Source organism: Marmota flaviventris, chromosome 18 (assembly GCF_047511675.1).
Source record: "Marmota flaviventris isolate mMarFla1 chromosome 18, mMarFla1.hap1, whole genome shotgun sequence".
Lineage (NCBI taxonomy): Eukaryota > Metazoa > Chordata > Mammalia > Rodentia > Sciuridae > Marmota > Marmota flaviventris.
This window is the reverse complement of record NC_092515.1, coordinates 40609873-40754051: the sequence shown is the minus strand read 5'-3', so window position 1 is coordinate 40754051 and position 144179 is coordinate 40609873.

Below are 144179 nucleotides of genomic sequence, written 5' to 3'. Positions count from 1 at the left end.
TGTTTCATTCATGGTGGCCCCAAATAATTAAAATAGCAACATCAAAGTTCACTGATCACAGGTTACGATAACTAATATAATAATAATGTAGAGGTTTGAAGTATTATGAGTATTGCCAATATGTGACAAAGAGACATGAAATGAGAACAGGATGTTGGGAAAAAGATCTTGCATAATAGACAGTTGCCATAAAACTTCCATTTGTAAAAAGCACATTATCTGCAAATCACAATGAAGCAAAGTGCAATAAAACAAGGTACTTCCATACTTGAAATATAGCATTCCTTTTCTTATAATCTCCTTGTCACCCAGCAACTGACAGTGAATTTCCTTCCTTTCATTCAATCACTCATTTCAGTGAGTGTTTTTTCAATGACTGTCAGATGCCAAGTGCAATGCATGGCACATTAATGAGGAAAGAATGGACCCACCAGAGGGCAGGCTCTCTAGGATAGAGACTATGTTACATCTCAGCATGCTAAAAATACAGAGAATACACAATTTCTGCACAAGTTTTCAGGTTTATGAAACAATAAGGATTCTCATTGTAAATCAACAAACTAGAATTTTGACATATAGGTCCTTATTACTGTGCGTGTTTACCTTGAGGAATGACTCATCTTGATATGTAGTTATCTAAAATACATCTAAGTGACAAATACAGGTTCAGGAGAAAGGGAAAAAAAGAGAGAGTGTGTAGATAAAAAAGCAATTTTTACATTTATGGAACAAGTATATGCTATTTCATATTTGTTCGTGATGAGGATAAGAGGCAGAACACACCACAAGAGCTGAAAGGGTAGGGGACCATTCTTCACTGCAAAAGATTATCTCAAAGGAAATGTAAAAGTTGATATGGAATTTTACCGACTGTGTTTCAAATACCAAAAAAAAAAAAAAAAAAAAAAAAAAAAGAAGAAGAAGAAAAGAAGAAAAAAAAAGAAAGAAAAGAAATGATCAAGGGCTGGGTGTGTAGCTCACTCATAGAACCTTTGATTAGCATGCATGAGGCCCTGGGTTTAATGCTCAGTAGCACAAAAAAGAAAATAAAAAAATATAAAAGTAAATCTAGATTACTTGTTTGCTTAAAATCTTTCTTAGAAAAATAATGACATATCTCCCTAACTTTTTGTTGAATAAATGGTATAACCTAGTCTTCATTTATGGATCAATAAAGTCCTTCTGGATCAGAAAGCAAAAAAATAATAATCATAATAATGAGATTAAGCCCCTGGTTTCTTTTGAAAGATCAAATTGAAGTAATAATTAAAACACCATAGCTTTAAACAGGATAACAAGCCTTGAAAAATACAGAACATTATCTTCTGGGCTAGCAACAAATAATTCACCTAATTTGTTTCCTATTAAGTCTAACTGACTCTATTACTTAACAGCCTTAGGGGAAGGGGGATAGTGTGATGGAAGCCAAAAAATATTATTTTGAAGTGTTTTCCTCGTTAAATGTTTTGAGGATTAAAGTTAGGATTTCAGGACATCTAAGGATATATGATTCTAACTATCCTTCTTATTCTAAGTGAAAAGAAGAAGGAGCAGAAGGAGGAGGAGAATGTGAAGGAAGGAAAGAAGGAGAATTAGTGAATTTGAAGAAAGTTTGAAGTTATTAGAGAAACACCCCATTTTGAGAAATAAGGAATTACATAAATAACTTCCACGTGGGATAAGAAGTCTCGAGAACTGAGACAGGTATCTTGTATAGCATCTTCATTGAGACTCACTCTCCTGGTTTGAGATTCAAGGGCCTCATGTAGCCTGAGGGAGATAGGCCTCTGAAGAGGAAGACCTGGTAACTCCATGCTGATGGGAACTAGAGACCCAAATGGTTATCCTGTGAGTGAAAGATAACAAGGAATAAACCAGCTTGGAATATAGGTGAAACCTAGTTTTAAATCACCTAAAATTGTAATTAAGTTAAAATAATGTGAAATTATAGTAGCTCATGACCTAGTTGTTGACCAGAAAGAAATAGACTCTAGGGAATTAGCCTGAGAATTGTCCCTCTAGGAATTCACATTATCATTCACAGTTTTCAAGCGATTATTTACAATATTTTATATGTAAGGTTTAGCATTTAATAAAAAGTGACCAGGCATATGAGAGAACTAGACCATGTGACAGAATAAAATATTCATCAACCCCCCAAAAAAAACAGAAAAAGAAAAAAAAATAAAGCAAAGAAAAATCCTAATAGAAGCATAGGATAAAAAGGATGATGAGTAAAATGGACAGAATTACTAAATTCAGAAATTCAGAAAATTCTATATAGAAGAACAATGAATACAATATTTTAAAAACACATAGTTTTCTTTCATCTACTAAAAGTGAACATATGTACACCTTAAAGACCCTAAATTCCATTTTAACTATATACACTACAGAAATGTATGTGTGTATGGGTATGTGTGTGGGGGGGTATAAAACTATGGTCAAAATAATTATATTATTATAATTATCAGTAATAGCTGAGAGCTGAGACCCATCTCAATCACCAATCAAACAAACAAACAAAGAGACAGAATAGCCTAAGCAATTCAATCCTGTTAGAATCACACAATGAAAAGATATGCGAAAATGACATCATCACACAACTGGTGCACATAATCTTGAACAAATATTGCAAAAATACTTTAAACAACTGGGAGACAAAAGAAATAACCTACAGTATGATTCTTCTTAAATTTAAAAGCAGGAAAAACTAGATGCTAGATTATATAAGAGAATAGTTATTAATTATTTGATAGGAGTTGTAGAAGTGAGTTGGAGAAGCTCAAATGGGATTCTTAAGATCTAAGAGTATGGTCAATTCTTGAAAAAATACTGAGCTTATACTCATGATTTATACATTATGTCAAGTGGTTTCCAAAGATAAAGCATTTTATTTAAAAATATATAAATGCAAAATATCACAAACTGGAAGGAGAGTCTTGAAGAACAAAGATATGTATAGAACTTAGACTACTGGGTTTCAAAACTCTAACAAAACAACTGTGTAATTATGGCCCCTAGGAGAAACTAAGAAGACCAATGGAATAGAACAAAGAAAAACAAATTACCTGGGCACTTTTTCGGAACAAAAATGGCTCTGCAAAACAGCTGGAAAAGGGCAATCTTTGCCTTAAGTCTTGATATGTTAACTGGATATTTGAAATGAAGAGATAAAAAGGAAATTTGATTGTGTTCTATTTGAGCCATACACTCAAGTAATTCTTCCATATGTAATTGATTGTAAGTGGATTTTAGATCTGAAATAATGAAGTTTCTTCTGGATAACATGCCTAAACAGTGTCTTTGACCTTCAATTAAGCAAAAATTTCTTCCCAAGGAGACCCAATGAAATATTATTCATAAGAAAAAAATCTACATCTTGCACTACATTGAAATTAACAATGTCTACTCATTCAAAGAGTCCATTAAGAGGTTGAAAAGATAAACTACAGAGTGGAAAAATTTGTAACAGATAAAATCAAGAAAAAAGTCTTCATTTCAGAATATATAAAGAATTCTAAAAAGTAATATAATGATAGCAGACAATCTAATTTTTAAAAAATGGTATAGAAATTTGAATTTCTTTTCAGTAGAGAGGCCCATAGAAGATACTTGTGATAATGAATTTTATGTGTCAACTGGAAAGGGCCAAAAAATGCTCAGATAAATCATAAAACATTATTTCTGTAGATGTGAAGGGATGTTTTTGTATGACAGCAAAATTTGAATCTGGGCAAAGAAGATTGCTCTTGCTACTGGTCATTGTGTCAATGGAAAAAAAAATAAGGAAAATTTTATAAAGGTCTTGAGAAAACAGCAAATAAAATATACCAAACCTGTTGGATGCAGCAGAAGAAATTCTAAAAGGAAAATTGATAGAAATAAATCAGGATTAAAAAGGAACGATCTCAAAGATGGTGGAATGAGATGGACACCATTACCCTAGGTACATGTCTGAAGACATGTATAGTGTGATTCTACTTTGTGTTCAACCAGAGAAATGAAAAATTGTGCTCCATTTGTGTACTATGAATCTAAATGCATTCCACTGTCATGTATACCAAATTAGGACAAATAAATAAATAAATTAATTTTTAAAGAATCTTCAAATTAATAGACAACTTTGCACCTCAAGGAAATAGAAAAAGAAGAAAAAAATTAAACCCAACAATGGCGGAAAACATAAAGATCAGAAAAAGAAATAAGTCAAATGGATTAAATGGACAATAGAAAAATCAGGAAAAAATATCAATAAAAGTAATAAAAGTTTTTTTAATAAATATAATTGATAAAACTTTATCTAGTACAAGGAAAAAGAGAAAAGTTATATAAATAAAATAAAAATCAAGGTGGACAAATTCAACAGATGTATTAGAAATAAAAAGAATCATAAGGGACCATAATGAATAATTCCACACTATCAAATTGAATAATAACCTAGAAAAAATGTAACAGTAAATCACCAATAATAATAAAAAACTCAAAACAAAGAAAAATTGAGGACTAGATGCCCTATCAACCATTCAAAAAATAATACTAACCTTCCTAAAATTCTTCCAAAAAATAAAACTATGTTTTATTTTTCCAAACAAATGTTATGAGGCCTGTATCACCTTGATATCTAAGCCAGAAAAATACATCACATGGAAAGAAAATGACTGGCCAATTTCTCTGATGAGCATTGATACAAATATCTTCAATAAATATTAGTAAGTCCAAATATCACAAAGATTATACATCTTGACCTAGAGGATTTGTCCCTGGCATGCAAGGATGGTTTAAACTTGAAAATCAATCAATGTGATACATCACATTAATAGAAGGAAAGATAAAAGCCACATGATCATAACCACTAATGCTGAAAATGCCATCAACGAAGTTCAGAATCCTTTCTGGAAAGATTTTCAACAATTTAGGTACAGAAAGGAAGTTTCTCAATATAATAAAGGACATTTACTTTACATACAGAGCTTACTTTTAAAATAAATGGAGGGAAAGTGAAAAGTTTATCAGTAAGACACAGCAGAAGATAAGGCTGCCTACTCTCATCACTTCTATTCCACTTAGTATTGGAAGTATCAACAAAAACAAATAGACAAGAAAAAGAAATAAAAAGACATTAAATTTTGATAGAAAGAAGAAAAATGATTTCTATTTGCAGATGTTGAGATCTTATATGTAGAAATTTCCAAAGAACACACACACATACACACACACATTCACACATACACACACACACACACATACACACCCTGTCAGAATAAATGAATTCAGTAAAATTGCAGGATATAAAATGAACATACCAAAATTAGTAGTATTTTTATCCATACATAACAAACTAGTTTTGAAAAAAAACAAGAAGCAATTCCATTTATGATAGCATCAACAAGCAAAATACTTAGAAATAAATTTAACCAAGGAAGTAAATGATCTAGACACAACTACAAAATCTAGATGAAAGAAACATAACTAAATGAAAGATAGTCCATGTTCATGGATCAGAAGAATCAATATTGTCAAAATGCCCATACTACTCACAACTTTATACAAATTCAATGTAATTTCTTAAAAACTTCCAATGGCTCAGCTGGGGTTGTGGCTCAGAGGTAGAGTATTCACCTACCATGTGTGAGACACTGAATTCACTCCTTAGCACCACATAAAAAAATTTAAAATAAAGATATTGTTCCCACTTATAACTAAAAAATAAATATTTAAAAACAATTTCAAATGGCATTCTTCACAGAAATACAAAAATAATCAATCTTAAAATTTTTTGGACCCGTAAAGATCTTAAATAATAAAAGCCATTTTGAGAAAGTAAAAACAAGTCAGAGGCATGATGCTTCCTGACTTAAAATTGTATTATGAAGCTACAGTAATGAAAACAGAACGCACTGGCTTAAAAACTCCCAAGTAGGGCAGTGGAACAGAATAGAAAGCCATAAATAAATTCAAACATATGCTGTCAACTAATTTCCCACAAAGGGACTAAAAGGACAAAATAAGGAAAAGACAGACTCTTCAATTAATGATGATTGGCAAAATGGGTCCAGGATCATTAACTGAAGAGGTGAAAGAATGAAGTTGAGTATGAAATAACAAAAGAATGAAGTTGGATCCTTATCTTACATCACACACAAAAATCAATGAAGAGGTGTATACCTGTAATTCCAGCAGCTCAGGAGGCTGAGGCAGGAGGATCTGAAGTTCAAAGACAGCCTCAGCAACTTAGAAAGGCCCTAAGCAATTTAGCAAGACCCTGATTCAAAATAAAACATTAAAAAAAGGGCTGGATATGTCTCAGTGGTAAGTGCCTCTGAATTCAATCCCTGGTACAACAACAACAACACACACAAAAAAAAAAATCAACAAAATGTACAAAATACCTACACATAAAACCTGAAACCATAAAACTTAGAAAAGAAGATAGGGGAAAATTCTTGATGTTGACCCTGGCAATGACTTTTTCATATTGTACCCAAAGCCCAGGCCAGGGAAACAAATATAGAAAATGGGATTAAATAAAACTAAAATGTTTCTACACAATAAAGAAAACAACAAACAAAATTAAATGATGATTTATAGACTGGGAAAAATATTAATAAATCATATATTTCTAAGGAGTTAACATCAAAATTTATCAAGGACATGTACAACTCGGTATTTAAAAAATGGAGCTGGGAATGTAACTCAGTGGTAGAGAGTGTACTTAGTGCATGTGAGACTCTGGGTTAAATCTTTATCACCACAATAGAAAGGGGGTCAGGGAGGAAGGGAAAAGAAAAACAACCCAATTAAAAAATAGACTACACTCACCTAATCAGAATGGCAATTATCTAGAATACAAGTAACAATAAATGTTGGCAAAGATGAAGGGAAAAGGTACACTCATGTTTTGCTGGTGGGACAGCAAATTGGTGCAACCACTATGAAAAGCAGTATGGAGATTCCTCAGAAAGCTTGAAATGGAACAACCATTTGACCCAGTTATAACACTTCTTGGTATATACCAAAGAACTTAAAATCAATATACTACAGGGACACAGACACATAAACGTTTATAGCAGCTCAATTCACAATAGCTAAGCTATGGAACCAAAAGAGGCACCCCTCAACAAATGAATGGATAAAGAAAATGTGGTACATACACACAATGGATATTACTCAGCCATAAAGAAAAATGAAATTATGGCATTTGCTGGTAAATGGATGGAACTGGAGACTATCATGCTAAGTGAAATAAGCCAATCCACAAAAACCAAATGGCAAATGTTTTCTCTGATGTTTGGATGCTGACTCACAATGAGGGGCGGCGGTTGGATAGAAGTTCATTTGATTAGACAAATGGGAATTAAGGGAAGGAGTGGGGATAAGAATAGGAAAGAGGGTAGAATGAATTGGGCATAACCTTCCTCTGTTCCTATGTAAATACATGACCAGTGTAACTCCACATCATGTACAACCACAAAAATGGGAAGTTGTACTCTATGTATGTATGATATGACAAAATACATTCTACTGTCATGTAGAACTAAAGAGAACAAATAACAATTTTTTAAAAAATACAGTTTTATTACTTTGTCCAATTTTATGCTATCATGCCACAAATTACATTGTGTACACACTAATAAATATTTTACTTATATATTTCACTAAAAAAAAAAAAAGACTGAAGACCTGAATACACATTTCTCCAAAGACATTAAACTGGCCTACAAATATATGAAGGTGCTCAACATCATTCATTAGGGAAATGAAAGCCAAAACCACAAGATTTTTCCTCACACCCATTAGTATGGCTATTATCAAAAGGAGATAACAAATGTGGGTGGGGGTATGGAGAAAAGAGATCCATAGTCCATTATTGGTGAGAGTGTGGATAGGTGTAGCCACTAGGAAAAAAATACTAGAGAAGTTCCTCAGGAAATTAAAACTAGAATTCCCAGGTGATCCAGCAATCCCCCATCTGAGCATATTCTCAAAGGAAATAAAATGGTCACCTCAAAACAGGTTACCTATACTCATGTTCATTATATCATTTTCCATGAGTCTGCCAGTGTGTGAATAAAAAAATTGTGGTGTGTATACGCATACAGTGGGACATTTCTCATGCATAGAAAAGAAAATCCTGCCATTTGAACCAGTCTAGAGATCTAATGTACAACATGAGGACTGCAGTTGATAGGATTGTACTGTATTTGGAATTCTTGCTAAAGGAGTACATTTTCTGCTATTTTTGCTATAAAAACAAACAAAACAAAACAAAAAACAAATGGACAATTATCTGAGATGATGGATGTGTTAATTTCCTTCACTATATGCCCCATAGCATCATATTATATAGCTAAAATATACATAATAAAATTTATTTAAAAACTTTAACAGAATTATATCACTTAAATGATCTGAAGAAATTAACCCTCAATTTTGATATTTTATGAAAATTATTTTGTCTTTTTTTTTTTTTGGAACTGGGGTTCGAACCCAGTGCTTTGCAAATGCAAGGCAGACGCTTTGCCACTGAGCTACATCCCAGCCCTTATGAAAATTTTTGTAAACTGAAATTCATAAAAATATATTTGGTAAATTTTCCTATAAAAATGCATATTATATCAGTCTTTGTGTATGTTATTACAGAATTTACAAGTCTTACCCTCAAAATACACCCTAAGATTCTGATACAGCCTGTAAGTATCCCCTTAGTAAGAAACATTAAAGGATGAGTAGGATTGTATTTGGGAAGGAAAAGAAGAGAAAACTGGAGAGAATGAACAAAATCTCAGCCAATCATTGGAAGTGGGATAGATAAACCTGGTGCTAAGATGTCCACCTATAATCTCAGTTACTCAGGAAATTGAGACAAGAGAACTGCAAGTTTGAGGTCAGCCTTGGCAATTTAGAGACCCTATTTAAAAAAAAATGGAAAAATATATATGCGACTGGGGATGTAGATCAGTTGTAAAGCATGCCTAGGTTCCATGCCCAATTCTGTATGTCTTAATAAATAAATAAATAAACAAATAAATAAATAAATAAAGGAATAGGTAGAATTTTTGTTTACACTTTACTCCTTCACTCATATCCTTAATATTATAAAATTGTCACTCCCTCTGAAGCTAAAATATAATTTTCTGTTTAACTTTGGACTTTGTCCTGCATCTGATATTAAATATGAACTATTAGTAGATATGTAATTTGGAAAGTACTCATGCCCCATTAGGCTTTAGCTTTTTAACTCTTGTCCTCACCATGAGTAGAGGTTAGCTTCTGACCCAGCTGTCCCAGCCACCACCAAAGATCTATTTATGGTCCATGAGCATAACTTTAAACGTGTGACTTTTAGTGTGTTTTTAAGGGCAGCTATATTGTGAGTTCAGCTTACTGACACATGAATTGCTTTGGTATAAACTTTTGTGTGTCTGAATAATAGCATGTTCTTATATATACCAGTAAGCATTTCAATCAGTGATTTCATTTTAATCCAATGTTTTGTTTTTTTTTTTTTCATTCACACAGGCAAATGACAATGTCATTAATTGATCTTGATCTCATGGATGCAGAAATTAAGGTTCAGATACTTGGTTAAGACCATAACTATTATGTGACAGAAGCAGAATTCAAAATCAATTCCTCTGGCTTCTCAGTTATCTCAGTTTTCCATTCTGGTATGCTACCTCTCTCTCTTTTTTTTTTTTGGTCAGAAATTAGGATGAAGAGGGCAGGAAGAATAACAGAAAAAAGTATAGTGATTATTTAGCCCATTCATTTTGCAATTAATTGCTCTATGTTTCCCATTTTTCAGTTGATTTACTGATAAAGATGTAAAGTCTCACTTTATTTTTCTTTTTTTCCACTTCCTATGCATCTGTTGGTGACAAAAACCCATGAAGAAACTGAGTTAGGAAATGAAGATTGGAAAGGAATTCAGGAGAAAAGAACAAAAACAAAGCACGGTAGCCAGATAATCCATAAACTGAAGCAATCAACATTTAATTGAATGCACATGTGTAGCCTGAGACAATTGCCTAATAGTGAGGTGGTAGGCAATGATTAATGGCTGGAAGAAATCAGTAAAGAATTCTTCCTGAGCTCTGAATTGTGCCCTGAATATAAAAATCTCCTGGAACAGGTGACATGCTGCCAAGGGTTCCAGGGAGCAGACAGTAGAAATTGCAGATCTGCCAACAATTTATTTCCAAAGACAGAGAAAAATGGTGATGTAGCAGTGTCACAAAATAAAGCAGGAAGCTTTTTTATTATTTTTATTTCTGTCTGATGAATGTTAATCCAGACTATAGTTTTATTATCTGAGCTACTGGGAGAGACACAAATGCAATAATTAAGAAATCCAAAAGACTGTCATAAAAGACAATGTGAAGCTGGAAGTTGAACAATTATTTAAAGTGCTTGAAAAGCTCAGCTCAGAACTTCACTGTTCCAAGTATTTTGGAAGGAATGAGGAGTTATCTTGGGAAGGAGAAAATAATAAAACCTTAGAAGAATAAACCTGAAAACATAAGAGTACTTATTTAGTCATCCATCAAATGCATACTGAAACCCTATAATGCCCTGGAAACATCCTATGCAGGAAGAGTACTGTTCACTTCTCCATATCCATTGAGTAGAATAGAGTGCAATACACAGAAAATGAATTTAAAAATACTGATCAATGATTGAGTAAGTGAGGGTCACTTCCATCCTGGAACTTAACAAGGAGAAAGAAAATCAAATACTTGCCTTACTTCTAGACTTCACCTTTAATTTAAGTAACTATAAAGGAGAGGTTCATGCACATGGTTATAAAGTAGAACCAGTATTTTCCCACCGTTCCTAAAGCACAATCACCTGAAGAGCTTTGTGATAATACTCAGATCTGTCCTTTACCCCTGCCTGTCTCATTTAGTCAGTCTCTATTGTAGCATGATCATTGATATTTGAAAATTCTAGTGTTCAGCTAGGGTTGAGAATTGCCGATATTTAAAGGAATAACTGACCTGGAGGAGAAGATCTAAAGGCAAAGGAAAGGTCAGCCAAGATGGTTGTGGCAAACGTGGTGTCCCAGCTCAGGGAAGAGCATGTGCAAAAGCCCTGTGGAACTACTGGCATACCACAAGGACACAGAGGAGAGAGAGTAGTGTGGGACGGAGGTGATAAAGGAGGCAAGCATCAAAATACACCCCTTCATGTCTACATCATTAGGTGGTTAAAGGAGCTTCTAAACTGTTCTTAAGTCAATGAAGGTAGGGAGTTGGTGGGAAGGATTCTGCCCTTGGGAATAATCACTTTTCCAGAAGACTTAAAAATCATATCGCAGAGACAAATATTTACAGAGAGAAGAGTCAGGAGATCATTGCAATCTTCTGCACAGAGCTGATAGTCTGGACTAGGTAGGAGAGGGAAGTGAGCAGGAAATCCTGCTGTGAGACCCAGGCAATGGATGTTCTGAGTTCCATGATGTAATGGGTCCCACTTTGGCCCTTGTCTCTCTGAGCTCTTTTACTAGACCCTGGAATCTCTTCAAAGGCCTAAGCAGACCTTTGTCTCATTTATGTCCTCCCTGGGGAGGCCTACACCACTAGTTGGAAGGCTTGATAAGGGCTGCTGCTGGTGGTAAAGAGGCAGATAAAGCATTGCCAGTAGCAGGGTTCATATACAAGTATTAACCACCTGAAGCATGATTTAAAGGTTGGGGAGACCAGAGAAGGAGGTAGGTTGGGCTGGGGGTCAGGGTCTGGCTTGTGGCTAGTATGTTCTACATGTGGTTTTGTTAGAGGTCTTGAATATATTGGGTTTAGGAAAAATGTAAGAGAAAGATGATAAGTACAGAATTCATGATCTTGAAATTAATGGATGGAAAGGACCATAATGCAGCATAATAATATTGTTTAAAAACTCTAGTATTTGTAATATTTCTGAGTACTTTCTTATTTATTTTTTTCCCAGTGGTTGTCACAGCAGTATAAGTTGGTTAAATCAGGTACAATTTCCTTGTTTTACAAATGTAGAGATTGATGTTTACATAGAGAAGAAGTTAGAAATTTATTTTCTATAAAGGGCAAGATAGTAAATATTTTGGTGTTGGCTGGCTCTAAGTTCTCTGTCATCTGAGCCACCATAGCTCATTTCTGATGATTAACTGCAAAAACAGGAATAAATAATATGTGGAAAAATAAATATGGCTGTGTTCCAATAAATCTTTATTTATAAGAAAGGTAGCCAGCCAAATGTGTCTCATGAAGAGTAGTTTGCAGATTTGTGATGGAAATTGTCATTAGCTGAATACAAGTAAAAATAAAATGTGATACTGGAAATCAAATCATTCGGTTCTTATTCTGTGATCAGTATACTTCAAAATGCTTAAAGGAAAGATGCAAACTATTAATATTCAAAGAACACAGAGGTCATCATTCTGTAGATGAGAAACCTGGAGACCAGCATGATCAAGTAAGTTGCCTAAGGTTGCAGGGCTCTTTTTGATCAAGAGCACAACTGGAACTTGCAATTATTAAATTCTTTCTTAAGTTTGTAAAATGGACCTACTGCCAAAGTCCATCATCTCCATAACAGACATGGATGAAATCTAGTCTTCTTTTTTTCCCTTTGATGCTCAGGGCAGCAATATTATTGAGGTGAAAGAGTAGAAACAACCTGAGTGTCTATTAAGAGGGCCCTGAAAAGAGAAGTCAGGAAGGGATCATGAGCACACACAGGTGCTCCTCAGAAAGAATCCATGTAGGAGGAGGCAAGTATGCAAGCCAGTATGTCCTGAGATCCGATTTGTTCAGAAAGACATAAGGAGACAGAGCAAATGGCAGAAAATTGCTATAGATACACTCATGTAGATAGAAAATAACCTTTGGATGTTACTTTTGTTTTTCATTTTTACTGCCCAAATATTTCATTTAAGATTTAAAGCCAGAAGAATTTTTTTTTTCCTTCAGTCAAAGCAAGAATCATTTTATCTGTGCTCACCTAACACAGAGACAACAGATTCACTGTAGGAAATTTTACGGTGATAAACCAAAGGAAGAGTGGTGGGAGAGAGAAGGAAAACATAAGACCACCACAGATAAAACTCAAGGCAGGTTGCAACCACTTCACATGGGATTTAGGACCTAGACAGGCACACACTGCTATCTTTGTGTCCAAGAGCTTTTCAAACTGTAGCTAAGCACAAATGACACCTGGCACACATGAGCCAAAAAGACCCAAGCGTGGCACATATATACTTGGAAACTAGAAATAAAGACCAAAAAAATAGTGAGTGTAATACAATGGTGAACGTTTTAAGGAAGAGTTAGCTGCAGAATGATTGAACTTTGAATTTCCTCTCCAGGTGAATGAAAAGGTCCATGGGTCCCAAAGGACCAAAGATAGGCTGCATATTGTTCCCCTTTCATGGGTAAATTTGAAGCCAAGTGGTTCTGGAATGTGTTCCCACAACCTCCTGTGGTTTCTCCTGATGCTTTAGATATTTTCTTTGAAGATGGAGAAAAACGCCATGATCCAAAGAATGTGAGTGGCCTCTAGAGAGTGGAGAAGATGAAGTGGCAGATTCTTCCAGAGCCCCTTGAAAGAAGTATGATTCTGCCAACATCTTTACATTAGCCCAGTGAAGCCATAACATACTGCTGACCATTTAAAAACCAGACATCTGCCACGTAGTAGGGGCTAAGGGATATGTTCGATGAAATAAATACTTCTCCATAGTCAGCAGAGCAGATTCCCATTGCAGACCCCTGGGAAAAGCCAGCAGAGCTTCAAAGTGGTGCAGAGTATAGTTGAAGATCCTGTCCACCTGGGTGCAGGACTGATCCAGAGTGTAGAGTGTAGTCAGTACCTTCCAACCCACACAGGAAGAAGGCCTTGTGGTTGGTCCATCCGGCTACCTGCAAGAGCCAGGAGCCATGGCTTTGGGTCCATTTCTCTGCCTACATTAGATATATTCTCTTTTTTTGATATCGCAGACTGATCCAAAACCCAAAGAAAATAATAGCAAAATAGAAACAGAATAATAGCAAAGAAATTACAAAGGGCTTTTTTAGTGCCTACAGGTTTCCCAAAGTGAATAATTATAGTTCTGAAGTACCTAATTTTGCTACTCCTATTTTTTTCAAAGCTAAGTCACTAAGCAAATTGCCTCAGATTGCTGTGTCATTTAAACTTCATTTACATTTGGTTATGCTAGTCTCTCATCATTGTATTTGTTACTACAACACCATTCTATCAGTTTGTATTGACTTCTTTGGATGAGACATAGGAATACATAAGTAATCTCCTTAAAGCTTCTGATCTTAGGGTAGGGTCATATTTCACAGGACACAATTAAGAAATCAAAAATAATTTCAAGCTAACTCAAATGCTTTCTTTCTGTTTATTGAACATGGTGTAAGTGGTCATCTTTAAAAAAAAAAATCACCTCTGTTTTCCAGGATTTTGCACAAAAGATATCAGTAGGATACAACTAGCAAAATACTTAGCAGAAGGTGAGGATCAGAATAAACAGAATATGTAGGTAAAGCCAGAAACAAAATAAATGACAGCATTAGTTACTTGAATAACATTTGTCCAGAAATGTTTAAAAACATTATCCTTAGATTCTAAGAACCCATTAACATTCATAGTTGCATTAGCAAATGTACAAAGGTCTCTTTTGGAGACAAAACGTCTGCTGTCTGACTTATGGTATCTGATAATAAAACTCAAGCATATCAGGCACAACTGATAGCCTTCCTCGACTCTTGTTATAGTTAAAACCAATTCAGAAGAAGTAATTGATTTAGAGTTTAGTAAACCATTCAAAAAAGTTCTATAGGGAGATCTAATAGAGAAATTAAAAGCATTCTGTCTGATTAAAACTACCAACGTCCGTCTACATAAAGCTGACTGACAGACAATAAAAAAGGTAATTACCATCAGTACAACATCAAATGGGGGATAAGATTAAAGGATTAGATTAGAACAGCCACCTGTGAAGGCAGAATTTGGAATTTAAAGTGCACTTATAGTCAGACAAGTAACCATTTAAGATGACAATTTTGTAGTAAAGTACTTTTATGTACTTCATTTGTATTAGTAAGTGAAATGCAATAAAATACCTAGAAAATTTCTCCAAGCTCAAGGTTTTTCTTAAGAATAAAAATAACAAAACAAAAAAAAATGGTAAAACCATTCCAATACAGAAAATCAGTATGCAAATGTTTATAGCAGCTTTATTCATTATCGATAAAGACTGGTATCAGTGAAAATATCTTTCATAGGTAAATGGCTAAACAAGTTGTGTCACATCCATACAACAGAGTACTATTCAGTGATAAAAAGTAATGAGCTATCTTGCCTCGCAGACATGGATGTATCTGGAGTGCATAACACTAACAGAAAAAAGTGGTCTGCAAAGGCTGTGTATCACATGATTCTGTTTTTTAACGGAATGTTTTTTATTAGTGCATTGTAGTTATACATAATAATGGGGTTCATTTTGACATAATTAAATATGCAATGGATTAAATTTTCTCCATTTGGTTTTTCATTCTACTTCTTTCTCTCCCTTCTTCCTTCCTCCTATTTCCCTTCCTATATTCTACTGGTATTTCTTCTTTTTTTATTCACTTTTTATATTGGTGATTTATAGATACACATAAAGTGGTAATTCACTGGGGTATATTCAAATATGTACAAAGTGTAAGTTTGTTAAATTCATACTACATTTCCTCCCTTTTCCTGTCTCTCCCCAAATCACCTTCAGTTTCCTTCTTTTACTGATCTTCCCCCTTGTGTTTGTGAAATCTGTACCCCCACCACCCTTTTTGCCTTACTTTGCTCTTGTTTTCTCATAGGAGAGAAAACATTAGCTATTTGACTTATTCACTTAGCATAATGGTCTCCACTTCCATCTATTACCAGCAAATGCCATATTTTTATTCTTCTTTATGGTTGAGGAAAACTCCTTTGTGTATATGAATACCACATTTTCTTTATACATTCATCTGTTTAGAGACCATAACTTGACTATTGTGAATTGCACTTCTATCAACATTGATGAGCCTGCAACAATATAGTATTCTGAGTTTAGTTCTTATGGATAAACATCAAAGAGTGGGATAGCTGGGTAATATGATGGCTCTATTCCTAGTCTTTTGACGAATCTCCATATTGCTTTCCACAGTAGTTGTATAAATTTGTAGTCTCACCAACAATGTATGGGTGTACCTTTTACCCCATCTCTTTACCATAATTTATTATTATTTGTATTCTTGAGGATCACCATTCTATCTGGAATCAAATGAAATCTCAATATAGTTGTAATTTGCATTTCCCTGATTGTCAGATACATTGAACATTTTTTTTTCATATATCTGTTGGTCATTGATATTTCTTGTTTTGAGAAATGTCTGTGTAGTTCTTTTGCCCATTTATTGATTTTTTTTTTTAGTATTAAGTTTTTTTGAGTTCTTTATATGGTCTGGATATCAATTCTCTGTTGGAGAAATAAATGGCCAAAAGTTTTCTCCCATTGTAGGCCTTCCTTGAGTGCTTTTAATCCTTTCCTTTGCTATACAGAAGATTTTACAGACTAATGCATCCCCATCAAAATATCAATGCTATTCTTCACAGGACTAGAAAAAAACAGCACTTACATTCATTTGGAATTTAAAGAAACCCAGAACAGCAAAAGAAATCCTGAGCAAGAAGAGTAATATGGGAGGCATCAGAGTATCTGAACTCAAATTTTATACTTAAGAGCTATAGTAACAAAAAAACAAAGTATTAGGATAAAAATAAATGTGAAGACCAATGGAACAGAATTGAAGACACAGAAAAATTCACATACTTAAGTCATCTGATACTTGACAAATGTGCCAAATATAAATGTTGGAGAAAACTAGCCTTTTTAACAAAGGTGCTAGGAAATTTTGATATCCATATGTAGAAGAATGACATTAATCTGTCTCACGCTGTACAAAGATCAAATCAAATCGAAACAAAGTCTTGGAAAATAGATCAGAAACACTGCAACAACTAGGAGAAAGCACAGGTCAACCCTCTAACATATTGGCACAGACACTGACTTCCTTAACAAGACCTGTAGAACTCAAGAAATAAAAAACAAGATTCAATAAATGGAAAATATCAAACCAAAAAGCTTCTGCATAGAAAAGGAAGTGATTAAGTGCATGATTCTATTTAAATGGCTTTCTGATACCCTAGGTACATGGAAGAAGACACGAATGGTGTGACTCTACTTTATGTACACCAGAGAAATGAAAAAAAAATGTTCTTCATTTGTGTATTATGAACTGAAATGCATTCTGTTGTCATGCATAACAAATTACAACAAATAAATTAATTAATTTAAATAAATAAATAGAAAGCATTCTGAGAAAGTCAAAACTGTAGAGATAGTAAACTAAGCTTTGGTTGTGGGGTTTGAGATGGAGAGAAGATTAAATAGGTGAATCACAGCAGTATTTTTAAGGGAGTGAAGCTACTCTTATTTTAATTATGATATATGACACTATGTTTATTAAAATACACAGAAATATATAGCAAATAATTAACTCTAATGTGTGCAAATTAAAACAGAAATTATTTAGGAAGTCAGGGCAATCTTCAGATAGAATGCAGATGTGACAGGAGAATGAACCTATAGTTGATATACATGGAATAAATTCATTGAAATGGCAGAGAAAATATATTCCTATTTGATGGTGGAGTATCTAACACTAAAAACAAAAGAATTTGTACATAAGCATTATTCTCTAGTTGATAGTTTTTTCCCCTCCACTCAGTAGTATGAGTTCACACTTCAGAAAACACTGCATGAGTATGTTGAAATTTAACAGTGAAGTCAAAGATTGGTGGGTGGGAAAAGAAAGTTTTCAACTGTTGGATTGGGAGATTACCATAAAGCACAGGAAAGAGGCTAAAATGATCCATGTAGAAATGAGAGTTGGAAAGATCAGTAAAAACTTACTTTAGATAAGAAATATTATTGCTTATAATAGCTATGTATATTGATACATATGTGTGTATATACTTATATATATATATATATACATATATATATGTGTGTGTATATATATATATATATATATATACATACATATATATTAACCCATATATATTTGCATCCCCTTGCTCAGTCAACTAAGGGATACCAGAAGGAAAACAAACAAACAAACAAACAAACTCCGGTAGCAATGAACACACACACTGAATAGAACTTGGTATCTATTGCCATTTTCCAAAAGGAGGACCCAGGGCACCTTGGGAAAAATGACTGATTGTTGGGTGGGATATGAGTAATATATAAATGATAAACCTGAAGAGTCTTACAGTACCAGAAAAAAGTACTCACATGCACACACATACATACACACACAGAACGATGAACATATGTCAAAGGGACACAGGAACCAACAGAAATAGTTTACAATAAACATAGTCAGAATAATTTGAATGATAAAATAGATGAAGTAATATTGATTCTAATTTAAAGTACAAAATAAGGGACACAGGAACCAGCAGAAATAGTTTACAATGAACATAGAATAATTTGAATGATAAAATAGATGAAGTAATATCGATTCTAATTTAAAGTATAAAATAAGTATTCATGAATTCATACTGTTAAAAAGAGGACAGAAGAATAAATAAATAGGGAAAAGATCTCCCATGCAGAAGAATTATAAATATAGTATATTCAACCTATAACAAATGGAATATAATTCTCATTAAGTGTTGACTGGGTATATTCCCTTTCTTCCAAAAGTAAATTTTGGAAGTGGGGGACAGCAGGAACATACTATGATACTGAAGAAACTTGACAAACATGTCAGAAAAGTTGTGTCCATATTATGAGCACTTGATATGAACTAATAAGAGTAAGATTTTACTATGTGGTCTTCCAACCAAACTCCAGTCTAATATGAGAAATAGATAAATCTCAGGTGAAATAATACCTCACCAGTTCTCCTCAAACCTATAAAGCTTACAAAAAAAAAATCAAAAAGGTCCAAAGTACAAAGGCAAGAATAGTAAATGAGAACTAATAACTACATCTAATATCATATTCTACTATGGTATCCTAAATAGGATCCTGGAGGAGCAAACAAATTAGTTAAAAATTACTGAAACCTGAATAAATCATACAGTTTGATTGATAGAACTGTATCAGCATTGGTCAATAAATAGTGAAAAAAGTACCATAGTAATTTAAGAAAGGAAACAGGAGAAGGTATATGCCATTATCTTTACTACCATGATTGATTTTTTCTGAAATCAATAGGTTTTATAAAATAAACATTTTACTAAATAACCATAGAAGATTTCAGTTAATTTTTTTCTTAATTTAATGAGTATAACCTAATGTCAGACACTAAAGCATTAATGCAACAAGTAACCCATAGACTCTTTATATGGCACTTGACAATTTGATTTTATGATCTCTCACATCCTCTCTTGTGAGACATAAATTTCATGACAAGGGAATGTATCCTATTCGTCTTTATATTCTCACAGTGTCTAGCACATTAGTTTGTAAATATAAGTGCTTGAGGGGTTTTGGTAAAACTGAAATAACACTATAATGGAACAGTTAGGACACAGAACTTGGTAATAAATAAATTGGGAACCAAATGGATATGAGCATTCAGAGCTCCTGAAAGCATTCAGAGGCATCATTCATTCTAGAAGCAATTGTGAACAGATAACAGGGACTTAACCATCAGGGGTGTGATTAATGTGATTTTGAGCCTAAAGGCAGAAGATTAAACTTCAACTAAAAATTTGAGTCCTACTACATATAAAATTAAAAGGTCTCTCAAGAAGGAATTTGCACTTGGACACAACTTTGTCATATTCATGGTATCCAAAATAATTATATACTGATTTTGTCCACAATACTTCAACAAATGTTTGTTCAAGTTAAAATATATTAGACTTTTAACATTCACACCTTTAAAAATCATCAGACCTACTTTTGGATGTTTATGGAAAGACGTTTGATGTCAAGTCCATTTGAATCAAATTGATGCTTTTATAAAATTACCAATTACTTATGTGGCTGATAAACAGAATTTATGTTGCTAATCATAGGATCTAAATGTCCACCATCTCCATGTCAAACTAATTTATTTTATTTTTGGTACCAGGATTGAACTCAGGGGCACTTGACCACTATGCTATATCCCCAGCCCTATTTTTTTTATTTTATTTAAAGACAGAGTCTCACTGAGTTGCTTAGAGCCGTGCTTTTGCTGAGGCTGGCTCTGAACTTGTGATCCTTCTGTCTCAGCCTCCTGAGCCACTGGGATTATAGGCTTGCACCACCACACCTGGCAGTTTTGTTTATTTTTAAATGCACACTTTCTCATGTACTTAAATATAATTTTATAGCTTGTCTTTAGATTTTATAAAGAAAAAGGCCAATGTCAAATATTCACAAAATAAATGTTAAAAAAAATAAGAATATGTATTCAACGGAAACTATTTCCCAAAATACAACGACAGAATATTTTCTAGATATAACCAATGATTTTTCATGATCCCCCCCCATTACATGCAAACTATTTTCTGAGTGTATGCTATTTTATTACATTTTCTAATTATTTAAATTATGTTCTTAAAGATGGATGTTTAGCTTATTTTCCATCCTTTGCTTTTACTAACAATGTAGTAAAAATTTTGCTTTACTAACAAAAATGTACAAATATATATGGCACATATATACATCTGTAGGATAGATTCTTTAAAGTGTTTTTGCTGAGAGATGTGCATTTTAATTTTGAATATGTGCTGCAAAATTGATCTCAAAAGATTGCAAAAAAATAATGTTCCTACCAAATAGGGTCTATTTTCCCTTATCCTTACCAAATTAGTCTCTTGTCAATTCAGTCCATGATTTAAATATAAAATCTCCAGATATGCACAAAAATAAAGTAATACTTATTTGAAATTACACAGAACATCTATATATTTGTCCTGGAGGAAGTGGATGGTTTATTTAACTCTGCAAATAACCTCTTTTTAAGCCTCTGGCTTTTCTACAAGGATCCTGAATAATATACCTAGGTATCTACACTTTTGAATTAGACTAGTTTCCTATGCATACTCATGCATCTTACATATTCACTCTAGTCATGGTGCTGCCTGGCAGGCAGCATGGATTTAGGTAGGGGAGAGAGTTACCAGAGTGCAGCCCAGCAGGAAAGGAGCCTGAATTCCTTTTCTCTCACTGGCCAGTCTACTGCTGGTGTCTACCACAGGCCCAAACCAGCAGAAATTAGAGGGCAATGGGGTATAGTTGATCAGCCTTTGGAAATTAGCTTTCTGAAGCACAAAGCAGATTCAAAATGGTGCAGAGTAGATCTAGAAAAACAAATAAAAAAAGTGCAGTATACAGCCTCCAACTTTGCTTTTTATTCTCAGAATTGCCTTGGCTTTTGGGGTTCTTTTGTGGTTCCATATAAATCTTGAGATCATTTCTATTTCTGTGAAAAACGTCATTAGGATTTTGAAAGGCATTGCTTTGACTCTCTAGACTGCTTTCAGTAATAAGGCTATTTTAACCATATTATATATTTTTTCAATCCATAAACACAGAATATTCTTCCACTTACTTGTGACCTCTCCAATTTCTTTCATCAATGTTTTAGTTTTCAGTTTACAGACATTTTTCACCTCTTTGATTAAATTTATCCATAAGTTGTTTTTTTTTTTCTTTGTGTGTGTGTGTGTGTGTGGTATCATAAATGGGATTGCTTTCTTGATTTCTTTTTAAGGTACAATGCAATTTGTATATGAAGATGGTACTGATTTTTGTGTGTTGATTTTGTATCTAGCAGTTTTACTGAATTCATGTATTGTATCTATTTTCTTTTTGTGGTCTTTGTGGTTGTCTACATAGAGAATCAATGTCATCTAAAAATGGAGATAATTTTACTTTTTCTGATTCAAATATTTTTATTTCTTTTTCTTATCTAATTGCTCCTTATAGTGCTCCCAGTTCTATATAGAATAGAAATCGCATGAATACATCTTTGTCTTGTTCCAGACCCTAGAGGAAAAGCTTTCTCATTGATTGTGATTTTGACTTTGGGATTTTCATGAATGGACTTTATATGCTGAAGGATATTCCTTCTATACTTGTATTGTTGATAGTTTTTATCAAGAAAAAAAAATGAACTTTATTGAATGGATTTCAGCATCTGTTGAGAGGATCATGTGTTTTTGTTATCTTTCATTTTGTTAATATGATGTATCGAATTGATTTATATATGTTAAACCAATATTGCATGACAGGGATAAATCCCACTTGATCATGATGTATAATCTTTTTTTTATGTTGATAAGGATTTTTTAATCCACGCTCATCAGAGAAACTGGCCTATAGTCTTTTTTTTTCTTGTGATGTCTTTTTCTGGCTTAGTTATCAAGCCTATTATGTATTCACAAATCTGTATGTCAAATTCTCATTATCATTCTTCCAGGAATATTAATCCAGAATGAGAGGAATATATAGACCTAAACGGATAAGAAGTTTTATGCTTGAAAATGGTAGACAGCAAGATTGTCAAACTCAGGATCAAACATTTCTTTGAACTTGAAATTCCCTAAGAGATACATTTTTTAACCACTTTATTTTTAAAACGGGAAAATGTAGACCTAGAAAAGTGACTTGTTAAAATATAGATCTGGCAAGAGAAAGTGCTGAGCCTAAACACATGGTATTGATCTCCCCCAGGCCTCTGAGCTTTCTCTTCACCTATTCATGAAGACTGACTGAGGAATTTACACTTTTAAAGAGAGGCATTAATTTTATGGTTAGTCCTTTAGAACATTTCTTTTGGGGGTAAACTGTCCCTATTTTGAATAAATACAGTGATGATGTATAAGGGAATTGGCATAAAAGTTTTAGGCTAATCTCTTCAGCTATAATCCTTCCAACATTGCATTTACTGGAAAAAAATATTGGATTTTCAAAAAAATACTTTAGTGAAAATGTTTTACCAAGTCCAAATAAAAATAAAAAGGTACATATATATGCACATATGTGTGTGTTTATGTGGGTATACACTTATGGATATATTCACTATGTTATAATAATAAAAATTCAGATCACATCATAAAGTCAAATCAAAATGCATAAACTCTCTTTTAAAATAGGAAAGAGCACGTAGATTTCAGCATGAGCTTATTTCATTGCACCAGTGTTATTAGTTAGGTTGTTAAAAACAAATGAAAGAATTCTTAGAGCTGGAACATCACTTTTGCATCATACATATCAGACAATTCAGAAGGCTGGCTTTAGAAAATCTGATTCTCTGATTAAACACTAAAGTTAAGTTGGGCCTTATAAAATTTTTCCAAGGATCAGAATGTACAGAAAGAAATAAATTAAAAAGATGTTTAAATAGGCCAAAAGTCTTCCACTATATCATGAGGCAGAAAAAGTGAACACATAGAACCCATCTCAGAACAGAGAAACGCAAAGAAAGACAGAGGATGGCCAGACACAAGAGCAGGCAGTCAGAGGGCTCACTCACCAGTTCTCTTCTCTGACCTCCATAAAGGTTGGCTGCATTTCTATTCCTAAAGTTTAAAAAAAAAGAAAAGAAAGAAAGAAAAAATATTTTTAAAGCATATTCTCACATACATAATTGAACACGCTTCAGTGAGTGTGTCTGTCAGCTTTCCCTCACTGACAGAATGCATAAGGTAAACAGCTTATAAGGAGGAGAGGTTTATTTGGACTCATTGATTCAAAAGTTCCTATTCGTGATGCTTCGCCCTGTTGCTTTTGGCCAGTGGCAAGGTTGCATATCACGCCAAAGTAAATGGGAAACAAAGAGGAAGTCAGGAAGTAACAGGGATTACAATATCTCCTTCAAAATCATGTCCCTGGTGACCTGACTTTCTCCTGCTTGGCCCCACCTATTAAAGGTTCCATCACCTCCTGAAAGCATATCAATCTTGGCTTAGGGAACCAAGCTTTCCACACACTGGCCCAGAGGACCATCAAGATCCAGAATATAACAGCAGCTTTCTAGCTTTATATTATAATAGATTTGACTTATATAGATGTTATCTGTGTCCTTTACTGACATTTGTCCTTATCTCCCAAATTTGGGTAACGCTAAATTTAATATTCCACTTGTAAAGACAGCTAGATTTTGGAGAATTCTAAGCATGCATAAAGAAACCCCAGAAAAAAATTTATGCTGTAGACACTTTTACACAAGTAAAATTTATTCCATAGATACTTTCAAACTAAGTAGAAATAGCTTTTTAACAGAATATTGAATCCAGAGTTTCCCTTCAATGAATTTACATACATCTACTGCAAGTATTTTCTAATCCCCAAAGAACTCATGTGCCTGTTTGTTTCTTTGTCTTATTGTTGCTCTGACTGTTCCTAAGATTTTTTTTTTCCTGGAGACAGGTCCTTTTCAGGAGCATAATTATAGAATCAAAAAGGTCTTAATGTCCTCTAACATTGTGTGATCAGTATAAATGTTCAATAGCTTTGATGAATTCTCAAAAGCAAGATTAGAGAACCAAGTTGTCAGGAACTTTCAAATCATTTAAGTGCAAACTCTTTGTGAATTCAGCCACTGTTTGAGGTAGCTATGATCTAAAACTAAAGTTCTGTAATAGCTCAACCAAACTTCAGCTAGAAAATAAAGGCTTCAAATTCTAGATTCTTTTATTCTTCTCCTGGGTTTATATCCACAAATAATATGTTGATTTGGAGGGCTCTAAAACAATCCTACAATGTCATTTTAAATTAAAAATATAAAAACAGAGAAATTAAAATAATTAAATGAATAGAAAAAAAAGAATGTTAGACTTGAAAAAAATCCTAAAGGTTCTCAATATATTAACTTGGGAGTTACTCTACTTTGATTCAAATTATATCTTTCTAGTAGTATAAATTTGATTCTATTACTTCATTCTCTGGTTCGGTTTTCATGTCTACAAAACAGGATTGATAACAGGACCAAACTATTTGAGCTATTGTAAGTATTCATTAAGGTTAAATAATACATTTGCCAGAAAACATCCCATATTCTTCTTTGTATGTTAGTTATCATTATGCTGCTTAGATATGCCTCTTGTTCCATCATATGCAAATGTAACTCTTGAAGCAAACTCAATAGGGAAAACTATGGATGCAGATACTTGGACTTTGTTTTGCTCCAACAACATGGACGTTTATTATTATTTTTTGCATTTCAAGAATTGCTGCTTCATTGTTAATGACATCCAGAAAGCAGAGAGACAGATAAGGTGCTATACAAAAGATAAACTCTTCCTGGATTTGCCCCCAGTGAACCACCTCCTTGTGCCAGGCCCTGCCTGGGAGCAGTTGCCACCCCATTAGTCCATTCAAATAGAATGGGATGATCAGGTTACAGCTTCCATAATCCAATCATCTTGCTCCCGAACATTCCTGCCTTAATACAGGAGCTTTTGTGAGACACCACATATCCAAACTATAACACTCATAAATATACTTATATCACATTGTTTTATAGTCTATTGAATGTGTCTCAAACCACAAAAAGGAAAAAAAGATATTTTGAATTAAACTAATGTTTTTAAGCACTTATTTTGTTTCTATCTATTCCAAGTTTCTAATATATTCATTGCACATAAATGGGAGCAGGAAAACAGGTAGAGAAATAAAATTTATGTGTTCTTTTCCAAACTATCTATCTATCTATCTATCTATCTATCTATCTATCTATCTGCCATAGACAAAGTTTAAGGTATTTCTTCAGTATTTGTAAATAGTTCACAAAATTGTTTCTCTAAATCTGAAAGTGACATGATCAAATAGGAAGTTCACTGGAATCGATGTTAGAAGAATATATTGCATCATAGCTCAGTAGCATGCTGAGGAAGAAAATGAGTCCAGATAGGGTCTTAAAGCAGGGAACTAGTTACTAAAACCAAGAGAGGCAGACTAGGAAGGAACCCATTTACTCATCCTGTACTAAAGAATTATATGTGAGTATTTCAACTATGAGAACAGGAGGCACGTGTGTTAGAAAGCCTTGAATTTCACATTATACATTGTTGTAGAAGCCACAAAATCAAACTTATTCTTACTATTCAACCATGGAGGCTCAGCCACATAGCATATTCCAATGATTCTAGTTGCTTCTATCAAGCTATACTCCACTTGCAGGAAGAAAAATATGAGAATGCAAGTCATCCGTTCCATACAATCCTTAGTTCAGTTGGTAGATCAGAAAACCCAGTAAACCCAGTTTAATTTAACTAATGTTAATAAAATAGACAGTAACCATGTATGCATACTATTAAAATGACTACAAATAGATTTTTTCCCTTTTTTTATTTTATTGTGTTATGTCCAACTGTGGGAGACCAACCTTGCACATGACTGAGTCACACTCCCCGGCTGGGTACTGAGGCACTCAGTTATAGAAATGTGGCAGAGCTTTCCCCACCCTTCTTGGGTTCGAGGGACGGTGTCTTGTGCATGGGTGTCTTGCTACAGCCCCATGGGTGGAGCTACGCTCACCTGTTCCTTTGCAATATAACCCCTTGCCCTATTTAGGATAGAATCTTCCATGGAAGTGCCTTGTGTGTGTCCCCTCCTCTTACTGGGCCCTTGGGTTGGCCTACCCAGATGTTAGTCAACCTGATGACAGTGGACATCATGAAGATAGACTCAGCCCCCTGAAACCTGACCCCTTGCCTCATTTGAATAGCTTCTCCTCAATAAAAGGGGTCAGTGCATGCTCTCACTCTCTCTCTCTTCCTGTGGACCCTTAAGGTCAGAGGAGTCATCACAATGACACCAAACAAAAAGGTATTTGTGTCTCTTGTGTGGTTATTTTGTACAGCCCAGTCAGCCCAGTTCAACTGGAATGACCCCTGAGCCTTTTAGTTGTGAGAACAGAAACCCGGCATCCAACAATTTGATCAGCTTAGATATTACATATATACAACATAACAATCATGTATTGAATTTGCTCCAAGTTTCGGTACATTTTTATAAGACAACATTATAGTTGTCCTTGGATTCACAAGAAGTTCATGCAACAATATATCAACTGGGCAGTGAACTTGATGTAATTTTATCAAACAGAGCTGCTCACTGGAGTCACCAAAAAACTAAGACACTTTCTTGGCTACACGAACAATTCACCACTCTAGTGGATATTGTCACATTCCAGCGAACTCAGAAAGGCAATCTCAAATGCTTCTTTCCAAGAGTTTCAACCAATACAATATGCAAAAGTTGGAAAAACAGCAACCTCAAACTGTTCACTTCAGCCGTGTCCTCAGGCTGAGAAAACTCCTCTCAGTTTGCCAACTTTTCTCAGGCTGGTTCCTTCATATGCCTTGTAGTTTTGATGTTCATCATAAGTTTATGACATCCATTAAGGATTCTCGCTACAAATCAGAGACTACAGATGAGATTTGAACATTTCCACCACCTAGTACTTAAAATGTTAATTCCTTCTTGCCCAGGAGCAACTAGAACATCTGGTTCCAAATACAAGTGAAGTCACTGGTGCAGTTCACCTCCTGAATGGGAACGAGATGGGTAAGCTGGAGGGGAAACCAGTGGCATATGTAATGGAAAGCAGGCACAGTGGAAAGAAGAGCAAAGATTTCAGCAACATGCTTCCTGTCGAAAGCTGAGACGCCAATGGATTCCTATTCCATTTGCAAATGATGCTCATTGATATTAAATAACACTTTATAATTTTGGCCTCTGAACATTGAATAAATCACATGAGTCTTTGGATGAGGAATCTATCAAATTTATTCTGAAGTGGCAATTTGTTTCTTTCTGTCACCGTAGCCTTAGGCAATAATGATTAGAACTCTTAGATTGCATGATTCTTAGAGAAAAAAAATTGTAAAATTTTTTAAAAAATTGATCTGGGCCATGGTGCACACCTGTAATCCCAACTGTTCTAGAGGCTGAGGTGGGAGGATCACGTGTTCAAAGCCAGCCTCAGCAACAGTGAGGCACTAAGCAACTCAGTGAAGACCCTGTCTCTAAATGAAATACAAAATAGGGCCAGGGATGTAGTTCAGTGCCCGGGTGCCCTTGAGTTCAATCCCTGGTAAGCCCCCCCAACCAAAATAAATAAATAAATAAATTAATTAATTAATTAATTAATAAAGCAAGCTGAGATTCTGAAAGCTTCAAGAAATGGCCTCTTGATAACAAAATGGGAATTGCAGTTTTGGTAAAATCTTTATAACTTTATATAATCTATTTGTTTGAACTTTTTTTCTTCCTTTTTCCTTCTTTTAATACTGGGAATTGAACCCAGAGAAGCTTTACCACTGAGCTACATTTCCAGTCTTTCTTATTTTTTATTTATTTATTTTTTAAATTTTGAGACAGGATCTCGCTAATTTGCTCTTCATGGAGCGGAGGTACAAGAATGATCTCTATCTTTGAATGGGTTGTAAAGGCCTTTCACTTTGTGGGTTGGTACAGTTATATACTTTGGTGCATCCTATTTATTTTCTGTCTACTACTCTAATGTTAGACCCAAGGAATGAGACATTTTCTCCAATTATTATTCACTGTATTCCACCAACATGTCAAATATTACCTGAAACATAGTAAATGAATCATTGATTCAATTTATTATTTATGGTATTATTACAAAGATTATTTTTCCATTTAAGAAAATTTTTTTCTATTTCAGAAAGAGGAACTAGTTTTAAATCTAGACTACACATAAATGGAAACTATATCATAGTGATTAAGAAAACAGACTCAATTACCACCCCATATTTATTATATACCAAGCCTGTATCTATCCTGTTTGCATAGGGTAGCTATGAAACCTAACCAAGATAATTAATTCTTCAGAAAAATCTCAGGGAGTGTGGGCCATGTAGTAAGTGTTCAATGAATATTATATGCTTATTTATTTGTTTTATTAAATTGATATGTATTTGATCAATGCTGTAGATTTTAATCCAAGGGACTAAAAATAATTGATAGGATTAATCTTCTCTTTTCTGTTTATAAATATTGAAGGCAGTCGTCATCAAAATCAAATATAATATGGTAACAACATAGCAGTATTTCATTCACAGGCAGTATCACTTAAATTCAGTGATCAGATTAACAATAGCAATCATTTAGTGTGAGTTTCCAAGGTGAATGGCATTAAGTTCAGTCATAAATAATGCCTCATGTCAGTCCTCATATTTATCATCACTTAATTGTGAAGACTGGACTCCTAAGAAAAGGAAGAGTTATTTAAAGTTGCTTAGGGTAAGTGTTTGCTGAGTAACATAGGATTCAAAATTAAGATATATTTCAGAGAGCAGAGCATCATCGGGGAGAGTTATGCAAGTGGTGTTTGGCTCAGGTCTTAAAGACAGCAAGGACGAGACATTTAAAATGCATCATTAGCATAAAAAGAAAACCATGACTTATTTCTAGCTTCCATTATTTTCTCCTAATAAAATATCAAACCCTTTTTTTTCATTTAATTCCCAAATGTTCATGTTTTGTATTTCATTTCTTTAAGACCCATAAGTAGAGCTGGGGATGTAGCTCCGTGGTAAAGTGCTTTCTACCATACCTAAGGCTCTGGCTTCTTAATCCTCAGTACTGAAAAAGAAAAAAAAAAAAGACTATCTTGTCATGAATTATAGGTTCTAATTATAGAAGCTAGAGATTCACTCAAAATTTATCTATATTTTACCTCTTTTGTTATCAGAAAATTGCTTAACTGAAAAACAGATACATGACCTTACTCTCACAGGTTCACTTGAGCATAGAATGAGCCACAATATCCAAGTAGCTTGTCCTAATGTTTCATGTAACTAGATGTCATATGTGAACCTTGCACTTTGGGTAATTTTGATAGTTAGGAACATTCTTCTCTCACAGAGTTCTTTGAGAGTTCAAAAATTGAAAAAAAAGTAAACTCCTTATCTCATTTTCAGGCATATGAATCCCATCTCCTGGACCAGCCTGGTAGACATGGGATCTTCCCCAAACAGGCTCTGCTTCCCACAGCTACCACAATGGTATAATCAAGGGGGTATATGAAATTTAATTAGATGGAATACTTGTGAGGTATAGAAGGCAGCCTGTGAAAGAAGTAGGTATGAAAAGAATTTGAGGCGCATCCAAGGATAAGCTACCTAAATATATGCAAGAGGGAAACTGGACACAGGACTCAATAAAGTTGGTAAGATCAGCCTTGAGGACATAGATATCATCTTCATGTCTTCTACAGTACAGAGGAACTAATTGTGCTGGAAACACTAGGATAAAGGAGACAATTAACAAAAAGGAATTTAACTTAAAAAATGGCATATGGTAAAATAAAGACAATAGGTAGTTTGAAAATCATAGCTTTCTGATGCAGTCAGATGCCAAGTCAAGCCATATCTCTCAACATCCAGAGTTGAAAGGCTTAGGTATGTTGCATGGATCATCAGTCTCAGCTAGATAGATCACCTTCCCCCAAAGTTCTAGAATCTACTTATAAATATGTCACATATGCGACAGCCTCCATTACTTCTCCAAACATGTTGGCAAAGAAAAAGGGGGAAAAAAATCATGTGTCCTAATCCCAAATAGACATTTGAGAACTCTCTGTCATCAGCTTTGACTCTTTCCTCCCTTTTTATTACTCTGGTATTCTGTAAAGCTCATATACTTGTTTTCTTTGTTGGGGGGGGGGGGGGAATTATCTTTTCTGTTGAGCTTATGGTACACTTTTTCCATAGAATATTCTACAGTATAGACAGGCTATTCACAATACGTGTTTGTGAAATGTTACTTCTCACTTCCCTTTCCACTTCTCCCTTTTTATTTTCCTTAATTACATCTGGGATGGATGGATGGATGGGTGGATGGATGGAGAAAAATCTCAGAGAGTTTGTTAGGAGAATCTTCTCTGTAGAGCAGAAAGCAATAGTCCCTATGAAGTTTGGCAAACTTTGTAAGCTTTCTACAATATTTCTTCACCAAGTTTCATATTTGGAAAGATTCTAAAAATATTGTAAGGATAGTATATGTTTGTTGGTAAGAAAATAAGTATTTAATATACTGATAGGCAATGAGTTTGTAAGCCACATTCCACCAGTTGGTTAACTTTCAGATGAAATATTGGATTTTGTTATTTGGAACATTGTATCTAGTATATCCAACTGATTCTGTTTTTTAATAAGAGGAGGTAGTTAAAAGCAAAGGTTTAAGCATTTGAGTAAAAATATAGATTTTGGAATCCTATTCATGTCACATTCTAGATTTTGTCACTTACTGATTCTATAACCTCAAACAGATTAACCTTTCAGCCTTAGATTCTTCATCTGTATATGTCAAGAAAATAGTTTTGGGATATTAGTGTAAAAGACAAGAGATGTTCGTCAATTTTTTTTTCCTTTTCTATTAACTAAATACAAGCATGTGACAAGAGGGGAAGCAGAAAATATGTTCTTGGCTGTCTTTGGTTTTCTACAACGTAGCTTCCTAAACAGAGGATGCTATGTGTCTTTGAGACTAAATAAAAAAGAGAAAGATTTTAAGTAGAAAAAACAAAGCACAACAAAACAAGAGTAGACTTTAATAAAAATCTGAGGAACTTTCAAACCTCAAGACTAAGGACTCATATTCTACCATCAACCCCCAGGTTGATGATGCTAATGAGTCAAAAAGAACAAAAGGTTAGAGAAAAAAGATGTAATAAAAATTCTCAAAGAGGCTAAGGGGTAGGAACGAACAGACCATGTCTGCCGAAACAATGAGGAAAATCTCTGAAACATTTAATCAGGAATGAGAGTTAAATGAAATATTATAGAAGATTCAGCCTCCATTCCCAAATAATTGCAAACAATTTTTTCGAACAGTGACCTGCGATTAGAGGAGGCAGCATCTTGCTTTTTTGTTATCCAATGTGGTGTCAACCAGCCCTGCTTTGGGGATTTTGGAAGAGATGACTCAGCCATCTAGAGACTCAGTAGGGTTAGGGTCTTGGTACACTAATAAGCCACAAAATGTGTTCTAAGCTTGGGAAAGAAGCAAGGAAAATGCTGTATTTACAAGTGGGTCAGTGCTTTGATGGTAGAGGTGGCTCACCCCAGTTTAAGATGCCCACTAGGCTGATACAGCAGATGAATTACTTTTCCATCATCATTGTCATCAATATGAATAAGCAAATGAGGATGGAAAAGCAGCCTAATTAGTACCATTATTAGGATTATATTATATCAAGGGATACAAAGCACAGTTCTAGACACGAGCCAACATTCACATGTAGTAGCTATGGTTAGGTATCTGATACAAAGAATACTTGGCACTTAAGTATATATCCATTGCTATCAACAACATTGTCAGTATATCACCACCATCACCACATCATCATCACTATGATAAGAACACTGAGAACCTACAAAGGAGAAGAACAGTTTTCAAAATGCACACAGCATGTCCCAATGCATTTGAAGAAGAGCTGGGTGGTGAAAATAAAGACCCCTGAGTGAATGCATCAGGACACCTAAGTTCTATTTTGCTGCATTTGATTCTTTGGGAAGTTAACAAAGTCTAGCTTGACATTTGTGTAGCCTCCCATATTGAAAAATCAAATATACCTCTAAAAACTACAATCAATTGTGGATTTTTTTCTTGATTATCAGAACTGATTATATTCAGCTGTCAGACTGAATGAATGCCAACATCTGCTCCTCTGCATTTAATTTTCCTAAAAGTAAAAACTCATCTGTGTACCAAAGTGTCAGAAATGAAAAGTACTGAGTATGTACTTCTGGAAGGCAAGGCTGACCTTTATCTCTCTGGCATGGCCTGGAGAACCTCTTTAATTGTATTTCCAGCCTATAATGGCCTAGGATTTAGCTTGGGGTTCCAGCAGTGTAAGACTTTCATGAATTCAATCAACTGATGGTATCAATTTTCACAAAAATACAGAAATAATAAATATCAATTCACTCCTCAGCCAACTTAACTATTATCTATATTATAAACAATATTATCTATTATCTATATTAGAAAAAAAATGTAGCTAGAGGAGCATTAATTAGTCATGCTCACCTGGGTCCTTTTGAGTTTTGCATCATTTGAAATGCCAGGCATGGCTTCCAGTATAGAAAGAAAGAAAGAAAAAATGCTAAAATTTCAATCTCCCCTTGCAACTAATAATGGATGTGTATTTTAGGTTCTGTAAGCCATGATCTTATGAGCCAGCAATTTGAAGGCACAGGAAGAGTGGTGGCAGAGGCTCTGGGTTCTGTAGTTTGGGGTTTTGGTGGAAGCTACTAGAATGCTACAGAGACACAAAGTTATTGGTTAGGGATGACAGCAGTTCCATGAAAAGTTAAATCTGGAAGGTGGTCTGAGAGTTATTCCTGTTAACTCAGCTTATAGCAAATGTCTGAAGCCCTCCCAAAGGTTCAGAGAAATACTCAATGAATGTATTAAAACCTTCTCTGATTGCATGTTGCAGTAGATTCTTCTGTCTACAGAGTCATGAAAACATCTCTTAACAAAGACTTTCAGTTATATTACTTGAATTTAGAAAAGGAGCAAATATTGTGCACTCCTGAATTTAGAAAGAGAGAGAGATAATGAATTGCATCAAAAATAAAAACATTCAGACTCAAATAACTAACCCAGATGAAACCAGAGGCTCCAATTATGTCATAGCAGTTAATATCCCTCCATCATTTGGCTATTTTTATTATCTCAACATTGAAGTTATGGGGTCCCCAGCTGGGACAGTGCCCACCTATATTCTCACAGATGAACAACAAGAGGAAAAGAATTTAACCTTCTCAATAGAACCAACAGTTGGAATCCTTTGCTCTCATCAGCTTTACGTGCCTACCACTGAGCTAAGTCAGCATGGTCAGGAGAGTGGAAAGATCAGATCCGCAGACTTGAAGCACAATTGCAGACAGAATGCAAGGATAAAGAGAAGAAGCATTTGTTCCCTAAGGCAAATAGAACTCTATTCCCAGAATAAGGAGTCAGGATTGAATAGCTCCAAACACATAATATTTCTAGGCACATAAGGGTATTCTGCTTGCATTTTGATATAGTCATAATGTAACAAGAAGAGGACATATCTCCCTGAGCACAAACTTCAATATGGTGCCATTTTTTTTTGACAATTATTAGGATGCTATATTTACTGGATTTTTTAAAGCTGTAAACTTGGAAAAACAACAAGACATTAGAAAACATGCTTTCAAAGCAAGACATTGATGCAAATAGAGAAGCCGGTGAAAGGAAGGTGTTTTCTGTTATTGTTTTAGTTGTTGTTGCTTTTTTTTTGCAGGACAATTATCCCAATAAATATTATTGGCAGTGCCATGGCTCAGCACCTTCCCCAAGTCCTCAGATGTTACTGTGAGAAAAAATCCAATCCCTTCATATACTTCTCCTCTCAAAGCACCAAGAATCCCTTCCTCTTCACCATGAAAATGAACAACCATGGTAACAATGCTGAATAGTGGGAATAGATCTATTTAAAAATAACTGTAATAAACACTAATTACCCTCCCGAGGCTCACAAGGTGAGAGAAGTTTATTATTATTATTATTATTATTATTATTAATGATTTTTTAAAATCACAACCAGAAAAGACAGAGAGATCACATTTACTCCAGAGGGCTTTAAGTCTAGAAGTTGAAGCCTGAATTTATTAAACATGTATATCTATACAAATACACTCACACTTGTACATGAACCTAGGCATATGTTTCAATCAGATCTCTTAATTATTCAGAAGAAGAGGAGCTGCTCTGGGTAATCCAGCTAACTTATGACACCATAGCACTTACTCTAATTTATACTTTACAAACAAGCCTAAATATATCCTCCCCTGAGCAAAGACAGTAATTCAACTTGTGCTCACGGAGGAACTTAAGGTAACATTTTCTCTCTGCGGTTAGAAATTATGCCTAATATATGCAATGTTTCTCTTTTGTAATGCTAATTAAAACAAAGATTGAAGGAGGCAACTGATTCAGGTTGAATACGCTGAACTCCTGCCCCGCCCTTCATTTTCATCAAAACAGAATGCTACCTTGGCTTTCATCTGTACAGAGGGCTACATCTTCTTCCTTCCATTTTTATATGTAATAATTTTGAAAAGGAATATTTGAATGTGATATCAAATATTAATTGTCAGTTCTGTTTCCTGGCTATTGAGTGGACTCCTTATGCATTTTGAATATTAATCCCTTATTAGATGTAAAGTGTGCAAATATTTCCTCCCATTCCATAGACTCTGTCTTTATTAATTATTTCCTTTGCTTTGTAGAAGATTTATGGTTTAAAATAGCTCCATTTATCTATTTTTGCTTATGTTTCCTGTGCTTTTGGGGCATATTAAAAACTTCATTCCCTTACTAATGTCAGGGAGCTTCCTTCTTTTATTTTCTTTTAGTAGTTTTCAAGTTTCAGTCTTGTGTTTCACTCTTTTCATAAAAAAAAAAAATGTGATATAGAAATCTAGTGGGTTTTTTTTGGTTGGTTGTTTTTTTGGTACCAAAAATTGAACTCAGGGGCACTCAACCATCAACCACTGAGCCACATCCCCAGCCCTACTTTGTATTTTATTTAGAGACAGGGTCCCACTGAGTTGCTTAGCACCTCGCTCAGTCTGGCTTTGAACTTGTGATTCTACTGTTCCAGCCTCGCAAGCCACTAGTATTATAGGCATTGCCAACCCGACTGGCTAGGATCTAATTTTTGTGTATTAGTGTCTAGCTTACCAACATCATCTACTCAAGAGACTATGTTCCTTTATTATGTATGATTGGCATTTTGTAACTTGGTTAAAAAAAAGTGGGCAAAAGGTTTGACTGGACATTTCTCCAAAGAAAACATATGAAAGGTCAACAGGTATGCAAAAAAAAAAAAAAAAAAAAAGTTCCACATCATTAATCATCATTAATCATAAACCATTTAGTTATCACCTTACCCTGAAATCATAGTTGTTATCCAAAAGACAAGTGATAACAATTGTTGGTGAAGATATGAAGAAAAGGGAACCCTTGTACACTCTTGGAAATGTAAAATATTATAGCTATTATGGGAAACGGCATGAAGGTCTCTCAAAAACTTTAAAATAGAAATATTGTATTATCCATCAATACCTCTTCTGAGTATATATCAAAAAGAATATGAAATCAATATGTCAAGGAGTTGTCTGCACTCCAATATCCATTGGAGCACTATTCACAGTAGTAATGAAATGGAATAGCCTAAGTCTCTATCACTAAATGAATGGGATAAAGAAAATATGATGGACACACACACACACACACACACACACACACACATACACACACACTCACACTGGAATATTATTCAACCTTAAAAAGGATGGAATCCTGTTACTTGTGACAAGATGGATGAACCTGGAGGACAACACATCAAGTGAAACAAACCAGGCACAAAAGGACAAAGAACATGTGAGTTATGAGGAATCTAAAATGTTGAACTCATCTGAGTAATGCAGCATGGTTGTTACTAGGAGCTAGGTTGAGGTAGGGCCGGTTGGTGCTTGGGGATATAAAATAAAAAATTTCAGTTACATAAAAGTAACTGGTTCTAGAAATAAATTGTACAACATGATGACTCTTGATAATGAATTCTGTGTTTGAAAATTCCTAAGAGAATAGATTTTAGATATTTTCACTGCAAAAAAAAAAATGGGCTGGAGAGTTAAGTATGTAAGGTATTACTTATCTTGGTTTAGCCATTCCTCAAATGAATACATTTTTCAAAACATCATGTTGTGTAGCATACACACTCACACATAATTTGTGTATATAGATATACACACAATTATGTATACATTGCAAGAGCAGTAGGAGCAATCGCAGAAGAAGCATCAGTGGTGGTGATAATGATGATTGTGACAAAATCAGTAACTGTACTAGGTAGTACCAGCATTAGTAGCACTAGTAGTATGCTTAAGTTGTCCAAGCACCTAGTGGAGTATTTTACATATATAATTTCTTCCTTCCTTCCTTTTTCTTTACTTTTTTTTTCTTTCTTTTTTTTTTTTTTTTTTGATACCAGGAATTGAACTCAAGTGCACTTGACCACTGAACCACATCCCCAGCCCTATTTTGTGTTTTATATAGAGACAGGGTCTCACTAAAGTTCCTTAGTGCCTTGCTTTTGCTGAGGCTGGCTTTGAACTCACAATCCTCCTGCCTCAGCCTCCCAAACCCATGAGATTATAGGCGTGTGCCATTGCGCCTGGAAGGATAGACTAAATGCATTTTTTTCTTTAGTGTGTTCTAGTTGTCAGTAGACCTTTATTTAATGTATTTATGTGTAGTACTGAGAATCTAACCCAGTGCCTCATACATGCTAGGCAAGCGCTCTACCACGGAGTTACAATCCCAGCCCCACAATGTCTTTTCATCTTTATCTATATATGCCCATTTTGCAGATACAGTAACTGAATCTCAAAATTGTTAAGTACCTTCCCGACACCAGATCACTAGTAAGACATATAATCAAATCTAAATTTCCCAACTTGGAAAAAAAGATTCTCTTAATGCAAAAGGAGACATCAAAACATGAGGCAAAAAGTGTAACCCAGCTAACCAGGGTCACCAGATACTCAAGAAGATAACTGCTTGAGTCAAAATGATTCAAAACGAATCCGGTTACTTGCCCACACCTGAGTATCAGGGTGCACCAAGTTCATGATGCAGGCTGCCCACGCCAGAAGAAAAGAGCCAAGAGATCCTAATATTAGCACCCAAGCATGCTCCTGGTCAGGAAACCACCACAGTAAAAAACAAGGTCAACATCAGTTCTTGGCCAGGTAAATGAGAGCAGTGGTTGAACCAACACAGAAGTTGTTCTTTCATTGTATTGAATAGATGCTGATGCCCACAGGAGCTCCCCAGAAAAGAACAACTCTCATTTTCTCACGAGCATCTCTTTACCCACTTGGGTGAGGCTGCTGAGCTGCATTTTAGGCTAAATACTCACATAGGAGTTCCAGACAAACTTCATCTGCTCACCGTGATCCAAACTTTTTCTTTAACTTGAAATTTGGAGTTGAGGCTATGAGATATTGTTCCAGTCTGGTTTCTTGAGGGACAGCAAAACCTAGGTCCTCTATTCTTTCTTGTGGACTTAATAGAGAAAAATCAGGCTGGAGAGGTAAATGATTTCTTGCATGAATTGCAGCATAGGAAGGGTTGGAGGAATCCCACCATTTCTTGTTTCTCTTTCTTATCCTATGTTCCCTTGCTCATATTCTTTGTTGATAATAATATCTGGATTTTTAAAATATACATAATTTGATTTGTTTTATGTAACTTGAAAAAAAAATCAACTAATATATTTGATTTAAGCAACTCATTACCTTATAAGTTATATATATATATATATAATATATATATATATATATATATAAAATATTATATATATATATATTATATATATATGTTATATTATTATTTTGAAGAACAGGCTAAAGCTTTCTCAAAAATATGTTCTCATCCTTTATAAAAATGTAAGATAGGGAACCTTGCCAAGACTTATAATAGGCAGACATCTGGACTAGGTAAATGATATTTAACCATGGAAGATTATATTCTGGAGCTTAATCAGATAACTTTTATTCATTTCAGAATGTCGCTTTACAAAAATTTAGGATGTACTATATTTCATATTAACAAATGCCTCACATCTCCTTACTTTACTGAATATGAATACATCATGAATGTGCAATTTAAAAATTCAACAAAGACGAGGAAAAGCAGTTGACACAATCCATCACCTTGTTCAAGTATAAAATTTAGTTTTAATTACACTAATTAGAAAATAGACTCTAAAAACTGTGCATAATTTTTAACAGGCTAGCAACATAACTTTTTATGTTTCATATTCAGTTACAGAACTGTGAAATTCCCCATTGGTACCATTGCTAATTTATAATCCTCATACTTATAAAGTTACATTAGCTTTTATACACACACACACACACACACACACACACACACACACACAATTATTTTTCTTTATGTGATGCCCAGGAATTGAAAGATAAGTATTTGATGCAGATTCTGCAAGTTTGTGTTCACTCTATAATGTATCCTAGGAATAGTTACCTACTCTGAAAATAATGGGATCCATATTTTCAGTATTTTTGGTTACTGACTCAAAGCCAGTTGGATTTCCAGTCTTCATTATGTTGTCAGGTAAGATTTTGAGAACCATCAATATCCTTTTTGTTGAAACTATCATGTCACCATGAACAGAGATATGATGAATAAAATCATCTAAATAGTTGAAAATAAAATCATGAAAAATAAATAGATTTCTGTTTATCCATTATGTCAGAATGACTGGTTACATCCACATATTAATTCAAACACTTTTATTGGCATTTTTCAGGTGGAATGAAAAACGTGTAGGTTATAAGACACACATGGGATTCACTCTGGAGCAGTGATTTTCAGTTGAAAAAAATTCACCTATACCCTCTAGGGATCATTAGGAAATTTTTTGAGACTCTTTTTTTTTTTTTTTTTGTAATTCAGTATAATTGGCACTTAGGAACTGCTAAGCATCCCACAATGCTAAGGATAATCTTGCATAACCAATAACATTTCCATGTGACATGTAAACCATGCTGAGGTTGTGGTGACCCTGCTGCAGGTGTCCACTCTGTCAGTAGTTTCCTTTTTACCTTATTTTCTTGCCTGATGACTGAGTGAGAAGGAAGATTCCTATTTTGCAGCAGCTGACTATAAAAACTCATAAAAAAGGTTCAAACTACAAAGTGGATTCAGACGTGAGAATCTTGAAGCCAAAGGGAACTTTTCAAATCACATGAATCATTATATATATATATATATATATATATATTTTTTTTTTTTTTTTTTTCTTACAAGTTGCTTCTCCTTTGGTCAGATTATTCTGTTTTACTCCAGAATGGGAAACAGCACTATTTTTTTTCTTTAAATTTAGTAATGGCTATTGAAAACCAGAGGCACTAAAGTGGAAAGGGCTAAGATTGTTCATCTGTGAATTAAACAATGCTTTTTCATAGAACACTGCTGTTATTTAGATTTGCTTGTCCTCCAAAATGACCATTTGGGGGAACTTTTAACAAGAGAGTTTTGGAAGCAGAGACCTCTTGGAGGTAAAACCTGGTGGGAGGTCTATAGGTCACTGGGGACATGCCCATGGAAGGAATAATGGTACCTCAGTCTCTGGCTTCCTCTTTGGTATGTGTTTTAGTCAGCTTTTCCAACTGTAACCAAAAGACCTGACAAGAACAATTTTAGATGAGGAAAAGTTCATTTGGGGCTCCTGGTTCTACTGACTCCATTCCTTGGGGCCAAAGGGGAGGCAGAATATCATGGTGAAAGTGTGTAACAGAAGAAAACAGCTCAGTACATGGCACTCAAGAAACAGAGACAATGTTCCTCACCAAGGACAAAATATATATCCCAAAGCCACACCCCCAGTGAGCCACTTCCTGCAGCCACACCTTGCCTGCCTATAGTTACCACCCAGTTAATCCCTATTAGTGGATTAACACAGAGATTAGGTTATGCCTCTCATAACCCAATCCTTTCACCTCTAAACTTTCTTGTATTATCATTCACATGAGTTTTTGGAGGACACCTCATATCTAACCATAGCAGTGTGTGATCTCTTTATCTCACACATATTTCTACAATTACCATCTGCTGTGAGACAGTGCAACCAAGTGGAAATCTCTCCAAAGCTTTCACAGTGTTATTTGGTCTTTCAACTTCCAAACTGGGACTGTGAGCTAAATAAACCTCTTTTCTTTACAAAATCATCCTGCTTCTGCTAATTTATTATAATAACAAAAACCTCACTAAAAGAGAATATAATAAGTTTATCTCAAGGTCCTTTAAAGACTTTTGTTAATTAGATTATTTGAGATCATTTAGATATAAAAATATATAATAATATTTTTGTTTGCTTTTTAAGATACATTGTTATATTTTTCATGAATATAATTTTCAAAATACTTAAATTTATGACAAAAATAGGTAATTTTATCTTAGCTTTGTATTTGGAAATTATGTCTTGTATTAATAATTTGCCAGGACAGAGAATTATTTCATCAACTGGAGAAATTTAATTGGGTAACACTTGAAATGTCATGGCCCCATGAAAGAAAGCATTATTTTTGCTTGAGACGCCAAGCAGGGATTGACTCTCTCCATTAAAAGGTGAAACTATAAACATTCCCAAGAGACAGTGTGGCAGAACATGCTGCCTATGATGGAGAAGCAGACACATCAAGACCAACGTTTCAGAACACAAAATAGCTACAGTGTAGCAAAGCCCTTCCCAGCCCTGTGAGTAAAATAGGCTTGTATCTGACAAAGCATATTAGAAAAAAGAAAAGTCTTTGTGGGAATCAATGGATAATAACCATATTTAAAGGAAATTTTACACTAATGCTGACCACTTCCTTGTTTAAGTATACAATTCACTACTGATAACTTTCACCCTCTGCTGAAGATCAGAAAATAAAAAAAAATTTAGCAAACACACAAACAATAATTAGTACGATAATAAGAGCCATGATTTTTCTTCTCATCCTCATGAGCAATTTTCTGATATAAATTTTTGTCGTCTCTTAAAAAAATCTGTCAATAATATGACCCTGAATTGTTCATCTGTTTCTTGTGTCCCTTTTCCACTTCCCCTTTCATAATTTTCTCTCTCCTTTCTTCTCTTACATATATATGTGCATAAAAAATTCACAATTTTAAGTTTAATTCACTTCTAAAACGATTAGAAAGAAAAAGTGATAATGATTCACAAAACATTCACAATTTTAAATTGAATTCATTTATAAAAAGATTGGAATGAAAAGTGATAATGATTCACACAAATTCAACATCCTAATCTAATATGCATTTTCCTACTTTTTCTGTTTCCTCTTCCTGTCTCTATTTTAACAGTGTGAATGTAGTTTTAATTCCCATTTGTTTAATTCTAAATTATTCAAATTTTGTTCCCTTACTACATGATACTTTTGCTTACTTTATAATCTCCAATATTACAATTTTCTTAACTATATAATTTTCATTATAGTTCAATTTAATTACAAATTTACTACACTAAAGAATGTGTCAGTTAAACTTTTTTTGCTTCACTTTTAGATAAAGATGTTCTTTACATTGTTACTTACACTACGCCATTGAGATGTTTATGAGAATTCTCTAGTAGCAAATCAGGATTACTCTATCACCATATGTAATTTGTTTTTTGTTTTTCTTAGCTTCATAAACAACTAGATTGCATGCAGAAAATATTGTATCTGTAATGCAAGATTCCAGTAATATATAAATATTCTCACCTGTCCTTAGTACTACTTTTGTTATTAATTTTCATTAATTCACATTTTACTTTTTTTGTTCATTGGAGTTTGCCATAGTGAGACTGATGTTTAGATCTACCTCAGAAAAGTTCATCCTGATAGCCAGAGTTTGTTTAGCCACAATTTTTATTGTACTTGATATTCATCAACTAATAGCTGAGGATGAGAGAAAAATGTACTCTCAGCTTCCAGCAGTTTGAAACTTGTAGACAAAACCAGTTATAAGTTCAAATGACTGTGATGGATGTGAAACTTGATAAACAACAAGAAGGACCTTCCAGCAATGAAAGTTCAGTAATGAGGAAGTGTGGCTGAGTTTTTGAAGAAAACAACAGCTTGGGGAAAGAGCATCATTCAAGATGGAGGAAACCAAAACAAGACACAAAGAGAGAAATCAGAGAAACCAAGGTGGCCTGGGTAGCCTCAAAAATGATAATACAAGTGTCTAAGCACGTTTGCCTATGGGCTTGTTTGTTTTTAAGTGGTCCAAAACCTTGGACAGATTTTAAGAGGCATCTCAAATCAGTTTGTTGTTGTTGTTGTTGTTTTGTTTTGTTTTGTTTTAATGTAGGCTTGGAACAATGTGTACAGGGGATGAAAGCAGAACAATGCAATTTTCTTTTACAACAGGGAAACTGGGAATTCTCAAAATATAAATTTGTTCAGTTAATAAATAAATTGGGATAAGATTATCTAACAAATACCCAGCATTTTGAAATAGATTCTTCATTTACTTTCATATTCATTTTTGAAGATAGGTCTTGGTAAAAATTGTATTTTATGTGATAATTGAATTTCCCTTTATCTTTTTCCCCCCAATGAGATAGAACTGGGATCTAAGTGCTATGCAGGTACATATACGAAGCAAAATGACTTGAAGGTCATTATACTACCACTTCTCCAAACTTCCAGATTTTTCTTTTTTATTCTTTCACTTAAAAAAAATGTTTTTGTTTTTATTTGATAAAAAATAATTGCACATATTTATAGAATACAACATGATGTTTTAATACATGTGTACATTTTAGGATTATCAAATCAGGATAATATCCATCACCTTGAATATTTATCATTTCTTTGTGGCGAGAACTTTACCTTCTTTCCTCCTTCTCTCCCTCCCAACTTCCCTCTATTTTCTTCCCTCCCTCCTTTCCTCCCTTCCTCTTCTTGTCTTCCCTCTCTTCCTGATGGTGGTGCTGGAAGACTTTTTTTTTTAAAGTATATTATTACCATTGTGTTGAGAATATTTTGCATGTTTTCTATCCTATGAATATGTTTTTGATTTTTCAGTAAAGTCCGGCTAGCTACAGGTACAATGTTGTGGAACAGATCTCTAGAACTTATTCATTCACCTTGATTAATGGAAAGTTTATGCACATTGATTTGTATCTCTTTATGTACTCCTGCAACTTAACCTCCGTTCCACTCTGTTTCTGAGAGTTGATGACTTAAAACATCTCAAGTACAGGAAGTCATGAGGAATTTCACCTTGCTGTGGCTGGCTTATTTCATGTAACATATGATTCATTCACATTTTCATGTATGGCAGGATTTCTTTCTTTTTAAGGATTGAATAATATCCCATTATGAATTATAAGATGTGTATATCACATCTTCTTTATCCACTCATTAATGAGCATTTAGGAAGAAAATCTATATTAATTAAAACAATTGGTTCCAGCGTAACAATACCCATCTGTTTTTATATATATAGACATTGATAGTCTTTATTTTGTTCATTTATTTGTATGTGGTGCTGAGAATTGAATCCAGTGCCTCACACATGCTAAACAAGAGCTGTTTCACGGAGCCACAACTCCAGCTCTTCCATCTATTTTCTTAAACTTGCACTTAATTCTTGTTCCCTTCCTTTTCCAACCACCATGCTGTGTGACAAATGGTGATTAAATACCTACGGCAGATTTAATGTGGCAAAATGTCTGTCACAAAACATATATCTTTCTTTCTTTTATAGGATTCTCTCCAACCAACATGATGTGTCTCTTCATACTTCAGATGAAGAATAAATTACAGGTATTTAGGGCATGTGTGTATATGTGTGTGTGTGTGTGTGTGTGTGTGTGTGTTTGAAACTAAAGTACTGAATGAGGAAAAAAGGAAAGGAGATCTGATTTGCCTTTGACAATTTAATGATGCTGACGAGAATACATTGAGAGACTTGTCATTTGAAAATGGAAAACTATGATTTTATAAAAATTATTGTATAATCCTGATTGTTATTCTGCTCCAACATGAATCCACAAGAGCTTTTTTAGCCTGGAGTTTCCAAATGCATGTATCTTGTTGATCTGCAATAACATACAGTTCTTACACTGTCAATACCTAGAGTGAGATGTAAAGCTACTTCAGGATTCAGTTTATGATTTTAGCTATGGTTTCTTCTCACATTTCTTGTTAAAATTCCTCTAAGCAGAAATTAAGTCTTCCACATGCTTTAAAATATCCAATGCTCCAAAATTCTGCCAAAATGTACTTGAAAATTTAGACAGAAGAACAAAACTGTTTTTTTCCCACATCTAAGAGAACTGGTGATGGGAGAGTAAGTGAATCACACTTAGCTTTCATGAAAACATAGACTACGTAACATGGCTTCATGTCAGACAAGGATGGGGAAATGATCCTGAATCCTTTCTGGACACACTGATAAGTACAGGGAGAGCAGCAGCCACGTTTGAGCTGGGTCTACCTAGAAGAAAAGTTCAATATCATAGCAACTGGAGTAGATGTATAGATTTCTTGTTTTTAGAGAGAAAACCTTGCCCCTTTTCCAGTGTAACACTCAACATCCCATTCTCAAGAATACCCTCAATTCAGGGAAAATCAAGACAGTTGGCAAAGTTAGCCTCACACCAAATTCCAACTACTGCATCACAGACACGTATAAAAAGACCTGCAAATAAAAGAGAACTCTCATATGTATCCCATCTACATCAACAACCAATAAGAACTGGCTTACAACTGTTACAATAACACCATGACATGCAGGTTATTCTTTTAGATGGTGAATGAGGAAACATTGATGACTAAGTCCAAGTTGCTACAGATCATAAAAAGAGCCAGATCTGAAATATAAGTACCTTGGACCACATGGAAAAGTGTATACATCTTCTTTGTTCTGGTCAATGGAAGCACAAGGCAGAGACAGCCAATAACATGGGCTTCCTATTTTATAAAAAGCAAAGCAAAGCATAGCAAACAAACAAACAAAAACCTGGAATTTTAGACCTGGTACTTTAAGGGGAAAATCCAGGCAGCCTGAAATTTGAAGCTTCATCTCTTGAAGATAGGAATAGAGAAAGGGTGAGAGATAAAGTTTTAATCAGTGACAACCCAAGCTCAATTACTCTAGTCTTACAAATCTCAAAGTTTAAAGGAGATTGGAAACCTTCCAATGCCAAAGGTATCTGCCTGTTTAGTGAGATGCTATGCACACGGCTGAGGAATAAAGTCATTTATGGACAAGAGATGGAAATAAACATATAGATGGAAAAATCCTGCCATAGTAGTTAAAAGCACAAAAATAGCAAACTGATATAAATTCAAGTCCCTGTATGACTATTCATTAAGTATGCAATCTTGTGTGTATCTCTTTAATTATTTCAGTGTTTAAGTTTTTGTATATTTTTAAATTTGAAATTAAAAAACAGACAACATTTGCTACCTGTAGCATTTTTTTTTCAGGACCATTCACAGGTACCAGTCTCTGTGGGTGCTCCATTTCTTTATATAAAATAAGATAGTATTCACATATAACTTATGCATATCATCCTGTTTATTTTAAATCATCTCTAAGTTACTCATAACATGTAAAACAATACAAATCATATAGAAACACTTGTTATACTGTATTGCTTAAGGAATAATGACCAAAAATTTTCTGGCCCTTTTCAGTACAGATACATGATTTTTCCTGATATTTTCCATCCAATTTTCAGATATAGAACCTCTAGATACTGATGGCCACTTGTGTAGAAATGATACTGAGATGGTTTCTCTAAAGTTCTACTAAACTGATTTTGTAAAGTATTTAGCAATATGCCTTGCCTTTTGTAGTGCTCAAAACAATCAATAGCAGTTCTTACTGTTAAGGCAGATGTCAGTTTTGCTTTAAATGTAACGTGTATATATATACACATTACATTATATATATATATATATATATATACACACACACATATACATATGTGTGTGTTCATGTATATATACATGTAAAAATGTCAAAAAATATAGAAAAAGTTTAATTATTTTTAATAGTGTATGAATTAGGAATTTTATTTTATTATTTGAGAAAGTGAAACATAAAAGGAAAGCAAAACAATATGTTTTAAAACACGTGAGTTTCTAAATAGCAGCAGATAAGAGTGATGTATTTGTGGCAAAACTTGTCTGCTTTTTTGTTAAGGTAGCAAGCAAATAATTAGTGAAAGTTTAATTAGTATTTACATGTTTGTTTTTATTAAAAGATTTATGTATTTATTCAGCTTTAGGCAAAGCCAAGACAAAAGATGATATGATTTCTGATGGTTATCTGTTTGTTTGTTTGTTTTGTCTTAAAGGGGCCTAATTTGCTTGTCAGTCCTGTGATTTCAATGACTACTACTTCTGCTTCCCATTTGGCCTTGCACTAGTGAATTCCCCCTTGGAATCTCAATTTCCTGTCCTAAAATATATGTGAGGATTCGACTTAAATGTGTTTCAAGGACTCAGCTACAACTGTGTTTTTAAAAACTATGTTTTTGTGTAGGACCAAATTTCAGAAAGCCTCATTTATACCATCTAAGAGCAGAGCAGGTGGTTCTAGGGAAAGATAGAGGTAAAGAGAATAAGGAAGGTCCCATAAATCATGGAGAACAGAATGTGCTGCTAAAAAGCATTGTAATACTCAGGACAACAGAATTACCCTTAATGTGAGCAGGGTTTGACCTTCTATGCTTTGCTAAAACATGTACTGAAATCCCAAGGTCATAGAAATGCACAATCCCTCTTTAACCTACTAGAACATTCTAAAAATGTGTATTACGCCCCAAAGAAATGGGATTGTCACTGAGATACAGAGGTACCAAGAGTTCAACAGTATAAAGAAACAAAGCTGACTCTGCCAAGGTCCAAAGTGATGTCTTGGAAAAGATTTACTGAAGGTCTTTCCACAATGCCTTTCAGATTCAGACCTCCTTTTCTTCAAGCCAAAGCATACAGAAGCATAGGGGGAGGGGAAATAATGAGTAGATACTGAACCATGTGTATCCTAGGTTGTTTGGGTGGTGCATTTCACACATTATTCCATATATTTGACAAACATTTATTGCTAAGCGCTTAGGATACAGATACTATGAAATGTTTGAAAATTAGTGGGAGAAACAAAATTTTAAAAAAAGCTAAGAAGCATCATTATATGGATGTATATACTGATGCATTGAGAAAAGTGGGAGAATTAAAGAGTTTGGAATTGGGGGGAAAAAGAGTTAAAGTACGTAAGACTTTTGCCCAAAATTTGTTATTTTGTAAAAGTCTTTAAAAGGAGGGATGACCTATGATATGAAGTAGAAAAACCAATGGTCAGTCCAGGCAATTTTCTCGTGGATTCATGTTCTTAAACATTCTGTTAGTCTGCTTCATGTCCACCAATCTATCACTGATATATTGGTGATAATAACAATAGCTAAAGCATATTGAACACTTACATGTACACTCACTCTGAATTGATAGCTTTTGTTATCACTACAAGTTCATGACGTGGACACAGTTTTTAAATTTTATAAATAAAACCAATTAAGAAAGACTAACTTGTCACAGGGCCACAAAGCTGAAGGTCACAAATCTAGGAATGCAGCCCAGTCTGGTTAGCATTAAGAACTATGCTTTTAACTATCAGCTTATAATATGGGGCTAACATGCCACCCACTCACCTCCTTCCCTTACATTGACCATATGTTTGGTAAATATTTCAAATTCTGATTTTCAAGTGAGCCAACATTTTTTATAGATTCATGAATACAACTTAACAGTCCTTTGACCCATTTATAATCAATTAGTTATTCTATTTTTAATTTATATTTTGTGTGAATTTTTCTTCTCATAAGTTTGTGAATGAGAAACTCGCAAATTGTTAACATTCATACTGGATTCTTTTTACTTTAAATCAGAATGATCAAAGGGCACAGGTCATTGTGAATGGAAGGTGAATAGATAGGCTTTTATTTTTGATCCATAATTGCGACAAGGCAGCTCAACATTCCCAGCTTTACCATCTCTGCATCCCCTGAAGTGTACCTCAGACCTTCCAAAACACCTCTCAATAAACACTCTCCTTATATCCATGGTCCATTGTTCAGTTTCTATCATCATCTCCTCATAACTAAAAATGCCATAAAGGCAAGGGAAAATTTTGATGTGTTCCTATCTTTACCTACAGCATTTAGCCCAGGGTATGATGCTCATAAAATATATTTTAAGCCTCACTACATCTTCATTTATCTTGCAATCTCTGTTTCTCCCCTCCTCTTCAAACAATCTATATTATATAGAGTATCCAGAATAAGCTTTTGAGAGCATAAAGCAGATTACACCACCCCTTTAAAAGGCTCTAGAGACTTCCATTTGTAACTTTGCAGAAATCCAAGCTTCATAATCTGGCAAAATGCATAAAGGGGCATTTATCTGTCTTTATCAGATATTTTAGGGGCATTTATCTGTCTTCTTCAACTTGTTGATACCTTAGATAGAACAAGGCCATCCTTGTCTCATAAAATTTGACTCTGTTCTTGGCCCTAAGATATATTTTTCCCCAGAATAATCCACCTGATTGGGTGTTTTTTTATCATTTAGAACTTGGAGTATATTTCACATCTCCAAAAAGGTCTTCTCTGATATCACTGAAGTCATCATTTTGTATTCCTTTATTCCTTTGATCTTATTCATATCATCAAAGCTTTAATAACTAAGCAAGTAAGATGATTTTGATAGTAAAGTATCTTTGCACTAGAGTACATGCTCTGAGGGCAGGAAATTTCGCTCTTTTCTTCCAAGCATTTAAGGCTTAATAATTTTTAACTAGCAAATAGTTTGTATTCAAGGATTTGTGGAAACAGAAGCATGGATATAAGTATATTCTAGATGGTGTGCCCAGGTGAAATCTTGTGAAAAAAGAAGACAAAATGAATTACTATAATAGGCAACAGGCATGGGGTGGGAGGTAACATATGGCTTCCTGATACACCTTTTTGGGTAGATAGGCACTAAAATTTCCCTGTCAATATGGCTCCATATGGGCTGGTAATGTCAGTTAGTTTGATCATATTTTCTTTCATAGGAATACAAATTTGGATGGAGACCTGCAGTTACAGAAAACAGAAATGACTCTTTTGGAACAGTGGACTAGATTCCTTTACCTGGCCCGTGTCTACACTCAGAGACCTGACCTTCTCAGTATATGTCTCCTACTTGTAACACCTTGTTAGAATTGGTTTCTGTTGGAAAGAACTGAAGGACTGCCATTTTCATAAGACAGATATGACATGAAAAGATCAGGATATTTTGAAATATACTTCATTATTAACTACAGTCACCTTTCTCTACAATAAAATACTATAACACATTTCTCCTTTCTAGTTATAACTTTGTACTCATTGACCAATGTCACCCTTTGCTCCTACCCTGACAGTTGCTGGTAAACACCATTCTGCTCTCAACTTTTGTGAGTGCATTTTTCTTACATTCCGTATTTATGTGAGGTCATGCAGTATTTGTCTCTGTATTCCTGGTGTAGCTAAAAGGATTTTAAAATGCTCTCGCTCCCAAGAAATGATATTTGAGGTAATGGATATGCTAATTATCCTGGTTAGATTATTCTACAGCATATACATGTATTGAAATATCAGTTTGTGCCAAACATGTATGACATTATTATTATCAATTTAAAATAAAATTAGAGAAAAGGAAGATTTAAAAATAGAATAGAAAGAGCACGAGTTAAAGATGTATCATTTTAGTTCCAGGAAATTGTGAGCTGGAGTAGCTGATGAAATGTTGAGATTTTATCGTAGTGGACCAACAACTCTAGCAAACAGTTAGAAGTCCCGTGTAAATCTGTGTTTTTGTGAGCACATGATTTAAGACGAAGTAAAATGATAGGTGATAGCCTCCAGTCAGTGGGCCAGATGCACTGCAATTTAAGAAAAAAAAAAAAGAAAAAGAAAAGATAAAGAAAGAAAGAAAGAAAGAAAGAAAGAAAGAAAGAAAGAAAGAAATATCTTGTCAAAGTTTCTTGTGACCTCATATTCGTTTGTATCATTTTGGCATTTTAAATAATGCTTCTGAGAAATGTTCTCCCAAGGTATTCTGTTTAGATTTTAAATAGCCACAGTATATAAATACCTCTATTTTGCATTTGTAATAATTTATATTGCAACAATCAATATGAGCTTTCTTGGGACCCTTCTTAAACTTCTCTTTTACTGGATATGTGCATGTTTCCCAGAAATCTCTCTCTGATTTGGGTCAATTGATTATTGACACGGACTATCTGCATTCCTCAGATATGGGTTTGATATAAGCAAAGCCCCGTTTGAACAAAGGCAGTTTCATTACACTGAATAATTGCAATTTTGGATATAATTGTCCCCATTGGGAACTCACAAAAACCTAAAGTAGTAGAGACATTAAAAGGCCATAGATAGTTTTTATTAATTGAGCTGATGATTTCAATAGAGAAAATGTCTATCAATAAAAGAAAATGTTTCCCTGTATTATATATCTATGAAACAATGGTTTTGTTTTTCTCTCTTTCTTTTTTAGACATTCTTATTCAGGGTTTAATTAGCACTTAATGGTTGAAGTCCATCAATGCTATTGATATTGTTAGAAAATTATAATTCATTTAACGTGTGTGTGTGTTCCTCTGTACTTCTATACATGTCTCTTTCTGTAATTGTAATATGGGAGGTTAATAACTAATATTTTATAGTGTTTTCTGATACATAATGCACATTCACTTCTACTAACTCTCTTGATTCTCTCTAATAATCTGTGTTAAATATCAACATGCTACTTTTATAGGTGAAAAAAATAAAGCTCAGGAGTTAATGGACCAGCACAGGGCCATCTATTAGCAAAGTGGGAAAAGAAATAAAGCATGGATTAGAAATGAAGTCTGCAGGATCCCAAAGTTTATATTCTTTTCCTAAAAGCAGAAGAGAGCTGAGGTCGTAGAAGGCTAAATAATATTTGGGGAGGAAAAAGAGGGATCAATAAGCCAATTCTCCTTCTACTCTGGAGAAAAGCAAATTAACATTTCGCATTAAAGTATCTGATGCATTGTCTTTGAAGAACTTTGATCTGAAGTCCTATCCATAAATACTCATCTCCAAATAGGCTCAGAGTTTCTAATTTTTATCTTATCTTTTTGATTACTATTATCATCAGTACTAGTAGTGGTTTGTTATCCAAAGGTGGGTATTTTCTCCCAGTCATCAGGCGTAATGATGAGTGTGTTACACTTGTGTAAGAGGAAGGCTGATGAGGCTCGGAAGCCAGTTAGCACACTCTACTTAATCATGATGTTTTAAACCTCCAGCCTGACTTTCAGGACACAACAGTGTCTAGCGGTTCTCAGAAATAGAACAGTAATCCTGAATGTTATAAATAGGTTGTTTGGTCAAAATATTGACAACCTAATTGAAAAATATATATCCTACTGTTTCGCTGTTTGCTAGCCAGTGAAATGAGACAAAAACCCCAAGGAATCACAGAAGGCTTCATATGACCTGCCACTTTGACTTATGTAACTGCATTACCCCCGTGAATGAAGGACCTTGTTTATTTTTAGTTTCTTATTTTTCCCCATCAACTTGGTCTATGAGGCAACTCTAAACAACAAATGTTGAGAAGACACACACACACACACACACACACAAAGTTATTAAAACTTTCTCACCTGAAGTCTTCATTTGTGCTCTCCTTAAAGAGACAGAGGATAGAATTTCTGATGCATCTTGACCCAGCTCCAGTTCCACATAACAGAGAAGTCGATGTGCCTGTGGGTGGGAATGAATGATTGAAACAGCTGGTAAACAAAATTGAGGTTGTTTAATGGGATCGGACTTTAAGAAGAATGCCTTCCACTCAGCCATCCCATGAATGATGAATTATCTATATTTTTATTCCTTAAAAAATGGAATCTGGAAGCTGGGGTTGTGGCTCAGTGGTAGAGCGCTTGCCTTGCATGGGTGAGGCTCTGGGTTTGATCCTCAGCACCACATAAAAATGATAAACAACCAAACAAAAAAAAAGGTATGGTGTCCACCTACAACTAAAACAATATATGTTAAAAAAATGAGATCTGTTGGCTCCATGTTTAGTTTTGCCATCATCCAACATGTTATTGGGCACTATTTTAAGTGTAAGAGGCTGACGTGAAAAAATAAGTCAAGATGTTTCCATTTTCCTCAGACCCATCATAGAATTGACAGCTTTTCCAATAAGAGCCCACACACATAAAAGAGACCCTGAGTAGAATTGACCTCATATAGGAGCTAACACCCTACCCTCACCCTCTGGCACCTAAGACCCCCAAGATCTTTAAACTACGGAGCTGTTCTGAGTAGATACAAGAACTGTGAATTCAAAGAATGATCTGTTGGTTGGTACTTTTCCACTTTTATGACTTATGATGTACACTGGTGACTTGCCTCACCTGCCCTGTTCTTTGTGTGTGTGTGTGTGTGTGTGTTCCTTAAAGCTTGATTTTCGACTACACTCTTGGTCATGGTAGCTGAACTGTTTGCTTTTTGCTCTCTCAACTCTGACCAGAATAAATCCTGTCTTTTACTTCAAAAAGACCCGGGTTTTATTTGGAATTTTTGGAATCGTGCCTTAACATTAGGAAGGTTTGGGGAGAGATTCAAACCTGAGAGAAAGTGATGAACATTAATATTAAGCCAGCGCCGATAAGAACTTTCTACTCAAAGTGGGGTCTATGGAGGAGCAGCCTAGACGCATTACTTAATTTTCCCAAATGATAGTTTGATAGTTTTCCTCTATTAACTGAGAATAAGTTATATTTACTTCTCAGTCTCTTAGTGAGACAAACACAAATGCAGTACTCCTAGGATCTCATATAGTTCAGTACTTGTCAATACTTAGCTTTTAGGCCCAACTCACCCAAGTCTTATGTTCTTTCTTTCACTGCAACACACTATCTTAAATTCAAAATTTGAAAGTCATTTTTGGGCATGGATTTCAATTCTTTCCCTAAAGTGATTGTACACATTATCTTGTAGTAGAGATTACTAAAATATTCATTCTTCTGTTGTTTTGATTTATGATACCTGAGTTTTTAAAGAAAGAAATGTGCTTCATCAAAACAAAGCCAAAACCATAAATAAATAAATAAATAAATAAATACCCACTATATTTTATGTTTTAAAGAGATTTCTTAAAGTTCCACTTGGTAATTTCTGTTTGCATTATATTATCCAGGACTCAGTCATGAGCTTCTGCCTAACTGAAAGGGAGAGGTGAATGTGGGAAAGCAAATAGAATATTGGTGAGAAATAGAATTCCCAACTTCCTCTTAAATATGTGAAAACTTGTGTATTTTATCACAAAGAAAGATAGCACAACTGAAGTAAAATATACATGATATTGAAATATGAGATAGATTGAGTTTCCTACTGGGCAAAGATAGAAAGAAAAGAAAAGCCCCCTTCACAGTGTGCAGAATGTGGAGATATCTGGAGACCCTTTATCCTTCCTTCTTAACATAAAGCAACTAAAGTAAGAAAATTTTCAAATGTGCTGCAGGGAAGCTGTTCCTGATATCACTGGGATGTAGAATCTATGATAGAGGCTGCCCATGTGGAATGCATTATTTCACATTAACAAGCCCAGGCCAGTAATCCCAGCCACTTGGAAGACTGAGGCAGGAGGATCACAAATTCAAGGTCAGCCTCAACACCTTAATGAGACTGTGTCTTCAAGTAAAAAATAATTAGGGCTGGGGATGTGGCTCAGTGGTAAGCACATCTGGTGGTTCAATTCCTGGTATCCTCTTGGGAAGCAGTCCATGACTTTGAAGGTGAAACCTTTCTTAATGACTAGCCTAAATCAGTGGACTACTTGGATCTGAAATGAACTCATTTCACAAGAACAAGATGTGGCTTCTAGATCATAGCCAACTTTTTCTTCTAACAGACGGCGTGTCTCTGATTTGATATCAAGCTCCTTGATCCATTTTGAATTAACTTTTGTGCATGGCGAGAGAAAGGGATTCAGTTTCATTTTGTTGCATATGGATTTCCAGTTTTCCCAGCACCATTTGTTGAAGATGCTATCCTTCCTCCATTGATGCTTTTAGCCCCTTTATCAAATATAAGATAGTTGTAGTTTTGTGGATTGGTTTCTGTGTCCTCTATTCTGTACCATTGGTCCACCTGCCTGTTTTGGTACCGGTACCATGCTGTTTCTGTTACTATTGCTCTGTAGTATAGTTTGAAGTCTGGTATTGCTATACCGCCTGATTCACACTTCCTGCTTAGCATTGTTTTTCCTATTCTGGGTCTTTTATTTTTCCATATGAATTTCATGATTGCTTTCTCTGTTTCTACAAGAAATGCCGTTGGGATTTTGATTGGCATTGCATTAAACCTATAGAGAACTTTTGGTAATATCGCCATTTTGATGATGTTAGTTCTGCCTATCCATGAACAGGGTATATTTTTCCATCTTCTAAGATCTTCTTCTATTTCTCTCTTTAGGGTTCTGTAGTTTTCATTGTATAAGTCTTTCACCTCTTTTGTTAGGTTGATTCCCAAGTATTTTATTTTTTTTGAAGATATTGTGAATGGAGTGGTTGTCCTCATTTCCATTTCAGAGGATTTGTCGCTGATATACAGGAATGCCTTTGATTTATGCGTATTGATTTTATATCCTGCCACTTTGCTGAATTCATTTATTAGCTCTAATAGTTTCTTTGTAGACCCTTTTGGGTCTGCTAGGTATAGAATCATGTCATCAGCAAATAGTGATAATTTAAGTTCTTCTTTTCCTATGGGAAATTGCATGGAAATGGAAGGAGACCCTCAGGGTTATACAAAAGTACATACAAGAAGAAGTGAGGGGAAAGGGAAAAATAATACAAGGGGGACAAATGAATGACAGTAGAGGGGGCAGAGAGAGAAGAGGGGAGGGGAGGGGAGGGGAGGGGGGATAGTAGAGGATAGGAAAGGCAGCAGAACACAACAGACACTAGTATGGCAATATGTAAATCAATGGATGTATAACTGATGTGATTCTGCAATCTGTATATGGGGTAAAAATGGGAGCTCATAACCCACTTGAATCAAAGGGTGAAATATGATATATCAAGAACTATGTAATGTTTTGAATAACCAACAATAAAAAATTAAATAAATAAATAAATAAATAAATACTTCAAAAAAAAAAAAGATGTGGCTTCTATTGTTTATTTAATACTTTTCTTGAAGACTCACAAGGAAGATACCTCTCTCTCTCTTTTCCCCATTGATCATTTCCAAAATTTCATATGAGTAAGAAAAATGATTTATTGTGGGTACAACCTAAAAATTTTAACACAGGGCATCTTCAGGGTTAGCTGAGTACTTAATCCTAGAGCTTGCTATAGGCAAGGAATCTGTAGGCATACTAAACCCAGTTAAACCTTTTAAATCCTCAGGATTTGAAAGAAAGAGAATGAGCTAGGGGAAGAAGGAGAAGGAGGAAGTGCAGAAGAGAGAATGAGAGGGGGAGAGAGAGAGAGAGAGAAAAGAAAGAGAATGAGACTCATCCTTTGGCTTCTCTTTAAAGAAACAGAATCTATAGCTGGAGGAGGTGGATGGCAAGCAGTTTGACAGAAAAGATGAACTTATTTTGTATAAAGCTTTCCAACTGGGTCAATATTTTTTCAATGTCAATTCACAGATAAAGGAATTAAAGTCCAAATAAAGAGACTGACAATCTTCGATGTGAGCCAACAAATGACAAAATTAACATTATAATCATATCTCCTGGATATCTATCCCAAATTCATTCCATGGAGCACTTGCCTGGTGAGTTTCTGGGGAATCCCCTTTGCCCTTGGTTGCTTATCTTTGAGACCATTGAAAAACTGAAAACGAAATATTTGGGAACTCCTTTGTACATCTCTCATGCACATCTCATATGCACTAACTGAAACCCATTTTTCTACCCACCCATAAATAAAGAAAAAAAAAATGAAAAATGTTTAAGACCTTGTGTGATGGGCAGGCATTATTAAGTACCTTTTAGGAAATAAAACTAAGGTTTAGTCAGTTTCAGAAAAAAAATTAGCTAAATTCAGAAAGCTCAAGAATAACATACCAAAGATTAGAAATAATCTGAATGCCTTCCTCATCCCTATAAGATGTCACTGTTGTTGCTATGAAGTCAGTGAGCCCTCCATATTCTCATGTAACTTCCCTACATTTAACCAACTTTGCATAAAAGTATTTGTAAAATGAATTGTTTGTACTTAACATGTATAGATGTTCCCCACCTCTTGTCATTATTTCCTAAATATACAGTATAACAACCATTTATATAGTATTTAAATTGATTTAGCTATTACAAGTAATACAGAATTGATTTAAAGTGGGTGAAGACATGTGTGTAGTTTATGTGCACAATCTTGAGTGTTCACAGGTTTTGGTACCTGCAGAGGATGCCGGAACCACTCTCCTGTGGATCTAAGGAGACAACATCACATGGCTTTCTGCATACACTCTTTGTAGAGGTAAAGGAGTATTCCAATTAGGATTTGACAGTATGGAGATTCCTTGAAAGACTAGGCATGGAATCACCACATGATCCAGCTGTTCCACTCCTTGGTACTTATCCTAATGAATTAAAGTCTTCACACTACAATGATACATATGTACCCATGTTTATAGCAGCACAATTCACAATAAGCAAACTATGGAACCAGCCTAGGAGCCCATCAAGGGATGAACTGATTAAAAAAAAAAACTGTGGTATATGTAGACAATGAAGTTTTATTGGGCCACAAAGAAGAATGAAATTGTTTCATTTGTAGAAAAAATGGACATTAAGCAAAATAATCCAAACTCAGAATTTCAAGGGTCAAGGGTTGTATGGGAACTAGAGAGTAAAAACGAAAAGAAATGTGGCTGTAGGGAGTAAAATCTCATGAGAATTGAAGGGAGACAAATAGAGTAAAGGAAAGAGGCTGGGGAAAGAAGAAGGGGAGGGAAAGGGGAAATATATATTCCTATATTGTGTGCATGTATGAATATGTAACAACAAATACCACCATTATGTAAAACTATAATGCACCAATAAAATATGCAAAAAAAAAAAAACAAGATTTGAATTCCAAAATAGCCTTGATGTTCTTTACTTAAAAGTGCTGCAAAGCAAATAACCTCTAAGTGTCAGATCTAGACTTTGGAGCTGTTTTTTTTTTTTCCCCCAAATGCCAAATGCTAATTTTGTAACTTTTTTCTTCATATTTGCACTAAGCTTGCCAAAAACTAAAACGGAAAAAATAAAACAGGCAGAAGTTCTATATTGATGTTTTTAGGGTCTCTCATTCAATTTCTCTCCTGGTCCTCCCTTAAACTATGGCCCACAGTCTTCCCAACTACACAGAGTTTATGTCAAAAACAGGGAAATGAGAAATGACAACATTCCTTAGAGTGCTCATTCCAAACTCTTTCCCAGTGAAAATGATCAAATATGAACCTCTGCATACCGGGGGCAGGAACAAGACAGGACAATCATTTAAGAGAAAAGAGAAATGTTTTCCTAAGCTTCATTCTGCAAGTATTTTACAACTTTTGGTCCTCTCTATTCCTATATAGAATCACAAAAATATTACATAAATAAATCTTGGTTTCCAAACTCTCAAAGAGAACTACAGGTCTGTATTCTCTTAAGGTCCTGCAAGGGGATGTGATTTACCCAAGTCACCCAAGATAACTCTCTGGATGATAAAACAGCTCCTAATTAGAGTTCTTGTTTCTGTTCTCACTCTCATAAAACCTTTTCACGTCACCAAGAGTTCAAAAAATTAGATCAGATCATCTTCCTTCTCAAAATCCTCCATTGATTTTTCCATTAATGTTGAAATTGAATTCAGACTCTGCACAGCCTACAATATAGGACGATTTGGACCTGCACTCTTTCCCTAGCCTCAGCTCTCCTGCTCCACTTGCCTCCTTAGACCTTGGCACATGATCTCTCTTACTCAACACACTCCCTTTCTCCTATCTCAGTGCTTTTCTTTCTGTTCTTGCTTTTTCGAAAGCTCTTTCCAATCTCTTTGACTGATTCTTCATGGTCTCTTCTCTCAAGAAAAGAAAGTCTGTCCCTTCCCTATTTTCTTTTTAAAATTCTGGTAGAATACACAAACCATAAAGTTTGCCATCTTACCCACTAGTAAGTGCATAGTACAGTCATTTTTAACAATACTCACATCATTGCACAACAGATTTTCAGAATTTTAAACTCTAAAGCCATTGAACCGCTCCTCATGTTCTTATGTCTTTAAGCTTCTGCAACTACCATCCTACTTTCTGTGAGTTTTAACTAATCAAGATTCTTCATATGAGTGGAACTGTAGTGGATCTTTCTTCTAGTGACTGACATGTTTCACTTAATATCATGAAGATTTATCCATGGTGAAAATGTGCATGTGTGAAGATGTGATTACTGAATAGTATTCCATTTTACATACGTACCATACTATCTTGTTGATGGCTGTCTGGGTGGCTTCCACCATTCAGGAAATGCGATCAATGCTCTTATGATCATAGTTTCATGGTACCTATACAAGACTCTGTTTCCTTTTCTTTTTGAATGCACGTTTATGCTGTAGTTTGGATAGGATCTAACTGTGTCCCCTCAAAGGTTCATATGTTGAGGCTTGATCCCCAGGGTGCTGCTATTTATGGAGAGATGGTGGAATTGTTAAGAGGTGGGGCTCAATGGAAGGTTTTTAGATCAGTGGGTGTGCTCTCAGGAGGAAGATTTTGTGAACTCCTGGGTAGCTCTAGCCAGAGAATTGCTACAAAAGTCTGAGTTTAGTCATGCCCTCCCCTTTCTCCCTGCTTCTTAATTCAAGATGCCAATCTTGCTCTGATATGTGCTCCTGCCATTGCCATTGACCACTCACCATGAAGTCCTCACCAGAACTGAATAAATTTCAAAGCCAAGCCCTTGAACTTTCATGACTCTGAGCAAAATGTACCTCTTCTTCATGAATAGCTTCTGTTGGGCATTTCATTTTAAAAATAAAATACTTACTGATCCAATACAACATAAAAGTGGAATTGCTGAAATCATATAGCAATCTTAATATTTTATGGAATCCATCCTACTGTTTTCCATAGAAGCTGTACCATTTAATTTTAACTCCAACAGTGCACCAGGGTTCCAATTTCTCTAGTACTTCATGGTACTTGCTATTTTGTATTCTGTTGTTGTCATTGTTCACTTTTGTAGTAGCTATCTTAATCTGTGTGAAGTAATATTTTATTTTGGTTGTGATTTTCACTTTCCTAATAATCAGTGACAATGGACATCTTTCCATGTTCTTGTTGGCTATTTGTATATTTTCTTTGAATAAATATCTATTTATATTCTTTGCCCTTTTATTTATCTTTATTGTTTATTTTAATTATTTTTTTTTTGAAATTTCTGCTTGTTTGGGCACACTTAGTACTTAATTTTAAAAATATACTTCATTCTTATTGTTGATTGTCTGTTCTTTTTTTTCCTTTCATGGGAAGTATAATAAGGTTGACTTAATTTTTATGACTAATTGGAGACCCACTCTAATATAGGCCCTTTTCCTACCCAACAAAGCAATAGTACATAATAAAGAGAAGTGGTAAATATGTCCATGTCCTCCTTTTAAACAGTGTTCACCACCAAGATTATAATTCAAAAAAGACTTGTCTCAACTGCAATGAATGCTGTCAACTGACAGATTTTAGCTGGTGGCAACTTTGGGGATGGTTTTAGCTTTAGAGAATGTAGATTTGTGCCTTTCTTGGATAGACCACATCAATGAGTGATAGAAGTGGTTTATAAATTCCTGGTCATTTGAACCCAATAAATGACAACTTAGATAGTTTGTTTTAGTTCTAGAGCTTCCTTATAAGGATGCTTGAGGTTGCCAACACGCCACCATAAGAACTCAAATACTACTTTCATATATACTGCTTCCTGCTTCTCCTTTCTGCATGCACTGAGCGACCTCAATCCCAGGCATTGACCAATATTCATCCCAGACTCAATCTATGATGTATGGCAACAATTTTCACATTCCTTTTTCTCTATGTGCTTCTATTATTCAAGGATATATATGACTCAATTGATATTAATTATGATTGAGTATGGAAAATAGATTATATCTTTATTTATCCAATTGGGCACTCACAAGAAAAGATGCTTGGAATGAAATTTAAATGCTATCTTTCATTGATTGAGTATTTTTATCTGCCAACAAATTATTTTCTATAATCCTCAAAACAGTTGTGGGAAGGTATAAAGCACATTTAAAGGAACTTAAAAAGTTTCATGGCAACCACAAAGTACTTCATTTTGGATTTCAGGTAATGCAAGCTCAGAATCTCTATTCTTAGGTTAACTCCGAGAAGATTTAATCCATTGGTTCTTACACAGAAGCAGGGGAATGCATTAGAATCTTATGGAAAACTAATTAAATACAGATTTATGGGCCTCACTCTCAGAGGTTTTCAATTGGTAAATTGGAGGTATGAACAGAGAATTTGCATTTCTAAAAAAAAGTCACAGGTATAGTTCATTCTGCTCTTTCAGGGGACACTGTTAGAACTACGAGTTTAAATAAAACTATAGACATCCTCTCAATTTATCTGGATGTGATACAGTGGAATCAATTATCTGTGGCATCTGTATATCTTTATATGGCCCTTGGTGAAATGAAGAAAATGAATATGTTTCTGTTTCTCTTTAGTTACTTAGGAATCTATAACTGTTATTGTCTGTTTAAAAAAACCTGATTTAAACTACATTAACAATATATTTTGATTTTAATACAAATATTTAAAATCATTTTTTAAAGACATGAAAAGGGTCAAGGGGAAGAATGGTTATGGTGTTGGCATTCTTCTTTAATTTTTATTTCTTTGTAATTTTGCACAATTCTTGATGAAATATTTTTAAATTATCATAACTTTGAATTATTAATTAAGGAAAAAAAGACAAAGAAGGAGGAAAAAGTAAAAAGAAGAAAACAAAAGAGCAGACAAAGCAGTTTTACCCTTGGTTGAATATACTCTGTTCTGCTATAATGTGAATTGGGGCCATACATTTTCCTTGTTGCTTTTGCATTCATAAGAGCTCTTTAATTTTTCTGGATACTGACCCTTCATCAGACATTTCATTTTAAAGTATTTTCTCTCACTTGGTAGGTTGCCCTTTTACTCTGCTGATTTGTGTCTTTTGTGCCCCAATGTTGTAATTTTGATTTTGCTCATCTTCTCTATTATTACACGTGTTGCTCATTATTTTGATGCCATATCTGAGGAGTCACTACCAAATCTAATGTCATGAAGTGTTTCCTTAACTTTTCATCTAATAGCATTAGTTTTAGTTCTTGCACCTAAGTTCCTGATTCATTTTTTGACTTTATTATTTCTATTTTTGATTGACACCTAATTACACATATTTATGGAGTACAATGTGAAGTTTTGATTCATGCATACATTATATAATAATCAAATCAGGTAATTAGCATATCCAATACCTTAAGTTTTTACCATTGCTTTATGGTGAGTGCATTTTAAATCCTATATTCCAGCTATTTTGAGATCCACTCTGCAGTAGTTTTCATTTTATTACCCCTACACCACCAAGGAACAACAGAACTTATTCTTAACTATCAGCTGTAACATTTACCCATTGACCAACTCCTCCTCACCCCTTCTTTCCTTTATTCTCCCAAGCTTCTAAGTAGAAACTATTCTACTCTCATTTTCTATGAAATCAACTTTCGTTTTAGATTCCACATGAGTGAGGTCATGTGAAATGTGTCTTTCTGTGCCTGGCTTATTTCACTTAGCATAATGTCCTTCAGTTCCATCTCTGTTGTCTCAAATGACAGAATTTCATCATTCTTTTACAGTTGAATAGTCCTGCATTATGCATACACACCATATTTTTTAAATCTCTTCATAGGTTGAAGGACATTTAGGTTGATTCCATATCTTGGCAATGATGAATGGTACTGTAATAAATGGGAAATGCACATGTCTCTTTAACATTTTTTTTTCATTTCTTTTGGAAAGAAATGATACATATATATAGGTCCAGTGTTGGAATGGCTGGATCAAATACAAGCTGTTTTTAACTTTCTAAGAAACCTCTATACTGTTTTCCAAAATGACTGCTCTATTTTATATTCTCAACAGCATTAAGTTAATTTTTGTGTGCTGTGTGATAAGGGTTGAACATCACTCACTGGCCTGTTAACATCTAGTTTTCCCAGCATTTGTTTAAGAGACTATCCTTTCCAAATTTAATGGTTTGGGCACCCTTAAGGGAAAAGTATTTGACCACTCTGAAAGGGTATTCTGGGCTCTCTATTCCATTTTGTTGGCTTATGTGTCTGGTCCAACACTTTAAAAATTCTATTATCTTGAGAAAGTTCTTCATAGAGTTCTTATTATTATGTAATCATAAAAACATATTTTCTGATTGTTCAGGGAAACATTCCCGTAGTATAAAACTTAAAAGATATAATATAAGTCAGCTCTAAATTCAACTACTAAGCATATATTCTTCGGATTCTTTTTTCTTCTGATTACATTTTTCCTTATATGTTTTTATCCAAATTAAGTTTATATTATATATCACATATTGTAAATATGTATGAAGGATAATCTTCGTGTGTGTGTATATGTATATATGTGTGTGTGTACAAAACATACAGATAATTATTTCATATTATTATACTCCACTATAGTATACAACATATATTAGGTTCTATTTTGTATTTCATTTCTCATGCCATTCAATATTTTCACATATATGATTTTTAATAATTTCTCAATATTCTGTATTTACTTTTGGTAAGTGTATTTTTCTTGTAATGACCCCCATTAGAATAACTGATGTTACAAATAATATTGTACATAAATATTGACTGAAATATCTGATTTTTCAACTCAGGAAAAATTTCCTAGAAACAGAACTATAAAAAATCAGGTCAAAATGTAAGAACATTTATAGTTATTTGATTCATATCTCCAGAAGATTTGCAGAAGTGATGCACCAATTTACACTCCCACTATCAGGATGAAAAAGAAATAGCTCCACTTTAGGTACATGATAGTAAGGTTACTATGTGCAAAACTGAACAAAAAGAAAGTGTAGAGTTACTAATTTGCGAGCTTAACTAAATGTCTTCCCATTTTATCCTGATTCACTGGAATGTTTGCCTTTTGCTCTTGGTAAATTGGCTTTATTACCTGTGATAACAGGGAAAATGCTGTGCTGAGAGGACTGGAATTTACACATCAGGATTATTTGGTACTTTGTCATAGTTATGTTGACAGTTTCTAAAGAGAACACAGATTCTCCCACATCGTCACCTGGAGACAATAACAATGCTAGCCCTCTTAATGGAGTATGTGATCCATTCTCTAATGCCAAGGAGAGACTGATTCTGAGGCAATTTTGAGAGCTTACACAAAAACTAAGGATCATTGATGATTTTTTTTTTAGCAATTTGGGATATGAGCAATTTTTTTTTGGAGATGACTTGCAAATGTTGTTCTAGAATGTCCTATGGCATTAGGAGAAGAATTAAAATCTGGTCATGAAGAAATCAGTGATATTATAATACAATGTATTTTACACTGCCTATAATAATATTTCCTGCTTATTTGACTATTTCTACATTTGTACATGTGATATCAAATCACATTTTTATGTATATTTACATATAGACAGAGAGAGAATGTGTGTGGGGGCGTGGAGGGGTATCTGCTAAATTGCTATTAATGTATTTTAACATTAATAACAGCTCACAGCATGTTACTATGACCTGTGTAACTCATCTAGGGACATAGGACCCTTTTCAAGTTCATATAACTGCTAATCCCCTTCTTGCCATCCCTATGGAACTCCAAAGCCCTCCAGTAGGTATATTTCAGCAAGCACATGTTGAAGAAAAAATGGGTAAATAAGGAGCGCTGCTTTTCATGATGACTCTGGCTCCTCACCAGCATCTGTATGGCTGTCTCTGTTCTCAAATGCATAAAATCAAGTCCTTTTTTGCAGACCCTTAAAATACCCCTTTCATAGAAAGCAATGTATAATATAATAGATTTCATGAAGTACAGACAAATGGGCCTCTGCTGGTAATATGGAAGTTAGGATATAATAGGGGATTGGTTTACACACTCACACACACACACATACACACACACACACAGAGCTTGAAAATGCACATTACATATGTGGACTTAAAAACAAACTATGGCGACTACAACATGAAAAATGTTACTTTTTTCTAGTCATACTTGCTCACCTTAATATCACCTGAAAACGTTCACTCTTTTCTTCCATTTCTCTTTCCTCTCCCTCCTTGGATTGTCAGGAAGTCACCAGGTTCTTCCCACTCAATAAGAAAGAGCCATTCACTTCTCCTACAGGTTTTCAGCTATAATTGGTTCCTGTCCCACCTTTATATTTCCAAACCTGGAGGCACAAAGAGACTTTCTATTTAACAGTATCTGCTTTCTAAAAAACATACTAGTTAAAAATAATTGTTACCTTCAAGTTATATGTTTTGTTTTCCAGTGCTACGGATTGAACCTAGGCTGCCCTTGTACTTGATAAGCACATACTATTCCACTAAATTATACCCCAGCCCCAATTTCATGTATTTACTTTATCTCTGAGTTCTATTATGAGGGCCCATATACAACAACTCACCCGAGTCACCTGGCTACTTTCCTATAGCTCACGTTTCCAGTCTGTAGAATTGTGTGATCCTCTTTATTTAAAAACACTGTGTTTCAAATAGTTTTCCAAAGGTATTTTGTCCTTCATTGCCCCAATGTTTCTTTTAATAACCCACTTCCTTGGTCTCAAATGATTTAGTATTTTAAGTGGCCATTCAAACACTGTGTCAAATCCATTTGTAAAACCTTTATTAAGTTTAACAGCAAAATCTTATAAGTTTGGCTTGGTTAATCTATCAATTTAAGGCTCATTAAGATAAGGAATGACAAAGCTGGAAGGAAATGCTTCTCTTTTCTTTGAAAAAAATACTTATAAAATTAAGCACTCAGCTATTTCTTCATTGTGTGCTGCTTTGGAAATGGCAGGCAAGTTTAAACTGTCAAAAACATCAGAAAGAATGCTAAAGCTGCAACGGGAACCATAAGCAACAGGGAAAACACTGTAGGACCCAGGAGGCTTTAAGAGGGCAAAGGCGGAGAGCCCACTTCTTCTACATGAGAAGTGCAGAAGATTTCTCATATATGGGACTTTGTGATGAGGGACAAGGAATGGCAAGATCACCATTGTCTTGGGAAGACCTCCTCTGCCTCTGGGGATCCCTATTTCCCCTCTATCCTGCCCACTTCTGCTAGTTGTGCTTTTACCTAAAGAGTCTACAAAGTCTCTTTTTATCTTTCCCCAAATCTTCCAATAGCCTTTGGGTGGAGAGTTGCCCTGGTATGATGCAAAGAAGATGGGTAATTTAATAAAATAACCAGTCATTGCTGTAGGATGGATGCTATTTCATCTCACATACCTCAGAAAAATTACCTGCTATTCCAGGTATCTTAGAATCCTCCTGAAAGCAAAGCCTGAAAGAAGGATTTAGTTGCCATTGGGGACAACTGTGTTTCAATCCTCCTGACAGCTTCTGAGATACCATGTTGAATGCATCACATAGAAGAAAGAGAGATAAGAGCATTTGTCCGTAATTTCCATTTTCCTTGACAGAGGATAGCTACTGGGCATGTCACTTCCCTTCTATGTTTGGGCAATTCTAAACCTCGGCTGAGCATGTTCCCAAGCATATATCCAAAAAGAAAGAAAAGAAAGATTCTTAAAAAGATAAACAAAAGGACATGACAGAAATTTTGGATGCACTATTCTTGCAGTGCCTGGGAACTCACTGCTATGACTATAGCCGAAATCAGAGATTGACCTTAGAGGATGTGGAATAGGTTACAGAGTGTGGCTACTACAGTGTATCTTAATATGGTACCCATCATAAAGATGGTGCAATATTTTATGTCACTATGAGGATTAGAAGTGCCTTTTGTAAAATGTTTCACACAATGGGTGCTTGGAGTTTGCTCAACAAAAATTTGCCAACATGATCAAAGTGGAATTTTAAGCATGGCGTTCATACCCCTCTGTTAGTTACTACCAACTGATTTTTCTCACTTAGTTCTTACTAATCCCTTTAATATCATCTCTTTTTTTAGCTAAATTAATCATTTAAAAGGCCAGGATCTTTCTCCTTAATATTCATGAGTCAAGTATCTTCCCAATTAAATAGCACTGGAAATCACGGGACCCATTAGAAGAGAGTGGACAGTTAAATGTAGCTTCATTTTACAAAGTGATGTTCCTAATTTCTGTCTATTCCATAACCATTTTTTGTTCCAAGCACTTAGATATCTAATTTTGTTAACATCAAACTACTGACACAGTCTCCATCAAAGTTACCAATATCACAATGATTGACAAAGTCAGTGGTTATTTTCAGCCTCTGCTTTTGTGAATAGTTGGCTGAATCTGATGCCATTTGCCACAGGATGGTCTTGTTTCCCCTCCACTTTAGATGAGTGTATTTCTATCGCACTCCTTTCTTTGTCTTCTTTTAGCCTTCTCTCTTTTGTCTATTCCTTAATATTATTTATCATCCAGGTTTCTATGCTTGGCTCTCTGCCCTTCTTTAGAAGTCCTTTTGAAGACATCCAGGGAGAAAGAAGAGCTCATTTGTTTTGCAGAATACTAGCAGATCTCATTGTAAACTGCCATTTGCTGAGAACAATAGTTTCATGAGTTCATGAACAAATACATTTATTTTATTCAGAGACACAATGGAATATATCACAAAATAATCCAGGTTTCCTGTTCCTTATGAAAAAAGACCACCTGGCAAAACCAGGCACCACCCTGGCTTACAACTCTCTGCAACTGAGTGACAGCCTTCTACCTTAAGACCGGTGATCTCCTGAAATAACTGCACATACTCACTTCCCCGCCCACTTTCATCCTGTCGCTTGTCACCCTCTCCAAAGTTTAATTAGGATGGTAAAAAAGAGAAAGCAAGACAACCTTCTGTCAAGTGTATCTTTAGTCTATTATCCTATTTATCATTTCCTTCACTGTCAAAGTCAATATTGTCAATTAGCCATTTTTCTCAAAGTGATGAGTACCCTTAGATTCCTCGACTTCATCTTTTCTTCCTAGTTTTCCATCTAACACTGAAAATCCTTCTTATTTCCCTTCTTTTGCTTCTATTGTGATGCTACATCCTCAAATATTGACATTCTTAAAGGTTTCATTGCTGGAAAATGTATCCATGTGTTTTACTTGGAGATACATTTTGGGAGGCAGCACTGTGAAAGTATTTGGGGTGAGAAGCTGTGTGTCCTAATTTTCCCTGTACCTGTAAATAAGAACATCAGAAATCACTTTACTTTTCTCAGGCTTTGCAAATGTAGGATTTACATGTTGAACTAGATTGTCATGAATTTTTGCTAAATACTTCTAATTATTCTGCCTCTCACCTAAGGAAGCCAATTTCTCAAAGTTAGAAGATCTCCAAGTAAATTCCAACTAGATTTGTTTTGCGATTTATTGTGTTTTTGACAACCATACGTAACTCTAATTTTAATTCCTACTAGCTTTTTTTTTATGGAGAATATTGACAGTTGGGTTACTTTTGAAAAATACTCACACTCTAGTAAATATGACTGGCCTGATATGCCTTTTCAAAACTCCCTTTCCCCTGTGTATGCCTGAGGGAAATTATCTAAGAAGTGAAGTAGTGGTCTCCAAGGAATCAGAGCTAAATCCTAAATGTTGAACTGTAGCAAACATTTTTCAACAGAACTAGAAAAAAAAAAAAAAAAACAACTCACAACTGCCTGTTTTGTCTTGGCTATCCCAAGGGACCAATCCCAGTATCTGAGCCTGATTCAAAGGCACTGACCCTCCCTGCTTTTCAACTGTCATTTTAGAATGCTTCAATGCTTCTTAAAGAAAGGTGGTTAAAATAATACCTCCAACATATTCAATACAATACTTAATGCAAACACACACTAAAAACCAGGTATATGTGCATTTCATTGCTTATTCTTCTTCACCCTCGCCACTACTAATGAAGTTTGTATCTTCAGTTCTACTTCAGTCAATGGATGTGTATTAGCAAGTTGCATGACTTTTATTCCTGAAGTATTCATCCCCAAGAGTTTGTTGTGAAGATTCTGTCCTTAGAATGGCACAGGTGGAACAATGCATTGGAACTTTGGAACTTGTGGAACTTATTTGGGTTAGTTGAAGCTCAGTTTCTTTGGAGACACAATAAGGCATTTTGGGAATGATCTTTCATTCTACTCCAGGCTCTCTCTTTGCATTCTATGATTTTAGCACATTATTTCAGGAGGTTCTCTCCTGGCATGTAAGAAAGATTCATGCCTGCATTTGGTATTAATCCTAAAGTTCTGTGATTTATTCCCTCAAGTTTTATGAAGTAATTACTTGCAAGAGCTCTTTCTTGTATGAACTGTAATAAAAATGACTTAAGAAAAACGGTTAGTCCTTGCATAAAATTAAGCAGAAATTAAATTAAAAGCCAAGACATCTGTTCATTTCACATCAAGCCTTTGAGGATGTTCCCAATGAGCTGCATAGATAGTGAGAAGGAGAATGGGGGCAAATTTTGATTTCTATAAATCACCTTTCCTGTCTTTTAAGTCATGGAACTCTCTCTTCCTGATTTTCTGCCTCCTCTGTGTCAAAACTTCCAATCATGACACAGGAAGTTCCATCAACTGATGAAATAAATGTTTTTTTTTTTTTTTTCCAGCTAGCAGGCTAGTCCAGGAGAATAGAGAGAAATATGTGGCCACACAATTAAAGGTAATAAAAAGAATAATAACTTTTGTTTATTAAGAACTTAGTTTATGTTAGGAATTGTTTTTAACTTTATCTTATTTGTATCTGTAAACCCTAAAAACAAACCAGGAAAGTATGAGATAAGGTCAGATGGTTGTTCTGTGCAGTTGTCCTGTTTTGAAAGATATCAAAAGACTGTGTGAAATATAAAGAATCTAAAGTTTACTAAACATCTGTTGTACATCAGAGGACATTGATCTTACTGTCTTCCTAAATCTTACATAATTCTATAGAAGTATAGCATTGCTAATAATCCCTATTTTGTAGATTAGAAGTAAAGATTCATACAATTCGATTATCTTAAGAATGCAAGGTAATGAAGTTCAGATGGCAATCAGGGGTGATTAGAAACCACATCTTTTTCCTCCTGAAGTTCTGAAACAATAGAGAAGAGTCCCCAACATCACAGTCCTTTGATCTGGGTGAAGGAGGCTCTGTCTGGTCACATGAGGATGAGGGGGAGTCATCTCTAATGAGCTGGACACAAACACAGTGATTCTTATGACCATATCTCATAATTTCTAAGCCAACAAAAATAGGAATAGTAATGAAACAATGTTCTTGGAATTGGTGTAATTTGGGAGGAAATGAAGACAAATGTAAAACTGATGTTTTAATATGAGTAAATGGTGTGGTATCATGTAAAGCAATTCAGTTTTATTTGTCCCCAGAATCTAAGGGACAATTGGGTTTATTTCTTTGGTCAAACTATTTTCTTCCAGAACAGGAAACTAATCACAGAGAAGAAGGGAGTGTTTCTTAGAGGAATATAAATTAATTTTACAGATTATCCAGGCTTTTAGATTCCACTCCCTTCTACCAATGAACTCTGAAGAAGAAAGATGGTTACACCAAGGGAAGTAAAATGGGCATGGAGAAATGAGAGAATATGACTGAAGGATTTGACTTCAGGAAAGAAAGTCATGTTTTCTGCTAAGAGCTCTGAGATTTTAGGGAATGATCTGGCAGTGGCCACTGTCAAAGGATTAATAACAGTAGCATCTGCCAGGGCCAGGTGGCAACCCAGCAGAAAGGGGAACAAAGATTTTTAGTGTAAGAAAAAGAAAATGCAAGTGAAAATACTGTTTATTCCACTTATATTTAATAAACTCTTTGTGTGTGTTTGTTAATGACAATATTTCCATTTTCAGTGAGAAATGGAATGGTGCAGAGTTTTAACCTCCATGTGTAATCACCATATGAAATGTTATTAGAGGAAGAGATACACTCAAAAGCTCAGATGCATAACCTGATGCTATTAATAGCAGGAGTTTCTAAAAGTTTTAAGAGGAGAAATGTCACATTACATAGAGATGATCAGAAACTGTAACCAGAAGAAACCGAACAAGGTGTGCTGGGAGAAGTTTCACCTCATCAGTGAACCACAAGAGAGAAAGACATTTCCCTATAAGGACACACACTGTCCACTGAGACTCTAATGTCAAGATCATCCCTCTTTCCGCAGCACAGACCCAATGTCTTTGTGCCTCTCATAATTTCTGGGGCTTCTCTATCACAGAATAGAATTTTTTTCCATGGAGATCTTCCCAGTTCCTTTCTTGATAATGCCCTCTTCAATTAAAATATTGTTTACAAAATTATCACATATGGCAAATGTTGGTTTATATTTTTGTGCCTAAACCATTTTGTAACTTTCTTTCATTGTTTTTATTTCAAATTTGTAACATACTGTGAGCACCTCTTGTCTTTAAAGGCTGTTCAAAATCACAGAATATTAAGGAAATAAATTAGAAAATACAGCTGTGGCATAACAGTTCATTCTATACTAATAAAGTTGCACTAGAAAATAAACTTATTTTTTCAACTATAATAATTGTGCATTTTACACATTGGATATTGAACTATCTCTGGTTTTGCAATGCTAAGGATCAGATCTTGGAGGGCTATTGATAAGACAAAGGGGCATGTTCTGTACAAAAGACCATTCCATTAGCCAGTTAACAACTCTCTGCATTTTCACATGACACTACTGAATCAAGTAATTAATTCAAAACATAATTTTGTCTGTCTGTGATGTGTTAAGGGGTCTCCTAGGTATAGAGGACGCAGCAATGAATAAAAAAGTCTCTGTGACGTCCCTACCTTCATGAAATCACCTGCACATGAGCGTGAGGATTGGTTTACATAAGAAGAAAGGTGATCCCGATTAACAGAGAGTGTAGCCTAAGCCTATGCATGGAAAGGGATCAAAAATAATCTGACGAGGTGAAAATTATACTCAGATTTTATTGGTTAAGCAGCAAGGTTACTCACTAAAAAATGATGAATAATGAGGTCATCTGCACTTTTGCTTACCTCTCTCAGTTTTTCTATATTTTCTTTTGCTCACGCTTTTGCAAGCTGCCCTGTGTGAGATACAGAACAGGCCCTTCTAGTGCTATTTCTGTTGCAGTTCTGGAGGATTCCTATTTCTCAAGAGCTTGCAAAATATGCCCAAGTTTGCTCAGAAAAAGTTGATGGGACTTACACTGCTGTCAACTATGAAACTTTTAACACAGAGTAATTTTTTTTTCTTCCAGCTAGAGGTGCCTAACCCTCTTTAAATGTTCTTCACAGAAGCAATCAGATCCAGAATTCATATCTTTAGAAAAGCAGCCTTCCTCTTTCTCAAAGCAAGCCAGGCGCAAAAGAAGCATTCTTGAGATAGCCAGCCCGCTAAGCCATATAAAACTGGGCCATTATTACTTGTGTCCTTGTAGGTATTTTAGCCTTTAAATGGTGATACTATCATTTTAATTAAAGCTGAAGTTTCTTCAGCATTCAATTCAAAAAGAGACTGCAAGGCCTCATTCTATAATAGAAACTAAATCCTCAGTCTATAAGTAAAACAAAATGTATGCATGAATGTAGGCAGGGCTAGAAGGTTTCAAAATGGGATGGTGCAAGATCACTGGCATATAGGTTAACAAAGAGATAACCCAGAGTTATGAAAGGTATACTCAGAAAACTACTTTCATGATGTTTAAAGTGAGATATGAAAATGCTAAAAATTTGGGGCTATGGAGTAAGTTAAACGTTAAACTCTTAGAGCACAATTTTTCTTTTTCTTTTTTTTTTTCTTTCTTTCTTTCTTTTTTTTTTTTTTTTTGTCCCTGTATTATATGGATAAATTGATTAGGATGACAATTTTAGGGCTGGGGTTGTGGCTCAGCAGTAAAAGGCTCACCTAGCATGTTTGAGGCCCTGGGTTCAATCCTCAGCACCACATAAAAAATAAATAAAATAAAGGTATTGTGTCCAACTACAACTAAAAAATAAATATTAAAAAAATGACAATTTTAAAGAAAGGCTACAAAGATACTAATATCCCCAATCCACAAAATCACACAATATGGGAAAATAGTATGATTTACAGCACTTTATAAAAATGCTGTTAACATATTGAGTGAGATAATTTTATGTCTTTGGGGATTATCTAGTGTATGTGAGTAGGTTTGGTAACATGCCTGGCATTTATTCCCTGGTTGTCAGTAGCACATTCCTTCAATGTGTAGCAAGTAAAAATGTCTCCAGGCATTGACAGATGTTCTAGGCATGGGGTGAGAGGGGTGGCACCAACATCACCCCTGGTTGAGAACTGCTGATAGAGATGAAATGCCCTGCCTATTGCTTGCTACAAATGTCCTGCCCTACAAAGAACATTTCATAAAAATAATAAAAAGCCAGAATTCTCCCCATCTTGAATACAACGTATGTGTGACTATCCATAAAACCATAGTAACTGCATTCTCCCTCTTTTATTCTCATTAATTTTACTTTACTTAGTGGTCCATTTTCTGGGGACATAGTCATTAATATTGATAAGAGAACAATTCTGAGATGTCTCTAATTAAGTTACAGGCAGAAGAAGAGGGAAGAAGATAAGAAGGGTTTATTTTAAGTGACATCATTGGCTAAACCAATAAAGGAGAGAAAGAAAAAAAAAAGAGGTTTCACTTTCTTGTCCTGTCTATGGAAGTTTAGCCACAGTGATGATATCACCTCTACTTGTTAAGACCCAAACCAATCAAGAAGTAGCCCTCACTCACCCCATGGCCTCTGTTTCTAAGACATGGGGCACTTTGTGCAGTCCTTCCTTTCTTGTCATCAGCCGATACAGTTTCAATGTCACCAATTAATGCCTTCTTCTCTTACTATTTTTATCATAAAATATGAAGCAGTTTTCCAACTACTATCTGGTCTTGCAGCTGGGATTTGAGGGAATTAGTCCCAGCATTTCTAACAGCTCAATAAACCCTTTTATTTTAGAGATCTCTTGTTCATTGAGTAAGTTTTCATTTAACAAGTTTATTTGACCTGCATGAGGAAAACAACTACCCCATGTCTCTGAATGAAAAAAAAAAAGTAAGATATAAATGGATCTATTACACATAAATAAATGTCAGCCCTGGACTAGCAATAAAATCACTGCACTGATTAATTAATTCAAAACCTGATGGATAAGGCACCCTGAGTCTAAACAAGAATACTCCCTGGTCTCAGGGTCCAGCAAATTTCAGGGATGGCCTTGTCTGGGTACATGACACCAATCAAGTATAGGCAAATTCAACTAAGTACTTCTCCCCAATTCTCCCTGGAATCTTCTTTGAGCTTGAGGTGATCATAGACATTGCCTACAGAGGCTCAATATTTGACCCCAAAAATTTATTAGCAGAGCTGGGCTTGGTGGTGCCCACCTGTAATCCCAGCAACTCAGGAGGCTGAGGCAGAAGGATCGCAAGTTCAAAGACAGCCATAACAAAAGTGAGGCACTAAGCAACTCAAGGAGACCCTGTCTCTAAATAAAATACAAAATAGGGCTAGGGATGTGTTTCAGTGGTCAAGTGCCCCTGAGTTCAATCCCAAGTACCACTCCCCCCAAAATATTAGCAGATTGACACAACACTGAATATTTACCAGCTTACAAATGAACCAGTGGTTCTAAATATAAGGAACTATGTGAGCTTTGAGGAGTCTTTGATGCTTTTGAACATATTTGTGTATGTCCATACATGAACTATCCTTATTGAAATGTCTATAGATTTCCTTAGAGTCTAAGGCATCAGTAACAAGGTTTTCATATTAATCTTAGAAAAGAATTTGGAATTGAAAATATGGGTCCACTTTAAAAATATATGTACTTATATGCTGACCTTTTGAAGGTATTTATCTTCTAGGAATTTTTGATGACTTCAAAACTTCTCTCCAAACGCTTTGAAGTTATGTGGATAAATGTGCAACACCTGAAATCTTTGCGTGTTTAAGAGTAAGTCAGATGGCAGGAATAGACAAACTCTAGATAGGGCAGAGGGGTTGGAGGGGGAGGGAGGGGGCATGGGGTAATTAATGATGGTGGAATGTGATGATCATTACTATCCAAAGCACATGTATGAAGAGACAAATTGGTGTGAATATACTATGTATACAACAAGAGATATGAAAAACTGTGCTCCATATATGTAATAAGATTGTAATGCATTCTGCTGTCATATATAAATTTCAAAAATTACATAAAAAGTAAGTCAGATGGCTTAGGTTGCAATGATATGTTTCATCTTCTGAGGACCTTAGAAAAGCAATAGTTTCATCTCCACTCCAAAATATCTCTGGTTTCCCAGTCTTTCTGAAAATACCTCACTTTGCTATGTGTGGCATTGGAAGAGAAGTGAATCATTAATCATTAGTATATCTTACTGTAATTCCTTACAATTTGCATATCATATTTGCTGTATGAATACTAGGTGAGATTATATTTGCTTTCTTAAATTTCAAATGTTAAAACTTCATTAAAAGAAGGTTTAATTAAAGTTTTTATCCCAGACATTTTGTGACAATTGGGTATTTGTTCTTCTTAATCCATGACATTCTCACTTAGTTTTTACTGGTTTTGTGAAAGATATGACTTGGTTTTTCAGTGTTTATATAATACATTTCAAATTCTAGTACTGTTTCATTACTAAATTAGCCCAAGTTTTATTAATTAATTTTCAATACAGAAGTCTTCTCTTTTTAAACATATGGAAGTCCTATGATTTTACATAATCTGCAGTGTATTTCAGTCGAGGTAGAAATGATGTCTCAAGAAAACCAGAGTTGGCAGGATGAAGATCATTTAGAAAAAAATCAACAGTGGACAAAAATAAAACCCTCATTCACACTTTATAGTATCTCTGGTTGTAGGTATGGTGTTTTCACTTTAGAGGTGATCAAACTAAAGTTCAGAGGAACAACCAGTGGTAAGTTCTGAACATAGAAGCTGAACTCAAGTCAGTGTGTCACCAAAGCACATGCTTTTCCCTAAAATAATTCAAAAGAAAGGACAAAGGAATAAAATGTTCTTATTGGGGAAAGAAAGGTCAGGAACCACAGGACCATCTGGCTGTCATCCTCCCAACCCATGGAGTTTATTAAATAATCATTGACTACCAATTTATTATTAATCAAAGGCGTATATAAACCACAATTCATAACCATTTTTGTTTACAGGATAAAGTCAAAGTTAGGGTAAGTCCACACATACTAACAAAATAGGAAGATGCTTCAATTTGGGCAAGAATTTTCTTAGTTATTTCTATTACTTTTAATATGTTTTTAGAGTTTAATTTTAAAAGCAGACTAATGAACCTCACAGTTACATTTGTGGACTTTTTAGGAATTCAGGAACTTAAACTGAAACTAACGGTTGGTTGAGTCTCTACATTTGAGTTAATGGACCTTCATTTTCATTACATTTTTCTGGAGCTTTAAAATTTATTTACTACATCAAGGAAGAGAATACTAGTATCTTATCATATACCATAAAACATTCTCATATATATTAAAGAATTAAATATCAAATGAAAAATTTCTCTGGCTATCATGTTACATACCTGTGATCCCAGCAATTGAGGAGGCTGAGGCAAGAGGATCTGAAGTTTGAGGTCAGCCTGGGAAATTTAGGGATGCCCTCAACAATTTAGTGAGACCCTATCTCAAAAAATGAATTAAATTAAATTTAAAAAGGACTGGGGATGTGGCTGGGTGGTAAAGTGTCCCCAGGTTTGAACTCCAATACAAAAAGAAGAGAAAGAGAGAAAAAGATAGACCAACAGGGCTGTTCTTTCATGTAGTAATGATCCTATTTATGACAGATAGAAAATCATTATCAATGTACTTTCTACAAGAGCAGCATTAGTCCTTCTTGCTTCTATCCTCAGAACCTTCTATCTATATCCCATTATCATGCGGAGTTTAATGCATGGAAAGGCCACATCTAGGTCAAAGTCAGTCTCTATATGTAGTTTCTGACCACTAGCTTCATGTTCTCTTGGACCCATAGGTAATAAGGAGATAGAACCCCAGCCTTAAATTCCTGGAGGAGAAGGGGAAGTTATTCGCCTTTGAACAAGTGTCATTTTGTACTAAGTCTTTAGGATGAACTAGTGAAACTCAGATGAGTGAAGTACAGATTATCCGCTCCGCTCGCTTTATTTTTTTAATCCTAGGTTCACTCACTTCTATTTATTCATCTCTGTGTCCTCAAGCATCAACAGCTCCAGGCATTTTACAGCAGTTCAATAAGTTGTAGTCACTTCCCTTATGGAAGGAGAGAGATAGACAAGAAAATCAATGAGTATAATGCAAAATATTAAGTACTTTGATGGAAGAAGTACAACCCAGGAGGAGAACCTAATAAAGTCTCAAGAGGAGTCATGGAAGTTTCTACAGGAAAACCTACTGGGAAACAATTTGTCATGAACCTCATACACTCCTATCCTATCCATCCCTCTGAGTATGTCAGAATTTGGAGGTTCTAATGGTTGTTTTGTTCAGGACACTTTTTAGTGTGTTTTTTTTTTTTTTTTGTAAATGCATTTGGAGATTCTAAAAATGATAAACATAGTTGAGGAATGTACTACAGGATCCCTGGCCCTGGTTTTTCTCTGTACAAATAACATGCTTTACTAATGAGGCATTAAAAAAAATAGTGAAAGAGAGAGAAAAAAATGTAAAGATAGAGTGAATAATACTTCTCTGAATATAGCTTTTGAAATCCTGTTAATATTTTGCACACCATGAATGATAATTTTATAAACAAATTAATTAGGCTTGATAAAAACCCTAAAACTAAAACTATAAAAACAAATAAATAAAATCACATATCAGATGAATAACAACCTCATTGAAGTGGGGAATAGAAAATAACTTTTGAACATAATATTTATAGAAAAGTAAACAAATATTAAACTTATATTTGCTTTTCACAGTGGTATGGCTTACCAATTCTGGCACTATTTCTATATATTTTAGACAAAGCAAATTAGTACATATACTATAAATATCTGCAACTTACTCTCAAATGGTTCATAATAAAAGTTATAATTGTGCATATGTGAATTTTATAAGGCAAATACAAATTTGAAGTATGAGTTTTTCTGGTTGATAAGAAGATAAAAGACCCCCCTCTTCCTTTTATTAGAAAATGTACTTTAGTAAAATTGTAAGTTCTTTATCATTCTATTTGAAACATATATAATTCTTTTAGGAAGCTACTAGATGTATTGCCAGTGTGATGACCTAGGAATGTCTTCCTCCAAGGACTGGGAGCCACTTCTGAAATGTCAGCACCAAGGAAAAGCCAATCAGCTAACACAAAAAGTCACCCAATTTACCAAATGAATCTAGGATTTACCTATATGTGACAAATAACACTGTCTAGTTATTTTACATGAGATCTAGGTATTATTTTTCTTGATAATAAGTACTTAATGGATAGTTTCTGAATGATGATGATCAAGTGTAAACTTCTTTTCATTCTAGGCACTAACGTATATCACATTCTGACTTACTGCTTATTCAGCAACAGTCTTTTTTCTCTTTAAAACACAAAAAAACTGTGCTAAATGTTCCTTTCTGTGGGGAATTCCACCACATGTGCAGGCTCTACCCAGTCCTTCATATCAATATGGAGAAGTTGGAGTTTGAGTGATTAACATGAATATATAGTCATTAGAAGGATTGTTCTAGTGGACAAAACATGATTGCATCAATTGGTATTATGAATACATTTGTTAATGAAGGGTTGTCAGATAGAAGGTATAAATGAATGTGGTGAAACTTCTCTTAATAAAGCAGGACTGATGAAAGAGAATGAGAAAATAGGCTTCTTACCATATTTCATATCCTTAGAAGGTTCTGGATGTCAGTCACTAGACCATCAGTCAATGGGATAGACCTAATAGGGTCTGAGATCTGAGATGCAGTGCAAGATGAAACAAGCCTGATTGGTTATGTGAAACAAGAGGTGCCAAATAACCAAGCAGTTATACCACTGTAAGTCATATCCCATAAATTTCAAATGTCAAAGTTTAGGTTCAGTCTTATGCATTATCTCATGCACTTTGCATATAAAGGTATCTCACAGAAGAGAAAACATATGAAAGTTAAGTAACTAAACAAAATTCTGAATGTTTAGTATTTGCCTGCTACACAAGTAATATAATTTTCAATATATACCTCATTGTTATAATGGAAATGATGATGATGATGATAAAGATGATGATGATATATTCAGAAACTATCTATTAAATACTTATTATCAAGAAAAATAATACCTAGATCTCAAGTAAAATAACTAGACAGTGTTATTTGTCACATATAGGCAATCCTGGATTCATTTGGTAAATTGGGTGACTTTTTGTGTTAGCTGATTGGCTTTACTTAAATCAAAGATGATTACCTATGTAATGAACTAAGCTAAATATCACTAAATCTTTCTAATTCCCATAATTTGGTGATTACATAAAGCCTTATGCTCTAGATGAAGGAAACTCAGAAATCTTTAAGTATTGCACACTAATGCACAGTGAATCTGGACTTTGAATTCTGATCTGCCCTCTCCCAAAGACTATGTCTTAAAGAATTTTTCTCATTACTGGAGATTGAACACAGGGGCATGTTACCACTGAGCTAAAACCTCCAGCCCCTTGTATTTTGTGATACGATCTTGCTAAGGTCCTGAGACTGGCCTTGTAACTACCTGCGTTGGCCTCCCAAGTAGTTGTCCTTAATGACATTTCCTATGTCTATATTTAATTCCATTGCCATTCTAATTTTTTTTTTAAACCAGGGATTAAACCCAGGTATACTTAACCACTTAGCCACATCTCCAGCCCCTTTTTATATTATGAAGCCACAATTCAATGAAGCCACAATTCAATCACTAAATGGCTGAGGCTGGTTTCAAATTTGAGATCCTCCTGTCTCAGCCTCCTGAGCCACTGAGATTACAGGTGTGCACTACTGTGCTCAGCTTCTATGCAGTCTGGGCAGCAGGTTTTGTTTTGTTTTTGTTTTTTTTTTCCAAGCAGTGAAGCAAGATATTCAGAATATTTGGTTTCTATCCATTAGTGCCATTTCTTTAAAGCAGAATTTTTGCCCTTTAAAGAGGATTACCATTCTTTCTGGTATCTCATGAATATCTGTGAAAGGCACTAATAGGACAGTCCTTCATTCTGGGGAAATTGGAGTGAAAATGTGGTTTTAGGGCTCAAAGTACTTTCAAATGAATGAAGCTTAAAGACATGTGTTTAGATGAAGGAGCTGAGAATAAACAGTTCCTTTTCTTATTCTCAAAACGTAAAATTTAATAGATAGCTGATATGTACCAATCTCTGACAAAGTCTCATATACATTTTATTTCACTTAATATTTTTAACAACTACCTCCAATTGAGATATTTGGACATTATAACAATTAGTTTAAACATAAATCCAGTATTATGCTGCTACTAGTGTGAAGGCAGAATCTTCCTCAGTAATGCACAGACACACAGAGAGAGACACAGACACAGGCTTCAGCACGCAGAAGGATACAGTGTGCTTATTTATTACATAGGCTCAAGATATGTGGGAGGGAAGGGGGATAGGGTTGTCTCTCTACTATTTAATTCTTATCTTTGAGAAGATTCAAAGGTGGTATACTTGAAGAGAATATTTCTAAAAGGTTATTTTTGCTATTTGTTACAAATACCACTCAGAGTTAAAAGATGGCATGTTACTTTAGGACTTTTAAGTGGGAATAAACCATCTCCTCTAAACTTGAAGGAGTAAACGTCAGAACACTGAGAAAAGCAGACAGAGAGGACTTACTCCAGGGGCTAAGGCCCAAACTAGAAGGAAACTTGCAGATGAAGGAAGTAGATACCGGAAAGCACCTGAAGACAAATTGCTCAACACTTCTGTCCCATTATCCTTCCATTTGTTATGGATTTCCTTTCCACGTCTCCCATTGGTCTAACTCAACCGCAATCAAAAACAGGGGAAGTCCCTTGATGCACCGGGATTCACTTCAGCCTTCTGCAGCAAACTCCAGTGCAGAATGAGCTGAAGGCTTAATGGAAAAGATCCAGTCTACAGAGGAAGGCATTTAAATACACAGAACTTAATGTTCCTCCCATGCATGCAGGCAGGCGGCATTTCTCCCTTCCCTCTCATCTCCACGTAAATTTCAGGGGTACTTATAGCAAGCTGGAATAAAAAAAAGTAAAACACAAATGTGTTGTTCTCCTCATTGAGTGGCCATCTTTTCATGCCAAGATCGAGACTGATGGATTCCAATTCATTGTAACCAATTCAATGGCCAAAGTCCTTCATGGTGAAGCCACAATTCAATGATAGTGTAAATTGGTCCTTTTGATTTCCTGTTCCTTTTGCAGCTAGCCCAGTGCCAATATACATAATATAAATAAATATTGAATGAATCCTGAATGAATGAGTGAATACCTATATGAGGGAATGAATAGGTGGATAAATCAATGAATGAAAAAATATGGGATCATTCATTTATCCACTCAACTTCCAAAGGCAAAGACATTGCTCTGCTGATTTTTATTTCACTTAATTCATTAATTGATTGATTTGTTTGGTTTTGGTACCAGGGTTTGAACCCAGAGACACTAAACCACTGAGGCACATCCCCAGTCCTGTATTATATTTTATTTAGAAACATGAGTTGCTGATGGCCTTGCTAAGTTGGTGAGGCTAGCTTTGAACTCACAATCCTTCCTGCCTCAGCTTCCCAAGCTTCTGGGATTATAGGCATGCACCATTGCACCTGTATTTTGCTATTTTTATTATGATTTACAAACTTAATAACTTTCAAAGGATATAGATCTTAGAAACTGAGTGTTCTTGTCTGTGTATTTTTTTCACTCCTTTCCATTTTACAATTAAATGACACATTCTTTTCCCTGAGATTTGTGAACAATTTGCTGTATTTTCTTTAGGTACTTATTTTTACAGATAAAAATCTTTTTTTATGTAATTAAACAAACATTGGCTTCAGTTAATGCCATCAACTTCCAATCATATAAGAACAATTCTATCTTTCTTAAAATTAACATATTCTAGCATGTAAAATTTGCTGTGGATGACAAATTATTTGTCATCATTAATATTATTATTGTCAGGGACGTGGATATGATTTTAGTATTGCCTATAAGCCAAATTGAGACATAAAGTTATAACATTCCATTAGGAAGAAAAGTTTCTAATATGTAGATTTAAATTGAAAGGTAACTTTTTCTGATGCATTATTATTTTACTGGAATAAACCACTACTCTAAGAAAACTCCTGTGACTCTCTGTAATAGTGATTAAAGTAGGGAAAATCTGGATTTTTTCCTCTGCATTTGGATACTTATAGCCATATGACTTAACATCCCTCACCAAAATTTCTCAGGCATAAAATGGGAATAGCAACAAGGGCTGGGGTTATGGCTCAGAGGAAGAACACTTACCTGGCAAGTGTAAGGCACTGGGTTCAATCCTCAGCACTGCATAAAAACAAAATAAAGGGATTTTGCCTTTACCTTTACCACCTGCAACTAAAAAATAAATCTTTAAAGAAATGGGAATAGCAACAGCTGCACTTAAGTAGTTGCTGTAAAGATTAAATGAATTAAGTTACGTTTAGCAGGTGTTGAGAAGTTTCCTAGTCATTATCACTATATCATTGTTATTATTTGCACTGTTCTCAATCTGTTAAATTCACTGCATTTAGTGTCTATCATCAAATTTTCACTTTGGTTAGCATTTGGAATCTACAATTTTAGGGTTTTTTTCATGAAAATGTTTAAAATATCTATACTGTATGACCTCAAAGATACAGCAGAAGAGAGTATTCCACAGAAAAAGGTCAGGATCTTTTACTCTCAAAGAAAAGATCTGGTATGAGCATTACACATAGTAAGCTTTGTACGAAAGGCAGTGCTTGGGTCATGGGAAGCATATAATATTTCAAACAATTAGAAAATACGTTCATAATTCATTGGTTATTTCATCAAATTTCACTTTATAATAATTTATATCTGCTGCATAATGTTCCTTTTGCAATTTCTGCTTTGATTATTATGAAGGTTACATTAACAGAGGAAGAACCTGATGCTCAAACACATTTGGGGACTTATACCTTACTACACATCTGGTAAGTGAAATCAGGCAATAAGCCCAGAGAGTATAATGTAACAAACTTCTTTCCAAGACATAACCTTATACCAGTTTCTCCTTTATGAGTTCTACACAAAATGCAAACGACTTTATTTTTCAAAATGTATACATATACTTAGTTTTTATAGGCAATATAGTGTATTATTGTTTAGTGTACCATATTTTGTTTAAGTGGTTGAATACTTGAGAACATTATACATGTTAATCAATAGATAAAAATTACAAACAATGCCATAATAAATATTCTTAAACATCGCTGTCAGAGATATATAAAGATGTCTGAGATGAATTTGCATTTGTAGAATGACTAACACAAAGTCTCTACGTACTTAAAAGTTTGATAGATAAGTGCCAAATGCCTTCTGAAAAGCTTCAGTAAAGATATATTATTGGCAATAATATATTAGAATTTATATTCAGCTTAAATGCTTTAGTGATAAGCATTGCATGTTGATTTACCACTTAGCATGTTCCTTGGTATAATTTGTATTTGTAGTTTTCTAGAAAAAAAGTCCCATCAAAATACTGATTTCATACTTTAATCAATAAGTGACTCTTCATAGTACAAAAAACTGCCTTGCATTTTTTATTTTATTATTTTTTTTCCTATAAAACTTTGAAACTGTTTCTTAGGCAGAAAATCTCAGAGACTGTCCATTGACCTGTTTGGTTAATGGTCTGTGATTTTTCTCACTAGAAGAGCAAGAAGCAAGAAAATATCACTTAAACACCCCTTTTCAAATAAAATAGCATAAAATGGGAACAAATGAACTTTTCTTTCAGACAGATACAAGCTGTCCGCCCAGAATATGACCTTTTCTCTGAACTTATTTCTCATGCTATCCCAGAGGGTGACACACGAAAGAGTAAAGATTCTGTGTAAGAGTGGTGGGGATTGGGGGTTGCATTCACATCTGAGCCACAAGGACACCAGAAGCCCTTTTACAACCAGAAAATGCCAGCTTCTTGTCATACATTAAATTCTAAGAGTGAAAAACACAAAGCCTGGAATCCACATTGATATCTAACTATGCCACAAAGCTCTCTTATGCCTTGTGACAAAGAGCTTTGTATTTGTACCTTCTGAATCTTAAGAATCGAAAAGACCAGTCACCACAAATTAGTTTTTCTTAGGAGGGCATTCAACTATATTGATTCCTTGAACTACCTAATATTACCGACAGAATTACATTACCTATATATATTTTTTTAAAAAAGAGGAAAAACACATTTAATGGTACAGGATATCACTATCTGATACACTTAATGATATTTTCTTTCTCTTATATTTTTACCTTCTTCAAATTTGAAAAAAAATATATAGGAGTGCTTTCGTTTTTTAGTGTTTTTTGTTTTTTTTGGTGGAAAAATAAACAATTTCTGATTTGAATGTAATGTTAGGAGATATTCATCAAACCAAGTTATAAGTAAAAAGGAAGACAGAATCCTAACTCCTCTATACTGGCTGTGGGGTAGGACATGAAAAAATCAAAATTGAACACCCACTGTGGGCTACTGTGGGAACAGTTACAAAATGTCCTTTTGTCTTGGACTGACTGTGATGGGTCTTAAATTTCCCCTTGCCCCTTAGTTCCCTAAGTAATGGAATGGAACAATTTCAAGAACAGAAGTGAGGCAAGTCATTGGGTCACAGTCAGAAACATGAGCCAAAATCAAAACCAGAGGAGACATCTTACATTTCTCCACATTGTGAAACCAAACCACCAATGAAACCAATGGTCATAAGCCAGGTTTAAAGCAACGGAACCACTTACAGGTTTAATGGCTAGTGTGGCTTCTTCAGCTTTAGCATTAGATCCCTGAAAAAATTCCAGTCAGAATGCCAAGTGTCATCAATCCTCAGCCACTTGGTGCAAATACCCTGTCTGAAGAGTCTGTATCTCCTTTGCACCTGTCTTGCCACATGTTCTGCCTTCCCACATGTTCTGACACAACTGTCAGGTAAGAGTCAGAGAACAGGAAAAGACACATGTGGAGGAAATAAAAATAGTGATGTAATTGCAGGGTTCCCAGGTTGCCAGTTGTTCCTTCTGTCAGGTGCCAGGCACTATGCTAAGTGGTTCACTACCACAGTGTCAGCTCACAGATAAGGATGTTTCTGTAAACCCAGCCTTGCCCCTGATTGACTGCGAGTCTGCCACCAAAGTCAATCTCTCTTCCTGTGAAGTGGAGATGGTAAGTCTACTCCCTTGGAAACCATCACACGGACTTTAGGAGATGATAACTCTACAAAGAATAGATTATTTATCTGGAGCTTCCCATGTTCCGGGTAGTATGGAATGGGGATTATCACTTTAATAGGTACTCTGTGAGATAACTGTCATTGTCCCCATCCTACAAGTGAAGACATGGAAGCTCAAGAAATTTTAAATGACTTAGCCTGGGTCACAAATGAAAATAAATGATGTAAAAGCTATATCAGCCCCACCCAATAATTATTCTCAAAATTATACTCCTCATCTTGAATAAGGCGTTTTTATCAGCTCAAATTTCCAGATATTTTCTTTATTGTGCAAAGAATTATTATATGCCCTTTGGGATGATAGATCGTGCTAATATCTTTTTATCATCATTGAACAGGAAGAAAAAGGAAAACTACTGTACTTATTCTCAAAAGTATCCTTTTAAAGTTTTTCCTTTTTTAGATTTCAAAAATATTGAATGTTTTCCGTATTATCATTAATTATGTTAATAGATATGCAGAAACAGAGTATTAAGGGATAATGTGGGAAAAGTGTAATGGCTTCAAGGCAGTATTCACATACTAATGGATGTGCCAAGCTATTATTGTCATTCAAATTGAGAGGGAACTTTCTCTTTAATGGTTTTGAGTGTTCCTCTGCTTGAGAAGTTTTACAATCCATTCTGTTTCCTCAATATAAACCCTTCCTGTTGTCTTGCTATTTCACAATTTAAGTGAAAATATTCTATTTGCTGACCTACCAGTGTTAAAGTCAACTGGTATTTTATTAGGGGGTGTGTTGTGATTTGAAAACATCTTAGCTGCATTGGGAGAATAGGGGAGCTACAATAATTCTTGAAGTTAATAGTCTAGTTTTACTTTTTAGGTGAAACGACTATTATAGAAGTAATGGAAGAAGGAAAAGGAAAGGGGTGTAAAAAGAGAAAATTTATTACTCAGTTGGTTCAGTTTGTTCTCATTTTCTAATATTTATCTGCTAATCCTACCATGTTTTCATCCTAAGCTACCTTCTTTTAACATCTGCTAGTGGAGCCTGGCACAGTGGCACATAAATGCAACCCCAGCAAATTGGGAGACTGAGGCAGGATGGTTGCAAGTTCAAGGCCAGCCTCATCAACTTTGTAAGATTATGTCTCAAAATAAAAACAGTAAAAGGCTGGGAATGTAGTTCAGTGATACCCTTAGGTCCAATCAAAACAATCAAAAAATATTAAAAATGCTAAAATAATTCCATACACACACACACACCACACATACTAATGGATTTATTTTTCTCATTTGCTTCCATCAGCCATATTGCATATTAATAATTATAATGCTGCATTGGTCAAGTGCAAAGTGATATTCACCTTAATATTTTAAATAACATGTTAACATGTTCCTCTCTCCCTATCTCTCTCTCTCTCTCTCTCTCTCTCTCTCTCTCTCTCTCTGTCTTCATGAAGCAATCACCCATATTTCTAAAGAAAAAAATTGTATCTGAGCTTATTTTATAAAGCCAGAACTTAAGAAAAATTCAGACTACCATCTAGAATATCATTGTTTTAGAGTATTGATATCAAATATTTATACACTGCTAGAAATAATATTTGGGTAAACTAGATCCAAATGTGACAATTATACAGTTTCCAAAAATGAGAAATAGAACCTGTTGGACATGTCTCCCTGAACCACCTAAACTTATGTGTAAAGCAATTCCCTCATTTATTTGATTTTCAAAAACTTTATCACAGGATTTATTAGTCCATATTCTGTTGCTATAACAAAATACCTGAAACTAGGTATTATATCAAGAAGAAGTTTACTGAGCTGACAGTTTTTAAGCTGAAAGTCCAAGATAGGGCAGCCTCATCAGTTCAGTCTCTGATGAGGACTTTCTGGCTATATCACAACATGGCACATAGCATCATGTTGGGAGAAGGTACAAGAGTAAGAGTAAAAGAGATATAGGGGTCAAGTTTGCTCTTCGTATGATTCACTCTTGCAACAACTAAATTGGATCCTATAAGAAATGTCTTAATTCCATTTGAGGGTGTACTTCCAATGGCCTAATCTCTTTTCTGTGGGCCCCACCTCTTAAATATTTTACTCCCGCAACTTTACAAAATTGAGGATCAAGCTTCCAGCCCATGAACCTTGGTGAAACTCAAACCATGTACCATCTGCAGTTTGAGACTCATGGGGTTGTTCTGATGGCCCACATAATTAACAAATAAGTAACTGTGGAGAGTGGGGACTTGAATTCTGGTCTCTCTGACTGCCTTATGGCTGTGCTGCTGGGAATATTCCTGCGCAAAAGGGTAGGTCAAGATGGCCCAGTTGCTATGGTGACATCCAGCGTAGGAGGCTCACTGCAAAAGTGCAGAGCTGTATCAGTCTGATGCTTGAGTTCAGGCACCAACTTCCAGGGACAAAAAATTCTGAGCATAACAAGACAACCCTAATGTCTCGCCAGTCCTGCATCCTTCAGATTGCCTGCTTTGCTGAAACTTCACAAATAACCTTTTGATGAAACCTATATAATAAATATTATGTACTAGTTCTGAGTCACTGTTCCTCCATCAGAGGTCAGTGTCCTATGTAGCCCCAGCTTTCTCTCTATGTCTATCTGTTTTGTTTTTCTCAATCCCCCTTGCCTGTTGCAGGTCTTTTCTGAATTAACAGATGTGGCTCGGAGATGGGGCTGTGGCAAATAACTAGTAACATTCTCTTAACATATAATCTTTAAAATGTACATGAATGTAAGAGGTACATATTTAAGTTAAAATACTTGAGATAGATAACTTAAAAGGAGAGCAGATTTATTTTGACTCATGGTTTCAGAGGTATCAGTCCCTATTCACTTGGGCACACTGTGTGGCAGTATATCATGACAAAAGCATGTCATGGAAGAGGCTTTTGACCCTAGAGCATCCAAGAAGAAACAAAACAAAACAAAAGAAGAAGAAGAGGAGGAGCAGCCAGGGCATCCCCTTCACAAACTTGTGATCCTCCTGCCTCAGCCTCCTGAGTTGCTGGGATTACAGGTCTGTGCCGCTGTGCCCAGCTGGTAGAGTGACTATTTAAAACAAAATCTTAACAAAGTGATGGAATAAGTAATCCACATGTATGAGGAAGAAATGTTTTAATGAAAAAAAGAACACAAATATTTTGAGTCAGAATGAAACTTTATAGTAGGAAGAATACTGAGGAATTCTAGGGAGCTAACATTTGGCACTGTTGGAGAGTCATGGGAAATAATGCTACAGAGGGAACAACAGAAATGGAAAAGGTCAACTGTTATGATCCATTGTTAGAATTCTGATTTCATATTGGTGAGTATGAAAACTCATTGAAGGCTTTTGATTATAGAACTGGCAGGCCACAATTTACAAATTACAAATGGGCAAAAGACTTGACTAGACCTTCTCCTAAAAAAAATATACAAATGACAGCAAGTAAGTGAAAAGATTTTCAACACCACTAATCATTAAAGAAATTCAAAATCACAATGAGAAATTATGTCACCTGCTAAAATGACAATTATACAGAAAATTAAGATTGAAAAAGAAAAAAATGGTTTAGAGCCAGAAAATGACAAATGTTGGTATGGAGAAGTGAAGAAACAGGAACCCTCGAATACTTGTCAGTGGAAGTGTAAAATAGTGCAGCCTTTGTGGATAGCATTATGGAGGTTCCTCCAGAAATTCAAACTAGAACTGCTCTATGATCTACCAATCCTCTTGCCTCAGCTTCCCAAGCTTCTGGGATTTACAGAATGTTTCCACTCTGGCAGTTGATAAATATTCAAATATTTAATATTCACTCTGTGTACCCACTTATAATAAAAATAACAAATTAATTTCCATCATTAATAAATTATAATGGTTGCCATGTTTCTAGAAAATCTTAATGATATTATTCAGTGAAGAAATTTTGTGATTAAATAAATCTATAATTAAATAATGGATTACTTTTTGTAAGTATTGTCGTAATATGTATTTTTTTGTGTGTGTGTGTACCAGTAATATGCATTTATATTGAGGAATTTTCTAAACCTCTGAACATACGTGGCTCCATTACTCCTCTGGAGAACAATAAAGATCTGTACATATATGTCAATTTTTTTTCTCTTTGGAATAAAGAAAAAACAAAGTTTCTTCTGACAGCATGATTCTTTATTTTGGATTCTCCTCTTAAAAATACCACCTAACTAATTTCATGTAGTCACTGTATTTGAGTTCTCTGAACATAAGATCCTCATCTGCAAATAAGGCTGGTATTTCTGATAGCAACATTGGCATACCCACTTGTTAAAAGCATTTTAAGGAATGGCTATTGGAGAGGCATTATTTTGCACTTAAAAATCGGGGTTCATATTTTTCATGGAATTTATACCCTATTAGGGAAAGACAGTCTTTCTTGCTTTTAAATTAAAAAAAAATCACTTCATAAATCAGTGTTGTCAAATCTGCAAAGACCTATTAAAATATGCACAGGCCATGGAGGGTAATGGCATTAACGGTTTCAGAGGTTAACTAAACTCTATGAGGAGAAACTATGTTAAATAAACTCTATGAGGAGATACTATTTAAACAGAGATCCTATGACAAGAGGGGGTCAACCAAGCAAGAGAAATACATTCCAGGAAAAGGGAAGAACAAATGAATAGGCCTTAAGAAGGAAGCAATTGAGAGAAGAATAAAGTTTAAAACCCAGTAAGTGTAGGGGAAAATACTGAAAAGGTGCTCAGGAAAACTATACAGAATGGAAAGAATTTTTTTTCAATGTAGGTTGTTCATATTCTATTATACATGTTGTGGGAAGCCATTGGAGAATTTGTAATTTGTACAGAATTCAGAGATTTTACATAATTTATCCACATGAATCTTAATCATTTTTCTATTTGTTTTTTGATAGTTTTTTCTTGTTTTTTTTTTTTTTTTTTTGCACGTTCTGTGTTCTGGAGTGCTGTTATTTCTTAGAAGCCCTTAAAAACGAGATGCTTAGTTTCTAATTAGTTCTACACAGTAGAAGTCGCTGGCAGAAGTTTGACATGTTAGGCATGAGAAAAAGCCCACTTATATTTATGGTACAGGATCTTCAGGAGTGGTTTAAAACCCTTTATTGGTTCCACTGTATATTGATCAGCTCATTTTTCAACCATACTTTTGATTCCACTCAGCTTCCACAGCTCCACTTCCCAATTTATAAGGATGACAGTGATTTTTGTTGACCCTAATCTCTTGGTTTTTTTCTTCGTTCTTTTATCTGACTAGTTTTTAAAACACCTTTGTAAAGAATCTTGAGTATTAAATTTCCCATTGATTTAGCATGTATTCTCTTTCCTGATTGGTTCATTTCTCAAGGTCAAGATGGCAAAGTCAGGATGAAATTACTCCAGAGCCTAGAACATAATTTTAGAGTGTTTGTTTAATTTATTATTAGCTTGATGACCACAATGTTTACAAATTGTTGGCTCTCTTGTTGGTTTCCTCATCCGGTGTTGAGATATCTAATAGGAAAGCTTTAGGTATTTACTTCTGTGTTCCCAACATCTAACCAAGTGTCACTTAATAGTCATATATTGGACAATTAAACTACTCCTCACTTTGTTTTGCCCAGCAATCCCCAGTTACAGGACACGATGTCTCATGTTTTAGTCAGTTATTTTGCTGCTGTGATTAAAGGAACTCACCAGCACAACTATAGAGGAGGAAAGTTTGAGAGCTCATGGTTTCAGTGATCTTTGTCTAGAGAAGGTCAGTTACATTCCTCAGGGCTCCAGGTAAGGCAGAACATCATGGCTCAGTGTGTGGCAAGGGGAAGCTCACATCACTGTGGTCAAGAAGCAGAGAGAGACTCCAGCTCCAGATGCAAAATATATACTCCACAGCCACACCCCCTATTAACTATTTCCTTCAACTACACCCCACCTGCCTCTAATCACCACTCAGTTAATCCCATCAGGGATTAAGTCACTGATGGGGTTAAGACTCTCACAATACAATCATTTCTCCTATGAAACTCTTTGCATTATCTCTCATGTGATCTTTTATGGGATATCTCATATCCAAACCATAACATCTCAGCTAATCACCTGCTTTCTAGAAAGTCCTGACAACATGGAACCATTTTCAAGTGTCTGTGTACAACAGACACAGATGAATATATGAGCTATCTTCAAATTCAACTCAGAATTTGAACAAAATCTAAAGTAGAGAACTCAACTCCTGCATGCCACCTTTACATAATATTAAAATCCTTAATTTCCCATTGTTGCAATTCACATAACTGTTGAATAGAAAATACTACCAAATGTTTCTCTGTCAGGGTCTCAAGAATAGTGTCCCCTTAAAATCTGTATGTTGAAATTCTGACCCCCAATGGTGATGATATTAAGAAGCATGGATTTTGACAAATTGATTTGGTTCAGAGGAGGTCATGGGGATGGAGACCCAATCATGGATTTGTGCCCTCATGAGAAGAAGAAGAAATACCAGAACTTCTCTTTTCCATGTGAGGAGACAAGGAGAACTTGGACATCTGCAAACTAGGAGAAGAACTCTTACCAAGAATGGAATCTGCAAATACCCTGATCATGGTCTTTCCAATCTCTCATTTTTTTAATTGATTTTATTTTTTTAAATACATGACAGCAGAATGCATTACAACTCTTACTATAAATATAGAGCACAATTTCTCATATCTTTGTCTATAAAGTATGTTCACACCAATTCATGCCTTTATGCATGTACTTTGTTTTTTTCATTAGGATTCTTATTACACATATATACCACAATTTTTCATATCTTGTTTGTATATAATGTATGTTGACCCCAATTCGAGTCTTCATACATGTACTTTGGATAATGATATCCATCACATTCCATCCTTTCCCTCCCACCCCTCTGCCCTATCTAGAATTCATCTAATCCTCCCATGCTCCCCCTACCTACCCTACTATGAGTCAGTCTCCTTATATCAGAGAAAACATTCAGCATTTGTTGTTTGGGGATTGGCTAACTTTACTTAGCATTATCTTCTCCAACGCCATCCATTTACCTGCAAATTTGCAGTTCTTTCCAATCTCTAAAACTGTGAGAAAAAAAAATGTCTATTGTTTAAGATGTTTAGTCAATAGTACTTTGCCATAGAAACTCAAACTAACACATTATTTAATATTTAACTCAGATACAGTGACTTTATGGGTCATATCTTAAAGGCCATGGGGTCAGCAGCCTGTGGCATTGTTGGGAGGTGTTAGAACCTGGAGGAGGAGGTGGAGTCTCTTAGAAGAAAGTTAGATGCTGTAGTGTGTTCATGAAGTGTGTTGGGCCTGTGGACGTGCAAGAAGAAGGGTACATTGGTAGAATGAAAACATTCAACTCCCATTAATGTAAATATATGTGTATATATATATATATATATATATATATATATATATGTATATATGTGTGTGTGTGTTTGTATATATGTAAACATATGTGTAAAACAAATTATTAATTTATTAAGAATGTTTTGTGTGATCTTCCTGAACAATGTAGCAGTTCCCTAGCTTCTTCCAATGCTTCAATATTCTTTACAAAATTTATTGCCATTTAATGGAAAATAGGCAAACAATAAAATATTTGTTAACCTTCATTAGTGTATGGACTTCAACAAGAGAGTGTCCTGGCTTATTTTGTTTTGGGCTATATTCTCATGCCGCCAATAATGCTCAGAACTTATTAAAGCCTAGATTTTTTAAAAAAACAATCAACTGAAGAAATGAAGTATAAAATGATTATTGATATATAGTTCATTGGATTTTCATGAACATTAAATAAGTTCAAATGTATGAAATTGCCTGTCACAAAACAGATGTTTAATAAATGTCAAAAGTCATTCTTCCTCTTATGAGGTGCGAATATATGGGCTATCGTGCGATGATAAGCATAACCAAAAGGATCTTGAAGAACCATCAATTCATTTTCTGACTCATAGATATCAAGGTAAATTAGACCAGAAAATTCCAAATCAGGTCTCATCTTCTAGGTTGAGTCTTTGGATGTCTCTAATAAGTCAGCTTTCTTTAATCACATAGTTCTGCCCTGGACTACTGCCCTGAAAAAAAAACCACTCCTGTGCAAAAGAAAAAAATCATTTCTATTTCTCACAGTATGAAGTTTATCAAAACCCTATTTTGGGCCCAGATTTAGAATGCAGATATGAACAGGTACAGAAGTTGGCTTCCAAAAATGACCCTTGAGTGGGCATCTTACTCCTCCCTTAAGGGATATACCCTTCTCTGGTCTTATAACATGTTTGATCAACAGAATATGACCAAAGTGACACTGTGCCAGTTCTGGATTTAGTCTGTAAGAATTGGACAACTTCTGCTTTTGCTTTCTTGGACCCCAGTCACCATGCAAAGACACATAGCCTAGAATACTAAATGGTTAGAAGGCATGTGAAAAGAAAGGTCACATGAACAACACAGGAGAACCCTGCTCCTGCCATCAGCACCAGTGACCCATACAAGTGAGTAAATCCATTTTAAATGTCAAGGTCCTTATTAAAACAAAATTTAAAAAAAATTTTTTTTAAAGTCCTAACCTGTCCCAGATGGATGAAGCCACATGAGAGATCCCAAGCAGAGTGTGTGTTACTGAAGCAGAGCTGCTCTCAGTCAACTACAGAATTGTGAGAAATGATAAAACCAAATTATTTTAGATCACTAAATATAGCCTGTTACACTGTAACAGATAATTGAAGCAATGAGACTGTTCATATGCTCAGGGTAAAAGTGAGTCTGATACAAGATGGAAGAGAGATTGAGGCAAGAAGCATGTCACATAGGGAACAAGAACTCTGCCTTATTTTCATCATTAGAACACCTTGCATTTGGGGGGGAAATGATCCCCACACTTTGTATAATGTAAAGAATATTCACCAAAATTCACTGTAGCAGTTCAATTAATATGATTTATCATGCTATCTTCTCTTTTTTCCCCAAATACACACATTATTAAGTAGATTTTATTTGACATCTGCATTATGAAAATTAAATGATAAAATTTGATGACCTTTAATATTTTACATTGAGCTGCTCTCATCAGCTTATCTCAGTTCTCCAAAAGGTCATCACCAGCTGTACTAGGGAATCAGTTAATAATGTATTAATATTTGCTTTGTAGGACAAGGAATTATCCACAAATCAAAACACATAAACATTATGAAAATAGAGTTTACCACTATTTGAAGCAACTTGAGTGGGAGGAGCATGCTATTTTTGCACAGGTTTATTGCTTGGCAGTAACTACAGAGAATAATAATATGATTGTAAAAATGATGACTTTTTTGATGTAAGAGCCATCTTGAAGAGAGTAATAAAGTGGTAAAAGTAGCAACACACTGCACTGAAGTTTAAGCTGCCTGGATTTGAGTGCAACTTCTAATATTGATTAAAGACTGCAAACAAAACTCTTGGACCTCTCTGAGTTGAAGTTCCTTATCTATAAATGGGAATAAAGCTCCTTTCCTAGCCTGACAATTGTGTGGCTGTGAAAATCAATTGTAATACCATTCAAAATGTTTGTGAAGTGCAAAGTTCTTTATTTCACAACTTTTTTAAACCTAATGAATACACTTTGCTCAACTGAAGTTTATCTCAATCCCTTTTTATCTTTTTAATAGAAACCTCTGTGTGTGTGTGTGTGTGTGTGTGTGTGTGTGTGTGTGTTGTGTATGGGCTGGTCAGATCTGGAATTGGACCTATTGAACCTATCACCATTGATTGCTAGCTAGTGCATGGATTGCCATTCATTCACTTTGAGTGGCAATTTCTTCAATTGCAATACAAGGTAATCTTTCTTAAGGGTATAGTTGACTTAATTGGGGTAATATATCAGGTAGGATATTTTCTGTTTTCCCTAATGATACACGATCCCTTCCTTCAAGGCTATTTTTCTCAATAGACTGACCTCTACAAATGGTATCGTATGGGTCCCCCATGCTCTCTAGCTTCTTGTTGGGTCCATAGTGAAAGCCATTTATCGGAGGGAGTACAGTAAGAGGAAAGAGAGATCAATTCATGTTTACACTGCAAAAGTTTGAATTCCTCTGAGTGTATGACTCTTGGTAGGCCAAGCTTCTATCATCACCCCAGCTGTCTCTGGCCTCCAGGGCCTGCAGGCTTTGTTCTTCTGCCTTAGGGTTGTTGAAGCTTTTCACTGTGACAGCCCATTAGGGTTTTACCATTCTTTGCTTGTTCCTTCAGATGCTTACATTTCTTTGACTTTTGTAAATAATTCCTTTATTTTTAGGTAAACCCATTTGTGTATTCCATCTGTTTTCTCCACAGGACCTTCAAAGTTTCCAATCTTAGACTGCTGCCTGTCACATATTCATCTCTAAAAACCATTTGCATATATTATTATAATTGTACTAATGTTGATTTTTAAAAATGTCTGACCCTATGAATCTGCCCTTGTATTTCTTTACTTTCTAAATGTTTATGTTGTTTGTGTCAAGGAAATATAACATATCTGAAATAATTTTGAAAAAGATAGGTGTTCATACTTATGGAATACAAGCATGTAAAAAGAAGTTAAATAACAGAGCATATAAGAAAAATATCAAGTAATTGGTGTGAGTAATATGGGAGTATGTGACTGTAATAAAAATATACTGTTATAATACTTTGACCAAAAACATAGTTTCCAAGTCATCTATATTAACTGAGGATATAAACAGAAGTATATCATGAGCCAGACTCTCTACTCCTACACAGGATTGAAATGCATTATTGGTGAGGATTAACTACACATCCTGTTCTTTAGCTTTACAGCTATATTAAAGTTACTTACAGTTCTTTGAACTTATTTGTGGATACTTTAAGTCAATGGTTTATTAAAAATAATAATTGTCTTAATAGTGTCCTCACAAGGAGGAAAAATAAATTTAAATAATAGATATAAAATATGCAGAAAATAAGTAGAATTATATTTAGCTAGTTATTAGATTGATTGATAAATGGATAGACTGATAGATTTACAGAAAATGAACAACTGGCTACATAGGTGATATCATATTAAGGTGGTGTAACTTCTCTTTGAATATCTTAAAAATTTAAATTCAAGTAGATTTTCATCATAATGGAATAAAGAAAAAATAAACCTCTCTCTCTTGAAACTTTATTGAGGCTACCATACCAATGTTGCCATAGGGTATTCTATCTATATTTTCTTTAGAAGATATAATTTTCAGTATTTCTACCCCCACCCTCCAATTTTATCCCAATGTCCACTAAGTGTCATTCAAAACACTCTATTGTGATCCATCTATATTTTGGCCCTTTTCTTTTTGTTTGCATCTGAAATGGAGCAGACATCTTGTTTACCAGAGACCATAGGACAGTGAATTCACTTATTGATTGACATTATCAAGCAGGCAGGCAGACACTGAAGCAGGTAAAATTGCTTTTTTTGTGTTGTTGTCTGCCAAACTTTAACAGAGAAAGTGATGTGCTTTTGCCAAGCAGGGTTACTATACAATCAGGTAATGGGTCTTAAAAACGTTGCAAATGTTAATGGTGTTAGATCAATAATATGACTACCATAGGTAAAATGCTGCTACATATATTATTAAGATATTGTTCAAAATAGAGTGACTCAAAGGACTTTGGGAATGTATGAATAATTGCAGTATCATTAATACAATAAAATGCTAATGGAAATTCTGTCATACAACATGCTGTGCGTATTTTTTTTCCTGCAAGATTTCAGAGTGGTTTTGCATTAATGCATGATACAGACCCCCAATTACTCCATCACAGTCTCATCTTCTAAATATAAGCCAATTCAGAAAGCAAAAGATGCTATTATTTCTCTACTCATAGATTTATTTTTTCAAAATAGCTCATGAAATGAGAGCTGAACAACATCATAAGCATTTCTTATTATCCTTTATTTTCTGAATATTAATTATAGTGATTAAATAACACTGGTCTTCATACTTTCTTCTGAACAGATCTTAATATCAAATATTAGTGTCAGCATTGAAGAGTGCCACATGCAATAAAAATATTGTTTGCTAAACTGTTCAAGAATAAGTGAATATGCTATTTCAATGAGGTTAGTAAAACATGAGTTAGATTATTTCAATGTATTAAAGGAAAATTCATTAAAAGCTATTGTTAAAATTCAGTTGTCTCTACATATTCTAGGTATAGAAATAGATAAGTTAGATGGATAGAGAACAAGGTAGATATCGGAGAAATGATCATGGACTCAAATAGTTGGCTGTCTTTTCCCTCCTCCTTTTATATTTCCAATTTTAAAAATCATCTCCTGAAATTTGCCTTGTTGAAGAAAAAGGCAATGAGAAAGAAGAAAAAAGAAAGAAAGGGGAAAGGAAGAAATAAGGAAGGAAAGAAAGGAAAAAAAAAGAAAGAAAGAAAGACAAACCAAAAAAATACAAAAATAAAAAGAAAGACACACACCTTAAATAAGGAGAACATTTTCACTTCTCATAAACATGGAAACATAGGCCAGGTTTGGGTGAAATAGTCTATGGGCATTCAGAAAGAATCTTTTCAACCTAACTCATATTCAATTCTATTTCTAGCTCAAGCAACTTGAGCACAGTATTCCTGGTATCAATTTTATTTTGTACAAAATACAGCTGTCTAATTGCTAACTGAGAGGGGAAAATATATTTTTTTCCTCAAATTTCTGATGATCTCCATTGGTTTCTAATCCTGTCACATCTTTATTTTAAAAGTGCATCCCTTTTGTCTTTCCTAATAGCTCAATGAATGTGTTATTTGACTAAAGTCTTATTATTTCAGTATTCTAAAATTTGGAGCTTATCATACAAAAGAATACACTACTTTTGATAAAAATGGAAAACACAGTTACTAATAGGGTATTATGTAAAAATGTGGATGTGTAACCGATGTGATTCTGCAATCTGTATTTGGGGTAAAATTGGGAGTTCATAACCAACTTGAATCTAATGTATGAAATATGATATGTCAAGAGCTTTATAATGTTTTTAACAACCAATAAAAAAAAATTTAAAAAAAAAAATGGAAAACAATTTTTCAAATTTTCAAAGGTCTCATTGTATAAAATATCAATATATAATTATGCTTGTTCTGACTAAAAGTCACATAGGAGCATGAAAAGATGGATTATTCTGTTGGGCAAAGCATTACCATCTCCTTAACTCGATATGGAGCTTCGACAGTTCTCAGCTACAGAATATGAGTTACCCCATGTGCCCTCCAAACATATGCATGTTAAACCCATGCTAACTAAAGAGATGTCCAACTGACAGGAGTAAGAACACAAGAGTGTCAGGTACAAACTGATACCATCAAAATTATCACAATCAAAATTATCAAGTTTTAGGAGAAGATTTCAAAGTTATACAAAGCCAGAGAGGAAGAGAGGGTGAATCAATCAGTAAGAATAGGCTGATGAGAGAGCTGAGTAGCTTAAGTGACAGGACTGCCAGGACATTGTATGTATTTATATAATTAATCTTTGTCTCTGCTAAAGCAGATCATCCCTAGAGGCCTTTAAAGACACAGATGAGTATCAGGCATTCTCTTCATGTCTCTTTGCATTTGTATTTTTTTTTCTTATTCATGTACATTGTCTTAATCCATTTCCAATTCTTTCAGGGAATAGAAAACAATACAATTAAAATGAGAACTACAGGTAGTATCAAAACTAGGAGAAGAAGAATAAAGATGGTAGAAGAACAATGATGAAGAATGTGATTGGGCCCACTCACTGCGAGGCCAAAGAGAGCATAATACTACACAGAACTTTGGTCATAAAGGAAAAAGAACGGGTCCTCAAGACACATTTTTACAATTTGAATTAGGTAAAAACATGGATTCATTGGTGAAAAATACTTTATCAAACTATATATTATCAACACTTTTAAACTACTTTTCTTGAGTATTGGGATTGGTTTTTAGAGTCTAGAACTTGGTGGGAACTATTCCATTATGGTACAAGTTTGGACAAATCCCCGTTTTTCAAGCTAAAATAAAGCACTTTATCTAATGTCACTTTCTGCCTACATATGAACTGCACCTAAGTATGGATAACACCGAACCATAGACTTTGCAGGACATTTCACATGTTCAATACAAAAATTATTTCACTATTCACATATACAAAGATGAAATCCTGGGGACAATTTATCCAATCTAATGGATTTAGTTTATAGATAATTCAAAGATAAAGAAATTATCTATATTTGTTGAAAAAATACAAGTTTTATGTTATAAAAATAATAACTTTATGTACATATTGAACTTTAATCTATTTTAAATTTAATATAGCTTAGTTTATTTGTAGAAAAACTTCAATATTACCTAGGGAATGAATATCCTCTCTCCTCTGTACTCCACATGGGGCCATTTTGGAACCAATAATGCATTTAAGTGTTTGTAATTATTAAGTGTGTCCAGGGACAATTGCCACTTCACACAATTGCTGTCTTTATACTATCTTCTAAATGTTGCTAGTCTCATTACTTTAATTATTTTTGTAATTGATTCCTAAATTTTACTATTAGGTAATTTAATTAATGATTCCATTGTTAACTTCATGGTTGTTAAAGTATTTTTAAAACGACCTTTCAATTTTGTAAATTAACCCAGGATTTGAAATTTTTTGTTAATAATTATGAAATTTGTTCCCGGAATACAAGAATGACCCTTGGGGAATTTCCTGCTATTGTTAAGTAGATAGCATTGTAAGAACTCTGAGCATTGATCAAGTGGAACAGTTCTCCAGTGATTAAAGCATCAATGAAGATAATTCTCAGTTCCTCCTTTGATGGGTAAAAAGGAAAGCAAAGATAATTACAGTCAAAGAGTGATCCTAAACATTAATTGGTTTCTATTTCTAAGTAGGTTTCTATCTGGGGGGAGGGAACTCTCAGCTATTTTTTTAAGCTTAAATCTTATCACATCACTTCCTTACTTAAACTCTTTAAGTGAATTGCACCAAAGGCAAAGTTGAAAATGCTCAGCTACCTTATGAGACTCTACCTAATCTAGCCCCTGCCTACCTCTTCACCCTAATTCATTCATTCTCTCTTTCTCTCTCTCTCTCTCTCTCTCTCTCTCTCTCTCTCTCTCTCTCTCTCTCTCTCTCCTCTCTCCCTCCCTCCCTCCCTTCTAGCTGCAGATCCCTTCATTCCCTCATTCTCAACCACATTTCTTCCTGGCACAGGACATTTGTAGAAATATTGCTTCTGCCTGGAAAAACTCATCTTCCTATAATCATCAAATCAGCTTTTTTTATCCTCTCATAAGGAAACCCATCTCTGACCCCTCATTTCCTAACAAAACACCTTATTTCTAATCACAGAGCCCTATGCATACCTCATTTGCATCCGGGTTATAACTGTGCATTAGATATGTGACTATTTGATTATTTTTTTTCTCCCACTAGATACTGAACTTACATGGGAACAAAGACTGTATCTATTTGTACTTACCAATGTGTTCCAACAATAAAATAAAACACGGTGCATTGTGAGTATTCAACAGATTAGTGTATATGAGAAAATAATTTTTAAAAAATAAACACAAGGTGAACTTTTAGACGTGCCCCAAATAAAGTTTAATGAATATAAATGGGTTGAACTGAAGGTTAATACAACATGTTTGCTTCAGAAACAGACATGATTATGTTCAAGTTATGCCTCTTTAATTAAACTGGTCTAAGTTACATGGTAAGGTGAAGAACTTTGGGAAAATTTCTGAGGATTAAATGAATTAATTTGGTATAGAACTTCAACAAAACTTAATAAAGTACTATGAACACAGTAGTTTATTGATTCATTTATTCAACAAATATCTATTGAGCATATATTTTAGCATGAAAGGTTCTATATTGTGAGATTTAAAGCTGAACTCTTCAGAAGTACCACTCCTTGGCTTCACAAACTTTTTATTTCAAAAACTTTTCTGATGCTATACTAATCGTAATGTCACCATAGTCACTTAAAGACTTAATAAAAACAGTTCAGAATGAGCCACATTGAGATGATAATACAAAACAATACATTTCAATTTCATATGCATGATGGAAAATTCTCTATTATACCTTTGATTTAATATCAAAACTATTGTCATATTCTAACTTCTTAAATCAATAAACAAGTGTGTGACTGTGATTTCTCAAGTTAATGCACAAATTTCTCTTATTATAAAGTTCCTTAGTAAGAATTTTACTTTTTTTGCCTTTTTACTTTTTTGCTTTTCTTTAAGTTTCCCTTGATCAGGGGACTAAACTTTAATTCAGTGACCACTCACTGCAGTGAGTGGGAGACTTATGAGTAATATGAAGCATTTCCAACAACTATTAAAAAGAGGGTTGGTCAAGATTTAGAGCACAAAAATAACACACTATACATAGAATAACACATGTTCAGCTTGGAATCTCGGTTGATTTGCTTAAAACATGCTCTGAATAGTAGAAGAGAAGGGGAGTCTATAGGGCAAGAGGGCTACAGAATGTGCAGCCCAATTTCAGGTTGAAATTTATCACTTTAGATCATGAAATTATATAATTGATTCTTATTTTGGTTATTGTGCATATGACTCAGAATCCATGATTTTGAGACACAAGGATATCGTTCGTATATACATTTATATAAAGCTAGGCAAAGGATAAAGAGATAACTGAGGCTTCAAACATCATAATTTAAAATTATATAAAGAAAGTAAAACATCAGCTTGTCAATTAATCATAACAGAATCTTACTGTGTGCAGAACCACCCAAAACTATTATATATAGTTATTTTCCCCATATTTTATGAGAAAGCAAATTACTGCTCAAAGATAACAAATAAGTTGCAAAAATAGCCTGGTCAATAACTGTAAAATGAATTAATTGTTTATCATCTTTTTCTCTGGACTAGATGACACATCATCTACAAGGAAAGAAACCCGACTTAAGTCACTGACAAACTCAAAGGTAATGTCAGCAAGATAGCTATATAAGACAACCCAGCCCTCATTTTTTTAAAAAAAAAAAAAAAACTTGTTTAACAACGATACATGGATCAAAACACACTTTTGAAAGATCCATATTTTAGTTAAGAAGTTTCAAATTTCCAGCATAATGAATGACATTTATGAAAAGCAAATGAATTACATCACATTGGTGGAAAAAATGAAAGATTTTTCTCTAAAATAAGGAAAAGTCTAGGATACCCACTACCTTCTCTTCTATTCCACAGATTTTTGAAAGTTTTAACCAGAGTAATTAGACTACATAAATAAATAAAGGACCTGAATATTCAAGATAAAGAAGTAATCTCTGTTTGGGGTGACACAATATTACATGTATTCGACAGTAAAATTTCATGATGAAAATAATTAGGAAGCAAACAAAAAGGCAAAAGAGTTTTACACTGAAAATTATAAAACCGTGCTAAACAAAACTTACAAAAAAGACATCACACACTAATGAATTGGGAGACCATATTGTTAAAATATTCATATTTCTTTCTAAAAATTCTTTATATTTGTTGCAGTTTCTATCACAATACCAGTGATTATTTTAATGAAGTAGAAAAAAAAATCTAAATTTTTTTGGACACACAAAAGAATAGGAAAAGTCATAATACTCTTTTAAGAATGAAGCTCAAACCTGGAGCCCTCATATTTCCTAACTTTAAAACATATTTAAAAGCTACATGAGTTCAACTAATATAGTACTGATGTAAAAATAAGCATATAGTCCAAGAGAAGAGAATAAAAAGATTAAAAGCCTTTTGAAAACTGGTAGATGCAATCAAGACAGTAAAAAGTTATCCTATAGAAGGAAAGAAAAATTTTTTCAAAGCAAACATCTTATAAGGAACTAATGCCCAAAATGCATAAAGAATTTATATGATTTAATAGCAACAACAAAAACAAAAACAAAGCCAAATCAAAATAAAACCAAAAATTCCAATTAAAAAAAAAGAGAGAAAGAGAAAAGAACTTGAATAAAAGATATGCAAATAATAAAAGGTATGGGAAAGTATTCTCAATATAAGTACTACTTCATCATTGAAATGTAAATCGTGAGCACAATGAGATGCCATCTAACACCTGACAGGAGGGCTATAGTCAAATATACAAAAGATAATAGATGATGGAGCAGGTGAAGATACTGAACCACTGGGGCACTTGGTGCTGGGATATAAAATGGTGCCAGCACTAAATAGTACATTGCTTCCCCCAAAAATTAAAAATAGAATGATAATATAACCCTCGTGCATAGTTAAAAGAATTGAAATCCCCTGCTGAACATCCTTGTAAAAAACAGAGATTTGTGCCTTCCCTTGTTCCTTGCAGCATCGTTTGCTATAGCCACTACATAGAAACAACTTAAATGACCATCAACAGGGCAGTGGACATTTTAGACAGGGTTTTTTGTTTGTTTGTTTGTTTGTTTGTTGTTGTTGTTATTTTTGCTGCTGAAACTGTAAGATCCCACCAGAATAGTTGTAGAAGAGGAAAAGTTTATTTGGGGGTTCATGGTTTCAGATGTCTCAACACATAGACAGCAGACTCCATTCATCTGGGCTCAAGGTAAGGCAGAACATCATGGAGGAAAAGTGAGGCAGAAGGAAGCATCTTACATGATGATCAGGAAGCAGAGAGATCTCGACTTGCCACATACAAGTGTGTGTCTGTGTGTGTGTGTGTGTGTGTGTGTATATATATATATATATCCCCCAAAGCCACGCCCCCAATTCCCACCTCCTCCAGCCATACCTTACCACTTGAGTTACCACTCAGTTAATCCCTATTAGGGGATTGATCACTGATTGGGTTAAGCTCTCACAATCCAATCATTTTTCTCTGAACCTTCTTGCATTGTCTCACATGTGATGTTTTGGGGGACACCTCACATCCATACCATAACAGTGGGTAAAGAAACTGTGCTACATATTATACAATGAAATATTATTTGGATTTAAAAACAAAATCCTGCTAAAATTCTGAAGCATATAGAATATCGAGACTCATAGAAACAAAAAGTAGAATGGCAGTTTTCAGGGGATAATAGAAAAGAGAAATTGGGAGTTGACCAACAAGTACATAGTTCCAGATAGTTTAAAAATTGTGTCTAGAGTTAACAATACCAGATTTGTGCATTAAAATTTTCCAAGATGATAGACCTCATGTTATGTGTTCTCCCCACAATCACACAAATAAATAACAATACATCCTCAGAGCCTAAAATCTATCAAAATAAGAGATGTTTAGAAATGTTTTTGAACTCTGAACTAATTTAGATTTTTCAATATTGATAAGAAAGTATGCTAATGGAATAATATGAAGTTAATATAGAAACTATATCACTTTGCAAATCAATGAATAGTTTCTATATTAATTTTACAATTAAATTTGCTAGATCAATAATCTTTTACTAATCAGGATAATAAATTTAAAAACTTTTAACACACTTTTTACTTGTTTATTAAATATACTAATTAAAATATCCATGAACAGCTTAAATTTTTGAGTTCATAATTTGCAGCTCTGTAAGTTTAACTGGAAAATAGGATGGTTTTCATTTTCTCTTACATAGAGGTTTTAAATCAATATCATAACACACGGCTTATAAAGATTGCAACATAAATGCTTGCTTTAACATAAATTTTCTTGTTTTAATACAGCAGTCAAAGTCCTATCCTGGTTACTGAAAATGCACTTAAATGACTATAAAACTTATTTTCCCTCCTTGAATGTAACTTTAATACAAATAAGAAAAAGATTTTTTTCAAAACAACAGTGCAATAAGGAAACCATTCAGGAAGCTAAGGAAAGCATTTGTGAAAGGAAGAACAGTTAAGGCAAACCGTACCAAGCAAATGCAAATCTCTTCTCTATTCCAGCTTGATCCATTTTACTTCTGCTCATATGTCCTTCCCAAGTATTTAGAAACACAAGGATGGACTGGAGGTAGAAATGAGAACTAATTTGTTGATATGACTATCCAGGAGAATTTCCTATGAAAAGAATATGAAAAATAATATTTCCTGCAGAGACCAACAGGCCTTTTATTTTCAAATTTGGAAAAGCAGCAATGGAAGGGAGTTTTTTTGCTAGGTGCTAAACTATTCATGAATAAAGCCAATACCTTTCAATTTTCCCATCTAGAAACCTGACAGATGTGGTCAAAAGCCAATATGCTGTGCTCTTTTCTGAACATGTAGCATCAAATTAAATATAAGCCCCCAGTCTGCAATGATAGGATATTAACATTTGACTCAGACCTACAAAAACCGATCCATTGCCATAACCAACCTGCATAATGCAGGTCACATATCACAGATGCAAAGATTAGGCTCAAATGTTCTTATTTTGAGTCTTCTGTCATCAATCCAGTGGGCCACATTTTCATGTCACTTATACAAACTCATCTCCACTTAAGTACTATTTACTAAAAATAAATTGTGAATGTTCCTAACCTTTTCTAAGGAATTAGATCAATAATCTCTTCCAATCTTAAGTGAATGATTTTTTTCAACTATGAAATGACTAGAGACACAGAACTCATGCCTAATAACGAATCTTTTTCATGATCCCCAAGTTCTATAAAGTGCTTCCTTGAAGGAAAAAGAATACATGTTTTCTTTATGAAAACTGTGTTAAAGTTTGTAATAAAACCTGTGGTGTTGGTGGTGGGAAGGGGGATTTTATGGCTGATACCTAACTAAGCTCATAAGTCACAATCCTTTATGAATTACTAAAGGAGAAATAATATTAGCTATTTTATTTAGGATTCATAGGATTTTCTATGCATTATACAATACCTGAAAAATATTTTTCTATGCAAAGCCCCATTAAAATTAATGATGCGAGGAAGCAGCCTCATAAAATTATGCACTCATATTCTCATAAAGAGCAATGGCAATTGTGATCATGTTTACCAGGCAGTTTCTAGGGCATAACTGAAGATACTGTTTCTGTGGGGGATTTCTTCAGTGGAGGTCTTTGTAACATGCCTGACACTAAAATCCTCTTCATTTGCATTAATTTTCCTATCCATCTCAGTAAGTCACCTCCCTTTAACATGACACACACAGGGTCTTTACTAAGCTATAAACTCATTAAATAATTTTAAATGAATGTTTCAAACTGTTAATGAGTGTTGGACCCTTCCTTGGGGAATTAACACAATCATACATCTTCAGGAGACAACATCAACATCAAAGAATAAAATACTCAAAGCTCCCCACAAGTGAGAGATGTTTTCTCCAGTGTCTGGAAAAACACGAAATGGGATTTAAATGACTATTTCTATCCCTAGTACTTGAAAACCTCAAGTCTGCATGCCTACCACTCACCAAATTTGTGTTCCTGGTGAAAAGGGAGAGGATTAACTAACTAATGCTCATAAGAGCAGATTTTAGTTTTGAGTTCCTAATACAAGTCTCAATGATTTGTTAACATTTAATGGAAAAGTTTTGTTTTTTTCTGTAAAGATTTTTAGGGTTATACCCCAGGATAAAGTTGAAATATAGAGAAAGAAGGTAGATTAATGAAACCATCTCTCTTGATCATATTACTTTTAAGAAAACAATGGTCCAATAAGGATTGTGACTGGTTAGTGATTTGACCTTACAAGCCATTCCCATCAGGTCCTAAAGACTGGTCTTGAGGAGAACAATTCAAACCAGGGGAGTGCACTTTCATTACAACCTACCATGTGCCAGTCTGTTAGTCAATGGGGTTACCAGAAGAACAAGGAGAATTTCCAACCTTCAGGCAGCTAGCTTATGTTCTCCCAGATACCCATGCACACAGCAGTCATCCCAAAGTCTTCTTCCCATTGGTTTTCTAGAAACTGCACACCTTGTATTTGGTGTCGTCTGTTACAACCATCATTTAAGAGGAACTCATCATATTCTGATTGTCCTTTATGAATTACAAGCACATCTGGATAGCAGTTAAGAAAAGCACTCAGCAGCCAGGCATGATGGCACACAACTCTAATCCCAACTTCTTGGGTCACTGAGGCAGGAGGATTACAAGTTTGACTAACTCACAATGTAATGTCTTTCAAAATTATAATTAACACATACCATGGGCAAGGCACTGCACTATTAACTAGAATACATTAATGATGTAAAACGAATATGGCCTCTGCCTCTAAAGCTACAGACAGGGTAACTAGTAAATATTTTAGACATAGTGACCTTCTCCTTCCTTGACAGCTGCTTCTTTTTTGAAGAGTGAGGGACTTCTTTGAGGAAGATTCTTGTTCCATTCTCCATATGGATACCATGGGAATAATTTATTAGATATTTATATTCAAATCATTTGGGAAAAAATATGCTTTCTCCCTTTTTCTATATTTCTTTTGATTTTTGAAATAAGGAAAAGTCATCGATATCAAGTAGACCAGGATTCTAGGGCAGACAAGATTGGAAACAAATTCATCATCTCTCCTTTCCATGTGCCCACAAGTAGTTTGAAGCATGCTGACTCCAGATCTTTCTCTAGGTGCACGAATGTAAACAAGAAGGTATGTGAAAAAAGAGCAGGTAAGACAGGTAAAACAGTATCATTACAGCAATTTCCTTCCTATTTTGACCCAACAACAGTGTGCCCTTGGCCCTTATCATAAACCACCTCTATATTTATAGGTCCAGTTCTGGCCCTTCTTCCTTAGGACAGATATCTAGTAAGAAGACACTAATAAATTATTTTTGCAGGAGATCTCAGACTCCCACTTTATGGGTCTAGTCTTTTGAAAGATGGCACATGAACCTCCTTAGCCAACATTATTCTTCACCCAAATCTTTCCTGTCTGAGGTCAGGAATTTGTCATTTTTAAGTGACCAAAGAGACTATAATAATCACTTGAGATTGGTTACTGTGGGTTTTTTTAATTTAAAATAATTTCAAGGGAGTTATGAAAAGAAAGGAAGGAAGGAAGGAAGGAAGGAAGACTCACTCATGGGTGTATTTAATGTGGGATGTCATTTGTAAAACATTCTTAAAATAACAAAAATATAGAGATGGAAATTATTGCCAGTCAGGGATTATGGATGGGGGCAAGGAAAGCATGCTCATTAGCAGGGATGCCTGGTGGCCATGGAGTAGTTCTGAATCTGCATTGTATTAATAGTTACATGTGTCAACCATGTGATAAAATTACAGAGAAATACACATACATCAGAACATGCACAGATGAATACACACAGAGACAAGTGCATGTAACACTGGCTAAATCTGGACACACTGGATTGTACTAATATAAATTTTGTGTTTTACCTGTACCCAAGATCTTTCTTTATACTTTCTCATCTTTTTCTATGAATCAATAGCTATTTCAGAATAGAAAATAAAAATAAAGAAATCCAAACTATAAATTCCTTATTTTTAAAAAAAAAAAGAACAATGAATTAATAAAGAAAAATTTCAAAATCAATGTATCCTATTGATGCGTTTTGTTGTTGTTGTTTATCTTGGCAACCAACTAAAATGATGACTACAATGTCCAGATTGGGCATAAATTAAATTACTGTGTGTCTACACATTCATGCTATAATTTTTGAAATTCCCCAGTGCTGTTGACATCTTGTAGAACTCATTTATTCAAGTCAAAGTCTGTTAAAACTATTCAGCTCATTGATGTTTGAGAATAAAACTCTACAGAAAAAAAGTATGCAATTTATGACCCAGTCCTAGATAGATGGTCTGTATTACTATCCCCCAAAGGTTCAATTCTCTGATGAGATCAATTGCTAGAGAAAATATATGTGGAGTTTCACACCTAATTCAGCTCTACTGTGCAAAATGAACATGGAGAAAGCATCCAATATTGAATATATCCCATGCTTGCCCCCATTAAAAATGGATCTCAACATTCAATGATGTAGGTCCCTTCCCTGAATTCAGGAGGATAAAGAGAGCTTAATTAATGGCACAAGAGGTGTGAAAATATTGCTGTGTGACGGGAAGCACATGGAGTTTTCAACTGTGCAACCAAAGAATTGGCAGGGTTTCCCCATGTCCACTGCCAGCAATTCTCTTCCCCTGTTCCTCCAGATTTTGCCAGTTGGAAAGCACAGACTGTGCTGTCTTCCTGCTTTCCCCCAAGCAATGCAGCCCGCTCTGCTGTTAGACACCCATACAAATTCACACAAATGAACCTTGCCTGGCTTCTAAGAAATCAATAAACCAGTACTGAAAATGGTTAAAAGCAGCATTAAAAACTGAAGCAACATGAATTTGTTATTAATTTATTTAAGCATCTTTCAATTGTGCTATGCCCACCAGGAAAGCACCCACTCCCTAAGATCCACAGAGGAGTTTTGGACTTATAAGCCTTTTAGTAATAGGTGTAAACATGTATCAGTAATTTAGCCCAAAGCACATTTATCCTTTCTCTGTATTTGACACAATTGTTTACCCTCTATGTGAAATGTTTTCTTTTCTGTGCTTAGTGACACAAGTCTTCCTAGAAAACTTCTTCTAATTTTATGATCTCTCTCTCTCTCTCTCTCTCTCTCTCTCTCTCTCTCTCTCTCTCTCTCTCTCCATTTTGTATCATTTTATTTTATAATAATTTTAGGCTTATACAAAAATTGAGGAATTACAAGAGAGAGTTTCTATATATATTAAACTGAATTCTCTTGTGATTAATATCATGTCTTAAACATGGTTAATGTGTCATCATTGATAAATTAACATTGGTGTATTATTATTAAATAAGTTACATATTTTTTGAGGTTTTCTTATTTTTTTGCCTATTGTACTTTCTCTATTCCAGGATGTCATCTAAAATATGTCATTAGATTTAGTCATCATGTCTCCTTAGGCATCTCTTGGCTGTAGCAATTTCTCAAAATTTTCTTGTTTTTGATAACCTTGCCAGTTTTAACTAATAACAGTCAAGTGTTCTGTAGAAAAACCCTCAATTGGGATGGGTCTAATTTTCTTATCATGAATAGACAGTGGTTATGGTTTTGGAAGAAGAAAATCATAGTGGTATTATATAATTCCCTTTATATCATATTAAGGGTACACTCTACCCATGTGAGTGAGCTCTGCTAATGTTAGCATGACCACTAGTTAAGGCAATATTTATCATATTTCTCTACTTCTCTTCCTTTTTCATATGCTATTCCTTGGAAGAAATTCGGTATACATAACTGAAGCTTAAGGAGTACAGAGTTCTACTGTACCTCACTGAGGGTATACTACCTACAAGTTTTTTGGAATTGCTTTTCATGGGAGATTTATCTCTTCTCTATCAGTTTATTTTATCTCTTATTTATGCCAATATAGACTGAGGAGTTTTTATTTATGCTCACATATACATGCACATATATCTAGATACACTTCATATTTATTTATTTTATTATACATATTAAATACATTAAATTATTTTACATTTTGAGTTATGATCCAATACCATTTAGAGATTTGGGTCCTCAAACTTTTCCATCTTGGGCCATTGGGAGTTTTGTTTTGTTTTGTACCAGGGTATTAAATCCAGGGGTGTTAACCACTGAGCTATATTCCCAGACCTTTTATTTTGTATTTTTGAAACTGTCTCACTGAGTCACCTAGGGCCTTGCTAAGTTGCTGAGGCTGGCCTTAAGTGTGTGATCCTTCTGTCTCGGCCTCCAGAGCTGTTTTGATTACAGGCATGTGTCTCCAAGCCCAGCAAGAGCTCTTTAAATTAGCTTCTGTGTTCCTCTATCAAAATCACATCATTGTTAGTTGTTGGTGTTTTGGAGTACATCTTCCCTTTAGGCACTATAGGATGCTCCAGGATCATTGGTATATTTCTTGCCTCAGATCTAGAATCAGCAGTTGTTTTTTCCCCAAGGATCTTAAGTTGCATTATTCAACACCAGTATTAGAAAGCAAGATTCCAGTACTAAGTATACCCATTGCTACTGGGTGTCATGATTTCTAGGTTCTCTCAGCTAAGGGAGCTAGGAATTATGTGTTAATGCTAGCACATTTACATACACGTATGTATAAATATGTTTACATCTACTCTTCTGAATCTATATTAAGCTAAACATGAGTGACATCTCCAACTGTAATTCATTACAAGGGTCATGCTCATCTCCATACACTTTTTATTTGCAAACTTCCACTTCAACAGTAAGAAACCTGACTCTCTCAAGATCCCATACCCATTTACTTGTTTGTTCGCTACACTGTATATGTATAGTGACTTCACAGTTATTAACTCACACTCCCATGGAAGCAGCTTTATGAACTAGAGTTGCTTGTTTCCTTTTGCTTTTGACATATGGATTCCATTCATTTACAAAATTACTGAAGCCAACAAATTTTCTACTCTTTAGTGAAGTAGCTCATACAAATTTAATTCAGTTGGATGTTTCTGTAATATATTCAGTACTTTACACTGGTTTCTTTCACAAAGGTAATGTGCAATCAAGATTCATCTAGTGTGACTTGATAATCTATTCCTTTTTAAAATTCTGTTCTAATTAGTTATACATGACAGTAGAATGCATTTTGACACATCATACATTAATGGAGTATAACTTCTATTCTTATGGTTGTGCATGATGTAGAATCACACTGGTCATGTAATCATATATGTACCCAGGGAAATAATGCCCAATTCATTCCACTATCCTTCTTACTCCCATACGCCCTCCCCTCCCTTCATTCCCCTCTGCCTAATCCAAAGTAGCTCTATTTTTCCCTAGCCCCACCCACCCTTATTGTGAATTAGCATCTATATATCAGAGAAAACATTTGGCCTTTGTTTTGGGGGGATTGGCTGATTTCGCTTAGTATGATATTCTCCTGCTCCATCCATTTATCTGCAAATGCCATAATTTCATTCTTCTTTAAGGCTGAGTAATATTTCTTCGGGGAAAAATAAGAGATACAGAATAGCCAAAGCAATCCTTATCAAGAAAAGTGAAGCAGGAGGCATCACAATACCAGATCTTAAACTATACTACACAGCCATATTAACAAAAATGGCATGGTATTGGCACCAAAACAGACACATAGACCAATGGTACAGAATAGAGACACAGAAACAAATCCACATAAATACAGTTATCTCATACTAGGCAAAAGGACCAAAAACATACATTGGAGAAAAGATAGTCTCTTCAACAAATGGTGCTGGGAAAATGAAATACAAATGCAACAAAATAAAATCAAACCCCTATCTCTCACCCTGTACAAAACTCAAAGTGGATCAAAGACTTAGGCACTAGAACAGAGACCTTGCACCTAATAGAAGAAAAAGTAGGCCCAAATCTTCACCATGTCAACTTAGGAACTAACTTCTTTAACAGGACTCCAGAAGTGCAAGAAGTAAAATCAATAATCAATAAATGGAATTGATTCAACTGAAAAAGCTTCTTCTCATTACTTTTTAATCATCAAATGTTATCTTATTATACTCATTTACCAAAAAGCTATTTGCCCATCTTCCCATTAAAAGACATCTTATTGCTTACAGTTTGGGTGATTAAAGGAAAAGATGATATAAATATTCACATAACAAGTTTTCTGTGGAAATACCTTTTCAAGTAAGGCCTATCAGTGTGAGTATTAAATTTTCCAAAAAGTATTCTTAATTTCTCTGCAAACTTTCAAGCCATATCCCAAAATTCCTGTGTCATTTTGTGTTCCCATGATCAGCGAATGAGAATTCCTGTTGCTCATATCTTCAACATATAATGGTACTGGCATTAAAACAAAGTAGTCATTCTATTAGGTGTGCAGTGATAACTCATTATTTTATAACTTGAATTTCTCTGATGAGATATGGTGTTGAGCATTTTGATATAATTATTTGCCATCTTTATATTATCGAAGCATCTCTTCAGATGTTCACCAATCTTTAAATTTGATGGTGTTTTTTCTTTCCCCTTATTGTTGAGTTTTAAAAGTTTGCTATATTCATTAGGGCCTTTAACATATTAAATGTAGATATTTAAAGTTCCTTCCCTGATAACTTCAATAACTGTGTCATAGCTGAACTTGGTTGTGATGATTACTCTATCTACTAACACATTCTTATTTCTTGTCTTTGGCATGTCTTGAAATATTTTTGTTGAAATTTGAAAAATTGCATTGAGTAATTGGGCCTAGATACATAGACCTTTGGTATTTTTGCATTTGTCTGGCTAAGACTTGGAATCAGTGTGACATTTTCTGTAACTATAAGTATCAAAAGCTTAATGTCCCTGTAATGATGATAGTTTTTTTGTTTGCTCTGGTGGCTCTGAGATTCTCTAAGTATGTATCTTCAGAGATTATCTACTTTTGAAGGTCTTTTACCTATAATATGAATGTATATGAATGTATATTAATGCCCTGTTAGTGTGGTTGTTGCTGAAGATGGTGAACATTTTATAATTGTCTGACTGAATCTCATCTTTCACTATCTCTTGGTTGTGACCTTAATGAGCAATGGTACAGGTTCTCTAACTACAATGGGATAGGTTCTCTTCTCTTTGTTTCTTTGGGCTACAGCATTTCTATTTTTTTCCTTATGTCTTTATATCTGTTGTCTAGGTTTTCTCTCTCTCAGGGCACACAGAAAAGGTAGCAGGGAACTAAAGTGAGGAAAATCAATTTCCAGTAGCTCAGATAAGGCTCTAGCCATGTGCTCCCTCTATCACAAGACAATAGGTCTTTGATACTAAAAGGGATCTGGACATTTCACAATGATTTCTATTCCTACTCCCACCCTTCACCCCTCTGTTTTTGGAGAGTCCAGAGGGAATCTTTCTTGATTCTTCATTGGGAGATGCTGGTATAGTCCTAGGGGTAAAGAGCCCTTAAGACTGTGGTCCCAGGAGATTCTCACTATCAAGGTAGCCCAATCCATATTGCAACAATTTATTAGTGTATAAGTATATTCACCAGTTTATGGCTCCAATGACTTCTGACCAAGCTAAGCAGATCTCAGCTGTTTCTCTTAATCCACCCATCTCTTCAGATTTGGGTTTACCTGCCTGATGTCTCCTAAACCTATATCTTCATTATTTTCCCACCAGGTGTTCCATGATCTTCCTTTTAAAAGGATATAAATGAACAAAGTCCCATAGACACTTAGACTGATTATTCATTATCATTTATTATTATTATTCCCATTAAACATATACACATAATGCTATGTTCCAGGTTTGTATGATACATACATCTGTCCCACACATCTGCTGTAGCATCTTTAGTATTAGCAGTGCATTGCAAATTGTACTTATTCAAACCAATTTGTGACACAAAAAAATATAGAATAAAATTATACTTTTCTAAATTTAATTGTGAATTTGACATTATATGTAATGCCAGATATTACATATATGTCCAATGAAATTAAGAGGCAGCAATGAAATAAAAAATTGAGGTAAACAATATCCAGAGGGTTTCTAGCTATGAATTTGCTAGCCAAATGCCCATATTCAAGTTATAAAATAACTTTTAGAATGTTTAAAAATTTTAAACCCTTTGATACATGAGCAAGTTAAATATTAACTTTCTTAAGGTGATTGCAGGGCCAACACTTGTCTGAAACAGAATAAAGTATTTTGGGGTATAAGAAAATTTGTGTTTATAGTAGTGGTGTTTCAGAGAAAAAAGAATGTATATTCATAAACTGCAAATATGTACTTGAAAATCTGCATAGCATATCTCTCATTTTGAAGAATAAGTGCAGTTCTAAGGAATTTCTTAAGTATTTAAGTAGTTTATAAAAGCCTAGCATGACTAAAATAATGGTTTGGTTTTTTTTAATTCATTTGTGTCAATGGCATTGAGCTAGGAGGAAATATCAGGAAGCTCCAGAGCCTTCTTTGCCCATCCTTCAACACAGAAATGAGAAATACATCTTGGCAATATTCTCAAATAACTTTTAAGAAAAGACACAATCTTAATTTCGAGTCAGTTTTGCATTCTATTTATTCCTATGTTGTTAATGAAACTTGAGGATATCCACAGATTTTTCAAATGGCAACTGGTGATTATCAGTGAACAAGTTCATAGTTTTCATGTTAGTACGTGTTTTAAACATTTTTCATCCATAAAATAAAGTGAAGTAATTAAATATAGTCATGTAAAAGGGAAATGGTGTCATCTGTAGAAACCACCCCCATGGAAATGGCATTCTACACATATAATTTATCTCTAACATTGTATACAATGTAATTAGCCTGTCTAAGGAATAAATGAATCTTTCTGAAAGAAATGCATGCATATCAAAAATATTACATGTTTTTAATAGCACCTGAAAAAATATTATCATAATATTAAAAATTCAGGCAAAATTTCATGGAACAGAACTTTGTACAATTTGTTTTATATGAAGGGCTTTGGCATCACATCTCAGGCATCTGAATGGAGAATTTGTGACAACTATGGTTTAAGTGGGTACAAGAATAAACAAAGTTGAATATTCTTGTCCCTGTGACTTAGGTATAAAAGATGACTACTAGTTTGATGCAGGGAGTATTGAAGCCTGCCAAGGCGAATGCAGATATATGAGGCATTGTGAAATTGCACTCATATATTTTTCCATGCCTGTGATTATTTGCTGATTTACTGTTGTCAAACTCTGGTGCTCATTCATTTAATCACAAGTCCCTTCACAACATAATTTAAAGTGATCACTCATGAGAATCTGGGTTGTGCCAAGAGCTTGAGGAACCACAGTGAGTTAGTGCTCTTGCGAATTCCATGAGGAGCAATGAATTTCACTCCTCAAATGGGTCCAACATGAAAATGAAGCTGGTAGCCATGTATGCTTTCAAATTCCCAGTGCAGATACATTTTGGCAAAATGGATCGGATTTCTCAAGAGACTCTGGAACTAGAATCAGCAGGTTCATGAACCTCAAGACTACAAAGGATCTGAAACCTGTGGCCAAAATAATGGCAGAGGTTATCCCTCTGTTCGTGGCAAGTGTCTTCAGACACCAAACTCATCTTAGCTCTGCTGTGTTTCACAAGGATTTCAACTTGATTCTCATGCCCCAAAATTAGTCCCAACTCCATGCAAGTTTAAATGGATAAACTCGTTGTCATCAAAATATGTCTTGTGGAAACCAGAGCCTTGTTTAAAACTTCTTATTCTAGCATTTATGGCTAGGGAATGGTGGTGCTTCTAAAACCTTGGCTTTTTTTTTTTTTTTTTTTTGTGTGTGTGTGTGTGTGTGTGTGTTACTGGGGATTGAACCCAGGGCTTTGTGCATGCTAGGAAGCACTCCACCAACTGAGCTATATCCCCAGCCCCAAAACCTTGGATTTCAGAATATGGCACATTGTATTATTGCTGATCCTGAATATTCTCATCCAAAACTCATCCTCTCAATACAGTAAAAGTCTCCTTATGAACCACAGACCCTATGATATTCTACCCAACATCATATGGACACATTTTAAGAGTTTTCACAAATTCCTAAGCTCATCATTTCAAGAGAGAACGTTACACAAAATTTATAATACATGTAATACTTGGGAGACATGAGATGCACAAATTCTAAAGTATTTCTGTATGTAAAATTTTAAAATCTTTAATACAATGATATACCTTATGAATTTTCAAGAATAGAGTTGACATATGCTTCGGCCGTACGGTGCATTATTTGGAGCTTGGTAGAACTAACTCTTCCTGTCTTGTACTCCACAGACATTAACCCAGATTTTTTTTTCCCCAGCTTCATAGGCCATCAACTCATTAAAAGAGATGCAAAATAACTTGGTAAGTGCTCAGTGCCTTTGTTGATTATTGTATGGTGAATTTTAGATTTCTATCTTTCAAAAATATGTTTAATCTTTCTGATTTCATTGTACATAACACAAAATATTCCTCACATCTCTATTGCTTCATCTCCTTTCCCATTTCTTGGTGTCTCCCTTTCTTTCTGTCTTCTTTCTATTCAAATTGCATTTCTTTGACTATTTGCAGTACCTCTCCCCTTCCTGATTTAGGATCTTCACAGTTACTCTGCTTTCAGCCTAGAGGAGCCCCTCCAACCACCATTTCTCTTTCCATGGTTAATCTCTATTTTCAATCTGAACTAGCAACTCACTTCCTTAGGGAAGTCCTCCCTAAGCTTGAAGACTGCATCAATCATACCCTCTTGATATCACCACAGCAGCAATCACAAAATAATAATGCTAATTTAACATTAGTTTTTTTTTTCTTACAAGTTCTGACATGAAGTCAGAAATGATTTCATTTAATATTATATTTTTAGAGCCAATATACCTGACACATAGTGGTTATCTTATAAACATTGATGTGTTAATGGATAAATGAAGAGAGGTAGATTAACTGTTTATTAGGAATGTCCTAAAATAATCCCAATAATTGATTGAAGAAAATTACTCCAACTCTTGATTTGAGAAAGCTAAGCCCATAGGATCTTAAGACTGCTTGAAAATTGTAAACCCAATATCACAAGCAAATTCTATCTGTATTGATACAATTTTTTCCACTGTGTGATAATATCTAAAAAACATTTTGAATTGTAAGTGCCACTCAGAAGCTTTCATTTTCAAGTAACTTATAGCCATCTTGGTTCTCTGATAGGTACTTTTTTCTAGCACTTCATGCATTTGGCACCTTTGGGGGCATCTGCCTATAATTGGTGAGCTGTGCTTGTCTGACTGCAAACCAATTCTGATATTTTCCATGCATTTCACCTCCATTAACAATTCCTAAGTGAAATGTCTTATTTGTGATGATTTTGACTCCTTATTTACCCTTTCAATTTTCTTACACAAATGATCATGGAAATCTATATTTTCTACTTGAAAATATATTTACCTATTTAGATACAAGTTCCTTTCCAAATTTCTCATAGAAAGCACCACATTTCTTTTTATTCTGCTTTTGAACTTTTTTATTCCCCCGTTGGCCTTGAATCCTTTCATCAAAAACACTGCAGGGGTTCATTTTATCTTGCTTGGAGAAGGACAATCTTAACCCTTCTGAGGTCTGTTTTTGTTGAAATTTAGCTGGACAACTCTTTTGCATCATAGCTTAGAAGGTTTGGGTTCACTCTTACCTGGAAGCAGTACCCTAAACCATCATGATCCAGACCACAAAGATTCTATTAGAGTTTACCCATGGGAACCCACAGTCAGGATCCACATTGACTTGTATATACATGACAATGGAGAAGCAATTGAGAAATTATCTGGGAGCTAGAGTGTGTGGATACCATCTCAGTCTCCTTCTCAGAGTCTCTGATGTACAGTCTGGACTATGCTTACAGGGAAACAATATTCCCTTGATGAGTTTCAGATTTGGGAAATGAACCTGTAAATTCCTGTACTAGCTGCTGATTAGGATTAAGACAATTATTAAAGGAAATATTTGAGAATAAGTTTAATGCACTCTCATCATAAACACCACAAAACACAAATATACACTTATTTAGGAATATAAATCATAAGCAGAAAATAAAAGCCACCATAATCTGTCCACATGGATTACAAATCACATCAAAACACCAATATATTTTTCAATAAAAAGGTGCATTTCCTTCCTCCCCGCAAACTATAGTGTATTGACATTCTCTGTCTCTGTCTCTGTCTCTGTCTCTCTCTCTCTCTCTCTTTGGTGGTGGGGGTGGGGGGTCTATCTTGTGATTTATATCAAATATCTCACAGAATTGTAAAGCAAAAAAATTTCTGTCTCAAAACGGACTAATGTCTGATGTCCCTACTCTTCATCTACCTCTGACCATTTCCTTTTTTAAAATAATTTTTTAGTTGTCAATGGACTTTATTTTTATTTATTTGTATATGGTGCTAAAAATTGAACCCAGTGCCTCACGCATGCTAGGCAAGCACTCTACCAATGAGCCACAACCCCAGCCCATGACCATTTACTTTTAACCTAATTATTTATTCAATTTAGAAATTGTTTCCCCGTTATGATTATATCCATTAGAATTCTAATTCTAAGAAAGAAAAAAATAGCTCTTTATCTTGGGGACATTTTTTCCACAAATGTTCAAATAAATAATATACAAAAGATACCTTGTAGACACTGCAGATTATATATTGTAAGAATACAATGAAGATTAATATTCTACTTTTGTCAGATGAAGGTGGTTTTGTTATATGATATGTACATGCAATTATACTTTTGTAGCTTCCAAGTACAATTCTAAATGAGTGTTTAAATGAGCACTTTCTGTATGAGCCACATAAGATTCTCTAAATGTATCTTAGTACACATACATAATAGAAAATTTTATCTTAAAAATATATAAACCAAAGTATGTAAAATCCTATTGTTTCAGAATATAATCAATATAAACATTGTTAATTAAGTAGTATTTGTACTAGGTGTTTGAAAACCAGTGGTATTATATCTTATAACACATGTCAATTTGGACTAGCCACAGTTCAAGTGCTGATTAGATTCATGTGGCTGTTGACTGTAAATTGGAAAATGCATATATAAACATTTTTTGAAGAGGAAAAACAACCTAATGAAGAAAAAAAAAGATCTTCAATTTCAAAAACAAAATCTAAAGTTTGAGGAGTGAAACACATTTTGATGTTTCTAGAGCATTTTTTCTTAAGAATAGTTCTTTCTAATATATAATTTTAATTGTTGCATATACCAACTGATAGTGATGTAAGGATGTTCTAATTCAGCTTCATAAAGTTTGACAAAATAACTTATCTTTAACATATAAATATCTAATATAGCTTTTTGTTTTTTATATTACTTTTTTAGATATTTGAAAGAAATTATAAGTATGCAAAATGCCGACAACTGCTTTATTTAACAAGTATGTTATATTATTAAAATCACCCACAGCTTTTTGAGGTAAAATGCCAAAATATTAATTTCAAAGATAACCTATTCATCACCGCGAATTGTGGAAGATATGTTTATATCTTTACCAAAACCAAGATGTAAAAAGTAAATAAACATTAAATATCTCTGGTGGTCTATGATTTTTTTTTTTTTACTGCAATTTGCTAAAGTAAAGATTGAAAGTGGAGGAGAAGAAGGGTTATGATTTTTTTTTTTAATTAAGGAGAAGAAAGAAAAAACAATTCAGAAAAAAATTAAGCTATAGGGACTAATTTTATCATATGCTTAAAAAGTTTAAAAACTCAAGATATAGTGTTATTCAGTCCTCTGCATTTTTTCTTGTCTCCATTTTTCACCTTATAGATTCAGTTTGTTACTGTGTATTAGACTAGGCGACTGAGCAAAAGTACATAAAACAGACATATCTACGCTCATTTGTGATATAAATGTTTACATTTCTCTCAGATTCACTTTCTTTCTCTGTAATGTGAGGTTATCACAATCTTGAAATAATCATTTTGGGTATATATAACCTGACTCTTTACTCAATGACTATTAACATATTGATTAAAGTTTAAAAACTAAATTCAAAATCCCCCATTTGTGTCCATTATTTTCATTTATTCAGGTTTTATTTATTTATTTAAAAAAAAACAAAAAATAATTGAACAGATTTATGAAATACAGTGTGATGTTTTGATGCATATATACATGATCTAAGCAGAATAATTATCATATCCATCATCTCAAGTATTTATCATTTCTTTGTGGTGAATAACATTCAAAATTCTCTGTCCTTGGTATCCTAAAATGTACAATTTTGTTTGCTATAGTCACACTCCTGTGGAGTAGGACAGCTGAACATATGTATCCTATCTAAATGTAACTTTATACTGTTTTTTTAATACATGACAATAGTGGAATGCATGACACTCATTATTACCCATTTATAGCACATTTTTTGTAACTCTGTATATAAAGTGTATTCACACCAAATTATGGCATTATACATGTTCTCTTTTTTTGCATTACAATTTTTAATACACAAATATACCACAATTTTTCATATCTCTGTTTGTATATAAGGTATGTTGACACCAAATTCAAATCTTCATACATGTATTTTGTATAATGATGACCATCACATTCCAGCATCCCTGCTAATACCTCTCCCCCTCCCTTTCCCTCCTACCCCTCTTCCATATCTAGAAATAATCTTCCTCCTATGTTCTCCCTCCCTACCCCACTTTGAGTCACCCCCCCTTAGATTAGAAAAAACATTCAGAATTTGTTTTTTGGGATTGGCAAACTTCACTTAGCATTATCTTCTCTAGCACCATCCATTTACCTGCAAATGCCATGATTTTGTCCCTTTTTAGTGCTGAGTGATATTCCATTATGTATAAAAGCTGTTTTGTGTGTAGGTGGGGGGACCAGGGTTTGAACGGGGGGGGGAACTTAATCACTGAATCACATCCCAGTCCTATTTTGTATTTTATTTAGAGACGTTTTTACTGAGGCTGGCTTTGAACTCCCAATCCTTGTGCCTCAGCCTCCAGAGCTGTGGGGATTGCAGGCATACGCCACTACACCCAGCATAACATTGTATTGGTGATCAAACTTTTCCCATCTCCTTCTGCAGGCTACACTCTCTAGCCTCTTGTAATCACTATGCAACACTCCATTTCAAGGAAAACATCTGTTGTAGATTTTACATAGAAGTGAAATCATGTGATATTTGTCTTTGCAAGTGGCTTTATTAATTTATTTATTTATTTATTTATTTATTGGCTTAACGTTTAATGAAACCAGAGCATTTTAACAGGTTCTATGCAAACATGGTTCTACTATTGATTTGCTGCTACCTTATTTTTAAAAGAGGGTGGTGTTGGAGAGATACCGAGGCCTGGGCTAGCCTCAGTGCTCAGGACCATGACTTAGAAATTACATAACTTAGAAATCCTTGACTCTACGAAGCATCAGTTGAAGTCAATAAAGCCTGTTTCTACCAACCTTTGTCTATAAAATGTGCAGGTGCATAAGGTCAAAGTTTCAGGCCAATAGATTTTTAAGGGTTATTTAAAAACCAGAATTAAGGATACATTCTTCAGTTTAAGGATGCATTTTGCAGTTCAAAATATGTCCTTCCTTCTAAAAATGTGACATAATGGATAAATTATACCAACTCCTCTTTTATTATCAAGTTTCAGAAACTTTCCACAAGATGGTAAAAAAAAAAAAAGAAAGAAAAAAGGGAGAAAAAAGAAATCTTTACAACCACTGCTAATGTAAATTTTTCCATTGTTCCCAGTGAGTCCCAAGCCTATTTTGCATAAAGTCCATTTTCCATGCATCTAAGTTGTTTCATAAAGGGTATGAAATTTTTTATTCTATTGGTAGCAGCTTATGCAGGTGCAGCCAAACACAAAGCTTCAGGACAAATCGTACAAACTTTACAACGTGGGATTTGAATTTAAAATACGAAACATAAAATCTTCATAAAATGGATCAAAATCCAGGCCAGTTATTGATACTGAAACTTATAACCCATGTGTGAAAGGGAGTCTGGTTTCCTTTTGAGTACTTTATTCTGCTACAGAACAGTTAAAATGAGGATGTAAAGCTTTGAGGTGAGTTCATATTGTGCACTCTGTAGATACTATACCAATTTTAAAAAGTTAGACATAGACCAACAGATGTCCATCAGTACACCTGGATTGATCAGACCCTCCAGCTAGATCGCTGAGAACAAATCAGGCAAATGTGGAAAGAAAATCCATCTGTGCAATTTATTTGCAGGGTTACTGATGGGCACACTGTACTCTAGGTCCAAGATGGCTGCTGCTTTGTTCATCAGAGCCATCATTATATGCTTCACGCCTCTGACCACCTCCTGAGCCTCAAGTGTTATCAGATGCCTGAAGCTTTACCTCCTCTGTTTTTCCAATTATGTGAGTGACTTCTGGTCTAGATGACAGAATATCTTCTAGTTTAGAAAGCTGGTTTGGGTTGATCCAGTTGTTTTCAGGAAAATGCACATCCAATTTTATATAAAGATCAACTTTTTCAAAGGGATTATGATACTGTGGCATTCCTTCACCTCCAACTACATGACCACACCCTGGTTCAATTCGAACCAGTCCTGGTTCGTTCCAGGACGGTATTTCATCATAATTTGACATCCATCAAGATGCTTAAATGGGCATTGAAACCTACATAGAACTTCAGCAGGTCCTATCTTATGTGTCAATCGTTCCAATTTCTCTGGAATATCTCACGTTCTTTCTCCTGTAGCAAAAGAACAATGTCTCCTGGCTCCAGTCCTGAGGCCTGGTCTGCTTCCCCAGTGTTTCATGTTTCATGCTTTTGTCCTACACAAACTTCAAGAATCTTGACTTCTTTAATCACCTCTTCCCTTCACATTTTTTTTATAGCAGTCCTTTTCATTAATTAACTCTGCTGCTCCATTACAATCAGAGCATACAGACTGCATCTGTTGAATGCTATTCCTGGAGCCAGCTGTCTGATCATGATGCGCACACATGGCCCCCGACAAGCACTACACTGCCGAACAGCTCCAGACTTCCTGCCTTGACCACCGCAGGCACTACCGAGGCTTTCTTGGTAAGCTGTAGTTTGGTTGTCTTCCCATTAAAGAGATCTTCTGAAGACACTTGGAGAGGATGCTTTATGTCCCCTTCTCTTCTTGCCATTTGACTTCTACTCTGATTGCCCATGAAGGTGAACAATCCTCCAACTAGGTATGTTTTCAAAGGAAGTGAAATCAATACATCAGAGAGACATTTGTCCTCTCATGTTCGTTGCAGCACCCTTCACAATGGCCCGGATGTGGAATATGCCTAAATGCCCATCAGTGGATGAAAAGGTAACATTATTTTCTTAAATTTGGAGAACATTTCTCATTTCTTTTATCTCTACTTTAATTAACAACAATAACAAAAATATAGCATTGTCCTGAAACAGAGCTGGGTGCTATTCCATATGAGGATTTGGTGAGAGGTTGCAAGAGAAGACTTTCTTAAGACATGCCTAATGTTGAGAAAATGGGAGGTTTATCTTTGTGAAAATCTGTTCTGCCATTAAGAGATGAAGAATTCTCTTCAACCTTCTAACCTTATTCTTAGTTTTCCTTCCATCGGGCACCCTGAACTTGAAAGAAATGTGCATATTTCAGCCAAAGAGAGCAATGAGAAAGTAAGTGCATTTTCCCTGAATAAGTTTTGCACTTTATAGAAGATGACACTAGACAATTTGGCTGAACCACATTTTTGCTCAAGCTGATCCGTGATAAGGCGTGATTATTCAAAAAATTTCTGATTACCAAAATATCATGTCAACTGCTGTCTTTCTGGGTCCTTCTGGGTATCTCACTTGATCTCATTGGGAGAAAACTATCTGCAGGGATTTTTTTTTTTTTTCAGTGCTAAGGATGAACCAGGACCAAAACATGCCAGGCAAGTCCTTTACCACTGAGCTCCATCTCCCTGGTGAAGAGAATTTTAATGTCATCATTTTAGGTAGGTGTAAGTTTTTCATTGAGTTTTGATTTTTTAATTGGTTGGTCTCAAGAAAAAACAATCAGCTGGAAAAAGATAGCTCTACCATGCTCTTTATTGAATGTGTATATGTTTGCAGAGCTGGTTTTCAAAACTGCTTCAGTGGATAAAGAGAACAAGGGAGAAACCTGAGCACTCATCTGTATATGTTTACAGTATACAGTCAATTAGCATTAATAAAATTTAAGACTAGCAAATTAATTTGTGAGGTGATTTGTTTGAATGAAAGTCTTTAAACATCCTCTGGAGAGCTACTGTGAAATCACTGAGCACAAGGAACAGTGTTTAGAACATGTGTTGGGTCTCCAAAACCTCAGCAGCCACATAAATCTATCTCTGAAGTGAGGACTGCGTCCTTGTAGAATTCCACTGGGAAGAGGACAAACAAGAGGATTCCTGAGTCATAATGAAAAAGGTCAATTATAGATGGAAAAGCAATTCTAAAGTGACCTCCATAGTCAAAGACGTCTTCAATTTTTAAATACATATTTAATGTGCACCTATTATGTGCCAGTCTGTGTTCTAGGTTCTGGAAATAGAGCAAAATCAAGATATATTATTCCCTTATTCCCATGGAATTTACATACATAGTCTAAGAGGGATTGAAATGAATAAAATAATTTTCAAGTATGAGAAATGCAAAGAAGGAAATATAAACAGGTGATGTTCTAATATAATGTAGGAGAATTCACATTTTTATTGGATTTATCAATTGCAGTTTTATCGAGAAGATCTATAAAGATCTATAAAGAAATCAGACAGCCAAATTGCAGACCTCTGGTGAGTGTTAGAAGCAGGGCATCCCCAAGTTAACTGAAGTGAGAAAAAGTTTTGTGTCTTTGATGATCAGGTGATAAACAATCATTGTGGTCAGGGAGTAGAGTCTGAACTTTAAATAAAAGCCCAATACAAGTTGATTACATTGTTTTCAGGAAAAATGCAATTGTTATTATCCTTCTATCAACTATGTGTGGAATGGTTTATGGTTTGGAAAAATTTAAAGGGAAAGAGGAATAAAAATTATGATGACTATAGTGGTTCAGATTGGTAACAGTGGCAGCATGAACTGGGTAGTAGCAAAGCTGAGCAGAGTGGATGATTTCAAAAGGTAGTTGGAACAATCAAATGAGCAATAAGATACAGGGAGGTGAAGAAAAGAAAAAAGAAAAATAGGTATTGTGATATGAGCAATTATGTAAATGGTTACTTAAGCAATTAAGCAAATGATCCTTCTTTTGGGTGAAGACTGAGGAAAGAAGATGCTTGGAAAATAGAAATCAACTAATGCTTTAGACACTCATTTTGAGAAAACTATTTTATGCTTCATTTATGTTTCACTGGAACAGGAAGTTTAGAGCTCAGCAAAGAAGACAGTCATCACAGACTTGAATATTAGTCATGTTTACAAGAGAAGTAGTTTGTTTCCGTCAGTTTTTTGCATCACTTTGACCAGAACATCTGATAAGAACAACTTAGATGAGGAAAACCTTATTCTGGTACACATTCAGAGGTTCAGTTTGTGGTTGGACTGGCAAATTTGAGGTTTTCTGAACATTGCTAGGAAGAACATAGCCCAAATGACTCATGTTTTCTTTTGGTGTCCCTTCAGAAGAACTCTAGTATCCATGGCTGTTCCCAAGAATCCCCAGGATATTCGGCTTTCTTAATTTGATTAGTCTTCAGAAAGCAACGTTTAAGATGTCTTTTCTGCCTTTGGTGTGGCTCCCTCAAAATAAGATTTTTGACTTAGTCCAATGGTACTAAATAGTCTCGGAGTAGGTTGGAAAATTTCCTTTGCAATCCATTTTATGAGCTTGTTGTATATGTTTAGAGTTATTTTGCATTTTTTATCAAAGAAAGATATCTCCCAAATTGATCATGCTTCTTGCCTATATACTGCAACTGGAATTTTGCTCTTTTCCAAAGATCATGAAGGTAACTATTGGTGATGAGAAATAATTATTCAAATAAGTCAAAGGTTCAATGTTGCATGCAAAACTGTTACACTCAATTTGTTTACTTGTACAGGGGAGAAGGTTTGTCCCACATGGACATTCACTCTTTCCATACTAATATTCTAAGTTTGCACAGCTTCTAAAAACCTACCCTGAGCCACCAACTGTGTCTACTTCTCACTTCATACTACATGTTATGGTCAAGAGAGGAATTGCCAAACAGCCTGAGTTGCTCAGGAACACCAAGATTGGGCAAGTGCTGGGGGGGGGGGCAATATTCATACCCTCTACATTGCTGATTAACTAACCATCTAGGAGACAGTAGAAATTTTTCAAAATGTGTTTTAAACATGTTTAAGAAAAATATGGGAATGATTATCCAAAAACCAATAAGATGACTTGACAAAAAGGCTCCTCTTTAATATATTCACTCTGAAGTTTTATTTTTTAAAGGGCTTATTTTGTTCTTTCTTTCTTTCTTTTTCTCTTAAAGTATTTATTGAGTTCTTACTAGATGCAGGCACTAAGCAAGGAAAATCTTGAGGTCCATGATATTTACTGTGCCTTCCTTGCAGCGACTCCCACTCTGAGTATAGGAGAATGCAACTCAAATGAATTCTGTTCCTTAAGAGAAAAAGGACAAGTTCCGTTCCTATTGTATTATTATTATTAGCAGTAGAGGCTTATGTGAAGAGTGCATTAAAGATTACACCCCAATACAACTACTGACAGTCTATAACAAATTAATTGCATTTCTACTGTTCCAGAGAAGCTATTTGTTGTCACTTAGAATGATGCCATAAATAATCAATCAACTGGAAGGAGACAGTTTACAAAGCAACATCCTCACAATTTAAAGCAGATCTTTGGTACTAAACCTATTACCAGGACAGCTAAGTGTTTTTGTTTTTTTTTCCCCTAAAAAGAAAAAATGTTCCTCCTTCTCACTTCATACTACATGTTATGGTCAAGAGAGGAATTGCCAAACAGCCTGAGCTTCTTAAGAACATGAACAGTGGGCAAGTGTTGTGGGGGTAATATTTGAACCCTCTGTGTTGCTGATTACCTCTTCTGTGTCTGAAGTGGAACAGGGAGCTGGGACGAGTTATAAAGGAAACCTCTCAAAAGTTACTCTTTCACATCTTTTAAGTGATGCACTTCAGGGCTACGGTTAAGAACATGGACTTTTGAAGACATGTCAGTTGGATTCAATCTGTCACTTTCTAGAGCTGCACGGATCAATGGGGAAAGCACTGGTCATGCATGATTAAATTTAAGTTAATTAAAATCAAATTAAATTTTAAAAGTGAATTCCATAGTCACGCTGGTTACATTTCGAGTCCTCAGATATAGAGCGTTTCCATCCTCACAGCAAGTTCTACTGAATAGTGCTGTTCTGGGGTAGTCATTCTCATTTCCATGGCAGACATTCTAGCTCCATTCATCTCCATAAGCCACCAGTGCTAGAGCAAAAGCCACCTTTCTTCTGTTTTTGATCTCCTGTAATTTCTCTTAGGAACCATTGATACCTTTTTAAAATATAATCAGACTGTGACATCTTCATTCATCACTACTTTTTACATGTTAGAGTAAAATCCAGGATTATTATTATTGCCCAAAATACTTTACATAAATACCTCCTCTCTTTCTTACCTCATTTTCTACTACTCCATATCTTATCCACAGCCCCTATCTTCTCTTACTACTTTTAGGCCACAATGGCTCCTTTATTGTCTTTGAATGCTCCAAGTGTAGTTTTCCCTTATGATTTGGGGAAACTATCTATTACTTGAAATGTATTTATATTTTATTATCATATGAATTACCTCTTCAGTTCAATCAAATCTCAAACTAAGTTCAATTTCCCCTGGAAGACCTTGTATGACCACTTGTCTATATTCTATCATGTTAGTTTACTTAACTATTACTATTACCTGTTAATTTTGGTTGCTTACATGTTTTCTTATTTATTATCTTTATCTACAATATTATAACATTCATGAAAGTAGGTTTATTGTGTCTTTTATTTTTATGTTGAACTGTACTTTCAGTGCTTCACAAATTGCCTGACTAGGGCAGAAGCACATTACATAATTTTAAACTGGAGAGACAAAACTGGGCATGATTTTTGCCTATGGAACCACTGAAAATTCAGATGCATTAGTTTATTTAATCTTCATAATTTTTTCTGAAAAAAATACTAATAAAAAAATCTTTATTTTCTAAGTATGGGAAATATTTAGGCAACACTTAGCACCATTTATGATTTTTTCCAAAGTTTTAGGTATTTAAGTATCTAATGGACATAATTATTGTACAGATTTATGGGGTACTATGTGATATGTCAATACATGAATACATTGTGTAATGTTCAAATGAGGAGAGGTTGTGAGTGAAAGGGAACCCTTACACACTGATGGGGGGGGATATAAAGTTGTACAGCCATTATGGAAAATAGGATGGATGATCTTCAAGAAACTAAAAATAGATACGGTATGATCCATACTCATCAATACTACTACTGAGCACTTATAATTTTAATTAATGGCAGCACATAAAAATCTGCCTGGACAATTAATCTAATATAGCTATAAGAAACTTTGTGAAACTAGGTCTGGCAGCTGATAAGGAGGCAGAAATACAATGAATGTTAGAAGTTACATTATTAACATCTCCGTACTATGAATTGATCACTCTTCTGACTCATATAGTTAGATGTCTATCGATATATCTATATTTACATCTATATCTATACAGATATGTCCTAAGGTCATATATCTGCCCCAGATTGGACCAGGGTTTTAAAGTTCAGGACCAGCTAAGTTGATCTTGGGGCCAATTCACAAGAGAAAATTGCAAATTTAAGTTTAAATCAGTGCTATCTAACAGATAACTCTACAGGAATAACAGCAAGAGGCAAGAAGTTGGATTAAATTCTACAAAGGAATCTCTTCTTATAAGCTTCCAATGCTGTGCAATTAGACCTATATACTGTGATTACTAGATCACTATATCAGAGTAAGTATTTTACTTTAACTCTTTGATCCATTAAAATCAGTGTGGGCATTAACTTGTGTGCATAACTACAAGGTAGCCAAAACCCTCCTACAGTCTATGGGAAACAAATGAGTATTTTCAGTACCAAATGCTCCATGTTTGACTCTTCATGTATGGAAAGCAGCAAGAAGAACCCAGAAAGTCTAAGAGAAAGACATACTATACTGAAGATTAATGAGTGATGGATCTAACTTTTGTCTGTATTAGTCAGGGTTCTCTAGAAGAACTGAATCAACAGGAAGCATAATTATAAAAAGGGAATTTATTAGGTTGGCTTACCCAACCAGAAGCTAGGTAGTCCACAGTGGCCATCTGCAGGCTGGAGAGCTAGAAGAACCAGTGGCTGCACAGTCCAATGGGCTGAAGCCCCAGAACAAGAAGGATCAATGAACCCTGTAACCTTAGTCTGAGACCAAAGGCTTCTGGAAGAATGAAGAGTCCACTTTGGAAGAGTGAAGAAAGAAGAGCCTGATATCCTCAGACCATTGCAGCAGCAATCATGAACGCATTCAAGAAGAAGCAAGCTCATACTTTTATTCCATCCAAGCCATCATCCTATTGGACAGTGCTGCCCATGCTTAGGGAGGGTCTCTATGTCAGATGGCCATCCCACATGCCAGTCATGTTCAGACACACCCTCATTGACACACCCATAAGCCCCTTAATCATTGGCATCTCTTAATCCAATCAATTTGACAATTTACACTAACCATTACATACTCTATATACTCCTAGAGGAGCATTAACTGTATAAGATTACCAGATAGTTCCTCAAACTCTATAAAATACATAAGACCCACAGACTGTGAAATATGTAAGTCAACAGTGATTGTGAGAAAAACATACTAGAAAAGAAATTAAGAGACTGGTCTTTGTTTTTTTTTTTTTTTTCCTTTAGAAATTGATAAATGTATCAAATGATTCATCATAGATGAATAGAAGATATATTCCAAGGAAACTTTGGATGTCAGTTCACCAACTTTCACCTAAAAAGGAATCTCAGCTAACAAAAGTGATCTCCCTCAAGTCATAGAAATATTAGGTGGTAGATCTTAGATTGGACTCGTGTCTCAGAGATAGAGCCCAGAGCTTTTAAAATTTTTTTGTTAAGCACAGCAATTACAAAGTGAAAAGAAAACCTGCATAAAATGATTTCAATTACAGACTAGTATTTTATTTTTCAATTAGGCATACATTTTTTTTAAGGACAATATCCACCTAACTATTCAAACAGAAGACCAAGTGCAGATGAAGAAAATCCATGACGACTATGATGACAGATCTCCCAGGGCTGCCTTAGACTCCATCCTTTAGAGAATTAAGAGACTGGATTGCTTCCATTTCTTTTAATCTCTACTCTCCCTCTCTCTCTGATAGTGTACTGTCATCAAAAGGAAATAACATTCTATGTTTTCAATGATTTTTTTTAGTTAGAAAATGTGTTATTTAATTGTCACACACTAGCCTCTCAATCTGTTTTTACCTCATAATTCTATATTTGGCCCAACACAGCCTGATATCCCCCACACCCCTAATCCCACAATCTGTTCATCATGTCCCCAAAATATCACACCCTTTTCCACTTTTCTACTTTACTCAAGCAAAAGAATCTTCTGCTTGAATTTATCATTTGCACATTTACGGTTAAGGTGAGCCTTGAAGGTCTGTTGAATTTCAATAACTAGAGAAATGGAAAAGAAGGATATTTTCTGTTCACAACATTTAAGTTATTATGCCTTTCTCTCTAGCTTTCTATAGTACTGCAATGACAGTTCTCTTCTAGTACTTCATTAATGTTTGCAATAGTTATTGAATGCCTACTCTCTGCTAGGTTAATATGCTATTAAGCCTCATAATACTAGTAAGGAACCTATTTTACCCATGGGAGTTATAAGCTTCTTAAGGTTATAGAGCAGATCTTACACAACATTTTTTGGTGTTGTTGCCCACAGCTTCTAAGTGCCATTCCACAAACATCTTAGGAACTCGATGTTTATTGAATAAACGAAAACATGATCCATCAGCTTCAAAGTGATTCTTCAGCCTGAAGGGACCCAAGGGCACTTCTTGACAAAAATTGTAGAGCTCAAACTCACTGAAAACTATGGCCAAAACACATGCTTCGTTTTTGGAAATATTGAATCTGTGTCACACATTTGGAAAAATTTCAGGCATCAGGAAAATGACTTACTGTGTGACATCTCCCCTGGAGGTTTAGGCAAAGGCAAATTGATTTCAGTACCTGGCCAAAATTGGGCATTGCTGTGGGGTAGGAGGGGCTGAGGTCTTCGGGAGGACTTTGATCCGCATGAGAGTCTCCTCAGGAAATGAGAGAGGGAGGTGATAGTGTTTGCCAGACAGTTTATGGATGGATGAGCAGGTTGATGGCTTGATTAGACAAGAAGGCATAGTTCTAAGGCCACCTTCTTTACAGAATAAATTTTCCCATCCATATGACAAGATTAGGTTACTTTCTAGTAGCTTGATTTACCGGACTATATGTCTCCAGGTTCCTGAATGGAAAAGATACAAATACAAAGACTTTAGCTATATTTCATATGTAGATTTATTTGTAAATATAGTTGTATATAGGAATTACTATAGCTATAGATATAGATAAGTTTTCTGTTCACAACATTTAAAGTAGGAAAATTTTCTCTAGTTTTCTATAGTAGCATGATGACAGTTCTATTCTAGTACTTCATTAACATATGGAAGTTAATGAAAGCCTCTGTTTAATATAATATTAAGCCTTACGACACTAGTGAGTAATCTACTTTACCTACAGGAGCTTACAAGCTTCTAAAGGTCAGAGAGACATATAATTTTTTTTTTTTTGGTGTTGTCCATGGCTTCTAATGCCATTCCACAAATATATTAGAAGCAGAATGTTTATCAAATAAACAATCTGCATGATTTGTCAGTTTGGTATTGACTAATTCTCTATAGACAAGTCATTAGCATACATTGAAGAACATCAGAATATCTGTGGAATTTTCAATAAAGACATTGTAAAGATAATAGATATTTGAAGTTCATAAAATGAGCATTCCAAAGAAGCATATCATGTGATTGCTATACAAATTCTTAGAAAGCACTGAAATGACTTCAAGTTTCTTTTTCCATTGGTCTCCAAAAATGATGTTTGCAATTAAGTCATCTGAAAGGAAATAATTTCCTCATCTTCTTGTGTTTTTAAAGAAAAAAAAATTATGCTTCATATTGATCATCCGCTATATCCTCTTAAATATGACTTTCATGTAGCTATAGAATTCTTTGCTAAATACCTCTCACATGCCAATAAACTTGTACATACATGCATGCAAATACACACATACACATAATATTTTTGGGTATTCCATTAATCTCCATTGAGATTTCCAATTGAAAGTATATATTCTACAAATACTTATTTACTAAATTATATCTATAGATTACCTACATCTCTTAACCTTAATAATTCCCCTTTTAATTTAGTGTTTGGGGCATTTATTTATTGTTTTTAATCTACAAGCAAATTTTCACCTCCCAACACAGGTTCTTTTATCCATACAAATAGTGACATTTATTAAACGCTGCAATTTTAAGATTTAAGCCTAAATGGAAGAGTCTATACAACATGTTTTCCATTGTGAAAGTTATGGGATTGGAAAAGAGCCTCTCCAGAGGGCAGTACCGGGGATCTGTACCTTGACAATGCTCTTTATGTTGTTATTTATTTCAAGAAAAAGCAGCGTCATTGGAGCTGAGTATATGAACGAACAAATGGTTGTAGTTTTAAAGTGCTAATATCCGAACAATTTGTTATGTAGCAGTAAATTCTTCAATATGCATGCCTTAGCTTGTTTTAAATATTTGTTACAGATGTTAAGATCCCCATTTAACAGAAGTTACTGAGGCCCACAGAGGCAAAACTGTTATTGAAGCTTGAACTCCATTCTGCCTGGCTCTTTCCTAATTCTTTCCATTACACTTGAGTATCTTCTAAGAATTGATTTTCGAAGGCTAATTGTGGCAATTCCCACATTTAGGCAAAGTCTGCTTCCTGGATTTTATTTCTGACCATTTTCTGATCTCTTGCACAGAAAATCTGGTTAAAAGTAGGTGTTAATATATGGTGGCACTGTTTCCAGCAACCTGCTGCTTTGGCTGCAGCTGGAAACAGCTAACTTTCCCAGCAAGCTGTGATTAGCATTTTGATCTTGACGAGCACTTTCTTGGTCTGAATGCCACTGCTGGAGTGATTGTTGTTGTCACAGCCACACCTTAGGCATCCACAGTACTTCTGTGCTTTGCCTCTGCTTACTGAAAACACAATGTGCTATGACACATTCTAAAAGTGAACCCTTTTCCTAGATTGAGATGTGTGCACTCTTCAGGGGGAAGTAATGCCATGCAGATTGAGCTAGGTAAGTTTTGAGAAAGCATCCATAGTTGAAAGGAAAGGGTAAGGCTGGAACTGGCATTCAGATGTGTCTTTTATGTATTTGGTACTTAGGATACATTAGTTAGCTTATTTGATTCCTATCAGACAAAGCTTGTAAATGACTGTTAGTGATGGTGAGGGCCAAGAAAAATTAGTGGAAGGGTTGCATTCCCTAGCCTTTCCTTTCTTCTCTTTCAGTTGTATATTACCTGCTGTTATGGGGCACTCTTCATATCTGAGATAATTTACCCTTTATACTCACATCAGTTCTTCAAGATAGCATGTGCAGTTTCTCAGTCTGTAAAATGAAAATGAGGACTTAGATAAATGTCCCAAGGCCATGCATAATCAGTAGTAAACTTAGGACATAAAAAAAAAAATGTTATTGTTTCCTGCTCCCAAACACAAAGCTCTCTTTAGTCTATCTGGCTATTATCAATAGCATTAAAAATAAGGAGAATTCAGAATGGAGGAAGTATTCCAAAAATTTAATGAGTACTTGAATCCAGGAGGAAAATACTCCAATAAAGTGAAAGGATAAATAAATACATAAAATGTTGCAGAATGAATTTAACAGAGAAGTTCCAGAAAAAAGAATATACCTACTCCACCAAATAGAGGCAGTTGTAATCATATTCAAGTGCTCCCTGTGTACCAGGGACTTTGCCTTTAGGATTGTTACAGGATTTTAAGAAATAATCTGTACTAAGTATTGTCTTTATGTCTATTTTATACTCAAAACATATAAGGCTTAGAGAAGCTAAAAAAAAAAAAAGAAAAAAAAGAAAAAGAAAAAAACCAAAAGCACATAATAAGAAATCAGAGGGAGTCAGGCTTGGCAATTAATCTGACTCCTTGGTTATAATCCCAATCACTAAACAATACTGCTTTCTCCAAAGCTTATCTTTCTCATCAAGGTACAATATGTAAGATACAATATGTAGATCTTTATGTTAAAGCAAATGACATAGGAAAGACGAGAAACTTGTATCAAATGTGAATACGAGCCTGTATTACATACTCAAAATGTGTGCTATGAACAGCATTTTCAGTTTTCCTGAAAATAAGCTTTTAAAAAATAAAATGTGTGAAATGTGATTAATATACCGTCCAGTCGAATTCTATATTACTTCAATCAACTACATTAGTTAACAGCAGGGGAGCATAAACACCTGACATAACTAGAAGTGAAACACGTAATGAAATCATGATTTGAAGAGAGCACTTTGAAAGATGGTCTATTCTGTACCTTTAATTCTGCACTGGACATAGAGAGCACTGGTTTTCAAACTTTAAAAATGGCTTTTGCTTTGCTAATTAGATAAATTATGCATATTGATTTGTTATAACCTTGCGGCTAGACTTTGGTACAGTCTAAGGTCATCATTTTAAGCCAGTGTGGCCTGGTAGAAAGTATTCTGGGTTTGAAATCAAAATTGAATCATATTTTATATTTATATAAAATATGGCATGGGACATGCTTATGTGAAGTTATTTTTCATTTTTTTAATTTTAATTTCAAATTTAAATAGGCTCCTCCATTTTCATTTGCTAAAGGTGAGTTTGGAATAATTCCTGACCCCAAATATTTTCAACTAAATGTAGCTAAATAATAATTCCTTGCCTAACTCACAGACTTGTTGAGAGAATTGCCTAAAAAAATGAATGGAAAAGCTGTATCAACTGCTTCCATTTGTGTCAAGGGCTCTGTCAACAAATTTGATCTTATTTAAATAAATCTATTATTATATAACATTAAATAATACTTTAAATAATTATTACCCTTGACTCTGACATTCTTTTTCCTTCTGATATAACATAACCTTCCACTTAATTTAGATAAATGTTTCTGTATTGCTCACTTACCTATTATGATTAGCTGCATTTATGAAGATATACGTTGGATTAGAAGGATGCTCACCCTTCATGCATGGCAAATTCTAGTTGGGGTAAGGTGTGGTTCTGTTTTTTTCTAAGTACCTCCACTACTGAATAAAGTTCCTTGCATAGAAGAGGGGCTGTCTTGGGTTTATTTTGGGAGGTATTATATTGGTGAAAGAAGAACTGCATTAACTAAAAGATACAGGGGAAGATTCCTATTCAATGGTGTGGGTGGGGGTATTAGAAGTTGTCTATTAAGTTCAAGACTACAGACCAAGGGAAAATGTGGTTCCCTATCCTGATAATGCTAAATTAACTCTTTGTCTCTTTTAAAACCTGTTGGGGGAGAAATGATAAGGTGGAGAGAAGAAACTCAATCTGAGATCCTGAGTAATCTACACTTCAAATTGATAGCAACCCCTAGCAAATTGCTCAGATATCTAGATGAGAAGGAACAGATAGATTCAACTCAATTTTGTTTGATGATTCAATTAGTCCATATTTACATAAATAGAATCAATGATGGTGCAGATGTCAGCAAAATATTAAATAGTCTTTGATATGCATTTCTATCTCAGTTCTAATTGGATAATCTTGGGTCTTATTCCAATTCCAATTTCTAATGTTCAAATGAAATCCTTTAAAAGGCTATCAATCTGAACTACTTTGCATATAATTTAGATTTAATCTTAAAGATTTCTCATGGAAAAAAATGCTGGTCAATATACATTTCAAATATTGAAAAGGAGTGAAAGCCAGATTGGTAACAAGAGTATAAGTTAGTTTTTCTAGTAGACCTTGCAAAAATTTAAATAATCAAATTTTATTGTTCTTTGATGACTATCTCTGCCTCAAACTTGCTTGTCAGCAAAAATTTATTTTTCAAGTAGGGCGAAAGACCAAAAACAAGTGTTATTCGTTGCTATATCCATTTCAACATTTTTCGAGCATATTTGTAAAACTATACAGCTAATTCAATAATTTATTGAAATTATCATAAAAGTTCAGCAAATCATGCATTGCGTTCAGTTCCTGATATATGCTAGATTTCCTGTTTTTACGAGTCAGCAGCTTTGTAACTATAACCATTTGAATTTCAAATGATAACCCTAGAATGCATAAAAAATGATGAGAGGGCACCCTTTAGAGAAATTTAAAAAGAATTGTGCATTTCATAATTTGATATATGTAACATAATCCATTATACACCAGGGCTTACTCTGTTCCAGCAAATGTCAAAAAAAAAAAAAAAAAAAAAAAGGAAATGCCCAGCACAAGACAACACAACAGAGACATGTTTCCTTGAGTTATGAACTAGGGCTCCCTGGTATGCAGCTTTCTTTACTCTCTATTGGAAGGGGTGCATATGTAACACACGGAAGGGCTCTGTGGGCTTAATTACTATGTTAGAGTTTGGCAGAATGAGAAAGAAGAGTTGCCAACAGAAGTGAGAAAAAGAACTCTGTAGCCATCTCTTCGGGGCTCGAAAATTCATACAAATATTTATTCCGCAGCCAAGGCAGAAGACTATCATTTCTGTCCTTGGCAATGCTTTCTTTTCACGTCCTTCCTTCCCAGTTCCATTTCCTCTTTCTGTACTTCTCTCAACGAAATTATTATATTATCTGATTTTTCATTGAAAAATAAAGGTGTGTGCGAACACATGCTGTTAACATCATGCTGCTTTTTCACTTCTGCTAAATATAGAGATACTTGAGAATGGGAACCAATTCTCCATCCCAAGTACTTTCCAATGATTACAAAAATGGCAGACATTAAACATCACATGATTGCTGATGGGACCATAAAGGGGGGGATTTGAATTCCAGTTACCTGAAAACTCTGTGTGTGATCACTAGCAAATTACTGTCTGCACCAGTAATTTAGAATCATTGTGAGCTTGAAGAACATAGCCTCCTAACTCAGGGTTAAGGTCTACTGTGTGAGGATGCATATTCCACACTACTTCTGTGTTTTTGTTGTTGTTGTTTGTTTTGCTGTATAATTAAGTGTTCTTCCTCTGACAGTGTTTTGAACTGCCATGGTCCAGAATCCTTGTATATAAGAAATATATTAAAAAGGAGGCACTGTGAACATGAAGAGGAGGTAACATGGTGAGAGCACAGGAGACATCAATCAAATGAGAGAATTGAATGATGCTCTACCCTCCTCTTCCCTGTCTCTCTTCGGGCTTCCACAAATACTAATCTTGGGATTTTTTTTTTTTTTTTTTTTTTTTTTTAGCTACACATCATGATAAACCCCAAATCCATGCTTTGAGAGCTTGGAATTTTTAATTTAAGGCTATTAGTTCACAAAAGTATCTTGGATTCAACATAGTAATTGCTTACAGAAAACTTCTGCATTCTATTTTAATCCTAAAACAGATGATTAGTAAAGCAAATGAACCAAATGCCTGACATGAAGGGTGAAAAAGTTAGCTCACCAAACTTTGTAAAATTATCTATATCTTTAAATTAAAGCACACATATATGTATTGAGTCCCTTCACAAACCCATAAATGTTCTATATTGCAGTTTACAATACTAATTAATCAGCAGAGAGGCACTAGATGACTCTCCTGTGTTATATTACAGAAGACTGAATTCAAATGGCTTTCAGAGCATTTCCATAACAATTAATAGGAATTCAAGAGTTAATCTTCAGATTGACTGTTTTCTTTCCTCCCTCTTTTAAACAGTGAGGCAAGCAAAAAATATACACTTTACAAAAATACAAACTACCAATACAAATTCTTCTGAAGTGGCTGCTACTGTGAGTCTACTGAATTGAAAAGGAAGGGCAGCCCCTGACTTTTTGCCTGCATCTGCGTCTGTACACAGCCTCCGGATCCAGGGTTCAGGCCTCTTTGTGTGAGGATGCATGATCCACTCTACTCTACTTTTGTGTTTTTGTTTGTTTGTTGCTCTGTTCCTGTTTTTTATTGTTTGTGTGTTTTTGCTTGTTTATTTTTTCTTCACTTTTTTCACTTATTCACGTGGAAAGGAATGTATTCCTAAATCCTGAAGCATTTGCATGAGATGGAACAATCACAGTTCCTATGGATACTGGAGAGAAGGAAGGAAGCATTTTTCACTTCAGTGCAAGCACAAAGTTGAAGATAAATCATTGAACAGGAGCCAAAAGTAGACAGGTTGCTGTGATAGCATTCAAATAGAAGTATTCACCACTTGCTGCCCCCAGAATTTGCTAAAAATTCATGTCCTCCTCCACTAGCATTTTTTTTATATAAGTTCCTTAGGTTGTAGAAGGTAAGATGATTAGTATTTGAAACGATCAACATCTTTTTAAAATGCAACTGAAAAACACTAGGCTTTCTTTATAAAGATTCTTACTTCATAGTGTGGAAATGTAAATACCTTTAGCTAATTTAAAGGTGTGATATCTCCCCTTCTCTCCATAGAAAAGCCTTGACTTGAAAGTGTTATGCCCTAAGGCAAAGATATTAAGCATATTTGGGATTCCACTGCCTGGCTTCCCATCTGCCTGAGGCAGGCACGGGCTACCCCGCAGAGCCCATGGCCTTTCCCTGCATCTTCTGGGACTCTCTGCTGGAGACCTAATCTCTGGAACTGTCAGCTGGTGAAGCACTCTGTGGCCACCTTTGACCTCTGTCCCTAATCCACTCAGACACATTCCAAGCTGTCGCACCAGATCATCTTCTCTGGTTCATTGCACACCATTCGAGCCAACAATTGGCATGTCCTTTTCTCCATCTGTGTGTTCTAGTTTAGGCTGGGTCAGGAGAGATGTCACTGTTTCTCTACCTCACTCCTGACAGCTCTCTGATTTTCAACATTTCACTTTATAAACACTAATGTGCAAAGTCCTGAAGTCAAGGACAAACACACTGGTAAATTCAGCATTGTGAAAAAAAAAAAAAAAATTATTTATTTATTTTTGCTTTACAAGGGCACTGAAATGCCCTTTCAAAGACAGGCTACCTCTATTTTATTTCCTCACCTTCCTGAGTATTACAGATGGTTGTTATTGCCATTATCCATTCTTCAAGGCTAATTTCCAATGCCACCAGCTTTAAAAAGCTTTCCTCAGTTTGTCCAGCAACAAGTGAAGATTAATCACTCTTATGTCATCTCTAGACATCTGAGTACTAGGTATTCTTTATATGTAATTCTTCCAAATAAATAGAAGCTTTTACTACTCACTCTATTCACTGTTTCAGACATTTCACTAGGTGCAGAATATACAGGAGTGAGCAAATAATCTGCTTCAACTCTCAGTCTAGTAGGGGATCTTCATAATAACATTGTTAAGACAGATGTGTATAAAAGAATTAAGGCAGCTGTGAGGAGGGAATTAGCAATTATTCCTCAGGGGATCAAGTATAGTCACAGGAAAGGAGGGCAATAATTATAAGTACAAACAGGTCAGGCTGGAATTTTCTAATAGTTACTCAATAATCAGTCCTGAGTGAGGTGTTCAGTATGTTTGGCCCAAAGTACAAACATAATCAAAATGGTGATAATTAAACTAACCTGTATATTCTGGGGATTAAAGGCCATAGTTAAGTGAGATCAGGAATGGCAAACACATAGCACAACTAAAGCCTTACATAGTAGATGCTCCATCCATATTGAACAAAGGGGGACATATATCCATGAAAAATGAATATACCATCAGTAATTTTGGTGCAGCGTGGATGGTTCCAAGATACATTGACCAAGTTAGGGCACAAACATCAGTGGGTTCAAACTGAATGCAATTAAGGGTCCGTAATAATTAATAGTGATGGGAAAGCCTTCCCTCTTTGAATTTTCAGTAGCTCCACCATGTTGACCATTAACCCAAAACAAAAGACCTCACCCCCATGACACAAGAGATGTGTGTGTGTGTGTGTGTGTGTGTGTGTGTGTGTGTTGGGAGATTATTACTCCAAAGAAAGTAATTAAAATTTTAAAGTGGGCAGGGCAGGGGGTGATAGAGGTGGATGGAGGGGGCTGGGTGTATCCTATGTGATTTTTTTTTCATGAATCCATCATGAGGAGAGATATCTGTAGATATCTGTAGATATTTTCCACTGTAGAAAAATTTTTAAATTTCATATTTCAGAACTGTCTTTCTGACAAAGTATATTTTTCTTTTAATCCTGCCTTCAGATGGGGAAGGAGTTGGTGGTGTTCTCTTGCTGGCAGGAAAGAGGCAGTTCTTAAGAGCCCTCACTTCCCCAGGTCCTGCTGGATTCCAAGCTGTAAGACCGGAAGAGTCAAGAGTCCTGACTCAGTATGATTCAGGGTTTTGAGCAGATTGTGGTGGCCAAGGATACATGGATTAAATATCTAGTCTACTTTTTCTACAATTCTTATATATAGATTTATTCCCTCTTCAAAAATGATGGTTTCAGCAGTGAGAAAAATTGAAATTCTATTCCTTCTTTTTTTTTTTCCATCCTGTTGGTGTGCTTTAAAGGAGGATTTATTTAATCTCTTCAGTATTCAGCCTAATTTTCAGACTAAAATGTGATAACCCAAGGTGAAAATGTTTGCGAGAAGTATTTTATGAATCCAAAGGCTGGATAACTTACCAAAATTACTAAAGAGGAAATGAGGCAGGGGTGCAAGCCCCTGGGGTTAGACTCATCTGCATCTGTCACTTTTGTTCAAGTCATTTAAGTTCCTGGCTCCACAGTATCCTTGTCAATAGAGGGGTACTAGTGATGCTTACCCCAAAGGGTTGGTCTGAGATTGAGATGATATTACATGGCCTTGTCTGTGACAGAATTCAGTGTCAACAAATATCTTACATTTATTTTGTTGCTAAATTAATGACCAACACCAGTTTTATAGGTAAGTTCAGAAACAGAAATACAGTGATAAGAAGAGTGAGGAAGAGTATGTGCAACAATGAGTAAGAAAACCTAGCACTCCAACTATTTTCTAATAGTTACTCAATAATCAATCCTGAGTGAAAAACAGGTTACGATGTTATATTGGATGGTACTAAGAAGTATAACTGGGAAGAGCTTTTGTGCTGAGAACGATATAGCAAGTTAAGGTATAGCATTCTATAAGTAGTAAACAGGTAGTAAAAAAAAAATATGAAATGAGAAGTTGGTATCATAAAGACAAAGAGCAGCACCGTGGTCAAAATATTAAGAGTTAGAGTGACAAGAACTCCAGCAAAGAATCCACAGCTGCAATTGAAGTAACCATCTGATAAGGTTTAAGATCATCCATTGTTAGTGTCTCAGATTCCTCTGTGTTCTGGATGAGTCAAATGTGAACATTGAATAGATGCAGTTGGAATCACATTCCGTGTACTCTTGAATTTTTTTTTAATTGGTTTTCCAATCTCTTCAATCACTTCAGAAAAGTAGGTCTGCTTCTACTTTACTATGAAGGTATAAAAAAGTAGCTCTGAGGCTTTCGCTTTCACTTTCTATTTTCTAACCATGGTATCCTGCATTCCAGAGACATTAATATGGAGATTATGCCAGCTATATTCAACCATCCATTCAGAACTAATAATAATAATAATAATAATACCTATGGAAGGAGTTCTGGAACACAACAGACATGTCATCTTGTAGGGTCCCTCCATCTCCTCTGCCCATGGAAAGGAACTGAACTAAGACTACAGTGTCATTTTGTGTTTCTATATTGAGTAATAATTAAAAATAACAAAAATCTCTGAAAAATCATTTTATTTTTCTTTCCCTAATGAACACTCAACTTTGGAATTAGTCATAAGACACTTTTGTTAAAACTAGAAGTAACACTTTCAGTATATATATTTTGGTGGTAAAATAATACATCTTCCCCTTCTTCTATCAAAGGTCTCTGGTTTTGTGAACTGGTTAAAATCTTGAAATTATTTGGGAAGTTGTGATGGTGGATGTCAGTCACTGAATTCAAACTTCTGTTCACCAGTCTTTGAGCTGGTCTGCTACTCATTATGATTATCACATTCACCTTGTTTCTGACAGGTAGGGGTCACCACTCAGGCCTTGCCACTCTGGGTCTCCATCACCCTCACTGGATTCATGCAGCCAATTCAGTGGCAGTATTTCCAGTTATTCTTTCTGGCCAGTTTTTCTCACCATCCTGAGCCATTTCTGGTAAAAAAATAAAATAAAATAAAAATAAAGAAAAAGAAAAACTGCTCAAAGGTAAAGAATCGGTATGTGTATTATGGAGTAAGGGGGGTATTATAGGAATGGGACATTACAATTTTGAAAGAAACTGAGAAGGTGAACATCCAGAAGGAGACTTAAATTCTCAGAGAAGCCCTTGTTAGCTATGTGGAGATTCTGGGATAGCAAAGGGAAAGCTTATTGGAAGATTTGTTGGAACTTGTTGGCTCTGTGAGTCTACAAACAAGTATCTGGCACTTGACCTGCTGCCACTACTATTCAACAGGATACTGCATCCGAAAGGAAATCAGAGCAGAGGAGAGCAAAGATAAGCTATAACTCTCTGCCACCTCTACCTGTCCATCATTGCATATGACTAAATGAACTTCAGTGAATAACGGCCACTGATTCATTTTAGCCTTCAAAACTAAGTGAACTATGCTGAAATAAAAAGAACAAGTAAGTGGTCCTTAGAAAAATGACTGATTCTATAATGACAACAAGAAAGATATAGGATAAATCTGGAAAGTCTTGTACAACTAGAAAGCAATGAATGTCAAAAAACAAAACAAAACAAAAAAAAAAACACCACCACCAGAAAGATTGATACTTTTCAAAAAGATAGAGGAACAATACCTAAACACATTGGCCATGGTGAATTTTTGAAGACTTCAACAAATTAAATAAGTCATGGTACTATTGTATTATGACTTCCCAAATTACATATATATACTTGTGCTTGAATACAGATAATAATTAACTAAATAAATAAGTTAATAAATTAGAGAAATAGGCAAGTAATCCTTACCAAAAAATTCCAGATAAAAATGTTGAGATGTTTTCCCTTCTGGTAAGTAGAGCTTTAATTTACCTCCTCTTTTAAATGTGGTGTGGGATCAGTGACTTATGAAGTATAGAGTATCAAAAGGGGAAAAGAATGACTTAGCATTGCAAAAAGCCTGTCAAACCCCCTTAAACAAATTGCAAAGGCTGAGGACATCAGCGGTAAATCATATGAACAGC